Source organism: Rhopilema esculentum, chromosome 9, assembly GCF_057945365.1.
Source record: "Rhopilema esculentum isolate cy_ngs chromosome 9, ASM5794536v1, whole genome shotgun sequence".
Lineage (NCBI taxonomy): Eukaryota > Metazoa > Cnidaria > Scyphozoa > Rhizostomeae > Rhizostomatidae > Rhopilema > Rhopilema esculentum.
Genome location: NC_142823.1, coordinates 1,754,086 through 1,898,264, shown reverse-complemented (window position 1 = coordinate 1,898,264; position 144,179 = coordinate 1,754,086). Strand labels below are relative to the sequence as shown.

Sequence of the window (144,179 nt, the reverse complement as noted above, 5' to 3'; positions counted from 1 at the left end):
GGTTGCTTTTGTTATACTTCAAGCCTGTTTTGCTTCTTCTACTATTTTTTACCCAGCTTTATTCCAGTCCCGATGATCCTAGAGTCAGCTGCTCTGATCCTAACTCTCTACCTTCGTAATGCTTTCACCTTTTCCATCTAATTCCTCATTGTTAGACTTTATTCCTCTTTTGGAAAACGATTAACATAAAACCAACTCCAACTTTTTTGCCATCGTCATGCAGCCTTTTCTAAATGCTCGTTCGAGAAGGAAAAATTCACAGAACCTTTATAAAAAGTTGGTTGCTTTTGTTAAACTTCAAGCCTGCTTTGCTTTTTCTACTATTTTTACCCAGCTTAAATCCAGTCCAGCTAATCCTAGAGTCAGCTACTCTGATTCTAAATCTCCGCCTTTGTAGTGCTTCCGCCTTTTCCATCTAATTCCTCATTGTTGGATTGTTATTCTTATTTAGGCATTTGAAAATTTATTATAAACCAACTCCAACTCATATCCTATCGTCAAAAATCACCGTTTTGTCAGAAAATTCTCAAACATGAACTGTGGGCAAAAATGAGAGGTGAAACGTACCTTTTAGTGAAACAAATTACTGCACCTAAGTACTTTCTGTTTTGTCGAGGGACAATTCTCTCTTATAGAGGAAGTTATAAATTTCCACAAAAGCCAAAAAGACTTCTCCGGATTTGCCGATTTCTCCCAAAGATCTACGAAAGTTTTTATAGAGTGATTTGCTACTCGGATTTTTTCAGTTAAAATCCGAATCTTCAAAGACCAAATTTTGTTATGGAAATTAAAATGCAAACCCTCTGGACGTCTATAAATACTAAAGCATTTTTAAGAAAACTTAAGCCACCCCTTTCTCCCTTGATTAAAGGATTAAAAAGTGCATTGTTTCCAGTTATTATAACAAGAAACAAGAAAAAAAAGTTAGGACTTGCATTGAAATTTCAATGTCACTCATTCCCTTGAAGAATACTTTGAATGCAACTTTTAAAGCACAAATGATAGAATTTCTAATCCATCATTGATTTGGGGGGGGGGGGGAGATAAGAAAATTGCAGAAATTCCATTTTTCTTCAACGAATTTGTCGGGGATTGTAGACAGAACAGGCTGCTATTGACCATTGGAAAAATATAGTATTAGGGTTAGGGTCTGGTATATTTATTTCTCTATGATTTGTTCCTATGTCCCATGACTGCTTTGCACCATCATCCTCAACAATACTTTATCTTAGTGACACCAAAAACTTTTTAGGGTAATCTTTGTTTCTTTAAAAGTCTTTAGTAGCTACAGCCCTGCATAACAGTATCATAAACTGTGACACGCTTCTATTTTATTAAAAGGAGTCAAACAAATTTTGTTGGAAAATATTTCTTTCTGGCCCCCTCTAGAATACATTCGCCACGGCGCCCCTGCGTCTTTGCAATGTGGTTTAATTTAAAAAGGGGAATTTTCCATCTTCTCAAAAGATCTGAGATATTTTAGAAGAGAAATTCTCCTTGTGAGGAAAATACCTTTGCAAATAATCTTTTGATGGTACAGGACTTAAAAATGGTTTTGAAAAAAGCAAAATACCTTTGCTACTAATGGTCGAAAAGATGATTTGAAATGTATAGACCTGTCGCTTGAACACTGTAATGCGTTTAAGAAGTTGTTTCTCAGCTCTTTCTATGTCATTTCAAAATTGAAGTTAAACAGTGAAAACATCCATTCGTTTGATCAATATTGCGAAGAAATTTCGTTGAGACTTTCTATCATCAAAAAGTGATGATTCCCTCAAGAAAACATTTCCCTCTTCTAGGACACTCCCCTAAATGTCGCCAATTTTTGAAATTTAATGGCTATCTGTATATCATTTGCGAACAAGGAAGAAAATCCGAGGGGCAAATCACTCCATCTAAGTCTCGTACACCTTTGGTGGAAATCCTATTGCTCTTCTAGAAATCTCGTATGCTATCAAGAGTGAATGGTATACAGCCAATCAAGGAGACTCCTGACTATTGCAACCCAATTAAAAGCACCTTGACAGTTACGAGCTACACTATTTTTATAAGAATACGAGCCTCAAAATTGGTCAAAAGTTAAGAACAAATTAAGAACAAGCTGGTCTGAGCTTCTGCAAAATGCAATTTTGAACAACATTTTTTCTCGAAATCAAGGATTTTTAGCGATGTGTGGGTGCTTTTTCGGTGAATATTCAAATTTTTCAGCAAATTAAGGCTGTCTCACTCACTGTGTTGGCAAATGAGGCCTGATTACTACCCTAGAGCTGAAAAGCTAGCACTCGCACAACTTACACCCTATTAGATTAAGAACAAATTAAGAACAATTCAGCCTCAGATTTTCGGAAAAGTTAAGAACAGTCAGCCTGAACTTAAATTTACGGGCTCTTATAAAAAAGGCGTGTAATTGAATTAAGGGCACCACAGGATACTAAGGAACTGAAAATCGTAGACATATTGGTGTCATGGCAGTTTTTCCGATGTTCGTGTTCCCTTGTAACAGTTTTAAAGCCAAACGGACAATAGCTCTAGGCAAATGCCTACACAAAAGGAAAATAGATATTTTGGATGAAATTTTTTGAAAAATACAACTGAGAGAGGAAAATCGATACAGTTTCGGTGGTAACCTGTATGACAGAGCCTGTAAATAGGTACTGAGGTTAAGCTTATATTGATATCTAAACAAGATTCAAATTCATGTAATTCAGCAACATACTTGCAATTTATCGAATGTTAAAGGTAATGTGTTCAGCTAAAGCAAGCAACTCTGCGGGGGTTTTTAGAAACAGGTGATTTTTCATGTCATCGTCCTAGTCATTACAGTCGTTCTGTTTATCTACCCTGCTGCGAGGTCAGCTTTTCATGTGAGCAGTTTTGCATCGCAAGAATACTGACCAATCGCAAACCGTTATTCTGATGTTACTTGACATGTTGGGTATACGCAGTCCTTTTACATGGACACATTACCTTTAAGTAATGGTACGATAATGACAGGTAGAAATTTGAAGATTGATCGATACAATATTCTGAAATAAAAAATATACTCAGTTCTTTACTTCAGGCTGTTGTCACCCCTGCATCCATGATATAGAAAACCTATCATGTTGGTTTGATATTTTGCTACTTTCCAGAGCTGTTCGTGATCCACACCCTTGACAATCTTTTGCCAATCTGCAGAGGGTGTTAATAAGTGGGTGTTAATATAAAGCGGTGCTGTGATTTCCCTTGTTAAAGGACAAGTGACACGCTTTTGGCGCCAAATTTTTTTTTCTTTTAACTTAGAGTAAAATGCTGTATGAGAGTGTTGTTGAAATATTTTTCCTTTCTGATTTCGTTTTCCCACTTAAAAACCCATTTGAAATTATGGCGGGAAATGAATCACGTGACACCGTGACGTAGATTGTGATAATTTGTTATTGCTGCTACTGGTATAGAGTGCAATATTAACGTTTACAACACGCTTGTAAACGAATACAGTTCGTCTGGAATTGTCGCGTCGTGTTTCGTAAACTAATCAATTACAGGAAAATTCTGAGTTATCACAATGTACGTCATAGGGTCACGTGATAAAAAGCAAAATCGCGCCCCCTGCGCCCCCTGATTAGAATTTTTTGTTCCAAACCAGGAAAAACTTACTTCTAAAAGATGATCTATAAGTTAATGAAAAGAAAAGATAGGGTGAAAAGTGTGTCACTTGTCCTTTAAGTTTATGTTAAGAGACAGTACAACATTAATGGCGACAAGTGTGAAATTTTTAGCTCGAAAAGTATTGTGTTCCATTTGTAATTCATTATGTGTGATAACATCACGCTACGATGAAACCGCATGATTTGAAATAGGGCACCGTGGAGCTAGGGGGCGGCTTTAGCAAAAAGTGCCAAATATCAAGAAATAAATTACCAGTAAATCTTTTCTTTATACGGTTTTAGCCCCCATCACCTTTTAGACCCCCCACTTTTCTAACGCATTGCATTTCACGATGTTATACTTTTGCATAGGTTACTAAAACACATATTACACCGGCCTTGGAGTCAATATGTCTCGCTTTGCTTCGCTCGAAAATAATTTAAGAATAATCGTGGGCTCAAAATGAAAAAATATAAGATAATTAAGATTCAGCCAAAAAGGGTATTCTTATAAAAAAAAGTGTGTATAAAGAACAAATTACAAACAATCCAGCCTCAAATTTTGGAAAAATGAAGAACATACCGGCCTGAAACTGAATTTAATGGCTTTAATAGAAAGACTGCACGCGTAGAAATGTTACTACATTTTCATACAGTATAACGAAGCCCTTGCCGCCCAGTGAGGTAAATTTTCAGCCCACAAGGCGGCAGAAGCTCTTAAATACTGGCAAGGAAAAACTGCGCATGGTTAATATTCTAAAAAATCTATGATGACCCCTGTCAAGAAATACTAATCTTCAAAGCCCCATCTGGAGTAGAATGATATTATAGTTTGACATTTTGCTAGTAAATATGCCCATTTTCTTAGCTTCAGCAGAACTTATTTAATCACAGCAAACACATTTAATCGCTTACCAAACTCATTATCATAGCACAGATGGTGAATCTAGAATCTAGCCTGATGGTAACACTGATACTTTGGAGAAAAATTCGAAAGAATATTTCGTTACTTGCCATAGTCCGTTTTCTTGTGTCTGACTCCTTGAACTGAGCCATCGCAAAGCACTTCAAGAAACAGTCCATTCTCACATTGAATGCGACGAATCCTATTGGACTTGGCGTGCGCTTTCGTAATCTCGAAAGGCATCTTGTCACAACTGGGAAGGTCCACTGTGAATGCCTTGGAAAAAGAAAGGCAAACCTCAAAAGACATTCTACGTTTGATTCAATTGAAAACTGGTCAATTCCTTTGACCGTTCTCGATCTGCAAATGATGAAATACATCCATCAAATGAACGGGGGCTTCCTCTCTTTTGATCCATGTCGTCACCCTTTGATTACTGCACAGTGGAAAAAGGAAACACGTACCAAACCCAATTTGACCTTGTGGAAACATTGGCTAAATGTGCGTCTTTGTTGATTTTGTCTGATTGAACAGTTTCCCACAAAAAAGAATGCTCATAATTCAAGGTGGTTATATGTCAGGGTGCAGAGCTAATGGGCTTAAAGGTTTCGAAAGCCCGATTTACACGAGACGAATTTTTTCTTGCGAAGCGAATTTTTCGCCGCGAGTGCGCGAAAAATATGCGAAGAAGTAGAGATTAGAAAATTGGCAGCGAATTCGCAGCAGTGGCCGAGCCACGGGGTCCGCCACTTTCAGAAAAATGGTCCTTGAGATTCTTGCAAACCCGAGGAGAGGGGTATGTACGTCACATGTGAATGTCAAAGTCACATGTAAATGACATTTCTTGGGAGACAACAGGTGTATCCTCCGGAACAAAAAGTTTCAAACAGGGAAAAGGGCATGGTCCAAAAAGGCACTGTCCCTGACACACCTTTTGCCCCCCCCCCTGACACACCTTCTAAAGAATGTAAGAGAAACTCAAATCAGCCATTATATTAAGTCATACAATGTTTTTGTTCAATAGGTATCTCTGTGCAATGGCATACAGTCTTGGTGTCTGTCAGAGACAAACGTAGATACTTCAATTCCAGAACTTTTGAGAGATTCAAAACCTTGTTGATGCCAAAGCAACTCCATCTGTGCAGAGCTTCCGTTTACACACTGCTTGCCTGTTAAGAAAGAGGAACACTAATTTCAATATTTACATTTAACAACAAACATGATCCAAGATTAATTTTTTGGTCTTTGACCAAGGCTGACCAGGTCAAAGACCACTATTTCTGTTATACAGAAACGACTGAATCCGTGATTTAATTGAAAGTTTTTATATCATGTTTTGTTACTTGATGACTTCTGTTTGTTGTTGATCGATTCTCACTTGCATTTTGCATCTTTATCCCATAGAATATCATTTTCCTGCTTGTTAAATATTTCTTGAGTTTCCAACCCCCTGCTTTTTGAGTTTCCAAAACCTTTTTCGCTTTTGTTTAAAATATTGAAGTAGTTTACATTTAAATAACTGCAAAATTGAATATTTGGGTTATTTTTATGGGTTATATTTGAGTCCTTTTTCTTCCACAAAGGGAGTGCCTGTTAGGCAGTTATAAAAAACAATAAGAATCATATTACTCACCATGCTTTTTTCATTCTTGCTTAGTTCTTTGTCTTGTTTTGGTTTGCGAACTGAAGGTAGAGCATCATGTCGAAAAAATGTTTTGGTGTTTTCGGTGTCAAAGCCAGGAGGAGAGGGAAATGTACGGGAAAAATCAGTCGGAAAAAGGTGCTCTTGAATAAGATGATGGCTAGATGTCTTTACGCTGCATTTTTAATAAGTAATACCAAGCGGCGAACTTCTGTTGGGGCAGGTTTTCCAGGATGGCTGTGAAGCACAACGGTATCTTCCTCAAGGGGGTATTCGTTCCCTAAAGTCATGCACAATGGTTTATTACCGTAACGCACTTACCTGTTTTATAGTAAAAGTTTTCTAATTTTGTTCTTGAACATCATGTTTATTTTTTAAAAGCTTTTCTTGAAAACTAACTTGGGTTGGCCATATGATAATATTGTGAGTTGCGAAATTATGACCGGCTCACTTTATTTCAATTTTTATCAATTTTAAAATGAACCAAAGAAATTTTCTTAATTACTTTCCGACCTTTGATGGCATTGCTTGAGTTATCTAAATAAACCTTATTACAATTGTGGAGGAAAAAAATCTTTAGGGGGACAACAGTAGTGCCCGCACATAATGAAACCATACAGAAGCCAGCATAGCGGTCAAATCTTTGATTGGCTGAGAGCCCTGATCATTATTATTTTCTCCCAACCAAATAGGCCAATCAGCACACAGGATTCTCATAACAAGATCACTTCGCAGCTAGAATTAGGCCCATTTTCGCCGTTTCAGCGTGTTTTTACCACATTGTCTGCAACAAACATTGCACGCCTCTACAAAGCGAATTTCTGCCTGATTTTTTGTCCAGTTTATCATCATGCGTTGCTATTTAACCTATATTGGCGCCACTGTGCGATCACAAAGAATAATATAGAAAAACACCTCGCAAATGATCGCTAAATTTCGTGTCGAGATTCAGGTGAATTATGTTTTTACCTCTCCCCCACCCCAAACACTTTACATATTTCACATTTAGTCAAAATCAAATATATACTGACCTTAAATCTAGGAATGATTCATAATCCCGTCATAGATGCACTCACTGTTCAGTCTTAGATTCGGCGGTGATCGCCTATGTAATTATCACAACGGCACCAAGGCTTTCATATTCACCCTCGAACTCAATAAATGTATGTGTCCCCTGGAATCAAAATTTTTTTTATAAAACTGATAAATTTCCAGCAACAGCCCAAGTAATTTCAATCATGATTGTCCAAAAAGAATTGACCATTATTACCAATTTTATGTGATGGAAATGGCGAATACACTTACGCGGTAAGACTGGGATCTAATGAAATTTGAAAACAGCGGGAAAATTTCCAGGTTGCGTATTCGTCAATTTATTTTGAAAACGCAAAACAGAGCAAAACACGGATTAGTTTGCAGTGATTGCTTGTTGAAATGTCTCTCCAGACGCGAATTTACAGCAAAGCTACCACAGAATTTTCAGCATTTACCCTCGTTTAAAAAGGTGAGCACAAATAACTTTTCAATTTTATAATAAACCTTATTTCAGGAGGAATGTCGGAAGCAAATTGGTTTAAATAACACTTTTAATTACGTTTTTTGCTCATTTTTCTATTCTGTTAAGAAAATATATGCATAATGAGAAAATAAATTGATAATGATTAAACATAATGATAAAAGAAATTTTGAAACCTCTTATCATTCTGTGGGTGGCGAAACATAAATTTAAGAATAAAACTGTCTCATTAAACATTTCTTCAGATTCCAAACCCCCTTTTCCTTTAGTAAATATGTTACATTTCACTAGTTAACAATATATATATTCATTTACCTACTTCTATATTTTGCCCTAGCTTCAGGAGTTACTAACTGATTATGCAGCTTCAAGCGAAAGTGAACACATTTACAGCCAAGAACTGAGCTCACAAAATTCACCAATAAGTTCACTAGACAGGCCTGAAGTCATTGAAGAAGAGAAGAAACCTATGTTTGAGGAACAGGAAATTGATGGAGAGGTATACTGTCTTGTGCCAAAACATCTAGTTGAGTATGTACCAGCAAGCTCTGTTGATTTCCAATATATTGACGGAATTGGTTCATTAGAAATAGCCGATATCTTTACAAACATTCCAACCAGTATTCTTCCAAAATTCATTTCTATTATCAATAACAGATTTGATTTTACAAGAGGAAGTAGCCAAATGCCGCAGTTTTATCTTTTCCAAATTTGGGTCAGACAGTATGCCTCCCTTTGATCCAGAATCAATGAAGAGCATTTGCCAGGCTGCTGGCGCAAATAACCTTTTTCAAACTCTTATGTCTGCAATGTCAACAGTTGGCCAGTCGCAAAACAAAAAAGTCTTAATGAGAAAAAATGTGTTGCCATTATTAATATGCTGATGTACGGGCAATCACAAAAGGCAAGCTGGTTCCAAAAGGCACTATCAAATCAGGTTGTAGGAACTGGATTAAGTGTACAAACAAAGCTCTACATAGATGCCCTTCTTCGAATTTGGGTCATGTTATTTTGCTACAGAAGACACCACTACAACAAAGCTCCATTGGTCTGGTTGAGTAACTTCCTCTTCTGGGAAAAGCAACAACATCCTCTTTTTGATACCCTCATGCAGCACCTGAATGCATTTGATGAGAATCCAGTCGAGAATTTCCACTCAATCTTGCGCAGCCAAACTAGAGAGAGTGACAGTGGTGATGCACTTCAACAAAAGGCAAGGGCAGTTGATGAAATGGAAAGAACACGCTGAAATGGCGAAAATGGGCCTAATTCTAGCTACGAAGTGATCTTGTTGTGAGAATCCTGTGTGCTGATTGGCTTATTTGGTTGGGAGAAAATGATCTCAGCCAATCAAAGATTTGACCGCTATGCTACAGAAGCCTTGTTCTATTCAACGGATACATAACCACTTTTCATCACAGGGGTCACGTGACCACAGGTTCGACCGCGTTTTTGTTGGGACAGATTTTAGCTCGAGTGGGTGTTGGAAAACCCCGTTTTTTGGGGGAAAGAAAGTCGCAAATGTTCGTGTCATATGCACTTTAAGTCCGCACCAATATTCTTGCTTACTTTGAAAAGAAATACAATTTTTTGTTTCTGGCAAATAACCCGATTGCAATTGATTTTGCTTTCAACGATGAAGGGGCAATGGGCTTAAACTGGTATGTGTCCGCCCATCTTGGCGAGAGGCAACAATTTTATCCACTACACCACAGGAAAAGATGAGACGCTGTGAAACAAATTGTTAAGATATTTCAATGTGAAATTTTATAATGGAATGAAGATTTTTCATGAAAAAATTTCTTTATAAACATATTACTGCTGTATGGAATTTTCTAGTTTTGGGTTTAATGATAATCAACATTCAAGAAACTAAAAATATTCATCCGGCATAAACGTGGTTTTTTGTATACTGGCCACGTTATTTGGAAAGATAATCAACAATCCATTAGAGATATAGAGATATCGATTTCATCGTACGATTAAAAAACAAGAACTAGGGACCTGTTGTTATGGAGAAAATAGCTGAGATTCCACTCTGTTAAAGACTCCTTTGTGTTGTTCGTCAATGCGTATATATGGAAAAAGCCAGCCCGGTTAAGTGAAATCCCACTGCATGAGAGGTGGAATCTCAATGAGGTGAGATGAATTTTTTCCATATAAACGCTGGAAGGTGGGATGAAACTGGAAGATTGGATAAAATCAAATTCCGTCCCACTTCTCAACACGCAGGCTGGAAGGTGGGATGATTTTCTCCATATACAGCTGGAAGGTGGGATAGAATTAGCAAGTAAACATTCAATGATTCCATCCAACCTGCCAGATGATGGGCTGAGAGATGGGATAAATTTGCTCATATAAACAGGCCCTTAGATTGCACCTTTTGAGCAAACAAAAATCAGCTCCGCACGAATCTATGAAAGATCAGGCAATTAATATTTTTTATCTCTAAGTAGCCTTAACAAGTTTTTACTGTAATGTAGTTTTTTTTGTATATCATAACTTACAGCACAGTCATAATAGTGCCTGTCCTAAATGTACCCTAAATCTTACAAAGTGAGTTAGCATAGTGACGCGACAAGAGCTTTGCAATCCTCTTGGACTATACTGGTTGCTTCCTTCCACTGTTTAACCTTACACTGCCTGATTCTCTAATCTCCTATCATACTAACTAACTACATTAATACAGGGGTGCTGCTACGGGGAGGGTGAGGGGTGTGACCCCCCAAGAATTATAAATTGATTCTTTCCTCGGCAGATTTCGCATCACTCCGCAAACTTGGTGGTAGCATGAATTAAAAATGAATGATAGTCGATGTCATATTTAAGTTTTTTTATTTTCATTTCGATTTGATCCTCATCTTCGCTCCTCGTTATGTCAATATTTAAAATGTTAATTGGAAAGCTGAAACCAGTGAGAACCAACTGCACAATACAATGTTTCAGGGTTGGGTGCACGAATGACGAGAATTATTACCAGCAAATCGATTAAAACAGTAAAATAGCATTATGCCTATGGATATTAATTCTAAGAGTTAGGTTGATTTGTAAGATGGTAAAATTGCTTTATTAAAGCCAGCGAAACGTATTTGAAAATGGAAGGGCCAAATATGAAAGTCCTGAAAGGGCTTAGGTTAGGCCGCCACCATGGTTGGCGGCAAGAAAAAATTTCGGATTATTGTATTTTAGGGATGGCCAGAGACTGTACCTAAAATGGATTTTGACTGAAGGAAAATCCGAGGCAATATCTTTAAGCTTTGTTTAATCAATATGTACAAGTTCAACAAAAACAGGAGAACTATCAACTAAAATAAAAGCAAATTAAGCAATTTGGGATATTGTTTTGTAACATCTGATCTTAAATATTTCGGAAAAAAGGTGCTTTTAACAAAAATCAAAAATAGTTTTAATAGAATTTACAAATGCGTCTAGATTTTCTTTCTTTGCAGGAATGGATTATCGATACAATCAAATTTTGAAGTTTTCTTGATGTTGCTTTTTTAGAACAAATCTGGCCATTCTTTTTTTCTTATGTCCTCAAAATTTTTCTTTTCGTTAGTTTCTTTCCCTTCCACATCGCTAGCGATTTCTCTCTATTTGTAATGTTCCTGAGAACTTTGTTGTTAACAAATAGACCTTGTGAGCCAAGATTAGGCAATAACGAAACTCCGTCAATTTGTGCTGGCACCAAGTTATTCTGGATCAGGTTTCTCGATCTATTTCCTAAGCCAAGCTGTTACTCGTTGTACAACTTAGACAATGACCGATTTCTTCAATCATATTCCCATATTCAAATTTATATATGTCTTCTATGGTAAAGACATAGCAACCAAGCTAAAGCTAAAGGCATGTGTAAGGGTTCACTAAACACAGTTACTTACAGCATGATATACTAATTTATTTCCACCGTTGCCTATAATTTTCCTTTAGATCTGCAGAAAAGTGGAGGGGGAGGGGAGTGGATCGTACATTAGTGCATTTTCAGAGTACGATCCACTTTTCAGGACTGGACTTGGGTGTCTGTGTCTATTTACGAGCCGACCTTTATTCAAAATTTTGAATTTCTATTTACACAAACAGTAGGAAACTTTTCAAGAATCACAAGCTCATTAGTTAGTAAACGGGGGAAAAGGTCCATTCCATTTTCAATTGATCAAAGTGTGCCTTCATTTTCATTAATTGGAAAATCTCCTATTCGGCAACCTGACACCCCCCTAAGAAATCTTGTTAACACCGCCCCTGCATTTAAACATAACTGTTTCGCTATTCCTTCCTGTCAATCTTTGTTCAAACTCAGCCGGGTTGTTAAAATGTGGAACCCTCTACAAAGCCCAATAAAATGTTGTCTTCTTTCACAGTTGAGGATCTTACTTCCTGCTCAAAATACAACGTTTGAAACATCATCGGCATTTAAGGTTGTGCGTTCTCTTCTCTGTTCAAAGGGAAGGTTCAAAGTTCTTTTATTGTTTCTCGAGAAATTTCAGACTCTTATCCTTTCTTCGTGATTTTGTCATATTCAATACGACACTCATATCTCTGTGGTCTTATCCCACCCCTGACACCAATGTAAAATGGAGCTGCTGTTGTCACTTTACAGACTAAGATATCGGTCGGTCGGTCGGTCGGTCGGTCGGTCGGTCGGTCGGTCGGTCGGTCGGTCGGTCGGTCGGTCGGTTGGTCGGTCGGTCGGTCGTTCGTTCGTTCGTTCGTTCGGTCGGTTAGTTGGTCGGTCATTTTTGGCAACAACAAAAATAAAACCGGGAGGAGTTATGCAATGATGAAGATAACTGACATTTTAAAAGAGCCAGGAACCCCCAATTTCACTACAGCTATGTCTCATTTCCAACACAGCACAACAGAACGGTGGAGAGATTATTGAAAACTTGTTAACTTGTTCCAAGACTAACTTGTTAACTTGATTATTTGGGGCCAATTTGATACCAGATTCAGAGAAAGGTCAAATTTTCCTTACGTTAAGCTGTACACAAGTGACTAACAAGTATGGCGTTCCAACTCGCCCCAAGTACAGAAATGAATTAACTGTATGTTTATTAAATCGTTACTGCATGTGTCAAGTTTTGGAATAATATTTATGACAAACCTGGCAAAAGTTTTTATGAATTAGTTGTCAAAATGACTAAGTTCGCTGGAATAATCTAATTGAAAATGTTGCACATTTAATTCCAACAGAGCAACAAGAAAAAAATTAATAATTTACTAGAGCGTGATAATTCCCCAGGTGATAATAGGCGTATTAAAGAACCAGCCTTTGCTACTTTTGATAGACTGACGATTCGGACAAGCAAGCACTTTGTATTTGCGATGGCTGTCAACATCACGATATACTCATGCCAGCAAAGTGAAACTGGGAACTTCGTGGTCGCTTTGGTGTTCCTTGCGATACCTTTTCACGTAATGATACTGTTCACACTGGCAAGAGATGCCCAGCTTTGTTTGCCACGACACAAAATACTGCTCTGTCTTTCGATATCCCATGGGTTGATGATTACAGTAACTTTTACCTGCATAGCAATAATGAAACTTTTTGTCCTCACTACAAACGGTGGGACGTGTTTGGTTCTGCGGAAAATTGTTCAATTTAATGCTGCAGCAACTATGGTGGTATCGAGCCTTACCCTTATTACATTATCTGTCGAGCGCTATGTTGCATGTATCCACGGGCTTCGTCTTCACGACATATTTACAGACCAAAGAATCATCATCATTTTGTCTGGTACGTGGTTCATCGGCATTTCTTGCGGAATCTTCATTTCAGTTACTAGCAGAACATCAGATTCAAAGAAGGCAATTCTTGGTGACAGTGATAATGTGAAAATTCTTGCCTCGGCAGTGGCACTTCCAACTTCTTTGCTGCTACTTGCGGTCCAGACACGTTTATTTCTGGTGAGTCGGGCAAAGATAAAGGCTTCGGAGCAAACAGAAAGCGCTTTTGTGCAAGTAGATCATAGGGACTCACGAAAAAGGCAAATGAAGGTGGCTATCGTTGCTGGTATGGTGGTAATGTCTTACGCAATTTGTTCCATACCAGCTTCCTGTATGGTGATTGTTGACCAAATGTCGAACGGAACCAAATATCCTACGCTTAACAAAAGTGTCGTAGTTCTGTGGATGACAAATACGCTTCTGGACCCGTTTATATATGGCATTGGGATGCAAGATATGAGAAGAGCGCTTCGCAGACAGCTTAGAAAGATTCGTTTAGCAATGAGGTGCAACAATAGTGTAGCAGTAGAATGATTAAGTTCAATTGGTTAACATTTGTCACTCCAAGGGACATACAAGGGTTTTAGAAGGTGTTTTAGCAAATACTAATCTTTAAAATATATCAATTTGTATATTTCTTCAGTTTTATGGAAAGGCCATCGATGTGAGCAGATTTCGTTTTCTAGTCAGCACCTGTTTCATTCTGAGTGCGTTGTTGCATGCAAGTATTTCTTGAAGCGTTAAAGTGTTGTCAATAAATCGAGTTTTGTTATTCGAAATCGAATCCGATAAACCTGACATCATAATTAGACTTAACACCAAGGTGAAAATTGTTTCAGTATAACAGGCACACAGGCTGTGTTAAGAGTTTTAGAAGATGCATATGCTAAACAAAACAACAACTTATGTGTTAGCAGATATGAATCCTAAAAACAATATTGCTCCAAGCGTCCCTTTTCACAGAAAAGAAAATAGCTTGTCACAATTTCGAGAAAGACCAATCAGTTCTACCATTCAATGTTTGTTAATATTCCGCTACGGCGCATGCGTTTTTCCCCCACATTTCCTTACGGCTGTCTTCTTGTTTTTCCATATATTTCCTTACATTTTTGCATTTTTCACTACAATTCGTACAAAAATGTGTAAAAAATATTCGGAAAACAACGCATTAAGTGCTTATAATTTTGTTATAAATATTGAAACGTTTTTTATCACGGCTTAAAACGAAAACAGAATACAAAATTCTGTGCCGTCCACAGCAGAAATAGACATGACGTCACCTGGTTCTTGGTATGTATGGCACTTAACAATAAGCTCATAAAACAAACACTTTGTGAACCATAGCACCATTTCATTTGGCAGGCGAGTCATGGTTTTAGGGTATATTACAGGCATTAGATAGCAAGATAGGTAAGGGTAGCGGGGTGATGCGAGAAATCATACATTGGGTTATTGATGCTGATGACATGATTGACAAAAAGCTTACTAAAACCGAAACAAAATGAGAAAGAGAGTCTGGAGCAAAGCAATACGAGGACAAGAATCTAATGTGATATGATAATATTTTACAATAGCTTGATAAATTGAACGAGTACAGTACTCGTTACAAAAAATAAGAAAGTAAAATAATATTATTGAAATGTTAAGTATTGCTACTTGGATAATACATTATTTTCAATGTTATTAAGTTCCTTCTGATTGCGAGGATGGCTCAGTTGTTAGAGGTGTTGACTGCAGACCCAAGGGCTCGTGGATCGAGTCACGAGGATTGGTCAAATCGAGAGAAAGGACCAGGACACTGCTCGATAAGCATAAGTTTCTCAGTGTCCTAAAAACTACCTTCGGAAGCTAGGTAGAGACAAAGACGACAAGGAAAATACCTTTGTATATACGAATTTTTAGCATTTGCATGTAAATGAAGATGATGCTCATCGATGTCAAAATTTTTGGTAAATTTTTCAGAAACTTTTTCTATTACCTCTAACGTATTCACAGCAAGACAATTTCTCAATTTTGTTTTGTTTATATCTATATTTGAAAATTCTTTCTACTGCTGCCGTTCTTTGGGGGTACATAGCGCAGTTATGTTAAAGACGCATTGATAACCATAGAGATAGGATAATTAAAACACTAGAGTGATTAGGAGGCACCTAGAAAGTGTCCGCATGTACGCCATCTTGTTAAAGGTAAACATGCGTGTAAAAGTGCTATCAAATAACAAGGGGTGGCTCTTGCCTAACATGTTGCGAAAAACAAAAGCAAAAGTAGAGATTTGCCAATTTTCGGCATCAACAAGGGGGCTCAGCCCCCCCCCCCCCCCCTGAGCCTCCATAGCTCTACACCCCTGCCTGTAAAAAATAAAATCGCACACATTTTTAAACGGTTTATCAAATGTCACATCTGTTTGAGTTTGAGTTTCATTCATTTTAAATTCCACTACAAACAAACAAGTGAAAATTCAAACTAAAACAAAAACAATGGTTGCATACAGGAAAACTTACATATAACTCAAATTTAAACGCATAAATACAAAATATTTATTGGTTTCAGCTTTGTTTTAACTTTACGGGGGTTTCTTTCTTCGGTTAATTTCTTATTCAGCAAGAAATAATATCAGAGTCATTTTACAATTGAGGTTCGCTTTGAATCGCTGCTTTTTCTAATCATGAGTGAGCAATTTTATTCTGTTAAAAAGAAACTAAGAATTTAAAACTATTCCACCAAAAGCACCAAAAGCAAGAGAATAAACGATAAAAAAGATGAGGAAGCTGCAGCAGTAATATGCCTGTAAGCAAAGAAGAAGTTCAACAAGGTCCGGAAGAATCAACATATGTCGAGCAAGGTGCCTTAGATATCACCTCATCAAAAAATAGGACAAAGAAGTCTCAAATCCCCTCCTGTTCTCAGGAAATTACTGGAAGAAGAAAAATCAGATGCCAAGTTTGTTTTAAACAGCATAACATCATTCAAATTCACAAAAAATCTGATCACGTGCCTCAAATCTGTAGCGAGGGTGCTTCAGAAATTAGGCAGAAATATATCGATAATCACCTGCAATCTACAATGCACCTTGAAGCAGTCAAAGCGGAAAAAAGCACCAGGTTAGAGAAAGGAGAACTTTTGCAAGGTCGCAACAGCTTAGAGGGATCCACCTCAAGAGAAAGTTCCGTGTAACCGTCTGTAATGATGGAAAGAGGGGATCTCTAAGTGCTTGGTCTTGGCCTTCGAGGGAGATTGCACATCAAAAAGCAATCGAATACAGTGCAAACGGGTATACAGGCAAATTTGAGCCAGCAGCAGGTAGTTTCAGATATCTTAATCCAATTCACCATGCGGACCTTGTAGAATGCATTGTTGAATCTGATCGCCTCACAATGAAAGATCGATTTGAGAGTGTTTTGGCTGTGTCGTAACGTACAGATGGCTCAGTTGATCGAATGTAGCAGCATAATTGTCATCTTATGGCCAAGATTGTTGATTTGAAAGAAACAGAGTCACTTCTTGTTGCAGAAAGCAAAGAGAGGGGTGCAGCAGGGTATCTCAAAGCCATCAAAAAAGCATCAGAAAAGACAGTAAATTGGGATGCATTGCTCGAAAAATCATCTTCGATTGTCACTGATGGAGAGAACATGAATACTGACCAGCTAGAGGGCTTTGGAAACTGTGCCAAGACCAGAGACATGCATCTGGCTCAAAGTTGCAAAGCTTGATGGAAGTTGCAAAGCATATGAAACCAAGTAACATATTGGTAGTGCTAACTAAAGATTTTGCATTCATTGAAAAATTCATCTTTTGAAGTGGCCGTTTGTAGCCACTTGCTTTTGGGGTACGTGGATATAATACGTCGAATGCCATATCAATAGCTCTTATAAACTTGACAGTCCCCTCACATCCTTTAAATTCAGGCTGCTTCAAATAAAAAAAAGAAACTCAATCGCATCTGCAACAGAAGAACTGAACGTTTGTGCTGCAACTCTTATATTCATCTTATGCATATGCCATTGTACATGATCAGAAGTTAGCTTGTTGCCAAATAGAACCCTTCTCTTTCTTGCATTTCATTTAGTTTTTCCAAATAAACCCATTTAATCTGTTTTTGTGCCATCATATGTAAATACAAACTTTTCCCAGTCAGCACTAAAAATCAATTGCAGAACAGCAATTTAGGAAAAAGGTTTCACAAGAAAACCTTATTGAAAATGTTAGATCATTGAAGTTGAAAATTTAGATTAGCATCTTAAAATTAGCATCTTCTATTTCATGAATCAATATTTTGAAATACACTACTACTCATCTCAATTTCCTCAAGACTGTTGCACTATGTTCCTTTATTTTTGTTTATGATTTTAACTTTAGTATCATTGATTCAAAGTAACCTGTTTAAATTATATTTGAGCGACCATTCATAACCACCAAAATTATACTTACAGGGTGTTGCGAAGGAATTTAAACATGTGGCAAACATCAAATATGACATTAAAGAATTATTGCTAACAATGAGCCATTGCGCCACGTTAGCATCCCATAATGCATTTTCCGACAGTCTGAAATCAATTTTGGTTAATCCGTAGAAGTTTACTGCCATTGTTTGGATCGTCGCCACGCTCGCAAAGGCTCATTGTTAGCAATGACTCTTTAACTAAGTAACCACGAGTAGGATGTGGGAAAGATGAAACAATAGAATCCCATTCCATTCCAAATTTGCATCCAAGGCCCCTTGCAGCTTCTTGGTTAACAAAAGTCCCATCCCACACAACACTTAATCTCTTGGCGTTGGCAAGTTTTTAAAATAATTATACGCATCATGTTCTGTTTTTTCTGTTGTTCTGCTTTTTCTGAAAGACATTCACATGTGTAACTTGCAACGAGATGAAATGATTGGCATAAGCATTTCAAAACATGTGTATCACGAGCCGCACTTTTGATTCGTGTAAGGACAGAGTTGCTTTGTCTTTGCTCAAGGTTCTCGCCGTCAGTTGCATAGCCTAAGACTTTTCCTAATCAATGCCATATTTCTTTAAGCTGCTTCCAGTGAGTTGAAGAGACCATCTCAATCACCTTCTTAAACAGGTATCAAGCGATAAAGATATGTTGCTGGGTCCATTTCATCCAAAAGGCGAACATTGTCACAGAAGATTTTCCTCTTTGTTACATCTGTTGCCTTGTCACACAATATTGAAAATCCAGCTCCGTTCTTCATCATTTCAACCAAAGTTTCAAGAGCACTAACAGCAAGACATTCTGTCAACAAGTATTTCCCTTTAGTAGCACGGTGGGTGATACCATTAATTCCTTTTGAATCACAAGTGATGCAATGAAAAGTCCCCACCAGCAAGAAAGAAAGATTCTTTCTTGCTAATAAAGCCACTGTGTTGAGCTCAGCCTTTACTCTTGGATATATACAGGCAGAGATAAATGCTGTCACTGGTCGATTTTGTACCCACAATTTTTGCAAGCTGGATCCAGAGATTAACAAAACGAAGTAAATTCTTCTGGATAATGGCTGCTCTGTAAAGAGGTCATTACGACCTGTTTTGTCGGTAGTTTTTCCGCAGAAAAAAGTTTGTCCCTGGAAAGCGCCTTGTACATCTAAAAATTCCATAGATTAACAACGTTTTAACTAATTTTAAAAGTCAAATTGAAACGGCCAAACCATTTTCTTGACACTTTGAAGCCTCATGTGGCCTAAAGTACTATGGTCATGTTCCCATCCATTCAGAAGGATTGCGTTCCTACCAATCAAAACGTTTACCGTTTAATGTGAAACTCGATGTGTAGGACGCACTGGTCGAGCAGTGTCCTGGGCCTTCCTCTCGATATGACCACACCCCGTGATGTTCATGCTTGGAATAGAAATTGTCTAGAGACTCTCTAGAGTTCACATGGCGACCGACATTTTTGAAAACGCAATTATTTTTATCCGTTTTCACCTACCCTCCACATGTAGCCGGCGTTTTCAGTCAACGAAAACGCAACTTTTGGATAATGCTCTCCCAGAGTGGAAATTTTTGAAAACACCGTTTTCATAATCACACGTGGACTGCGAAAACGGAACTTTTCGAAAATGCTGACGTCACACACAAACAATTTTCAGCAAAGATGCCGAGTGAGATAATTTTTCTGCTGGTATCTTTGTTGTCAAGCCTGATAGCTTCCTTGCAAATAAAAACATTCATTCTTTAATCTTCGAAATATGTAATCATATGAACTTTATAATGATAAGCGATTTTCAGGAATAGTTCAACCTCGTTGTCTGTCAACACAAACGACTCACTACTTTTATTTTTTGAAGGTTTCTTTGCTTTGCCATTTATTGTGATTTGCCTGAAGTTGAAAATTTTTATTATTGTGCAGAAGTATTTGCGCATGCCCATAGCCAAATTTCAAGTGCTTTTATTCTGATTTACGTTTCTGTAGGGACGGAGCCCTAGGCCTCTTTCACAAACAGGCCTCTCGCCCTTTCACAATCCTCTCGCCCTTTAGCAGAACTGACCTGTAAACAAGGACCGCGAAGCATATTACGGATTGAGGGGGCTAAAACGTATTGGGGGGCTAAACATGCTAAAAATCCAGAACAGGGTGACTTTTTGTATGGTTATAAGTACATTCTGGAAGTTATTGGGGGAGGGCTATAGCCCCCTCAGCCCCCGCTTCCGCACTCCCTACCTGACAAATTATGTGCAGGTTACCTTGCTTAAGTCTAAAGTCGCTTAAATTGAAGAAAAATCACGCTTCTGCTTTCCCTTTTTACATCATCGAATGAAAGTGTTCCGTTGCTAAGTTTTCAAGCATATTTTCGAGAACTCGATGTTTTAAAGCGCACAATGTGTTGGCGTGGAGAATGGAGGGCGTCACTAGTAGTGACTCACAACAAAGCGCCAAAACCCTTAAACAAAAGCAGTATAATGCATCTAGCAAAATGCTTTTAACAATGACGATGTTTCGATAAGATACTATTTCTTCAAAAGGTCAGATGAATTATTCAGTATTTTTTCGACCTAGCTACATTTTAGCAGATGTTTTGAAGTTTTCTTGCGAAAAACACTTCAAGTGACACGCTTTTGAACAATTTTGACTCGAAAAAATGATTATACAAAACTGATGCAATTTAACTCTCTTAGCAATAACTAGGAAAGAAAATTATGCATCGTGGGATTATCTTGAACCCTAAAAATACAACAATTCTCACATCATTAAAACTTCCAACTTATTATCGACTGCAGGGGCGGATCGAGACATTTTCAACATTCTCAATTGAGAATGTCAGATTTTCCCAGTTTGATTATTCTAGTTAAAATGCTAAAAGTAATGAATGAGCTTAGGTTTAAGATTCAAGATAAGCATACATCTTTTTATTGTGTATTTAAGGTATTTCTTTCTACACCATCACGGTATTTGATGTATCACGGTAGCCAGAACGCCTTTGCGAAACGTGCTTGGATCTTCTCCGATGAAAAACCAAATTCTCCTTCATTGAACCTTACAATTCTTGCCAAAATTGTTGGAACACTTGCGCAAAGTTGAAGAATTTTTTTAAAAATCCTCTCCCCTTACCCCCCCTTACAATGTTATTCAATTGGGCTGTTTTGATCCTGGAGGTAAAAATTTCTTCACTGAATGCTGTGTGAAGGTATTGAGAAAATAAATCAACATTGTACGGGGGAAGGGGGTCTAAATTTTTGAAGCGGCAGTGATATTTTGGTAAGGTAGTTTTAGACTTGCTTTGTTTATTTGCATGCTTCGATGGGAAGGCGTTCCAGTTTTTTTGGCAAGGATTGTAGTACCCAGGAGAGTTGTAAGGGGCCACGCCGCGTCCTGTATCTAGGCATGATTTTGAGAATGTTTATCGACTGTTACCATGCCTTTTTAGAAGTTCCTTCGCATTTTTAGAAAATTGCACGCAGTTTCTGTATGCGCACGCAGAGAATTTCAATTCATTTTTGTCCCTGAGAAAAGATCGACCTGAAAGATTTTAACAAGAGGAAAATTCGCCAGAATGACGTATTAAACCCATTTACTTTTGATAGGGTATATCTGGTATATGTTTAACATATATTTTATGCCCACGTTGCAGTTTGAGAATCTTAAGAAGTTAGTGGGCTGGTCCACAAAGTAGCGAAATTTGCATGGAAATTTGACAGGCGACACCAACCCCACGTGATCAAGAATCCACACTCCACTCCTGACTACAGTGGTAGTGGCAGTGTTTGGTAATGATATGTGTTTGTGCTTGATTAAAGAATAATTTCACAAAAACCCGTTGCAAGTATGGATGTATTGGAAGAATTGAAACAGTTATTGACCGATTGTGCTTTGGATACCATCGAGGAGTATTTTTTCGCTGACTAGAGAATGGTTTACGTACAAGTCTGATGGGAGGGCCTAGGCCCCAGAACCAGATGGCAACACACAAACTTCGACATTTTCTGTGGCAAAAGAATTGTTTCATTTTGCTGACTGAACCTTGCTGAAAGAGAAAGGGTCAGACTTTAAGGTACTGCTGACAGATTTTATATAGGGATTCTTTTCGTGCTGCTGCTACTGGGCCCAGGAGTGGCGGCATGGGGAGGGCATGGGGGCTTAAGCCCTCCCCCAAGAATTTAGTTAGCCCCCCGTCGGCAGCCAATCAATGTTTGCTTTCTCAATACCGTCGTCACCTCGTTTACATGTTGTTTGAATGACATAAATAATTGACGAAAAAGCTGCACTGGCTGGTTTATGGTTTTCTCGATGGCTTTTCGTCGACAATTTTACTTTACTATCATAATGGCATTATATCCTGTCGCTTCCGTGAAAGCTGTGACATTGTTTCATGGTGCTCCCTCGCATGACCCACAAGGGGCTGAGATGTACTATGAAATGCAATTTTGAGCATAGTTATGAAACCCCCTTAAAAAATTCAATCTCAAAAACGAGGAGTTCTTTTCAATCTAGGGCTGCTTTGTCGGGGAATTTTTATTTTGATCCAAAGGTATGATGTATTTAAGAGAGTTAGCATCCAGAAAAAATTTGACTAGCCTTAGCAGTCTTTTTTATTTACTAGAAAAGGTTTTTGCCCAATTTTTTGTCCAAATTTCTATGGCTTGTTTACTCTGAAAAGTGCCTGCATTTTTAGTAATTGCATTGGTCAACTCTCGTTAATAATTCTCTTCTATGATTATTTGGATGGCCAAAAAACTACACTTCTCTCTATAAAATTCTACATCTTAAACCATTAGAAAACCAAGCACAATTTGCCACACACATTTTGTCTTTATCTTTGTGTTATTTTCCCTGCATTACCCAATGTTCAATTACTAGTGTTACTATGCTTATTGAGAAATTCTTTAATGTTGCATCATTGTTGATTTTTGGGCAATATTATAAGGGGGCAAGCCTATTGTTTTGATAAGATGACATCACATTTGTCCATTCTTTTTAGAATAAAAGACCTCTGTCTTCCCAAGATGTTGGTAGACAACTGCCTCCCATTCATTCCCTCTGGAAGTCTGCCACTTTTTATTGTTTGTTTCTATTTCTCCTCTTAAAATTACAATAATTTTAATCATTGCATCCATAAAAGACAGAAAATAATTTCTTGGGCGTTTCTGGGAAATGGGTGCGGTCCGTCGGTCATAATGGGTTTTGAGAATGTCAAATTTTTGTCTGGATTCGCCCTTCGGAGGGGAGGGGGGTTCTTCTCTTCAAGCAAATGCATTACGAAAAAATTAACTCTAAGTTGTACGGAGTTCAAATTGAAAGATCTTTGGTTTGGGAAAAAGCAAGTGAGAGGTCTCTATTTTAAGCTTTAAAAGGCAATTTGTTTTTTAAAACATTATTTAGTCCTTAGGGCTTAGTAGTAGCCCCTGGCTTGCGACTTTTCAACTCATTGAATACAGATTTTTATTAACCTTTCGAAAGGAATATATTGAATGTAGAAGATCGAAAGTTAACTATTATTCCCAAAGTATCTTTGATCGAGAACTTCAACAATCGTGCAATTACTCACCTTTTTCTCCATACGATGATGGACTACCTTGATCTCATATCTAAAAGACAAAACGCATTATTTATTCAGCTTTTATATCATCTGTAAAAATGATTCATCATGATATTACTTTAAATTTCATGGCATGGGCTTGCAAGTAAACCATCCCTCTCATACTCATACCATACCTGCCTCAAGTTGGTGATGAGGCCTGGTATCACCTGAAGTTAATTTTTTTAGCCTGGCTTTTCCTTTGCCTATACGCTCTTTTTTATAGCCTCTGTCAAGAACAATTAAAGCCCCTGTCAATGATTTGTACTTGTACCTGCAGTTTTTGTAGTCCTGTTGCTTTTTGTTGGTATTTTATTGCTTGAGTTTTGAGCCTCAGCCTGCCTTTTTCTTTTGCTGTTCTTATTCTTTGGGCAAATCTGATGTTTCTTACAAGGGTTATTCTCATTGAAAATAACGTGTCTTCTGTACAAACTTAAGCACAGTAAACTCCCTACAACTCGAACCCCGATAAGTCCAAAATTTGCTTAGTCGTACTCATATTGCATCCCTTTGTCAAATTCTTTCACCTAACCCCCCCCCCAATTCTTTCACATAACCCCCCCCCCCCTCTCTCTCCTCCGATAACTCGAACATTCGCTACCTCGAGCCACGTTGTTGGTCACTTGGAGGTTCGAGCTATGAGAGTATACTGTAGCATCAGGTATTGACGGTGGAAACTGGAGCAAATTCTGCGAGGGAAAAGCACAGCCTCGCAGAGACAGTTAATATGCGCTAAAAACTGTTCTTTGACTTGCGAATAATTTATGTTTTGTCAGCAACAAGTGGATCAAACGAAACAATATTAGGTCTAAGCTTTTCGTTAAAGCCCGTCAACCTTGAAAATCTAACAAACAATTCTAGTAACATAAAGTGTTATGCAACAAAATAAAATGTCAGGAAGGAGGGCCAAGAAAATTGACATGGCGCTAAGATTAAACATATCATTTCATCCCAGATTAAAAGATTAAGAAAATAAACAGAAAATTCCTCATCTATGGAAAAATATAATCTTTATTTGAGCAGATCGGTTTTACTAATAAAAATTAGATTCCTTCCAATAGTGAAATTGTTGCAATCAAGGTCGAAAGAGCACTAACTGTTTTCTTAGGCTTGATAACGGCCTCAGAACATAACCAAAAATATCTCTAAAATGTCGGATAATGGCTTATTGTTTACATATAACCTGTTGAAAAGACCATTAATAGTTAATAAGAAAGTCAGGTTTATTAGCTGTTTGGAAATATGAATCGTTCATAAGAGATCGTCAAGATTTTTCCCAAGCTTTGAAAAATAATATGCCTGCAAATGTCCTGGAAGTTGATATTATTAAACAGCAATGGTGATGCCAAAGGATAACTACAAAGGATAGGGGGTAACTACAACCATAACTTTATCAAATTATCATGATACAGAAATTTATGCTAAAAATTTTAAAAAATGCAGCTTGTAGAGGTTGGTCAAAATTTCTAAAACTTGCTTTAAGAAAATAAACCTGATGAAAAAAGCTTGAGACGAAAACAGCGTTTGATAGGATTGTCGGAATTGATATAATGTTGTAATCAAAATATATCTAGTAAGAAAATTTGTTAAATTGATGATTTGTATATTAGTTTTATTGAATCAATATTTCTTATTGCATTAGCGTAGCAGCCATTATAATGATATTATTATGTTCTGCAAATGCAGGTATTGTTGAGGGCAAACATTTTCATTAGTTCTTTTGTTTTGATTTTCACTTGTATTTATAAAATACAATATCTTAACAAATGAATACAAATATTTTGGGTGTGGACCTAGAAAAAAAGCTGACAAAATCTATTCCCTTGTAGCACATCATGTTCTGGCATTGCTAGTCTAAATACATGCCATTCAAGGTGGAAAGCCCATTCATTGGCAGATTTAAGCGACAGATGTTTTAGTTACATGGTGTGTTGCATTTGCAAGCAGCTTGATCCACTTAACTGCATTCTCGTTTGTTGTCTTTCCTCGAATGTCCTCGTTGTGTTGCCTAGACACTCGAAGCTTCAGTTACACCCAATCAAGCTTCCACTCTGAATGCTCTTCACAGGACTTGTTTTGATCAACAAACAAACAGCCATTTATGAAATCGCTTGCTGCACCCCAGATAATGAGTACAACAGGGGCTTTTAACAGGAGTCAGCAGTTATTTTTTCTGAGTTAAAAGTACACAGAATTTTTCACAAGCTATGGGATCAGCAAAAGTCACCTTTTGTTTAAAGGTTTCCACATTCCATCAATGCTTAAAAATGATTCGACCGATACGGAGATTCTTTGTGAAGAGTAATGACGTAGCAGGACAAAGACCATTTGTGGGAGGGTGTGGTAAAGGAATTTCTTGAAAGGTTTTGACCAGTAAATTTCTAAAAATCTTATGGGAAATAGCGATAAATGGTTCAAAATTACCGACCTGTTGAATCCTTAAAGGCATTGAGTCATGTTAAAATGGATTGGGTATACCCAAAGTGCCAAAATCCGCTGAGTCACGATTTTCATGAATGAGTCACGATTGCCGTTGGTTGAACTGGTCACATGAACTCACCTCGTACGGATTGACAAAACAGTTTCCATCAATAGCAAGTTTTCAGCAACGGATGCCAATATCACATGAAACAGCAGCGATCACCCCGAAACCAAATTACCCCCTATAGAGAAGGCCTATTTACCATGACTCAATTCCTTAAAGACAAGCAGGGATGCAGACTTGTGAGCCTAAGAAGGACTAAGCCCTGTTGTAAAAGCCAAAAAGTTGCCTTTAAAATAGAGCCCGCTTCAACATCAGCTTCTATTATTTCTAGCAACTCAATCTTGCTGTAGTATTTGTTCAAGATAACCAAAATAACCAAAAGTTTTGTTAAAGAAGAGAGGGGATTTGCTATCCCCTAATTCAGCACGCTCCTGGCTATTACCTAGAGCTGTAGTGTTCTCGTAAGCTTCACGACTTCCGACATTTTTTGAATAGAAAGGTTCTGAAATATTTAAATCTAGAGCCCTATATAAAAATTTTTTGATCATGCACGTCAGGATAACTTTTTGAAGGAAATCATTCTAAGAAGACACTGACGACCTAAAGTTCCTTTTTTAAAGCCTTTAGCTGGTAAAAGAGCAAAGATGTTCTAAATTTGTGCTTCTCATCGAATAACTTTCCAGACTGAGAAGGGGGCTGAACGATAACAACTTTTTGAAAAGCCACAAAACAAAAAATACATAATTGAATACGCAACTGAATCCAAAACACTATGCATATTGTTTTTAGCCGTTTGCTTTTTTCATAGACTTTAAAAAGCATATGTCGCATTAACAGTTGGCTAATGAAACAAAAGAGCTCGGAGTGGAATTCCATTGTTTCGTGACTTTTCACTGCCGTAAAAATTCATTCTCAATTCCATGCTTTGTACTAAACAAAAAATAGAATTGTTTTGCATTTGCCAATCATGTTCACGACACATGGCCTTTAATCTATCTACCCAGCCTTCGATAAAAAATCAGTAGAAAAGAACAAGAGTTTTTGAAAATTTGAAAATCTCATGTTACCAAAGTAGAGCAGATTCTATCAGCCAATCAACTCTGATACCAATACTGTCACGCAAACCGCTGTTTTTAACTCATTTGTCTTTTTTAAAATGAAAAGATGTATAATAATACATACATGTCACAAAGTTATGCTCACAAACATTTGGCGCAGAGTGATAATTTTACTTAATTTCGGTTCTTAAGAAACTTTTTTAAAAAATTTTTTTTTGTGAAAAACAAATTGGGCAAAATTTAGGCCGTACGAAGGGCGTTTTCTGAATATGGATTTTGTGTTTAGCAAGCGGAGTTTCTTGTGCCAGTTTTATTCGCCTATATATCGAGAAACAGTACCAGACCTGCATTCAGTGGTTTTTTGAGATTGCAGTCAGGAGAGCCAAACGTGAGTTTTTCTCAAGTATTTCTACTAATTTGTCTAAACAGTCTCTGATGAAATTTTGTTCTTCTACACGAACATGTTTACTAATGGAAACGCAACCATTTCATTACGGATTTGGCTCTTTTCTATATGAGTACGAAAACTTTGTGACCCTAGTTCAATTTTCTCTTTTCTTCATGAACACGTTCATTAATGGAAATATGCCTTTACGGAAATATAACCATGTCTTTACGGTTTTGGCTCAACCAGTGCCATCAAAGACAGAAATGATATCTTCTTTCCCTACCTGCCTACCATCTGCAACGCAAAATAAATCTGTGACTTAAATTGTCAACAGTATCGAGAAAAAACCCGCAGTTCTCGTTCTGTAAAGAATTGTACAATATGTATTCTCTGATAAAAAGAATAAGCTGACAGGAGTTTTTGTTTTTGAAAAGCATTTGGTTATATCTTTACAGGATAAACTTACAACATGAAGTCCATCGTTATCATGGCAGCAGGCTTACTGCTAGCCTCTGGTGCACGTATTCCAAATGAAAGTGAGATTGGTGGAGATATCATTGAGAAGGGTGCGAAACTTGGTGTTGCTGAGATTAAATAAGGCAAGGCGAATGAGAGGACCTCTTCGCAGGAAAAACATGAGAAAATTGTGAAAGCTGGGAAAAGGCTCGGCCAGGTGCTTGCCAAAACTCTTGACATAGCAGGATTTTCAGCTGCCTCTGGTATCGGTACCATAGGTAAGATTTTGCTGTGTGTTGATACATTATCATGTGACGTAATATACTCATTTGAGCGATGAAAAAACCATTTGAATCTGCTCCGATTATGTGTCGTTTGTTACTGAGCATCGTTTTAAAACATGTCGACAGCTAGTTTACCGGTAAATTTGAAGTGATTCATCGCGAGAAAGGACTGAATAGATCCTAGGCTGAGTCGTATTTGCGATCTTTTTTACAATAGAAATTTATTGAAAGTGTTTCAATAAATTTCTTCATATTAACCGAAAAAAAGACAAAAAGTGCAAAGCAAACAGAACAGAGAAGAGCTCACAAAAGATAAAAGAACATTATGGCAACAAATTGAGGACAAAGTAGACCTCAAAATTGGCCAGAAACTTTCCGAGTACCATGTCGAAAGATTGCGGAATGAGGTTTTTAAAGTTCTTGAAGCTTTCAGCAGCCTAAAGGCTTCAGCCATTCCGACCTTAAAGTCGTCTTGGACAAGCGAAACATGGTTTTCCCACACAACTGGCAGGTCCTTGGTTGGTCGTATGAACTGCCCTTGGCCATAATATACTGGATGCCCTTTATGATCGCAGCATGTCAGCAAATGATCAAGGAAAACAAAGAACCAACGTTTGAATTTAATCATTAAGGTTTAATGATTTGAAAAGACACTTTATCGCAAGTCAAACACGTAATTGAATATGAGATATCGATCTAGAAAAGTTAAGTCAAGACAACTAGGTGAAATCTCGTGTTTATTGCGATCAGCAACATTTGTTTGTCTGCAGTAACACCAGGCTCTACACTAAGCTCCATTCTTTTCAATTTTCCCAAGACTGCGGGGTGGTCTAATGCCTACCATGTTTCTAGAACTTCGAAACGACGAGTATTACTTGGACTATGTTTGTTCGGTCCAGATGGGAAATTCTACAATATTCCAACTATTTGCTCCCCTTTTAACAAAAAGCTTGATGGATGTATAAAGCGTGCAAATAGACTAGATTCATGTTTCTGTACTTATCAACATTCTAGGGTCGATAAGGAAAAAGGGGTTTTGTTGTCATGGAATGAAAGGCCTTCATTTGCATGTCATTTGATACCTATTGCATAAAATCATCTTGCCTATTATCAAAGAAATTTCACGTCTTTCACCATTCCTATTTGTAGGTGGTAGAGCAAGTCAACCATTTCTTTGATCCTGAAATCTGCTTAGAATCACTAGGCTGCAGTTGCCCATCGAAGATCGAGAGGAGTGAGATATCGTTCAGCTTTCCGAGTGCCTGCATTGCTAATGGAGCAAGTGGAAAGTGCTTGCACTCCTGTGACGATTTTGGTGATGACTACGAGTGGTGCTGGATCAATCGCAACCCTGACCAGTGGAGCAAATGCACAAAACCAGAACTTAACGACTGTATGTCTATCACAGTGCCCCTAATAAATTTTCCAAATGTTTTGTCAAGGCAAATGTCAAGTAAAACACATTACTTAATAAATTGAATCAATGATGATGGATTAATTAAAGGATTTCAATCAAATAGAAAGAAAATTTGTCTGTGACAAAAACCTGCTTCGTTTTCCGCGTTGTTCAAAATGATAAATTGCTTCTTACCAAGGTTTCATGACTATATGCATTCAGTGGCGGCGCCAAGGGGTGGTATGGGGGGGGGGGGTAATTACCTCCCCACTTTCGTCGAAACATGGTCTACATATTTCGTCTAAAAACGGATTAAAAAGCACTAGGTAGGGGTAGATCATAATTCTTAAGGAAATTTGACCTGATACAAAGCACTGAAACGAGGCCTATAGGGCGTGGTCTCACGGGTTACACCCATTACCCTCCCACTCTGCAGCAGCTGACGCCGCCACTGTATGCATTATCCTTTTTTTGATGCCAATTTAATGTCAAATTGTATTATTTTGTTTGAATATCTAGAATGGATGTTAAGACTGTTTTCTGTATATTATGTCCTGAAGCTGTTCTCACTTTTTCCTTTAATTTAAGGAGATATCCTGAAAATGCTTGGATAATTTCTTCACAAAATTGTACAAATGCTATTAATCGAGTTTGAAGGGAGAATAGAACCGGGATTTTATATTCAATTCTTCATAGTATTTACTATTATCTTCCAAAATGTCTCCGCAAAGCAAACTTTGAAAAAGATGATCGGTTTATCCAAAGATAATATTACCTAGAAAAAACGTCTCTTTCTTCGCTACAGTTACTTACTTGGACTATATCAAATGTTGGCTTTGATAGTTTAGGCCTTTAACTACATTTTGCCCCTTTTTTGATGCAAATAAGAAATAAGCTTCTGTCATGGGCAAACTACCGCGGCAGTGCAGAGGTGCCACGTCCCTTGAAACAGCAAAAAAGGAATGTGCCCTCTAGCTATAAACTTGAAAATGACGCTTGGCCATGTAGGAAAAACCAACGACAAAAAATTAAGATTCAAAATGAATTACTAAAATTTCTTCTTTATTAAGTAAACTCCTGAATATATCGAAAGAACACAGCGAGGGCTGCAAAAACCACACGCGTCTAAAAGATTTAGTCATAAAAATGTTTAGGTCTTATCGGTAGCAAGTCTATAAGAATATTTGTCGGTAGCTATTGAATGCCATGGAAGTCAAGCTTCTACGAGCCTATTTTACAACCAAAAAATATTTCTATAAAGAAGTGGTGCAACAGAGAAAGAGTGCGTTTAGGGGGCAAAGGACCGGCAAGTTACTCGCGCGATTTTGCACTAACTTCAGAAACAAACAAGAAAGCTATAGTAAATTCTAATAACATCACAACTTTCTATTAACTTTAAGAAAAGTATCCATCTTGACCTGAACCTTTCAAAACCTTCCAACAAATAAAAACATAACAAGCATGGCCTTGGAGTGGTGTTTATATTGATGGAGAAAATGGCAAGTCACTACAGAACAGGTCCAAAAGATAGATGCGTAAAGATGCTCCCTATCTTCTCGTAATGACCCTAAAATTTTTGGGATTGTAAAAACAGAATACAGATTTGACTTGCCAAAGTCTCAGTTATCAATCAAAGAAAAAACAAAAAATTTGCCCAGGTCTGGAGAGAGAGAGACAATAAAAAGAGGGAGGAGAGAAAAAAGAAAAAAGGGAAGGGAGGAAAAGTTTTTCCCCTCGCTCTTTCCTTTTTCCCCTTCCTTCTCCCCCTCATTCCCTTCCTCCCACATTCCTTTTTTCTAAAATTTATTGTTTTTATATTACTAACTATTTTTTTTATTAAATTTGAGCAAGTCAAAATACAGATTGCTGTTCACAGGAATAGAAAACTCCTTGCAATGATGAGTGCTGTTTATATCTTAAGAAAACGTAGAGAGAGAAGAAAAAAGTTTAAAGGTCGAGAGATAAAGAAGAGATGGTTCTGGGTCAGAGATATTTTCAAAAATAAAACATTTAGCGAATATCGTGGATTGGTTCAAGAACTACGACTGAACGACCGTGAAATTCATCACAGATAATTTCTCACAGCTTCAGAAAGTTTCTCGTCGAATTGCAAGTTCTCACGCTCCATTTTGGAATCAGAATGTTTGATGCGATATCCTAAACAAAACGCACACCGAATGACTAAAATGAAAGTTTTTCAACATTTCGTTTGCCTTGGACACAGTGTCTTTGCACTCCTTTTCCTTCATAAATTCTTCACATTATTTTGAACAAAAGGATTGACGTCATCGGATCACGATAACGGCGAAAAGATATCAAAATTGTTTGATATCTATTCGCGATAATCGTGATTATTTTATCACAATTAGAGGGCAAAACACGATTACATTTGATGTACTCACTGTGGATAAAGAAGATTACAGCCTAATCGTTATCATGATAATCGTGATAATTGCCTAATGAGTACCGAGGAGCAAACTACTCTTGAAAATGGTGTACGAGATAAACCATCACTAGCGATTAATTCACGATTAAATCGATTTTGTGGGTGATATATTTGATTTTTAGTGATAAAAGTGATTTATTTTTTATATATTTGGGATTTAGATATTGAATCGTAGATCTCAAATAATTTTATGTGCAATGAACGTCGTCAATGATTTTGCAACATACTATATTGGAATTGAAAAAGAAAAATTCAGCGAGTACAAGGTTTTTTTGTCTTTCACAAGGTGTTCAACAACTGTTCACTGTTTTTTCATTCCAGGCTATTTGGATCCATGTTGCTAATGCCATTGTTCAGGAAAGATAGCTTTCTTGATGTTTATTCAAATTTTTACGACGAAAGTTGACGGCCCACGGAACAGAAAACATGCATTTGCTTTAATGTCTTTCGCAAGGTGTTCAACAACTGTTCACTGTTTTTCATCCAGGCTATTCATTTGCTTCCATGTTGCTAATTATACTGTTCAGGAAAGATAGCTCTTTTGATGCAAATTCAAATTTTTATGACAAAAGTTGACGGCCCACGGAACAGAAAACATGCATTTGCTTTAATGTCTTTCGCAAGGTGTTCAACAACTGTTCACTGTTTTTCATCCAGGCTATTCATTTGCTTCCATGTTGCTAATTATACTGTTCAGGAAAGATAGCTTTTTTGATGCAAATTCAAATTTTTATGACGAAAGTTGACGGCCCACGGAACAGAAAACATGCATTTGCTTTAATGTCTTTCGCAAGGTGTTCAACAACTGTTCACTGTTTTTCATCCAGGCTATTCGTTTGCTTCCATGTTGCTAATGATACTGTTCAAGAAAAATAGCTCTTTTGATGCAAATTCAAATTCTTATGACGAAAATTGATGGCCCACAGAAAAGAGCACATGCATTTGTCTTAAAGACTCATTGCTAACATTGAGCCATTGCGCTACGTAAGCATCCCATAATGCAATTTTAGACTGTCTAAAATCAATTACTGCCATTGTTTGGACCGTCGCCACGCTCGCAAAGGCCCATTGTTAGCAATGAGTCTTTAATGTCTCATTCAAAGTGATCAACAACTTTTCACTGTTTTTCACTTCAAGCTACTGTCACCAACCTATAATACTACTACTAAGACATCACACGCAGCTAATACTGCACCACGCGTCTCACAATGCCACGCCAGTTCTTCTATCCTGTGTCAGTTCAGAAAATCTACTCAATGTTTGTGGTTCTTTTGAGAGATCCAGTTTAATTCCGATGCTGCCAAATTTTACTGTCTGCATCCAGGTCGTCTTTGGTCTTCCTTGTGGCCGTTTTAGGGCCCGTTCGCACTACAGAGTCAAAAGCTGCACTACAAAGTTAATCCCTATGGTTTTATCTTCAAAGGCGACATTAGATTTTCAGGAAACTGTATAATTGGTACAGTGCGAAAAGGCAAAATCTGTTTTTCACCAAACAGCTCGATTTTCACTAACCCCTCAAAAGTTCCGTCGTAAAGCCCCGAAGCAGCACTTTTATATGAAAATCAAGGATTAACCAGCATGAAACGGGATATAGGTGCCATCGTGTCTGTCGGACTGGCAATTCTGTGCTTGTGTACTAAACATTCAAGAAAAGATGAAACAAAACAATCGCCTGTTTTTCTAGAAAAAAACTAATGATATTGGCACAATGTTTGGAATGATCCAAAATGTGTTTCGTTCAATCCTAAAGCTTTCTTGAACTCTAAATCAGATATTCGTTCATTGTATAAAGTGTGCTCTAAAAATAGATGCTTCGGGCTGAGGGAAGCTCCAAAAGACTTCTGCTTGATTTTGTAGTTTTGTGTCTTCGATAAACTAGTGTGTTTTGTAACTGCTTGTACGATGTTAAAGCCAAAATAAGATTGCTTTGTTAGTGAATTATAACTTAAACTGCATTTGAGACAGAAGCAAGTGGAACAAGTGCCAGCCTAAATGTAAAGAGTTTTCCTCGTTCATTCCAACATTAATGAGCAATCAGAGTCACAACGGAATAGAAATGTAAAAGCTTGTAGACTGCCATCCATCAAATGTCACGAATGACAGCGTGATGTTATATAATTCATAACACTGTAGTTGTCAGCGCGAACGAAAATCTTACAAGTTTTTCAGATTTGAAAATGTTTCCTTAATTAGCGTGAGATTATCAACTTTGACAAACAAATGTCATAGCATAGTGCGAACGGGCCCTTACTTTTCTGAGATACAAGGGTTTTTCTTGCTGGTCTTTCTAGATGCAAGCGCATGAGATGTCCTAGCCATGTTAGTCTCCTTTCTCTCATTATTTCACTCCATGGTTCACATTTCGTTCTGGCATAGAGCTCGTTGTTGGTAATATTTCTTTGCCAGTTAATCCCTAGGATCTTTCTTAGATTTCTACGTTAGAAAGTGTCGATGGTGTTTTCTAGCTTCTTCGTTAGTGTCCACAGTTCGCTATAATACAAAAATACACTTGCTACATAAGCATTAAAAGTTCTCAGTTTGATCTTGATGGAGTTTTTCTTGCTGCTGAAAATGCTGTTGAGCGTTTTGTAGGCATTAATTGCTAATATCTTTCTTCTGTTGATGTCTTTTTCTGTACCGAGTAGACTTCCAAGAACTTTGCATTCTTTCCATGCTTCATTTCCCTTTTGCTCGATGCTATATTCTTCCGTTTTTGATTCATTTATTTTTAAGGTTTCTTTCTTCTCAAAGGAATGGTTTCTTTAATATGATCTATTCGATGTTTTGCAGTAAATGCCAACCTATAATACTGATTAAATATTTTGCTTATGCTGCTGTTCAGAAAAGATATCTCTGTTTTTGCTATTAATTGTATAAAACTTTTGCACCTCTTTCGTTTACAAATCTGCAACAGTAAAAGTTTTTTTCTGGATCCACCCCTGATCTGAACTGCTAATTTTTCTTTTTCAATTCCATTAATCATAAATTAATCATTAGTTTATTGTTAATCTTTTACACAGTTTTCAAGGTTGATTTGCCCATCGATCGCAAGCTCACCAACCCAGCACCTAGTGTAACGTATTTCTGTTGCCTTTACTGAAAATTCCATCTACTTACATCAAATTTCCACCGCTTGTCTCGTCAATGTTTATTGCATCACCGATCCCCAATATACGAACAACACACACTTTATGGAAGCCTTCACTCGAATGTATGTTTAACCTTTGTTTCCAACCAATTGCTTTCATTTTACATCGAAAGAACATTGCAAGCCATAACTAATCCTGGCCTTTATTTGCTCCTTATTTGTGATAATTCTGGGGCTTTTTAACTGTTGAAGTAATATGTTCTTTTGATTGGAAGATTGGATTGTCCCGCGTGATGACCGTAATTCTTTTAGTGCATCCAGTTAGACTAATTTTCATCCCAGCGTATTTCAATTATGATCAAATGCATAGACAACCTAACCTTTGTTCTTTCAATCGAATAGCCAGTCATACCCGCAATAAGCGCAATAGGCAATTTTAATATTGTTGATTTACTGTAGGCCTCAAATAAATGGGTTTAAACAACCAAAAATACGATAAAAGATATCGAAAGCTATCTTAAACCAAGACATTTCTAAAATAACTTATGAAAAATAATATTCTGCAGCTCCCAAAAACCAATACATTAGTTTATGAGAACAATTCTCAGTCATTTAGAGGAAGGATTTTGTGGAACATGATATCAGACACGATGAATAGTGCTCGGAATACAAAGCAATTTGAAAATATGATTTAGAGCTTGAAGGGATATACCTGCAGTCGCAACATCTGCAGATGATGTGTTTGACCCTGTATATATTCACGTTTTTATATTATACTGTAGCATAAAAGCTAATAAAGGACACTGGTTTATCTGAATCACGACTGACTTATTTACTTGTCATAAACGAATCTTTTTGCAACCAATCAACAAGATAAACAACAACAGAGTACTTACTACAAAGCATAGTGAAAGCAGTACATTACAAACATGATACAGAGATGATGACATATAGATTGATTACAGGCTAGGTACATTACAATACATCTTTATTTTTTTGAAGATAGGTGGTATTTATCAGTTTTTCTAACTATTTCTTACACCAACTTAAAATAAATCAATTACCATTATTATATTGAAGAAAGTCCAAATCACATTAGGCTTTCTCCATCATAGACCCAGGGTGGAAGGGAATTCTTCTAGAAAGTGAGTATTAAACTTCCCATATCGCCCACAAGCATTTGAATTATAACCACTTTCCATAAGACAAGAATTCATTTATCGTATATTCACTGTTATCGTTTCCAGGCTAGCGGTTTCTTGCGTTAGCGCTTTGTTTTATAGAAAAGGCTGCTTTTTTATCAGAGCAAAAATAATATAATGCTACTCAACCATTTCTTCTTCTTCTTCACAGAAAACACTTTTATATTTTATTAACAGTTGTTGACAAACGTCATTAGAGATGTGTTTAATACAGCTTTCAAAGAGGTACCACTTCCCTACCCTGCAAATAGCTATTCATCAAAGATCTTTAGATCCCGAGAATCATATCGCTGTGATCCCGCCGTCACGGGACCCAACACCTCAATTAAACACGTTTGGCAACAGAACGTCGGGAAATCAAAGAGAGATGGTAATTTAGGTGCACATGCCTCCAAGATTAAGAAAAGCTACCCATTTCAATCTCTTCTTGAGAACTATGGGAAAAGGGAGCTTTGATCCCGATACCCTCTCGAGTCCCTCGCACTTTGTAAAGATTTATACAAGCACGTTTGTAGCCTAGCAATAATGCCTGATTTTGATAAATCGTCATTCTTTTACGTTAACTGGCGATGAAGTAAACATAGCTTTCAGTTTGAACACCTTCCTGATAAAAAATTCGCATAAACGGGGTTGCCAATTCTTTTCATTTCCACAAGGAAAAAATGAAAAGTCTTTTTCCTTTGGACAATTGCAAAGATTTTCTTCGTTTTAAGCTTCAAATTCCTTGCTTCATTTGTAGCATTGCTTGGCTTTATGACGCTTCCTTCAGGGTCGTTTGATCGCGCTGACCAAAAAGTTTCTACAATCTGTACTGTTAGCATAATTTCATTTAATATATCATTAATTCTCCATCAGAGGTTCAGTACAGACTAACAAATTTAATTTGCTTCCAGGGGTGACCGTAGTGTCGTTCTTTCTCAAAGAACTGGCAAAAGACAAGCGATCCTTGTGGCAACAAATCGAAGACAAAGTGGACATCAAGATTGGCCAAAAACTTTCTGCATACCACGTTGAGCGTTTGCGGAACGAAGAATTCAGAGTTCTCGAAACCCGCTTTCAGCAACCAAATTGTTTCAGTTCGGCTGATCTAAAAGTCGTCTTGGACCAGCGACATATGGTTTTCCCACACAACTGGCAGGTCCTTGGTTGGTCGTTGGAACTGCCCTTGGGCATAATATACTGGATGCCTTTTATGATCGCAGGATACCAGCAAATGATCAAGGAAAACAGGCAACCAACGTAAGGAATATTTAATGTTGTGATATATATAACCGTTGTGAATAGGAAAGATACGAGCTCGTTTTTATCTCGAACAATAACGTGAATCGCTCCACAAAATAAAAAGAGATGGCACAAGACTCCTCTCTCGGGCCAATTTTGTCAATTTCTTTAAGTTCTTTCTTTGTCTGACAGATGCTCGCTAGCGAATGAGCTTGCAAGAACAAGAGCCCATATCGTGACATCGATGAAAGCAATGCTACAGAAGAGGTACGCACAGCTGCACGGAACCAAATACAGTACTTCCCGAGTGAATTATCCTTGCACGAAAATATGGTCCATTGAGAGCAAAGTTAAAAGATATCATGGCCTCGTCTTCGGAGAAAAAGTGTGCGTCTCTATAAATAGGCTGATGACATGGGATGATGGCCTGGATGGCAAAAAGTTTACCATCCAAAAACGACACCATGGTTAGGTCGGAGACAGCTGGGATACAAAGATCAATAAAATCAGAGATGAAACTATCAAATTCTTGTGGAAAGAGGTGATTATAACCAGGCTTTAATAATATCATTTCACCTAGTAAGCCGTCAGAGACACAAATCAAATTATTTGCAAATACAATGCTCTTGAATTAGCGAGCTCTTAAATGTCCCGTTAGCGAGAAACGGGACAAAATTTCTTGTATTACAATCTTTCTTTTAGATGAAAGTGCGATTCCCTTAAACTCCCTCCAATAACTTGCACACCTGTTGGCGAGAGTAGCGTTACCGTTGCTTGAGAGGGTGTTCGTGCGTGACACCCCCTTGGAAAAAGATTCCGCTGCAAAAATGAGGATCTTTGCTTTGTCGGCAAATCTTTCAAATTTGCGGCAAATAGAGTTTGGCTTACCCCCTTTTGTCATAAAATGGAGCCTGGACATCCCCCTTTTGAGCACAATAGCTAGCAACGGCCCCGCGTAACCATCAGTCCAAAGATTTGACTTCTCAATTTCATTTGAAGTGTTCTTAACTAGATAAAGCGAAGGCTCGGTGTTCTTTTTATTGGATAATTTAAGAATCGTTTCTCCGTATTTGAAAAATAATTCTACACTCATTTTCAGGACAATTTCTCTGATTTTCTGCACTTTAGAGCATTTTAAATCAGGAGGAAAAAGGTCTATTGTCATACTCTTGATCAAGATACAATGAACAAGCCATTTTTTACAGCTGGCTTTTAGACAAACAAAGTTTGAATTTGAAACGACTTACTTCTGAAATACTTCCAAAATAAAGGAAATTATGATGCTTGCATTTAGAAACATTGCGTTCGATATTCAAACATCAATCTAAAACAAATCGAAAGAAGTTATGTTTATTTAACATTTTAACAGAAAGCACCTATGACTATTATTTTCTCAAATAATTGCTCTAATGTTGATTTTAATGTCTACAGAGTTGCGAAGTGACCAACTTGTGTAGTGATAAAGACTTAAGTTCAGATTTCAGAAATAATTTGTGACATCATTATGCTAACTAGCAGAATCGTGCAAGTGTTTCTTATAGCATAAATAACTTCTGGCATCGTGTTCGAGGAGTCCTACAGGGATGTATTTTGAGCCTGGTTTTCATTGCACTGTACTTGATTTTAATAAAGAAACTGCATCGGATTTATTATGTGAATAAATATGTAGATTGATTGATAAGAAAATCTTTATGCTGAAAAAATCATATTTTTGTCATTTTGCATAAAGGTCTTCCAATTTTTGTCAAACATAAGAAATTTTATTTCAAGGTTGTTATTTTGAAGGCATTTGAGCATATGTCTATCAGATCCAGCGAGCGTCTAGAAATGTTGTCACACAAAAATACAAGTTCTTAAAAAGCAATAAATTTTGCAACAAACGGTTCATTTTTCAAAACGTTTATGTTGCTTTAATATATTAAAGTTTCATTTAAAATCCGCGTGGGAAACCAAACGTAAAACTTAAAGGAACTAACGGCAAGACCTTCCCTCGTTAGTAGTCATTCTTAATCGAAAGGTAAACAGCAATGGCTTTGAAAAAATGAAACATTTTTAGATATAGTAAAGAAATGGACAGAAATGGACAAAAGTTTTTTATCAACTAGAATATAAATTCAGTTAAAAACAGCTAGCATTGCATTAAAAGAGAAAAACACCAGAAACAGAGCCTTCACAGAGATTGCAAAGATTGTCACGTCATAAAACCGTTTTTTATGTAATGAACGTGTGTTTCTATTCTGACGTAATTAATCAATTTTACGTCACAATCAAGTAATTTACAATAAAGGTCTCGCGAAGTGAAAGTTGGCCACAATTCAATCTGAATCTCAAACGAGAAGGTTCTCAATATTGAAGAGAAGATTTGCAGTAGCCTTTAACAGAAGTGGAGGAAAAGCAAAAAGTACTTATGGAAAAGATGGAATTTCTTTGTTGCAAGTGAAAAATATGAGTAAGAAGTTCAGCAAATGGTACTATGATTGATTACAAAAGCTGGTTACGAAAGGTAAGAAAGGATTAAATAAAGAAAGAAAGATATATATTTCTAATGATAATAGCAACTAAATGATAAAGTTAAACCCTTTATCAATATTTCGTTATAGATTTATCAAGTAGATTCATGGATAATATACACAAATAACAAAAGTTAAAATCTTGGTATTGCTGTGTCCATATGATCGTATGAAACTGATTGCAGAAAGTAGAACATATAGAAATTTAAGTAAAAGTCGTTCAAAAGCTGTATCTTAAATTATTCGGATTGAAGTAACACAAGAAAATACTTTTTTTAGCATCGTTGTATGGCTGTATCGTAACACATCAATCAACTTGATTGATGAAAATAGTATCAGTAAAAAATTTTGTAAGATCGTTGTATGGCTGTATCGTAACACTTATATAAACTTGATTCATGAAAATAATATAAGAAGAAAATTTTGAAAAATCGTTGTATGGCTGTATCGTAAGAAATCTATCAACTTGATTGATAAAATTAGTATAAGTAAATAATTTTGTGAAATCGTTGTATGGCTGTAGCGTAACACTTATATCAACTTGATTGATGAAAAAAATAGAAGTAGAAAATTTTGTAAAATCGTTGTATGGCTGTATCGTAACACTTATATCAACTTGATTGATGAAAATAGTAAAAGTAGAAAATTTTGAAAAATCGTTGTATGGCTGTATCGTAACACTTATATCAACTTGATTGATGAAAATAATAGAAGTAGAAAATTTTGTAAAATCGTTGTATGGCTGTATCGTAACACTTATATCAACTTGATTGATGAAAAAAATAGAAGTAGAAAATTTTGTAAAATCGCTGTATGGCTGTATCGTAACACTTATATCAACTTGATTGATGAAAATAATAGAAGTAGAAAATTTTGTAAAATCGTTGTATGGCTGTATCGTAACACTTATATCAACTTGATTGATTAAAAAGTATAAATAGAAAATTTTGTAAAATCGTTATATGGCTGTATCGTAACACTTATATCAACTTGATTGATGAAAATAATATAAATAAAAAATTTTCTAAAATCGCTGTATGGCTGTGTCGTAACACTTATATAAACTTGATTGATGAAAATAGTAGAAGTAAAAAATTTTCTAAAATCGTTGTATGGCTGTATCGCAACACTTATATCAACTTGATTCATGAAAATAATATAAGAAGAAAATTTTGAAAAATCGTTGTATGGCTGTATCGTAAGAAATCTATCAACTTGATTGATAAAATTAGTATAAGTAAATAATTTTGTGAAATCGTTGTATGGCTGTATCGTAAGAAATCTATCAACTTGATTGATAAAATTAGTAAAAGTAAATAATTTTGTGAAATCGTTGTATAGCTGTATCGTAACACTTATATCAACTTGATTGATGAAAATAATAGAAGTAGAAAATTTTGTAAAATCGTTGTATGGCTGTATCGTAACACTTATATCAACTTGATTGATGAAAATAGTAAAAGTAGAAAATTTTGAAAAATCGTTGTATGGCTGTATCGTAACACTTATATCAACTTGATTGATGAAAATAATAGAAGTAGAAAATTTTGTAAAATCGTTGTATGGCTGTATCGTAACACTTATATCAACTTGATTGATGAAAAAAATAGAAGTAGAAAATTTTGTAAAATCGCTGTATGGCTGTATCGTAACACTTATATCAACTTGATTGATGAAAATAATAGAAGTAGAAAATTTTGTAAAATCGTTGTATGGCTGTATCGTAACACTTATATCAACTTGATTGATTAAAAAGTATAAATAGAAAATTTTGTAAAATCGTTATATGGCTGTATCGTAACACTTATATCAACTTGATTGATGAAAATAATATAAATAAAAAATTTTGTAAAATCGCTGTATGGCTGTGTCGTAACACTTATATAAACTTGATTGATGAAAATAGTAGAAGTAAAAAATTTTCTAAAATCGTTGTATGGCTGTATCGCAACACTTATATCAACTTGATTCATGAAAATAATATAAGAAGAAAATTTTGAAAAATCGTTGTATGGCTGTATCGTAAGAAATCTATCAACTTGATTGATAAAATTAGTATAAGTAAATAATTTTGTGAAATCGTTCTATGGCTGTATCGTAAGAAATCTATCAACTTGATTGATAAAATTAGTATAAGTAAATAATTTTGTGAAATCGTTGTATGGCTGTATCGTAGCACTTATATCAACTTGGTTGATGAAAATAGTATAAGTAGAAAATTTTGTGAAATCGTTGTATGGCTGCATCGTAACACTAATATCAATTTGATTGATGAAAATAGTATAAGTAGAAAATTTTGTGAAATCGTTGTATGGCTGCATCGTAACACTAATATCAACTTGATTGATGAAATTAGTATAGGTAAACTTGATTGATGGAAGTAGTATAAGTAGAAAATTTTGTAAAATCGCATTATGGCTGTATCGTAACACTAATATCAACTTGATTGACGAAAATAGTATAAGTAGAAAATTTTGAAAAATCGTTGTATGGCTGTATCGCAACACTTATATCAACTTGATTCATGAAAATAATATAAGAAGAAAATTTTGAAAAATCGTTGTATGGCTGTATCGTAAGAAATCTATCAACTTGATTGATAAAATTAGTATAAGTAAATAATTTTGTGAAATCGTTGTATGGCTGTATCGTAAGAAATCTATCAACTTGATTGATAAAATTAGTATAAGTAAATAATTTTGTGAAATCGTTGTATGGCTGTATCGTAGCACTTATATCAACTTGGTTGATGAAAATAGTATAAGTAGAAAATTTTGTGAAATCGTTGTATGGCTGCATCGTAACACTAATATCAACTTGATTGATGAAAATAGTGTAAGTAGAAAATTTTGTGAAATCGTTGTATGGCTGCATCGTAACACTAATATCAACTTGATTGATGAAATTAGTATAGGTAAACTTGAGTGATGGAAGTAGTATAAGTAGAAGATTTTGTAAAATCGTTTTATGGCTGTATCGTAACACTAATATCAACTTGATTGACGAAAATAATATAGGTAGAAAATTTTGTAATATCGTTGTATGGCTGTATCGTAACACTTATATCAACTTGATTGATAAAAATAATAGAAGTAGAAAATTTTGTAAAATCGTTGTATGGCTGTATCGTAACACTTATATCAACTTGATTGATGAAAAAAATTGAAGTAGAAAATTTTGTAAAATCGATGTATGGCTGTATCGTAACACTTATATAAACTTGATTGATGAAAATAGTAGAAGTAAAAAATTTTCTAAAATCGTGGTGTGGCTGTATCGCAACACTTATATCAACTTGATTCATGAAAATAATATAAGAAGAAAATTTTGAAAAATCGTTGTATGGCTGTATCGTAAGAAATCTATCAACTTGATTGATAAAATTAGTATAAGTAAATAATTTTGTGAAATCGTTGTATGGCTGTATCGTAAGAAATCTATCAACTTGATTGATAAAATTAGTATAAGTAAATAATTTTGTGAAATCGTTGTATGGCTGTATCGTAGCACTTATATCAACTTGGTTGATGAAAATAGTATAAGTAGAAAATTTTGTGAAATCGTTGTATGGCTGTATGGTAACACTTATATCAAATTCATTGATGAAATTAGTATAAATAGAAAAGTTTATCCAATCGTTGTATGGCTGCATCGTAACACTAATATCAACTTGATTGATGAAATTAGTATAGGTAAACTTGATTGATGGAAGTAGTATAAGTAGAAGATTTTGTGAAATCGTTTTATGGCTGTATCGTAACACTTATATCAACTTGATTGATGAAAATGGTATCAGTAGAAGATTTTGTAAAATCGTTGTATGGCTGTATCGTAACACTTATATCAACTTGGTTGATGAAAAGGTATAAGTAGAAAATTTTGTGAAATCGTTTTATGGCTGTATCGTAACACTTATATCAACTTGATTGATGAAAATGGTATCAGTAGAAGATTTTGTAAAATCGTTGTATGGCTGTATCGTAACACTTATATCAACTTGGTTGATGAAAAGGTAGAAGTAGAAAATTTTGTAAAATCGTTGTGTGGCTGTATGGTAACACTTATATCAACTTGATTGATGAGATAGTAAAAGTAGAAAATTTTGTAAAATTGCTGTATGGCTATGTCCTAACACTTATATAAACTTAATTGATGAAAATAGTATAAGTAAAAAAATTTGTAAAATCGTTGTATGGCTGTGTCGTAACACTTATATCAACTTAATTGATGAAAATAGTAAAAGTAGAAAATTTTGTAAAATCGTTGTATGGCTGTGTCGTAATACTTGTATCAACTTGATTGATGAAAATAGTATAAGTAGAAAATTTTGTAAAATCGTTGTATGGCTGTGTCGTAACACTTATATCAACTTGATTGATGAAAATAGTATAAGTAGAAAATTTTGTAAAATCGTTGTATGGCTGTATCGTAACACTTAAATCAACTTGATGGATGAAAATAGTATAAGTAGAAAATTTTGTAAAATAGATGTATAGCTTTATCGAAAGAAATCTATAAACCTGATTAATGAAAATAGTACAAGTAGAAAATTTTGTAAAATCGTTGTATGGCTGTATCGTAACAGTTATATCAACCTTATTAAGGAAAATAGTACAAGTAGAAAATTTTGTAAAATCGATGTATGGCTGTATCGTAACACTTATATCAATTTGATTGATGTAAATAATATAAGTAGAAAATTTTGTAAAATCGATGTATAGCTGTATCGAAAGAAATCTATCAACCTGATTAATGAAAATAGTACAAGTTTGAAAATTTTGTAAAATCGTTGTATGACTGTATCGTAACAGTTATATCAACCTGATTAAGGAAAATAGTACAAGTAGAAAACTTTGTAAAATCGATGTATGGCTGTATCGTAACACTGATATCAATTTGATTGATGAAAATAGTATAAGGAGAAAAATTTTGTAAAATCGATGTATAGCTGTATCGTTAGAAACCTATCTATCAACCTGATTAATGAAAATAGTACAAGTAGAAAATTTTGTAAAATCGATGGATGGCTGTATCGTAACACTTATATCATCCTGATTAATGAAAATAGTACAAGTAGAAAGTTTTGTTAAATCGATGTATGGCTGTATCGTAACACTTATATCAACCTGATTAATGAAAATAGTATCATTAAAAATTTTTGGAAAATCTTTGTATGGCTGTGTCGTAATACTTGTATCAACTTGATTGATGAAAATAGTATAAGTAGAAAATTTTGTAAAATCGATGTATGGCTGTGTCGTAACACTTATATCAACTTGATTGATGAAAATAGTATAAGTAGAAAATTTTGTAAATCGATGTATAGCTGTATCGTAAGAAATCTATCATCCTGATTAATGAAAATAGTACCAGTAGAAAATTTTGTAAAATCGATGTATGGCTGTATCGTAACAGTTATATCAACCTGATTAATGAAAATAGTACAAGTAGAAAATTTTGTAAAATCGATGTATGGCTGTATCGTAACAGTTATATCAACCTGATTAATGAAAATAGTACAAGTAGAAAATTTTGTAAAATCGATGTATGGCTGTATCGTAACAGTTATATCAACTTGATTAAGGAAAATAGTACAAGTAGAAAATTTTGTAAAATCGATGTATGGCTGTATCGTAACAGTTATATCAACCTGATTAATGAAAATAGTACAAGTAGAAAATTTTGTAAAATCGATGTATGGCTGTATCGTAACAGTTATATCAACCTGATTAATGAAAATAGTACCAGTAGAAAATTTTGTAAAATCGATGTATGGCTGTATCGTAACAGTTATATCAACCTGATTAATGAAAATAGTACAAGTAGAAAATTTTGTAAAATCGATGTATGGCTGTATCGTAACAGTTATATCAACCTGATTAATGAAAATAGTACCAGTAGAAAATTTTGTAAAATCGATGTATGGCTGTATCGTAACAGTTATATCAACCTGATTAATGAAAATAGTACAAGTAGAAAATTTTGTAAAATCGATGTATGGCTGTATCGCAACAGTTATATCAACCTGATTAATGAAAATAGTACAAGTAGAAAATTTTGTAAAATCGATGTATGGCTGTATCGTAACAGTTATATCAACTTGATTAAGGAAAATAGTACAAGTAGAAAATTTTGTAAAATCGATGTATGGCTGTATCGTAACAGTTATATCAACCTGATTAATGAAAATAGTACAAGTAGAAAATTTTGTAAAATCGATGTATGGCTGTATCGTAACAGTTATATCAACCTGATTAATGAAAATAGTACCAGTAGAAAATTTTGTAAAATCGATGTATGGCTGTATCGTAACAGTTATATCAACCTGATTAATGAAAATAGTACAAGTAGAAAATTTTGTAAATCGATGTATAGCTGTATCGTAAGAAATCTATCATCCTGATTAATGAAAATAGTACAAGTAGAAAATTTTGTAAAATCGATGTATGGCTGTATCGTAACAGTTATATCAACTTGATTAAGGAAAATAGTACAAGTAGAAAATTTTGTAAAATCGATGTATGGCTGTATCGTAACAGTTATATCAACCTGATTAATGAAAATAGTACAAGTAGAAAATTTTGTAAAATCGGTGTATGGCTGTATCGTAACAGTTATATCAACTTGATTAAGGAAAATAGTACAAGTAGAAAATTTTGTAAAATAGATGTATGGCTGTATCGTAACACTTATATCAACTTAATTGATGAAAAAAGTAAAAGTAGAAAATTTCGTAAAATCGTTGTATGGCTGTGTCGTAACACTTATATCAACTTAATTGATGAAAAAAGTATCAATAGAAAATTTTGTAAAATCGTTGTATGGCTGTGTCGTAACACTTATATCAACTTAATTGATGAAAATAGTATAAGTAGAAAATTTTGTAAAATCGTTGTATGGCTGTGTCGTAACACTTATATCATCTTGATTGATGAAAATAGTAAAAGTAGAAAATTTTGTAAAATCGTTGTATGGCTGTGTCGTAACACTTATATCATCTTGATTGATGAAAATAGTAAAAGTAGAAAATTTTGTAAAATCGTTGTATGGCTGTGTCGTAACACTTATATCAACTTCATTGATGAAAATAGTATCAATAGAAAATTTTGTAAAATCGTTGTATGGCTGTATCGTAACACATCAATCAACTTGATTGATGAAAATAGTAAAAGTAGAAAATTTTATAAAATCGTTGGAAGGCTGCGTCGTAACACTTATATCAACTTAATTGATGAAAATAGTAAAAGTAGAAAATTTTGTAAAATCGTTGTATGGCTGTGTCGTAACACTTATATCAACTTAATTGATGAAAAAAGTAAAAGTAGAAAATTTTGTAAAATCGATGTATGGCTGTGTCGTAACACTTATATCAACTTAATTGATGAAAATAGTTTAAGTAGAAAATTTTGTAAAATCGATGTATAGCTGTATCGTAAAAAATCTATCAACCTGATTAATGAAAATAGTACGAGTAGAAAATTTTGTAAAATCGATGTATGGCTGTATCGTGACACCTATATCAACTTGATTGATGAAAATAGTATAAGTAGAAATTTTTGTAAAATCGAAGTATAGCTGTATCGTAAAAAATCTATCAACCTGATTAAAGAAAATAGTACAAGTAGAAAATTTTGGAAAAACGTTGTGTGAATATATTGTTAGAAATGTATCAAGTTGATTAATTGAAACTTATTAAACATACAGGTATTGCAAAATCTTTGTAGTTCTATCAAATTAATCATGGAAGTAGTTCAAGTGGAAGGTAGTTAATATTGCAGAATAAATGTACCCTTAGAAATAAATAAAGGTGATTGACAAAAGTAGCCGTTCAAACTGCAAAATGAAGTAGGCTAGTAGAGAGGAAAATATAAGCTACTGGAAACCCCTAATTGATATTCTAATTGTTTTCTCATCAAAAAGGGTTGTTATTTAATGAAAGTGTGTTTCTATTCTGACGCAATTAATCAATTTTACGTCACAATCAAGTAATATACAATAAAAGTCGCGCGAAGTGAAAGTTGGCCACATTTCAATCTGAATCTCAGACGAGAAGGTTCTCAATATTTGAAGAGGAGATTTGCAATAGCCTTTAAAGGAAATGGAGGAAAAGCAAAAAGTACTAATGGAAAAGATGGAATTTCTTTGTTGCAAGTGGCAAATATGAGTAAGAAGTTCAGCAAATGGTACTAAGATTGATTACAAAAGCTGCTTACGAAAGGTAAGAAAGGATTAAATAAAGAAAGAAAGATATCTATCTCTAATGATAATAACAACTAAATGATAAAGTTAAACCCTTTATCAAAATTTCGTTATAAATTTATCAAGTAGATTCATGGATAATATATACAAATAACAAAACTTAAAATCTTGGTATTACTGTGTCCATATGATCGTATGAAACAGATTGCAGAAAGTAGAACATATAAAAATTTAAGTAAAAGTCGTTCAAAAGCTGTATCTTAAATTATTCGGATTGAAGTAACACAAGAAAATACTTTTTTTAGCATCGTTGTATGGCTGTATCGTAATAAATCTATCGATTTGATTGATGAAAATAGTAAAAGTAGAAAATTTTGTAAAATCGCTGTATGGCTATGTCCTAACACTTATATAAACTTAATTGATGAAAATAGTATAAGTAGAAAATTTTGTAAAATCGTTGTATGGCTGTGTCGTAACACTTATATCAACTTAATTGATGAAAATAGTAAAAGTAGAAAATTTTGTAAAATCGTTGTATGGCTCTGTCGTAATACTTGTATCAACTTGATTGATGAAAATAGTATAAGTAGAAAATTTTGTAAAATTGTTGTATGGCTGTGTCGTAACACTTATATCAACTTGATTGATGAAAATAGTATAAGTAGAAAATTTTGTAAAATCGTTGTATGGCTGTATCGTAACACATCAATCAACTTGATTGATGAAAATAGTGTAAGTAGAAAATTTTGTGAAATCGTTGCATGGCTGTGTCGTAACACTTAAATCAACTTGATGGATGAAAATAGTATAAGTAGAAAATTTTGTAAAATAGATGTATAGCTTTATCGAAAGAAATCTATAAACCTGATTAATGAAAATAGTACAAGTAGAAAATTTTGTAAAATCGTTGTATGGCTGTATCGTAACAGTTATATCAACCTTATTAAGGAAAATAGTACAAGTAGAAAATTTTGTAAAATCGATGTATGGCTGTATCGTAACACTTATATCAATTTGATTGATGTAAATAGTATAAGTAGAAAATTTTGTAAAATCGATGTATGGCTGTGTCGTAACACTTATATCAACTTGATTGATGAAAATAGTATAAGTAGAAAATTTTGTAAAACCGTTGTATGGCTGTGTCGTAACCCTTATATCAACTTAATTGATGAAAATAGTATAAGTAGAAAAATTTTGTAAAATCGATGTATAGCTGTATCGTGACACCTATATCAACTTGATTGATGAAAATAGTATAAGTAGAAATTTTTGTAAAATCGAAGTATAGCTGTATCGTAAAAAATCTATCAACCTGATTAAAGAAAATAGTACAAGTAGAAAATTTTGGAAAAACGTTGTGTGAATATATTGTTAGAAATGTATCAAGTTGATTAATTGAAACTTATTAAACATACAGGTATTGCAAAATCTTTGTAGTTCTATCAAATTAATCATGGAAGTAGTTCAAGTGGAAGGTAGTTAATATTGCAGAATAAATGTACCCTTAGAAATAAATAAAGGTGATTGACAAAAGTAGCCGTTCAAACTGCAAAATGAAGTAGGCTAGTAGAGAGGAAAATATAAGCTACTGGAAACCCCTAATTGATATTCTAATTGTTTTCTCATCAAAAAGGGTTGTTATTTAATGAAAGTGTGTTTCTATTCTGACGCAATTAATCAATTTTACGTCACAATCAAGTAATATACAATAAAAGTCGCGCGAAGTGAAAGTTGGCCACATTTCAATCTGAATCTCAGACGAGAAGGTTCTCAATATTTGAAGAGGAGATTTGCAATAGCCTTTAAAGGAAATGGAGGAAAAGCAAAAAGTACTAATGGAAAAGATGGAATTTCTTTGTTGCAAGTGGCAAATATGAGTAAGAAGTTCAGCAAATGGTACTAAGATTGATTACAAAAGCTGCTTACGAAAGGTAAGAAAGGATTAAATAAAGAAAGAAAGATATCTATCTCTAATGATAATAACAACTAAATGATAAAGTTAAACCCTTTATCAAAATTTCGTTATAAATTTATCAAGTAGATTCATGGATAATATATACAAATAACAAAACTTAAAATCTTGGTATTACTGTGTCCATATGATCGTATGAAACAGATTGCAGAAAGTAGAACATATAAAAATTTAAGTAAAAGTCGTTCAAAAGCTGTATCTTAAATTATTCGGATTGAAGTAACACAAGAAAATACTTTTTTTAGCATCGTTGTATGGCTGTATCGTAATAAATCTATCGATTTGATTGATGAAAATAGTAAAAGTAGAAAATTTTGTAAAATCGCTGTATGGCTATGTCCTAACACTTAAATAAACTTAATTGATGAAAATAGTATAAGTAGAAAATTTTGTAAAATCGTTGTATGGCTGTGTCGTAACACTTATATCAACTTAATTGATGAAAATAGTAAAAGTAGAAAATTTTGTAAAATCGTTGTATGGCTCTGTCGTAATACTTGTATCAACTTGATTGATGAAAATAGTATAAGTAGAAAATTTTGTAAAATTGTTGTATGGCTGTGTCGTAACACTTATATCAACTTGATTGATGAAAATAGTATAAGTAGAAAATTTTGTAAAATCGTTGTATGGCTGTATCGTAACACATCAATCAACTTGATTGATGAAAATAGTGTAAGTAGAAAATTTTGTGAAATCGTTGCATGGCTGTGTCGTAACACTTAAATCAACTTGATGGATGAAAATAGTATAAGTAGAAAATTTTGTAAAATAGATGTATAGCTTTATCGAAAGAAATCTATAAACCTGATTAATGAAAATAGTACAAGTAGAAAATTTTGTAAAATCGTTGTATGGCTGTATCGTAACAGTTATATCAACCTTATTAAGGAAAATAGTACAAGTAGAAAATTTTGTAAAATCGATGTATGGCTGTATCGTAACACTTATATCAATTTGATTGATGTAAATAGTATAAGTAGAAAATTTTGTAAAATCGATGTATAGCTGTATCGAAAGAAATCTATCAACCTGATTAATGAAAATAGTACAAGTTGAAAATTTTGTAAAATCGTTGTATGACTGTATCGTAACAGTTATATCAACCTGATTAAGGAAAATAGTACAAGTAGAAAACTTTGTAAAATCGATGTATGGCTGTATCGTAACACTTATATCAATTTGATTGATGAAAATAGTATAAGTAGAAAAATTTTGTAAAATCGATGTATAGCTGTATCGTTAGAAACCTATCTATCAACCTGATTAATGAAAATAGTACAAGTAGAAAATTTTGTAAAATCGATGGATGGCTGTATCGTAACACTTATATCATCCTGATTAATGAAAATAGTACAAGTAGAAAGTTTTGTTGAATCGATGTATGGCTGTATCGTAACACTTATATCAACCTGATTAATGAAAATAGTATCATTAAAAATTTTTGGAAAATCTTTGTATGGCTGTGTCGTAATACTTGTATCAACTTGATTGATGAAAATAGTATAAGTAGAAAATTTTGTAAAATCGTTGTATGGCTGTGTCGTAACACTTATATCAACTTAATTGATGAAAAAAGTATCAATAGAAAATTTTGTAAAATCGTTGTATGGCTGTGTCGTAACAGTTATATCAACTTGATTAAGGAAAATAGTACAAGTAGAAAATTTTGTAAAATAGATGTATGGCTGTATCGTAACACTTATATCAACTTAATTGATGAAAAAAGTAAAAGTAGAAAATTTTGTAAAATCGTTGTATGGCTGTGTCGTAACACTTATATCAACTTAATTGATGAAAAAAGTATCAATAGAAAATTTTGTAAAATCGTTGTATGGCTGTGTCGTAACACTTATATCAACTTAATTGATGAAAATAGTATAAGTAGAAAATTTTGTAAAATCGTTGTATGGCTGTGTCGTAACACTTATATCATCTTGATTAATGAAAATAGTACAAGTAGAAAATTTTGTAAAATCGATGGATGGCTGTATCGTAACACTTATATCATCCTGATTAATGAAAATAGTACAAGTAGAAAGTTTTGTTGAATCGATGTATGGCTGTATCGTAACACTTATATCAACCTGATTAATGAAAATAGTATCATTAAAAATTTTTGGAAAATCTTTGTATGGCTGTGTCGTAATACTTGTATCAACTTGATTGATGAAAATAGTATAAGTAGAAAATTTTGTAAAATCGTTGTATGGCTGTGTCGTAACACTTATATCAACTTAATTGATGAAAAAAGTATCAATAGAAAATTTTGTAAAATCGTTGTATGGCTGTGTCGTAACAGTTATATCAACTTGATTAAGGAAAATAGTACAAGTAGAAAATTTTGTAAAATAGATGTATGGCTGTATCGTAACACTTATATCAACTTAATTGATGAAAAAAGTAAAAGTAGAAAATTTCGTAAAATCGTTGTATGGCTGTGTCGTAACACTTATATCAACTTAATTGATGAAAAAAGTATCAATAGAAAATTTTGTAAAATCGTTGTATGGCTGTGTCGTAACACTTATATCAACTTAATTGATGAAAATAGTATAAGTAGAAAATTTTGTAAAATCGTTGTATGGCTGTGTCGTAACACTTATATCATCTTGATTGATGAAAATAGTAAAAGTAGAAAATTTTGTAAAATCGTTGTATGGCTGTGTCGTAACACTTATATCAACTTCATTGATGAAAATAGTATCAATAGAAAATTTTGTAAAATCGTTGTATGGCTGTGTCGTTACACATCAATCAACTTGATTGATGAAAATAGTAACAGTAGAAAATTTTGTAAAATCGTTGTATGGCTGCGTCGTAACACTTATATCAACTTAATTGATGAAAATATTAAAAGTAGAAAATTTTTGGAAAATCTTTGTATGGCTGTGTCGTAATACTTGTATCAACTTGATTGATGAAAATAGTATAAGTAGAAAATTTTGTAAAATCGATGTATAGCTGTATCGAAAGAAATCTATCAACCTTATTAATGAAAATAGTACAAGTAGAAAATTTTTTAAAATCGATGTATGGCTGTATCGTAATAGTTATATCAACCTGATTAAGGAAAATAGTACAAGAAGAAAATTTTGTAAAATCGATGTATGGCTGTATCGTAACACTTATATCAACTTGATTGATGAAAATAGTATAAGTAGAAAATTTTGTAAAATCGATGTATAGCTGTATCGAAAGAAATCTATCAACCTGATTAATGAAAATAGTACAAGTAGAAAATTTTGTAAAATCGATGTATGGCTGTGTCGTAACACTTATATCAACTTGATGGATGAAAATAGTATAAGTAGAAAATTTTGTAAAATTGTTGTATGGCTGTGTCGTAACAGTTATATCAACTTGATTGATGAAAATAGTATAAGTAGAAAATTTTGTAAAATCGATGTATGGCTGTATCGTAACACTTATATCAACTTGATTGATGAAAATAGTATAAGTAGAAAATTTTGTAAAATCGATGTATGGCTGTGTCGTAACACTTATATCAACTTGATGGATGAAAATAGTATAAGTAGAAAATTTTGTAAAATCGTTGTATGGCTGTGTCGTAACTCTTATATCAACTTGATTGATGAAAATAGTATAAGTAGAAAATTTTGTAAAATCGATGTATAGCTGTATCGAAAGAAATCTATCAACCTGATTAATGAAAATAGTACAAGTAGAAAATTTTTTAAAATCGATGTATGGCTGTATCGTAATAGTTATATCAACCTGATTAAGGAAAATAGTACAAGTAGAAAATTTTGTAAAATCGATGTATGGCTGTGTCGTAACACTTATATCAACTTGATTGATGAAAATAGTATAAGTAGAAATTTTTGTAAAATCGATGTATAGCTGTATAGTAAAAAATCTATCAACCTGATTAATGAAAATAGTACAAGTAGAAAATTTTGGAAAAACGTTGTGTGAATATATTGTTAGAAATGTATCAAGTTCATTAATTGAAACTTACTAAACATACAGGTATTGCAAAATCTTTGTAGTTCTATCAAATTAATCATGGAAGTAGTTCAAGTGGAAGGAAGTTAATATTCCAGAATAAATGTACCCTTAGAAATAAATAAAGGTAATTGATAAAAGTAGCCGTTCAAACTGCAAAATATGAAGTAGGCTAGTAGAGAGGAAAATATAAGCTACTGGGAACCCCTAATTGAGATTCTAATTGTTTTCTCATCAAAAAGGGTTGTTATTTAATGAAAGTGTGTTTCTATTCTGACGCAATTAATCAATTTTACGTCACAATCAAGTAATATACAATAAAAGTCGCGCGAAGTGAAAGTTGGCCACATTTCAATCTGAATCTCAGACGAGAAGGTTCTCAATATTTGAAGAGGAGATTTGCAATAGCCTTTAAAGGAAATGGAGGAAAAGCAGAAAGTACTTATGGAAAAGATGGAATTTCTTTGTTGCAAGTGACAAATATGAGTAAGAAGTTCAGCAAATGGTACTAAGATTGATTACAAAAGCTGCTTACGAAAGGTAAGAAAGGATTAAATAAAGAAAGAAAGATATATATCTCTAATGATAATAACAACTAAATGATAAAGTTAAACCCTTTATCAAAATTTCGTTATAAATTTATCAAGTAGATTCATGGATAATATATCCAAATAACAAAACTTAAAATCTTGGTATTGCTGTGTCCATATGATCGTCTGAAACAGATTGCAGAAAGTAGAACATATAGAAATTTAAGTAAAAGTCGTTCAAAAGCTGTATTTTAAATTATTCGGATTGAAGTAACACAAGAAAATACTTTTTTAGCATCGTTGTATGGCTGTATCGTAATAAATCTATCGATTTGATTGATGAAAATAGTAAAAGTAGAAAATTTTGTAAAATCGTTGTATGGCTGTGTCGTAGCACTTATATCAACTTAATTGATGAAAATAGAATAAGTAGAAAATTTTGTAAAATCGTTGTATGGCTGTGTCGTAATACTTGTATCAACTTGATTGATGAAAACAGTATAAGTAGAAAATTTTGTAAAATCGTTGTATGGCTGTGTCGTAACACTTATATCAACTTGATTGATGAAAATAGTATAAGTAGAAAATTTTGTAAAATCGATGTATAGCTGTATCGTAAGAAATCTATCAACCTGATTAATGAAAATAGTACAAGTAGAAAATTTTGTAAAATCGTTGTATGGCTGTGTCGTAATACTTGTATCAACTTGATTGATGAAAATAGTATAAGTAGAAAATTTTGTAAAATCGATGTATGGCTGTATCGTAACACTTATATCAACTTGATTGATGAAAATAGTATAAGTAGAAAATTTTGTCAAATCGATGTATAGCTGTATCGTTAGAAACCTATCTATCAACCTGTTCAATGAAAATAGTTCAAATAGAAAATTTTGTAAAATCGATGTATTGCTGTATCGTAACACTTATATCAACTTGATTGATGAAAATAGTACAAGTAGAAAATTTTGTCAAATCGATGTATAGCTGTATCGTTAGAAACCTATCTATCAACCTGTTTAATGAAAATAGTTCAAATAGAAAATTTTGTAAAATCGATGTATGGCTGTATCGTAACACTTATATCAACCTGATTAATGAAAATAGTATCATTAAAAATTTTTGTTAAGTCTTTGTATGGCTGTGTCGTAACACTTATATCAACTTGATTGATGAAAATAGTATAAGTAGAAATTTTTGTATAATCGATGTATAGCTGTATCATAAGAACTCTATCAACCTGATTAATGAAAATAGTATCATCAAAAATTTTTGTAAAATCGCTGTATGGCTGTGTCGTAACACTTATATAAACTTAATTGATGAAAATAGTATAAATAGAAAATTTTGTAAAATCGTTGTATGGCTGTGTCGTAAGACATATATCAACTTGATTGATCAAAATAGTAAAAGTAGAAAGTTTTGTAAAATCGATGTATGGCTGTGTCGTAACAATTATATCAACTTGATTCATGAACATAGTAAAAGTAGAAAATTTTGTAAAATCGATGTATGGCTGTGTCGTAACACTTATATCAATTTAATTGATGAAAATAGTATAAGTAGAAAATTTTGTAAAATCGTAGTATGGCTGTATGGTAACAAATATATCGACTTGATTGATGAATTTAGTATAAGTAGAAATTTTCTAAAATCGTTGTATCGCTGGATCGTAACACCTATATCAACTTGATTGATGAAAATAGTACAAGTAGAAAATTTTGTAAAATCGATGTATGGCTGTATCGTAACAGTTATATCAAGTTGATTGATGAAAATAGTATAAGTAGAAAATTTTCTAAAATCGATGTATGGCTGTATCGTAACAGTTATATCAACCTATATAAGGAAAATAGTACAAGTAGAAAATTTTGTAAAATCTATGTATGGCTGTATCGAAAGAAATCTATCAACCTGATTAATGAAAATAGTACTAGTAGAAAATTTTTTAAAATCGATGTATTGCTGTATCGTAACACTTATATCAACTTGATTGATGAAAAAAGTATAAGTAAAAAGTTTTCTAAAATCCTTGTATGACTCTATCGTAACACTTATATCAACTTGATTGATGAAAATAATATCAGTAGAAAATTTTGAAAAATCGTTGTATGGCTGTATCGTAACACTTATATCAACTTGATTGATGAAAAAAGTATAAGTAAAAAGTTTTCTAAAATCCTTATATGACTCTATCGTAACACTTAAATCAACTTGATTGATGAAAATAATATCAGTAGAAAATTTTGAAAAAACCTTTTGTGAATGTATTGCTAGAAATGTATCAAGTTGATTAATTGAAACTTATTAAACATACAGGTATTGCAAAATCTTTGCAGTTCTATCAAATTAATCATGGAAGTAGTTCAAGTGGAAGGTAGTTAATATTGCAGAATAAATGTACCCTTAGAAATAAATAAAGGTGATTGACAAAAGTAGCCGTTCAAACTGCAAAATGAAGTAGGCTAGTAGAGAGGAAAATATAAGCTACTAGGAACCCCTAATTGAGATTCTAATTGTTTTCTCATCAAAAAGGGTTGTTATTTAATGAAAGTGTGTTTCTATTCTGACGCAATTAATCAATTTTACGTCACAATCAAGTAATATACAATAAAAGTCGCGCGAAGAGAAAGTTGGCCACATTTCAATCTGAATCTCAGACGAGAAGGTTCTCAATATTTGAAGAGGAGATTTGCAGTAGCCTTTAACAGAAGTGGAGAGGAAAATCAAAAAGTACTTATGGAAAAGATGGAATTTCTTTGTTGCAAGTGACAAATATGAGTAAGAAGTTGAGCAAATGGTACTAAAATTGATTAAAAAAGCTGGTTACGAAAGGTAAGAAAGGATTAAATAAAGAAAGAAAGATATTTATCTCTAATGATAATAACAACTAAATGATAAAGATAAACCCTTTATCAAAATTTCGTTATAAATTTATCAAGTAGATTCATGGATAATATACACAAATAACAAAACTTAAAATCTTAGTATTGCTGTGCCCATATGATCGTATCAAAAATTGCAGAAAATAGAACATATAGAAATTTAAGTAAAAGTCGTTCAAAAGCTGTATCTTAAATTATTCGGATTGAAGTAACACAAGAAAATACTTTTTTTAGCATCGTTGTATGGCTGTGTCGTAATAAATCTATCGATTTGATTGATGAAAATAGTAAAAGTAGAAAATTTTGTAAAATCGTTGTATGGCTGTGTCGTAACACTTATATCAAATCAATTGATGAAAATAGTATCAGTAGAAATTTTTGTAAAATCGTTTTATGGCTGTGTCGTAACACTTATATCAAATCAATTGATGAAAATAGTATAAGTAGAAAATTTTGTAAAAACGTTGTATGGCTGTGTCGCAACACTTATATCAACTTGATTGATGAAGATAGTATCATTAAAAATTTTGTAAACTCGTTGTATGGCTGTGTCGTAATACTTGTATCAACTTGATTGATGAAAATAGTATAAGTAGAAAATTTTGTAAAAACGTTGTATGGCTGTGTCGCAACACTTATATCAACTTGATTGATGAAGATAGTATCATTAAAAATTTTGTAAACTCGTTGTATGGCTGTGTCGTAACACTTATATCAAATCAATTGATGAAAATAGTATAAGTAGAAAATTTTGTAAAAACGTTGTATGGCTGTGTCGCAACACTTATATCAACTTGATTGATGAAAATAGTATCATTAAAAATTTTGTAAACTCGTTGTATGGCTGTGTCGTAATACTTGTATCAACTTGATTGATGAAAATAGTATAAGTAGAAAATTTTGTAAAATCGTTGTATGGCTGTGTCGTAACACTTATATCAACTTGATTGATGAAAATAGTATAAGAAGAAAATTTTGTAAAATAGCTGTATGGCTGTATCGTAACACTTATATCAACCTGATTAATGAAAATAGTATCATTAAAAATTTTGTAAACTCGTTGTATGGCTGTATCGTAACACTTATATCAACTTGATTGATGAACATAGTAAAAGTAGAAAATTTTGTAAAATCGATGTATCGCTGTGTCGTAACACTTATATCAATTTAATTGATGAAAATAGTATAAGTAGAAAATTTTGTAAAATCGTAGTATGGCTGTATGGTAACAAATATATCGACTTGATTGATGAATTTAGTATAAGTAGAAATTTTCTAAAATCGTTGTATCGCTGGATCGTAACACCTATATCAACTTGATTGATGAAAATAGTACAAGTAGAAAATTTTGTAAAATCGATGTATGGCTGTATCGTAACAGTTATATCAACCTGATTAAGGACAATAGTACAAGTAGAAAATTTTGGAAAAACGTTGTGTGAATATATTGTTAGAAATGTATCAAGTTGATTAATTGAAACTTATTGAACATACAGGTATTGCAAAATCTTTGCAGTTCTATCAAATTAATCATGGAAGTAGTTCAAGTGGAAGGTAGTTAATATTGCAGAATAAATGTACCCTTAGAAATAAATAAAGGTGATTGACAAAAGTAGCCGTTCAAACTGCAAAATGAAGTAGGCTAGTAGAGAGGAAAATATAAGCTACTAGGAACCCCTAATTGAGATTCTAATTGTTTTCTCATCAAAAAGGGTTGTTATTTAATGAAAGTGTGTTTCTATTCTGACGCAATTAATCAATTTTACGTCACAATCAAGTAATATACAATAAAAGTCGCGCGAAGAGAAAGTTGGCCACATTTCAATCTGAATCTCAGACGAGAAGGTTCTCAATATTTGAAGAGGAGATTTGCAGTAGCCTTTAACAGAAGTGGAGAGGAAAATCAAAAAGTACTTATGGAAAAGATGGAATTTCTTTGTTGCAAGTGACAAATATGAGTAAGAAGTTGAGCAAATGGTACTAAAATTGATTACAAAAGCTGGTTACGAAAGGTAAGAAAGGATTAAATAAAGAAAGAAAGATATTTATCTCTAATGATAATAACAACTAAATGATAAAGATAAACCCTTTATCAAAATTTCGTTATAAATTTATCAAGTAGATTCATGGATAATATACACAAATAACAAAACTTAAAATCTTAGTATTGCTGTGCCCATATGATCGTATCAAAAATTGCAGAAAATAGAACATATAGAAATTTAAGTAAAAGTCGTTCAAAAGCTGTATCTTAAATTATTCGGATTGAAGTAACACAAGAAAATACTTTTTTTAGCATCGTTGTATGGCTGTATCGTAATAAATCTATCGATTTGATTGATGAAAATAGTAAAAGTAGAAAATTTTGTAAAAACGCTGTATGGCTGTGTCGTAACACTTATATCAACTTAATTGATGAAAATAGTATCAGTAGAAATTTTTGTAAAATCGTTTTATGGCTGTGTCGTAACACTTATATCAAATCAATTGATGAAAATAGTATAAGTAGAAAATTTTGTAAAAACGTTGTATGGCTGTGTCGCAACACTTATATCAACTTGATTGATGAAGATAGTATCATTAAAAATTTTGTAAACTCGTTGTATGGCTGTGTCGTAATACTTGTATCAACTTGATTGATGAAAATAGTATAAGTAGAAAATTTTGTAAAATCGTTGTATGGCTGTGTCGTAACACTTATATCAACTTCATTGATGAAAATAGTATAAGAAGAAAATTTTGTAAAATCGTTGTATGGCTGTATCGTAACACTTATATCAACCTGATTGATGAAAATAGTATCATTAAAAATTTTGTAAACTCGTTGTATGGCTGTATCGTAACACTTATATCAACTTGATTGATGAAAATAGTATAAGAAGAAAATTTTGTAAAATCGTTGTATGGCTGTATCGTAACACTTATATCAACCTGATTAATGAAAATAGTATCATTAAAAATTTTGTAAACTCGTTGTATGGCTGTATCGTAACACTTATATCAACTTGATTGATGAAAATAGTATAAGAAGAAAATTTTGTAAAATCGTTGTATGGCTGTATCGTAACACTTATATCAACTTAAATGATTAAAAAGTATAAATAGAAAATTTTGTAAAATCGTTGTATGGCTGTATCGTAACACTTATATCAACTTGATTGATGAAAATAATATAGGTAGAAAATTTTGAAAAATCGTTGTATGGCTGTATCGTAAGAAATCTTTCAACTTGATTGATGAAAATAATATAAGTAGAAAATTTTGAAAAATCGTTTTATGGCTGTATGGTAACACTTATATCAACTTGATTGATGAAAATAGTATAAGTAGAAAATTTTGTTAAATCGTTGTATGGCTGTATCGTAACACTTATATCAACTTGATTGATGAAAATAGTATAAGTAAAAAATTTTGTAACATCGTTGTATGGCTGTATCGTAACACTTATATCAACTTAATGGATTAAAAAGTATAAATAGAAAATTTTGTAAAATCGTTGTATGGCTGTATCGTAACACTTATATCAACTTGATTGATGAAAATAATATAGGTAGAAAATTTTGAAAAATCGTTGTATGGCTGTATCGTAAGAAATCTATCAACTTGATTGATGAAAATAATATAAGTAGAAAACTTTGAAAAATCGTTGTATGGCTGTATGGTAACATTTATATCAACTTGATTGATGAAAATAGTATAAGTAGAAAATTTTGTAAAATCGTTGTATGACTGTATCGTAACACTTATATCAACTTTATTGATTAAAAAGTATAAGTAGAAAATTTTTTAAAATCGTTGTATGGCTGTATCGTAACATTTATATCAACTTGATTGATGAAAATAGTATAATTAGAAAATTTTGTAAAATCGTTGTATGGCTGTATCGTAACACTTATATCAACTTGATTGATGAAAATAGTATAAGTAAAAAATTTTGTAAAATCGTTGTATGGCTGTGTCGTAACACTTATATCAACTTGATTGATGAAAATAGTATAAGTAAAAAATTTTGAAAAATCGTAGTATGGCTGTATCGTAAGAAATCTATCAACTTGGTTGATGAAAATAGTATAAGTAGAAAATTTTGTAAAATCGTTGTATGGCTGTATCGTAAGAAATCTAATAACTTGATTGCCGCAAATAGTATAAGTAGAAAATTTTTGGAAACCGCATTATGGCTGTATCGTAAGAAATGTATCAACTTGATTGATGGAAATAGTGTAAGTAGAAAGTTTTGCAAAATCGTAGTATGGCTGTATCGTAAGAAATCTATCAACTTGATTGATGAAAATAGTGTAAGTAGAAAATTTTGTAAAATCGTTGTATGGCTGTATCGTAACACTTATATCAACTTGATTGATGGAAATAGTATAAGTAAAAAATTTTGTACAATCGTTGTATGGCTGTATCGTAACACTTATATCAACTTGATTGATGAAAATAGTATAAGTAAAAAATTTTGTAAAATCGTTGTATGGCTGTATCGTAAGAAATCTAATAACTTGATTGCCGCAAATAGTATAAATAGAAAATTTTGTGAAACCGCATTATGGCTGTATCGTAAGAAATCTTTCAACTTGATTGATGAAAATAGTGTAAGTAGAAAATTTTGTAAAATCATTGTATCGCTGTATCGTAACACTTATATCAACTTGATTGATTTAAATAATATAAGTAAAAAATTTTGTAAAATCGTTGTATGGCTGTATCGTAACACTTATATCAACTTGATTGATGAATTTAGTAGAAGTAAAAAATTTTGTAAAATCGCATTATGGCTGTATCGTAAGAAGTCTATCAACTTGGTTGATGAAAATAGTATCAGTAGAAAATTTTGTAAGATCGTTGTATGGCTGTATCGTAAGAAATCTATCAACGTGATTGATGAAAATAGTATAAGTAAAAAATTTTGTACAATCGTTGTATGGCTGTATCGTAACACTTATATCAACTTGATTGATTAAAATAATATAAGTAAAAAATTTTGTACAATCGTTGTATGGCTGTATCGTAAGACTTATATCAACTTGATTGATGGAAGTAGTATAAGTAGAAAATTTTGTAAAATCGTTGTATGGCTGTATCGTAACACTTATATCAACTTGATTGATGAAAATAGTATAAGTAAAAAATTTTGTAAAATCGTTGTATAGCTGTATCGTAAGAAATCTATCGACTTGATTGATCAAATTAGTATAAGTAGAAGATTTTGGAAAAAGGTTTTGTCAATGTATTGCTAGAAATGTATCAAGTTGATTAATTGAAACTTATTGAACATACAGGTATTGCAAGATCATTGTAGTTCTATCAAATTAATCATGGAATTAGTTCAAGTGGAAGGTAGTTAATATTGCAGAATAAATGTACCCTTAGAAATAAATAAAGGTGATTAACAAAAGTAGCCGTTCAAACTTCAAAATGAAGTAGGCTAGTAGAGAGGAAAATATAAGCTATTGGGAACCCCTAATTGAGATTCTAATTGTTTTCTCATCAAAAAGGGTTGTTATTTAATGAAAGTGTGTTTCTATTCTGACGCAATTAATCAATTTTACGTCACAATCAAGTAATTTACAATAAAGGTCGCGCGAAGTGAAAGCTGGCCACATTTCAATCTGAATCTCAGACGAGAAGGTTCTCAATATTTGAAGAGGAGATTTGCAGTAGCCTTTAACAGAGGTGGAGGAAAAGCAAAAAGTACACAGGAGAGATCAAATTTCTTCTTTGTAGCAAGTGACAAAGATGAGTAAGATATTTCACAATAAGGTGCAAATGTTGATTACAAAAGCTACAATGCCTGCCAAAAGTCTTGGAACACTGACATCAATTTCCAAGTTCAAGTTAATCCTCCCCCTCTCCCCTACAGAACAATGTTGGTTTACTATCAAACGGGTGAATATTTTAGGAAGCACTTTCTTTTGCGCTTCTTTCATGATATTTTTCTAAATTATCAACATTGTTTTAGGGGGAAGGGGCGGAAGTAGCATTTGTTTCATGAAAGGAATGAAAGATATCAAATGCAGCGTAAATTGCTGGGTTGTGGAAGTACTTTTGGCAAGGATTGTAGTTATGAAAGGTAAGAAATAGTAAACTATAGAAAGAAAGAAACATCTCTAATGGTTATAACAGGTAGATAAAGAGGTTAAACCCTGTTATCAATGTATCCTTAGAGATTTAGCAAATTTATTTATTGAAAAAATTAAAGGACACCGAAGAGTTGAAATCGTGGTATTGCTGCATTGTTAGGAACCTATTAAGTTGATCGCTGAAAGTAGTACTTATGGAAAATTTACTTAAAATCGTTTACGAAAGTAGTATAATATTCAGAACGATAAAACTAAACCACAAATTTAAATTATTTCTTCTTTTTGTACTACTTCCATCAAGCAACTTGACATATTTGTAGCGATACAGCAATATCACGATTGTAACTTATTTTTCTATTTGTACTACTACAATTTAAAGGAGGCACATTTTATCAGTGTAATCTCGTAAACAAACATAAACGCATTGCGAGAATTGTTAACACTTCTTGCATTCTATTTTTTGTCAACCAAGCACGAAGCCAAGTTTACTAGATGACATAAAATATTGCCAAAATTGAATAGTCAAAAAGGAATTAAAAATATAAAATGATAATAAGAATTGCTAGTTATCCGCTTTTATTATTTAAGCCGCTTTGTAGTTTCATGCTTTGCATTTGTCGCGAAAATTGGTTGAGTTGTAATCAAAGAGAGGCGACCATGAAACCTTGGTTTGGTTCCTAGAAATCAATTCTACAGAACGTAGGTTGAACGGTCAGGACGATTCTGCGACAATAATAATAATCAATAGTATTTATTTTACACGAGGTACCTTTCAGCAAAAAAGACCTATTTACAATATTTGTTTAGCAATAATAAGAGAAAAAAAATAAAAATAAACAAATAAAATAAAATAATGCGAATGGCTGCTCTACCAAGGGGTCGTGTTTGGGACCTATGGAAGGTTCGAAATATACTCTCTAAAACCTGTTTGAAAACGAGCCATGAAACAGGTAAAAATCTCGTCTCGAATGTAAAAGTGCAAAGAGGCACATGACAAAAGATTCTTGCATCCTTCCGTTGTGCCTGCCCAATGGTGCCCAGCTCTACGACCCATTGCAGATAATTTGAGAATGAAAATATACCATTATACGCATTTAGGAAACAGATACACTGCATGAACTGGAACTTCGTATAGATTTGCAGAAGTATCACTCGGTAACAGCCCTAGCACAATAATTGAAATTTGTTGAACTAAACTTATTGTCGACTTTATTGCACATATGGACGACCAGACAATTAAATGCATATTTAATCAAAGCTCACTCGCCATAATACCATCGCGTCATGTAAACGATAACAGCAAAAAAAGATACTAACTTTTTTTCTTGATTTGCTTTTGCAGGAATGCTGTTTCCTCCCCTTTTTCTCTGTAGTACATTTCATCTATTTCTGCAATACCAAGATTTACAGATTAGTCTTGTTTACTCAGTTGAAAAATTAAATGGTCTAAGAAAGTGTCTATAATACAATAATACTAAGTTCATAAATAATACAAAGTTGTCTAAGAAAAAAATTAAATTAGGCTTCTACAAAACCGTTATCTTTCATATACTCAAGACATTCCAATCTTTTTTTTCACCCTTGCTAATGCCTAATACATGAAAATTGTCTTATGTCAAATGACAAGGCAAGTTGAAACCTTTATTTATATATTTGTGACAAAATTTCTGAAAATGTGACATCTCAAAGGGCAACATTTCGCAATGAACAAAAGGATCGATACACAAATTTAATGCTCGTTCAGTTCATTGCTTTGTAATGATTGATTGGCATGACAGATGGATGTGATTGATTGACATGACAGATGGATGTGATTGATTGACATGACAGATGGATGTGATTGATTGACATGAAGTGATTGACGTGATTGATTGACATGATTGATTGATGTGATAATCAATCGCTCACATCATGAGCTGCAGAGAAGCCATCATAGACGGATGATGATAATCCCATCACATTATAACCTTCCTAGTATTTTGAATCATCTGGCTCTCTCTACGAAATCATTTCCTCTTTTACTCGTCCTTTATATTATGGATAAACAGCTTGTTTAGTGAGTATTAATCAAGCATTATACCTAATACCTTTTAGAATTAACAATATTTAATATCTTTCATTAGCCAGCTTTTGAAGATGTGACAAATAAGGTGTCACAAAATCATGCATTATCAAGCACAGATTTCATATCCGAACCAATTGCTGACAATTTCGGATTTCTAATGTGGAACATGGAACATCCAAATGGAACAAATTTAGCGTGGCATTCCAAGTGTCTTAACATTAGGGACTTGGTCCTTCAATATTTTCACGCCAATTGCTTCTGCTCAAACACAAGGTCTTATAAGCTAACCACCATTGCTCATTGGGAACAAAACCGGCAGCAAGGAAGACATGCATGTCAACTTTAAAAAGACGTTGACTTGTACGCACAACTGACAAGGCTGCCATCATAACTGGCAAAGTACATTATACTCTTTCAATATCATTATCACAACAAGAGAAGTGAGACAGAAATATGATATCCAAAACCATTTACCTATTTTTAAGGTTTCTGTTTTTTATATAAAAAATGTACCTACATACAGGGTTTAAATGTAATGAGGCCTATCAAAGTAAAGAAAAAGGTCAACGAAAGGCCAAATAACGATGTAAGAGGTCAAGATGTGAGAGGTCAAAATATTAAAGGTCAGCATGTTTAAGGTCAATGGCTAGAGGTCAGGATATGACCGGCGGATCAGATTAGTATCTATCATACCGTTTTTCATGAACTATCTAAAAACATACCGTCAGGAGTTAATGAAAATAACCATTTTGCATATAGCTACGTTAATATTGTGTCTTAAGAATCAACATTGAAATTACATTCGTCTATGGACTATCGGGACATTGGTAATTTTTAAACTTTTGAATTGCTGTATAAACAACTCTCTGATGAAAAGCAATGTTTCCACTGAGATTTTGAGAAATGGTCCAGTCAGAAAAATGTTTAAAAATGAGAATGCCTTGGGATAGAAACATGAAAAGCTGGAAAAAGTAAATGTCTGCACAAAGCAGAAAATAGCGAAGGATATTTGGGGCCAAGATGGTAAAATAAGGATAAAAACTGCCTTCGGCAGAAACGGGGGCTAGACATGATGCGCCGAATGCATTAGAAAGAACAGTTTGAAGCAGATAATAAACGTGCCCCCCCCCCCCCCCCTCTATAGAGATATTATATTGAAGGATGATGATGACAAACCATGCTTCTTACTTGAAGGGGATAAACTTTAGACCAAGAACCCGGTGATGAAAGGATAAACTTCAATTTACTAAACCTAATAAAGAAAAATATATATACAAGCAAGGCCCGAGAGCCTTCGATTAATCAATACTATTTACCAATAGAACAAAGGTATTTGTAACTCTGATACAGTATTGTCAATACAACTATATACAAAGAAGATGCTACAGCCCAAAGCGCTGCTATCCTATGTCGCTATTAAGTGTTTCACGGATAGCGCGAACAGCTACAGTATCTGATTGACACGCATACATTGACATCATGACAATCAATCATTCTGCTCTGAATCGTGTTGGTTTTCTTGGTTTTGCTCTGGATGTGCAGTAATGAAGATCGGCGCCTGGCCTCCTCCCTGTGCAGCCGCGATTTGATATATCTAAACCAAAATTCAAAAGTCTATTATAGTAATTATACAAAGATTTAATATAGCTATCTAAACACAAATTTCATTTGATTTTGATTTCTAGATATTCTAAATTATTTCTAGATTATTTTTTAATGAATTCAAGAAAAAAAAGCATTATTTTGAACTGTCATAAAGCAAAGTAAAGGAAAGTATAGAACTTGCTAATATATATAAATAACATACAATAATAACTTCTTAAATAGAATCTTTGTTATGTGCTAATACAATGGTTAACAAAAGATAAAAAAATAACATAATGAATAACAGGCTAGGCTTCGAGGCGAAAGGAGAGGGAGGGTGTATCAAATATCAGCTACTTCAGGTGGCTAGTAGCAATGTGAATTTATTGATAGAAGCAAAAATTTAATCTTTGCAGATGGGAAAAAGTAACTCTTAGGATAAAAACTAGGTATGGTGAAGACATTTAAGAATCAGAGTTTTTGACTTAGTATTGGGTTTAAACGTAGATAAATGATGGTTTCAAGGAAATCATCTATCAGGGTTAGGGGAACTGGTATGAGATTTGTATTTATTGCTACCTAGCTTCTGAAGGTAGGTTTTAGGACACTAAGAAACCGCGCTTATCAAGCAGTGTCCTAGTCCTTCCTCTCGATGTGACTGCACCTGGTAATTCCTATGCCGGGAAATACGGAAAGCAGTTGATGATACCCCTCTCATTATGACACGAGCCCCAGACCCTTTGATCTGTAGCCTGCAGCCCTGAAGACGAAGCCATCCTCACGTGCACCAGTCGGACACAGACCGCAAAGTTTCAAAACACAAACAAGCAAGAAAACCCGGTTTCAATATTAAAGACCCTATTCACACAACTCGGAACGTAAGTCTTGCGCATGCACAATAGTGCATCATCATTCATCCTTGCACATCACACAGCCTTGAGCATCACTAAGCCTTACGCATCACTAAGCCTTGCGCATCACTAAGCCTTGTGCATCACTAAGCCTTGCGCATCACTAAGCCTTGCGCATAACTAAGCCTTGTGCATAACTAAGCCTTGCGCATAACTAAGCCTTGCGCATCACTAAGCCTTGCGCATAACTAAGCCTTGAGCATCACTAAGCCTTACGCATCACTAAGCCTTGCGCATCACTAAGCCTTGTGCATCACTAAGCCTTGCGCATCACTAAGCCTTGCGCATCACTAAGCCTTGTGCATAACTAAGCCTTGCGCATAACTAAGCCTTGCGCATCACTAAGCCTTGCGCATCACTAAGCCTTGTGCATCACTAAGCCTTGTGCATCACTAAGCCTTGCGCATCATTAAGCCTTGCGCATAACTAAGCCTTGCGCATCACTAAGCCTTACGCATCACTAAGCCTTGCGCATCACTAAGCCTTGCGCATCACTAAGCCTTGCGCATCACTAAGCCTTGCGCATCACTAAGCCTTGCGCATCACTAAGCCTTGCGCATAACTAAGCCTTGCGCATCACTAAGCCTTGCGCATCACTAAGCCTTGCGCATCACTAAGCCTTGCGCATCACTAAGCCTTGCGCATCACTAAGCCTTGCGCATCACTAAGCCTTGCGCATCACTAAGCCTTGCGCATCACTAAGCCTTGCGCATCACTAAGCCTTGCGCATCACTAAGCCTTGCGCATCACTAAGCCTTGCGCATCACTAAGCCTTGCGCATCACTAAGCCTTGCGCATCACTAAGCCTTGCGCATCACTAAGCCTTGCGCATAACTAAGCCTTGCGCATCACTCCCTGTATTCAACATACCTGGCTGTAGTTGACTTCTGAGCCTTGCTGTTGCCCGTCTTGTTGGCTGCTCGCTGGCTGAACTGCAATCACCGTTTGCCCGCCAGCTGTCTGCTGAATCTGATGCGGCTGTGCTTGAAGCTGCACGACAGTTTGTCCACCGGGTTGCTGAATGATTTGTGGCACTAATCTGTACTGCATTTGGGCACCCGAAGGCAGCTGAACCTGTGATAACATAATAACCATTCACTCACATCATCCCACAATCCATTCACATCATTGGGCAGATAGATTTAAGACATTATCAGCAGAGATACCAATGCAATTTATTTTGCTCGATCAACACTTAGGGATTGTTTTCAGTTTATTTGCCAATTAATATACACCCATAATGTTTTAAAACTGACCAACTCATAGAAAAGAGATTCCTTGAATTACAAGCGGAAAGCTTCCTTCCAAAATATATAAATGAAGCCATTCAAAGTATTGTTAACTGAGTTAGGTAATCAAAGCATGGAAAAGTGAAAGCCATCGAAAAGAGTGCTCCGGCACTTTCTAAGCAGGTATTGATAGCATTATATTTCCAATGCGGGCCAAAAGCAATGAAGAATATTCCATAGCGCTGCTTCATAAATGACACAAGCTTCGTGGCTCTGTTTCCAAAGACATATCTAGACATAAACAAACAGCCAACAGAGTTTAGTCACTAACCGCATATTGTTGTAAATCTGATGTCCCAGGCTGTAAGTGAAGTTGGACGTGTTGTTGTGCATTCTGGGATGCACTTGCCTGAACATGTTGTTGCTGTTGTTGTTGCTGTTGGTGATCTGGTGGCTGGATTTGAATGATCTGGGGTTGAGACTGAAAACAGAATACAATTATTACTTTGCAGTGATTAAAGTGGACAACGACCAATAAATTAAGTGGATGGTATCTTACTTCTGAGTTTCTGCTGCCATGCTAATGAATGCTTGCTTGTTTAAAGGAACGAGTTTGATTCCCATTGGTAACAACATCCCAAACACATACTGTAGTTCACTAGACCGAATGTTAGGCACTTACGCTGCCACGCCTGTGATCTTAGAATATTAATATACATCCAGCATTATATCGTGATTTAATATTGCGAGATATCGCTGATTAAACAGGCCATCGATCAAAACCACAATATACTTGAAAAAATTCAAGAAAACCGCAAAAAAACTGCTCCACTGCCAAAAGATAATTCACAAATAACGACAAGTTTATTCAACTTTAAACAGAAATGCTAGTTGCGTTGAAAGTCATGTCAGGGGAGCAAATTATGTTTCTTGCTTAACCTAAACATTAGAAGTTAAAGTTAATAGGAATGAGATCCAGCGCTTACACTGATGTGGTGAGACGAAAATGTAGAATTACCGTGGCTGGATTAATTGAGACGGAAACATGAGGAGCAGCTGCTAGAATGGCATGGCCTGCTTGAGAAACCTGGACTTGTGAGCTCTGGCTTACTGAGGGTTGTTGTGTCTACAAATAATCAAAACACGAGCAAGGTAGAAAGTGGTGTACAGACTTCTGTGATGCTCTTTGGGTGCCAAAATGCGCATTATACCATGCGTTTCATGAAGGGCGGGGACATCAGAAGGGTCTGCCCCCGACTCAAAACCCTTCAATATTGTGGTAATATTTTTATGACAAAGTCTTGTTACTTGTTAAATGTTACTTCCCTATCTAGTAAAAAAGATTAGATCTTTGTGAATAATTTTGGGCTTTGAAGATTGAAAGAGAACATTCATACATAACCTGCGTGTAGACTTTACTTTCCGTTGCGAAGGAGAGCCAATACGGAACTTGTAAATTCTGCGAACTAGCGTCGACTCAGAGACATTGCGCAATAAATCTCGTCTTTGTCTAAGTATTGTCTTTTAGCCAATCAGTATCTGGTTTGAGATTTTAAGGACCCAATCAAATAAATGCACAATCATCGCGTGCTGATAAATCCGCAAGATTCAAAACTAAACAGTGGTTCTGGAAATGGGAAAAACAACGGCTTTATTTTCATTCCTCAGGCCCAGTCAACGGATATAACAACTGAGGGCTCAACTATGCTTTTATACTGGTCATGATCACGAGATTGGTAACTTTTTGTAGAACGTTTGTCAGCATGACAATTATCGTCTTGGAGGGGAACAAATTATCAGTGAGCATAGGCCTATCACCTCTGCAGGCTTTGAATTCGAACGATCCACCTTGAATGACAGATGACTTTTCTTGTTTCTCAAACAGCAATGTCCTTCAGATCTTTGATGATCGCCCTGAGCCAGAAAGGCCTTCCAACCAAAGGCCGATTGCACCTGCAACTTTCCTGTACTTTGATGTCACTTTTTCATTTACTTTGACCTTCTTGCAACTTTTTCCTTTTCTTCAATACATCAACGCAGTTTCTACAAATATTTTTCGAAAGTGGAACCAAAAATTGAAAATCAAGGCACAAAACTTTTGCTTTTTGGTTAAAAACGCCAAATCCTTCCACTAAATTTCGATCGCACTTGAAAATATTTTAGTCTCATTCGATATTGTCCGTGATGCTTCCTGTTTGCGGGTCAACTTATTGCGCAAGATTGAGCTCCTCTTCATAGGAGAGCATTTGCTCTCAGAACTCAATAACGGGCGAAAATTCGCAGACTTAACAAGTTCCGCCCTGGCTCTCCTTCGCAACGGAAAGTAAAGTTTGCACGCAGGCTAATTCATAAACTATTTGCAAAACAATGCGTATTGGCAAAACACATGCTTTTGTGCAGTAAATTTGAATTTCTTCACCAGCAGTACGATGGGATCAAACCTCAGAGAGAAAGAGGTGTCAAAATCCATCGGAATAAAAAATGCGCAAAAAGATGACATTTCTAACGAATGCTGTAATAAAATTATTGATTGCAAATAATTCATTATCAATCATTACATATATACATAAATAAGTCTAGAATAATAAATCTAGATAATGGTACCTGTTGCATTTGAGCAAGTTGTAAATAATATTGCACTTGTTCAGGCACCATTGTTCCCTGTAACAGAAGTGAATCGTGTCATTTCCACTAAGAATTGCGGCTCTTCATATCCGGCTCGGTGGACCACGTTCAATAAGCATTACATTTTCTTTCTGTGTAATCATTCATTGGATATCGTTAGATGACATCGTTTAATTGTTTTTAGAAACTTGAGGAAATATGGAAAATGACAAAGTATAAGTAGCCTTAATTTTGCTTGTAATACCCGCAAATACCCGCAAATATGTAGAAAATACCCGCAAATATGTAGAAAATACCCGCAAATAAGTAATGTAAGAAAGACAAAAATACATTTTGTAGCAGTAAACTAACAATAACCATTCGTGGATTGAAGTAATAAGTGTGTGTTAATCAGAATTGACTACACGTAAACTGTGCTTTTATTTTTTGAAGATTTCCTAGAATATTCATGAATACAAAATAATGTATCTCTTGTTTTTCCGAATTCCGCAAAATAAAATCACAGTGGCTTTGAAAAAAGCAAACATTTTTTTAGAACAAACTAAAGCTGTTCGTTTGACACTTGAATCTGTGTTTCAGAGTAGAAAATGTCAGAACATAGATTGAGAACTCTACGCTAGGAAATAGGCCGATTAGAAACCCTAGCACATGACTGTTGAGGCTGCCCAAACAGTGTCGCTTGCCTCATGAAAATGTTACCAATGGAGTCCTATGGTGAAAACGAGCTCCTTCTTTCTATACAATAGCTGCTTTTCCATATACAACATGACAAAAATATCATCATCAATATCATGTCCTATTAACAATACCTGTCGCTTCTGCGGTTTCAGCTCGTCACGTGGTACTATGTCGATAAGAAAATCAAACTGGTCATATTTCGTAATTGCAAGGGCGATGTCATTTCGCTGAAATGAAGTGAATATCATTTAAAAATAGTATCATAACACAAAAGAGAAATAACAAGTAGAAATTATGGACATTATCATCACTGGAAAGTTGATACTATCAAAAGCAATTTGTAATTTTTCCGGTAGCAAACACGTTGTTTCTGTTTCCAAATTGATATTACAACATTTTTTCTAAATTTTGTAGACTAGTTCTATCTTGAATTTTCAAACTGAAAGCTTAGATATCATAGGGAGGGCTGAAGGATGGCTAGGGAGGGCAATGGCCTTAGGGCCCGACAACAAAAAGGGTCCAGCTCCCATGTAAAATAGATGCAGAATGCATGATTCAATTGAAAACGGATTTTAAATGGACAATGAGAATATACACGTAGCAATCTTTGTATTTGCTGCTAAATGCATATCTCAAAATGATGAGAAATGTTAAAAGCATTTCCAACCAGTGGTCAACACGTGATTAGAACATTGTGAGTGGTAGGGCAACTGCAGGTCTTTGCTCTTTTATTTACCCAGCAATGTATACTTTTCCAGTTATGTAGACTTATAGGGTAGGCACTGTGGAGCATTGAGAAAAGTGGGGGGTCTAAAAAAGTGAGGCGGGCTAAAACCATATAAAAATAGGTTTTACTGGTAGTTTAGTACTTAACATTTAGCATTTTTTGCTAAATCCCCCACCCCCCTTGCTTCGTGGTGCCTGTAGGGTGGGGAGATACCCTTTTCCAAAAACAAAATGATAGAGAAAACATTTCTGCTATTCTTTTTGCTACAGCCAAAGAATGTCTAGTGGGTCAGCGAATGAGTCAGTGATATGTTGGTTAAAGTAAGTTTTTGTTATATATGCAAAAATGAATATCATGGGCTAATTGATCAATTTGAATTTGAAAAATAATTCTATGCAATTAAAACAGACCACAATCTCTAAAAAATATTGTTATTAATTCACTAATAAACAAATAAACTTAATGCCATTTCTATTTTCTTGTGACCTACACTTTTGTTTGCAAGCAAGATTTGAGAGCCGACTGTGTAATCTTGTACACATCTTACAATCAGAGGTCCATCGCATCTAAGCTTCCCTGGGCCTAATTTGGTTAATTGCAGGACTGATCGAGGGCAGAAGGATGGCAATTGAGCAGTGAAACAATAAAATGTTTTGCTATTCTCTCAAATGCAATCATGACTGAAGAACAAATATCCACTTCTTAAATATAGGAACATAAAGAATTTAGAAAAGTAGTTTAATTTACAGCTCAATGTGTATTAGGCTTTTACGACACAAGAGCCTTTAGTCACTAGCAAAGACAAGCCTAAAAAAGAAACTAAAAAGTGTTGCTTACTTGCAATGTTCGCCTTTTATTATCTTCTGTGTGAATCCATGCTCTTAAAGAAAGCTCACTGATAAAGATTTCTGCTGCTTTTGAAAACAAAACTGGTGCCTGCAAAAGGTGATAAATTTCTTGTTGGTCTTGTTGATCTAGTCACTAGGCTAACTAAGAAAACCAAATTTAACCTTTCCTATATCTAAAAAATATTGGTATATAGAGGGTTTTATTACATTTGAAGAGCACAAATTTTGTCATTTAAAGGTTTTTACTTTCAAAATTATAAAAAGAGCTTTTGTCTATCTCTCTTGAAGAACTGAATTTGAGATCTGTCTCCAACTCTTAAAAAAATTACCTATTAAATAAACCACATCTTTTTTCACCTAGAATATCTAAAATCAACTTGCACTCTGTGGGTTTTATAGAGCTTTTAGATGAAACAGATCTGAACTTGTGGCACATATGGATGGAAATTGAAAGGACAAGTAAAATTATGCTTTTAAGGACACCTTTTAGCTATCTTTTGCAGTTTCGGGAATCGATTGCAATCATGTGAAAAAGTAGTTATCTCAAAAAAACATCATCATCATGCAGATTTTTCAACATTAGGGCAATACTAATCAATACCAATCAATACTAATCAATACCAATCAATACTAATCAATACCAATCAATACTAATCAATACCAATCAGTACCAATCAATTTTAATCATCCCTGCTACTATTAAAATTGTATATACAAATCTAGGGTTAAGTGCTGCTTAATACCTCTGCACTTATCATTTTTACTTCCTCATCTTGTTTCATGATCTTCTTAATTCTTGCTAGTGGCAGTTCCTGAGTTTTAAAGTGATTCTGCAATAAAAATAAAATTTGTAAATGATCCAAAAACTTTCAGACCAAGATATACTTTATTTGGGGAAATTTTGTCACTAGAGAAAAAGGGTTGCAGTCATAAAAAGACCACCTGTTACTTAAATAGAATACTGAACTCTATAATTGACACACAGGCTATGACTGAGATTTTAACACCACCAGAAGTGAATTTGAACAAATAAAGTCAGGAAGTGAACAGCAGTCAAGAACATGAGTGGCCATTTAACCTACCAGTCTGATTATAGGGAAGCTGTTGCAATGGTTTTCCATACGATTAAAATAGTGAAAAAAAGGCTAACATGAAACGCAGGAGGTAAATATATTCAAAACTTCCTTAAAAATACCATTGTTGATATCTGAATGAAACAAAATACTAGGAATCCCTCCTACAATTTTTGAAGAGCACCCAATCCATATTGGATTCAATGGCATAACGGAGGCAGATGAGGCTCCTAGGAACATTTCATTTCACAGCCCCCCAATTATAAGCATTAATAAGCAGTAAAAACAAAACATAAAATGGTAATCAACATTCAATTTAGACTGATATATCCCACAAACTTGGGGCCTCTATTATCAAAGCCCAAATCAGGGACAGACACTTGGGCAAAAATTGGGGGGGCAAGCCTATTGTTTTAATAAGATGACATCACATTTCCCATCGTTTTGGAACAAAAGACCATTGTCCTCTACAGTATTAGAGGGGCAGTTGCCCCTCTCACCCCCTCCAGGTGTCCATCATTGGCCAAATACCTACTTGAAAGAAAAACAACATAGAAAAGACTTTTGTTTGGGTTGGGGGCCCCTAGTTTTTGAACAAAAGGTAAGCTTAGTCTGTAATGTCACTGATTGGATTTATGAACAGAGTTTCCCTTGCCTCTTCAACACCCTTAAATAATATTTTGCCACAGACTAATGAGTCTGGTTCACAGGAAGTGCTACATAAACCAAAACAATCATTGAGAGATTTGTCCAAAGGAAGGGAAGGTTGCTTATCATTGCTTAGTATTTAACTACATGGAATAGACAGCATTATCTGGACTATTTAATGATACATTTAGAAATCTAATGATTACTTGACACTTTGATATCAAAAGGCCAGTGGCATCGCTTGACCTTCCAGACTAAGGGGGTGGAGGGTCATCAATAGAAAATTTACAGACGAAGGCATAGATGGTGAAGAATTGAAGTGCTTTTTTGCCTACTGATAGACAATTTTACCAAAAAACTAAGGATGTTGTAGACAAACTGAAAATTTACTGATGAATTGATGGAGTATTAGGGGGTGTTACACCTCCTACACCCGCCCTGCTAGCTATGCCCCTGCAAATGGCCTTCAACGTTCTTATTCAAGGAATTATTTTGGAAGGCAAATGGCACTAGTATGATAAACATTGTCCAGAATATTTTGTCCTTGTTGAGATTTCACTAGAACTGTTATCATTTCAGCTATCATGACTAAACTCACAAGATCCATATTCCTGATTTCTGCCATTACTCTAGGCCAAAAGGTGGATAGTAGCTGTGAAGCTTCTGAACTTGCCTGTAATCAAAAAATGCTAAATATCATAAACATTTAAACAGCTCAGAGCTTCGGTTCTACATGCATGTATAGGTTAATATAAAAAGAAATTATTCCATAAAGTATTACAATCACATAAATTAATGAGTTGCGATAAGAGCAATGTATAATGTGATGCTATTCTGAGCATCAATCAACAAATATGAAATTAAAAAATCTTTACTGAAATTTTCAAGCAGATTTAAATAAAACAAATGAATTTTATATACATAAAATATAAATATTTGGGTGGGCTTTCCTCAAGGTTGAGATAATAAGAACACAAAAAGAAAAAAGGTATAGTTACCGGATGTGCGCCATACATATGGACTTGGTCACCCATCATTTGCAGATCCAATTAGGAATGTACACACGAGGTCCTCTAAAAATATAGAAAAAAATTAAATGCATGAAATTTGCTACATAATTTCTTGAAAATCAAATGATGTAAAATTCTGATTGCCTTTCTTTAAATTTGAATCATCCCTTAAAGAATTATTTAGCTGGAGTAGTAATTTGCTTTATACATATAATTTCAAATTTAAATCAATATAATTTAATTTAATCATTGTTTAATTTAATTTAAACATTGTTTTGTCAAACGCTGTTTGGGGAGCGAGGAAATAAAAAAAATGAATCATGGGTTATATCTCCGTGGTGAATCTACTGGGACAGTTTGTGAACTGTACTGTACGTTGAGATGCCAAGCCACAATCTATGAATCCTCAATGTTTATACTGGTGAAGAGCATGAGGAGTTTTGGGATAAAAAGAATTGCTTGAATTTTAGTAATCCACTTAAAAAATATCGTTAGAATAGCGAAATCGAAAACATATTTTGTTTGCTGATGTTTTTATCCATATTTTGACTAGAGCTGGGTCATGAAAAATTCAGCAAACACCGAACAACCGACAAAGTGGCGTTTCCTTTTGACACTGATATGGCCTATTAATTTCGCCGAAATTTTTGTGGGTCTGCTGAGATCGACACCATGTTTATGAACCGAAATATGTTGAGTTTCCCGCGTGGAACCCAAGTAAAGAATAAATAACCAATACCTTGAGGGTGACACTCTGGTTGGTAGGAAATCTTTAATTTCGGAGCGATCAGAATCCAATGAAATTGCAGCAAAATGGCGGCCAATGAGAGAATGGGAAAAGTCCATAGAACCGAGGCTGATATCAAACCGAGACGATAAACTGGGAATTATTCGCGTTAATTTCAACATGTTATTAAGAGAAAAAAGGATCACCTGGTTCTAATGGACTGAACAATCAAATGAGATTAAAATGATAGGAGATAGGAGACAGAAAACAACGATAAATGTTAATTCATCATTTTTGCATTTTCTGCACATTCAATTGTTTCTTAACCTTTCTTCGATTCGAATGATTAAGTTTTTCTAATTTTTCTGAATTCCTAGAAATTGCTTTTTACAACATGTGTCCTATAGAAATGGGCAAAATTTGCAAATTCGTGGAAAATAATACAGGATAATCAATTGATTGTGAATTTCCAGGGCCTATCTCACAAGAAAACATTTAATGTTTATTGATAGTGCAAAGGAAACACAGAGAGAGGAAACAAAAAGTACTTAGCATTTAATTTCTTTTTTTAATTCTTTTACAACAAAGACGATTTACTGAAAAACAAACAAATAACTACAGTTACATACATAAATACAATTACTACAGGATTACACAACATCTTTTAGGTAAACAAGTTCGCGTCTCTATCGTCCATGCAACCAAAAGCCCACGCCATGTAAATGGAAACTTGAAAAGGTTTCTTAAAACAGGTTTTCGCAATGTCCTCTGGATTCTATGCATTGATCTTCGCTAGCTTTTAGCACCAATGTGGTTGAATAAACTGTCTTTTAGAACCTGGGACATCAATCCATGGATCGCTTCTATGCCAGTTTTGCAGCTGAAAAAAGAATCAATAAAACACAATAATCATCTTATTGCTCAAAAACTCGGGGTGGAAGAGTCTCAAGCGATTGATGGCAAGGAAACAGCATCAAACAAGGCAATGCTGAGACACAATGTAAGAATAGCATAGCTGTATGTTATGCAAGTACAACAGGCATATAAAAATCACCCAGGGGGAGCACTCAGCACATAGACATACGGGGGGTCAGTCCAAGAATTTTACAGGCCACCTAAAAATATCAGCTCATTTTCAAAAGACCCAAAAATATCAGTTCTACTCATATCTTATGCCCTAAAATATCACAAATTGTAATTTCAGAAAAGATAGTATCACATGGCTGTAGCATTGACACTTCCGGTAAGAGTATGGTCACATGACCTGCAATGGGTAAAAAAATCTCAGCCGATGAACAATACATTTGATTTAGATATGGAAATCTCACAAAAACCCAAAGATATCAGTGTTTCTAAATTTGATACCTAAAAATATCAGAATTGTATCTATTATTTTTGCAGGACCCAAAAATATCATTTTTGATAAATATTAAGTCAAAAAATATCACTTTGGGTAAGCATTTGACCCAAAAATATCAGACTGATCATTTGACCCCGTATGTCTATGTGCCGAGTGCCCCCCGTGGGAAAAATCATCACTTCATATCGAACATTTGAAGTGATCATAGTAGAAGGTCGTATTTAATGATCATACCGAAAAATCTTAAGATGGGGCGCAGTGGGTATCAAATTTTTTTTGGGAGGGAAGGACTAAAGGAAATCATTTCCTAAAAATTTGACAAGGTAGCGAAATTTCTGAAATTGTCCGACAAAGTAGGTTTTCTAAGGAGGACTAAAGCTTCCAGACCCCAGACACTGTGTCCTAAGAGACTTTACAAAAGAAAACCAAATGTGAAACGTAAACCAAGATCGTACTGAATATCAAATAAAAAAAACAAATAAGAAGACCAGAAGGAAATCCAGACAAAAACTGAGTAACTATGAGACAAACCTGTCTTTTGTCGCCTTCGCTAATTTCCCATCGTCCTTCTTCTCAGGGTCGATACTAAGCATAAATGTGCCTGATTTATTCACCTGAAAAAATTGGTATAAAGTTAATTTGATTTTCAAAATCACACATGGGGTGAATGCCTTTAAAAAAGCAGTGCACTACTGTCATTGCCGAAAATTCAACTCAAAATTTGCGAGAACAAGGACATAACGAATTATTTGCGAAACCAAAAATTGTCAACGCAAAGCTTTTCTTTCTCTTCTCTTCTTTCTGTGCTGATTAATTACGTGATGAGGCTTTTACAATCTATATAAGTCATATTTCACAGACACCCATAGTTTATTGATGTCAACATGAGTATTGAGTGATGGAGCCGTTACAATAATCTTTCCTGGAATTGGATAATTCTAAGTCGAATTGTGATCATCCAGCTCGTTGTTTTTTATATTTTCATCGGCAAACCGTAGAATATCAAAATTTCGCAACACCATTATAGGGGATTGAGCTGGATGCAACTTCTAACAGCATTTAAAACATCATTTTGGTGTTTCATCAACTCCTACATGGCCTATGAGATTGATGTTCAGTCGTGAAGTCTTTACTACCACATGACGGTCAACTGCTATGAAAAACGATCGAGAATGGAACTTATTTGACCTTCAAATACTTAATACTCAACAGTCGATAATTATTGCAAAAGTGCAAAAACTTAGAATATCATAAGACATAAGTACCTGGTTTTCTCCCTGCTCGAGCTTTTCAGATAAATCTGAGATCTGGTGTGTCACATAATCAGCATTCTGTAGAAAATATACGGCATGACAAAAATATTCTTCAATTTTCAAATTTTGTCTGAAAGCATTAATCGAAAGCTTCAGACCTAAGCCAACCAAATCATAAGAAATACGTCTTTTGAAAATATTGTTCCGTAATTTGCATTTAAAGTTTAGATTGCTATGGAATTTGATTTGAGGCCATCTTTTCTCTTTGGTGAAGATAATGTCATAAAGCTAGTGAATGTACGCTTTTGGTGTAAATTACAAGACGGCTCTAAGTTGCTACACCGAACAAGACGGCTCTAAGTTGCTACACCGAACAAGACGGCTCTAAGTTGCTACACCGAGTCATCAGGCAACTGCTCGTGTACAGGCCTGTCTAGAAAGCATCAATCACTTTATGGAAGAACGATAAAAAGCAATGTTTTCACATATGCGGCGAGGCCGTAATATACAGATGAAAAGCTGGAACTTTGGATATTCCAGCCTGAAAATGACTTTAGGCAGCATTAAGTCATTACGATTAAATATAAGAAAAATTATTGACTTTGAACGTTACTCTATAGTTTAATTACGAAATGAAAACCAATCAAAACTCTTCAGCTACATAATATAAACCTACACAGGAAGGCTTTAAGCAACAACAAAGCTACCCCCGTGCTAATTTGCAGTAAACTAGTGAAAATGTTACGTACAGTCAGCAGCGTTGATGAAGACAGGGTGTTAACCCAATATCTGTTCCATAATGAGTCTAAAAGTTTCTGGTCCAGCGATGATTTGAAATACGAAACATCTAGCGAGTAGTACCTTAACAAACGAAATTTCAAATAAATCAAAGAAATAATTATGTCAAATATAACAACAGCACCGTTCGAATTTATGTTCAAATATCTATTTGATAACCATGAAATATAACATCATTGATTAACTGTTATGATATCATTATAAAAGTTATAAACATGTCAACTTCAACTTCGTGTCAGAGTTCAACTCGTGGAAATGTTTTAGCGTTTTACTGCGTGGCAAATAAAAAAAGAGAACATTTTTAATGCAAACTTAAAGTCATGAAAATCCGGGTCATAAACAAAGTTCTCGAAGTTGGAAAACCTGGTACGGATCCAAATATGCCTATGATCTGCGTCCAGACAGTAATTTTCCAGGGTTACGTCATACGTAAATGGGTTCCGTCAGTTTTCCTATTGAAATACCGGTAGGGTTGCTTAAATGATACATCCGGTGCAGTCTGCATTGGAAACAGGCATGAATATATCCTTACTGTTTACAATGCACGCCGAAATCTTCGATTTTATTCAGAGGTATTGTTTGATACTCTGACGGTCCCTCATCAGGCGGCTTGTACCCCTGTGAATAAAACAGTATAAATAATAATAATAATAATAATAATAATAAATAATTTGTTTAAAGTTGGCGTACTAAATGGACGTCTGATAGCTATAAAGAAGCTAATTAAGGCTAACTATCTATAAAGAATTAGTATTAAATAAATATATGATACAATATTAAAAATATTTATGCAACGACTGATATGGTATAGCGCTAAAATGTTTATGCAACGTTACAATATTAAAAATGTTTATGGTATAATGTTTTAAATAAAACCTAACCCAGCAATAAATATTTTACACTAGATCAGTACTAGATCTAAATTGGAAATTTCAAGAAATAAAGACTGCGTTTGTGTATATCACATTTTAAGTTACAGAAGCTATCCATATTCAGTACAGGATAATATGTGCCACAAATGGACTCAAACTTTTTACACAGTATCGAAAATATTGTGTAAAAACGTAAAAATATTAATGATATCTCGTAGCTCCAAGTACATGACTTCTTTAAGTGATATGAATTACTGAATCATATTGGATCATTGAATGAACCAGTCTATCAATACTGGAATAAAAAGGTTAAGTTGGACTAAAAATTACAGAAATATGTAAGTTCCGGCATTGAACAAAAGAGCGTATAGAAAAACTTTGACGTAGAACAACGTTTCCTCGCTTACTTCTTTCTCATACTATATGTTAACTTCCGAATAAAAAAGTCTCTGGAAGTTTACTCACCTTTGGATAGGTCCGAAACGCGCCAAGATTAACCTTCCCAGCGGAAATCGTTCTTGTAGGGTCAATCTTGTGAAAAAGTAGAAAGTTTTTATCTCTGTAAAATGTTGGAAGAAATAACGAAGAAACGGAAGCAAAAAGAGATGATCGACCATGGGCTGGGTTTATTGACCGCGGTAAATGCTGATAAAATATAGAGGTATAAAATGCGTGAGACGAAAACATGGAACCTATTGCTTCTCATTCAGTACCCTGCTATGAAAGACGAAAGATTAATATGTCAGAAATCGAAAAAGCCAACGAGCTATTTAAGATCAATGTTATTCGCTTCCATTACACTTACCACAATGGCAACAAAAGGCTCTTGGTATTGCTGGTTGACCATTTGTGTGCTAACATCAATACCAGACAACCAACAGCCGTACCCTGGATGACTATGGTACCATCCAATAGCATTCTCTAGCCTTCCAACCTGTAAAAACGTAGTGTTTAACAGTGCATCACTTTGCGTTTCATTTCCTTTACATGAAGTATCATAGCCAGCATAATTTAAGATGGAGGACTCCTTTTTTATCACATCAAATATGTTTGAGTAAAAAGACGATAAATAATGCCATCGAGAGTCCAAAAGCAAGTTGCACTCCAAATCGAGGTTTTGAGAATTGGAATTGAGATTGTTACACATCATTGAATGACGATGGTGAACTCAGATAATTTTTACTTTTGACACAGCGTATCTCTAGGCTTCATGCATCGTAGGCATTCAGCAATCAACACAAGTATTAGTTAATCAAATTAAAAACAGTTCAGAAACATTCTATGAAGTGTAAAAACACATTATCCATAGCCCCGCGTACACACTTTTGGTAAGAGCGAAAAATGCAACAATCTATTTGCTGAATGTTAGTATCAATAAATCAAGTATAACTCTTAATATGCGATGTGATACAAATCTTTAGCTCTCTTAAACTCTCTCATCTGATAATTAACTATGTCTTTATAATATACTTAAAAGGGAGATCCCGAACTTTATAGCTATCATACTATCTATAGCTATTGAGATAATTACTCTAATTTTGGCAAAAGTTAAACTGCTTAAACTATGAAAGGGATTTCATTCCAAATTTTGTAAAAAAAACCAAACAAATGTTGATTTTTTCAAGCAGAATTTTGTCTTTATCAAACCCTTCCCTGAACTGCATTAACCATTTCATATCTTTCTCATTTCAATTATACAGGAAATGAGATAGATATGAAATAATGTATAAGGAAAACAAATTTGAAAGCAAATCAACAAATCTAAGTAGATAAAGAAGCATGAAACAAAACACTGACAAAAAACCAACCAATTTTGCTGATTCAATATAAGCAGTCATGTATTCATAAGCAGCAGCCTGAGCATTGACTCTTGTTTCAGTCCCTTCTACTGGCAATGCAAAGGCGTCCATAACTATCATAGTGTCACCATCAACTTTTCCAAGCATAAGACCCATCACTTCAAGTGTTCCACCAGATCTTGCATGCATTACCTATTTTACAATAATGTACTCATTCTTTGTACACAATAAAGGTGCAAAACTGAATGTCTTATAGATTCATGGACCAACAACTGCATATATCAATGCTAGAGTCCACCATGCTTTGGCTTGATTCAAACAAGGAATCAAAGCGACCGGGAAAAAATCGTTTCAAATTTCAATCAAAATCTTGCACTACAGAATCAAATATTTGTACATTCATAAAATTAATGTGAAAAAAGCTCTCTTAATGCTACTTCAGATATAGCAAGAGCTGTTTTGAAGGTTAGGTCTTATGACTATTGGTCTTATGATTATGAAAATTATCCTACTCATGAACAACTACAGATAACTAGGAAATAATATACTTAATGAAAATACAACTAGCAGGAGCTGTACCATGACAACAATATACCAGTATATCAATATAACAACTACAAAAAAATCATATTTGAAACAAATTATTCTGTATATAATATTTGGAAATTCAATATTAATGAACACCCCCAATAAAATATCCAATTGATATAAATGATGAGAATATGTGTAAACAAACCATGAAAAAATTATGATAGTGTAGTAAGTACAACTGGACAGGATTTGACTGCCAGAAGTTTTGAAAATTCTTCTCCAGAAAAATTCAAACACAACTATTGTGCAAAGCTTTACAAAGTTACTTTTTGGAATATTCACTATATTCCTGTGCCTGTCATTTATGCCATGGTTGGTTTTAATAATCCTTTATATAACCCTGTGTAGTATGCAGACGCTGAACCAATTTCTTTAAGGCCCTTTCATTGGAGATCAAATCTAATTAAGATAAACAAGATGACGTACAATGGGAAAAAAGTGCCTAAGATCTAGTAACACAAAACTTTTCCTTGCATCTAATGTCTCATGGTAAACAAAAAATATAAACCTACCATTTTCAACAAAGCAAGGGCGGATACTTTGATGTTCTTGAAGTAATGTGGACTGAAATAAAAAATATTTCGCTATTATTTTCTACAACAATATAGTAAATTAGGAAAAGTGATAAACTGTTGTTAAAAATTGTACAAAAATTCTGTGTTTGAGCTATTGGTATTAAGTAGTTTAGATTCTTTTAACGTGAGCTTGGATCTGCTATCCATTTATTGTTGCAATAATTTTCAATTGTAGTCCAGGATGGGTAAAAATAGTGGTAAACTGACAATGTTTAGCCATGCCTCATTTATCAAACAACATCTTCACCTTTCCGTGAGTTTGCAAACAATTTGGCCAACTATCAAATTAAAATTATCTTTTAGTTAATGATTTTGCTTTAATACATGTTTGTCAAGGAGATACATCAGCTACAAAGAGAGAACACAAAATGAACCTACTCTTTTGTCCATGGCTTTCGTTGGATTATAGATTGCTGCTCCTCTTTGCTAAATTTGTAGATCTCATCAGCATTTTGAACAGTTCTTACATTATTGGAAAGTTCAAATGTTTTCATTGCCATTGAAGAGTCCATTTCTAAGCTGCTTTGGTTAAACCATCAATCTAGAGGGGCAATAAGACTTTGTTTAGCAATTACAACAAGTGGTTGTAAATGCTAAATGCTTGATTGGTTTATTAACTAAATGAATGGAGCTAGTTGGTTTCATGTGACATGAATGGATGTACAAATCTGATGCTGCTGTTTGACAATTACTGCTGATACAAAGGCAATTACAGGTGAAATTGAGATAATTGTGGACATCATGACAGATAGACTTTTGTTGACATCATTACAAATTAATCAGCTCACATCTCACTTCTCAAACTGGGACCAGAGCTCATCTAATAAACACATCAAAACAGTTTAAAACCAAAAGCTTATGATAATACTTTTGATTTCTTTATTGACCTAATTAACAATTAGAATTGGGGGGGGGGGTTGAACCTTGAGATCTGTAGCAGATAGAACCTTAGATGATTTCTATGCTGGTCATTTTTTCATATTTGAAAGGGCTCCTCTATCACCTGTTTGAAGCACTTTTTATTTCTAGTACAGCATTTGGCCTTGCAACGAGAGGCGCTTGAGCTCGATCAAGCACCTCTACACTTCCTTTAAAGTTTTAGGAGCTTGGTTGACTGAGCACCTAGCATGTTTGTGCAGTCTAAAGCTTGATGCCAAAAACAAAATTTTGCTATTGATGATATTTGATGATGTTCAATCAAGCTCAGGAAAAGTTGAAGGTGCTCAGTTTGTCAAGCTGCTTTTGCTCCTCACAAAGCCAGTATCAATTAAGTATCATTGATTATCTTGGGGCTACTTTTTTTAGAATTGTAACACCTAGTTAACTTTTTGTCAAGATAGCAAGCTCCCCCTGTTAGGGCAGCCTCGTGCGCATTCATTGGTTCCCTGAGCTGACCACCACTGGCACAATCTGTTACAGTGTTGACACAATCTGTGGCACAGGTATTCTATTGTTTCCAGAATAGATATTAACAGCCTTCCCAGACAACAATCATAATGATATGTGGATGGTACCCAAGGTTCTAAACTGATAACCAATTATGTCTCAATTACTTCCATACCTGCAGAATCAAATTCATGTTCATGCAAGTAGGCTGAAGTTTCTAAAACACCTACATTCCATGGGCTCCGATGCAAGTTGGAAAGTGGGGGGGGGGGCCAAGGGAGATTTTAACAATCAAAACATAAGAATTTTTAAAAAGCTCTATTGTTTTGCAAAAAAGTGGAGGGGCCAGGGCCCCCCCCCCCCCCCCCCCGGCCCCCCCTTCGTTGGAGGCCCTGCATTCCCTTACTTATAAGTTGAAACAGAATCTAATTCCTATTATAAATATTAACATACTAGTAGCTAATATTTAGATGACATGCAGATTCTTGCTATAATATTGCTCTTGTAAATTTGGTGTGCAAATCAAAACTTTGCTCTCAACCAGGGGCGAAACTACCGGGGGGTGTGGGGGGGTGTGACACCCCCCCAATCCAAAAAATAGTCGATTTCGCAGGGCAATCGAAGATTTCGCAGGGCGCCAAGAAGAGCTTTATTGCCACGCAGAAATGCCACCTCTGAAGTTCGTAAAAAGCCGTTTAGGAATTTTGAAATGGAAATATCGTATTTGTTATGAACCTCCCTTCCTGACATTGCATTTTAGAGAACGGAACAGGTATGTAAGGAAAAGCTCCGTTATTTACAAAGCGAAAGCATTTCTTACCGAAAGACATAGCCAGTGGATGCAATGATTGATGCATATCTTTATGAGGGCAAGGTTGAGTCATGCAAATTAATTTAAGTTGTAAATTATTTTCATGACAAGCACGGTGTCACTGGGGGGGGGGGAATAAAGGGCTGAAGTCCCTCACTTTGGTCAAGATAGAAATTTTTCATCATTTTTTCTATTACTTTTTAACAGTGCATGAACTAAAAAAATAATAAATCGTGAAGATACCGTTTCATCTAATTGCTAACTTTTTCACGTATATTTTTATTATTTTTCTTTTATTTGCATTAATTCAGTAAATCATTTTCTGTATCATTGCAATGTTTTAATTTTGGATGTGTAAACATGGCTATCTTGATACAAGAAACTGCACATTTCTGTTCAGGAAAAAAAATTCTCCCAATCAAAACAACATCTTCCTCTGTCATTCACAACTAAGTGCAATCTGAAACGAAAGGTTGCCGTTTCTTTCCTTCCCCAACGTCTAGCACTAGAGTTTTAGCATGACATCCCCCTCCTTATTTTTCCCAATAAACAATAATATTTTCAATAAACAATCACTTCTTTTAGCACAATAGTAATTTGGTAAATTTTTGTCTGAAAGATGCTTTTCAGCCCTTTTACAACATATAATTTCAAAAAAAATTTTCACGTCGGACCCAACCATGGTGGGTCCTCCTACCTCACTAAACTCGACTCTTAGCTCCACTGGGCTAAATTTCGTTGCGCTGTCTACATCATGTTCCCCCCCTCCAATTAGCTGTTTATTAGCTTAATTTTGCAAACCAACGTTAAATGAAGTGAATTTAAAAAATAAATTTACGCTCACGTAGAGAAATAAAAATTTCATAGGCAATGAAGTTTCAAGTTTGTTTTTATTGCTTAGAAGTTTGTCCATGGTAAAGACCAGTGTACACTGGTAAAGCTTTCACTAGTAACCTATAGACAAACCGTTGCTACGAGGTCTGCAGGGCACCACTCATTTTTGCAGGGCAGAAACCCTTTTCACCCCCCCCCCCAAAACTATTGGCCAAGTTACGCCCCTGTCTCAACCACCTACACCACAAAATAAAAACGCTTATCACTTCCACTATTGCCTTTATAGACCTAATGTATGGGCACATCAAACTGGAAGAAAGTGTAACAGAGAGTACTTCCAATGCAGTAGGGTCTACCAAATAAACTTGCCACTAAATATTCTTACCTCTGGCCATGTAGCAACAAACTTACTGTAAGGTGTTTTAGGACACCTTGTTTCATCTGCAAAGTGCATAAAAACTTATCTTAGTTTGATTGTTGTGACAAAGCCAGTAGGCCTAGTAAGTAGGGGTTGACTGCCACAAGAACAATGTGAAGATGCTGCAAACCATTCTTTTTACAAAAAAAATCGATACGTTACTTTCCATTCTAAGTCTTACGCAAACTGCAAAATGGTGAGAAACTTACCGTATAAAGGACCTTTTCAACTATCAGTTCTGGAAAGATGTTTTTTGACAGAAAAATTTAGCCCAATGTTGAGATAGCCTCTATATAGCGTTCATTTCTTACCCTCGTTATGAAACAGCTGAAAAGAAGTTATAATAGATGCTTGTGGGAAGAGAATTACGCAAGATGACAGCAAAGTTCTTTCTTAAAGAAGAAGTTAAACTTTATAGTTAAACTTTTTATTTGAAAAATGTTTATTCAAAACGCCTGCAACAGTTTATATCTTCAGGGGTGTGGGTCAATGCTGAAAACGGTATAATGGAGCACAACTTAAACACAGAAAAAGGTCTCTGTTCTCATTTATTGGTTCAAGGTTGAGCTGCCTCGAACACTTTCCGAAAAGCACCATGTCGGTAAATTTACAGCAAGGATCATCAAGCAACTGATTGCTATAATTAGTGTTTAAATTTTGACCAAGTTTTGAATTTAAAAAGGCAGCTAATGTGAGATTACATTGCTGCCGGGAGTTTTTGGAGGCCCTGAAGCAAAATCAAAGACAAGGCGCCCTGTGAACATGTCCTTTAGATTAGAGAAATTTCATTTACTGTTTTTACAATCGTTTGAATCCTTTTACTATTTCTAAGCATAATTCTGTTACTTTAAATCAATTAAATTTTAAAACGGAATTAATTACTTTATGAGGCCTCCTAGATCTCGAGGCCCTAGGGCAATTTGCCCCCCTTGCCCCCGTTGGTTTACACTATCAAGCTAGATTTTCAGCAGCAAGGGTAGAAACTTGTTTAGAGAGTGTTTAAACATATAATGAGTATACTAAACAAACTCAGTAGAAATAAAAAAGAAATTGAGAAGAACAGACACCTCTTCTAGCAAAGTAAATCATTTTCCAAATCACATTTTACAGTTAGCTTCTATACATTGTGATGATTCAAAACCTGAATTAATTTCAATTGTATTATATCTGTGAGAATTAAGTCAACCAAGAACGAATTCAGTTTTAAATAAGAAGAAAAACAAGCGGGTCGTCTAAGGATTTTTTGACACTGTTACTAGAAATGTACGCTTTGACTTTTTAAGTGCAAATTTAACGATGCAAAATTGAGTAAAACACAATTGCAGCTATGACTATACATACTTCTCAGTCTACGGTTAAGGTTATGGCTGTGGCTACGGTTATGGCTACGGTTACGGCTACAGCTAGCCTATTTGCTACGTTGTGTACAATTTTTACCTTTTTACATACTTAATACTGGTATTTATACCAATAAAACGTGCATGTGAGAAATACTTTAACACGATAAAACATAGTTGAATAATAATGTAACAGACAAATAAGACGCTACAAAAGCAACCTATTTTCTTTTTAATGTGCTGAAATGCTTTAATAAGACCTATGAGTTTAAAGTGGAATGTGAATAAACGCTTATGGTAAAAAAACTATGAGCAAAAACGTATTTATCCATAAAAACATAAGCAAATACGACTCTTATTGGTTTCTGTCAGACTTTGCAATGGTTACTTACCTTTTGGGTAATATCCGTTTGGGCAACATCCGTTTGGTTAATTTACAGAATGATATAAATGACGTTTCTTTTTATATACTGTACTATATACGTAACACTTTGTCACGAGTCTTCGATTTCACGTTCAAGTTTCCGACCGAGGGTAAAAGGATAATATGAACTTGAGGTGTTATCACTTTGGGCCTAGGAGCCATAAACATTGAATTTGATAAAATTCTCTTAGGCCTAAATTATTTTTTATAGAAATCAGAGCTTCACAAAAAAAGGTTGTGTTCTTTTCCTTACAATTTTTGTTTTGCAGTTGTTGCTGCGGTAGCAATTGAGGGGCAAATCGCTCCATGAAGATCTCGTAGACATTGGATGGAAATCTGTTTTGTTTTCGTTAAATTGATTGATTGTTTAAAACGATAGATTGAGAAAAACGTGTCAAAGCCCATAAAATTTAAATAAAAGTACAGGGATGCTATGGAGGGAATTTTCAAAAACGGCATGCCAATCAAATGCAGTCAAAACAGAGATCAATGTACAAAGGCATAATACAGCCAGGGGCGCAGTGAAAATTGAAGTTTTTTAGAGATAGGGGGTGGGGTATTGCTAAAGGAAACATTTTTTCAAAAAACTCAGACAAAGTAGCAACATTTCCAAAATTTTCTGACAAATTTGGTTCTCTAGGTGGGGGCTATGAACCCCTGTCCCCAGCCACTGCGCCCCTCAATACAGCAGACCGTTCGTGGCATCCAGGATATAATGTTCCTATTTATATAGTGACTAGGTCACGGTAGAATTTCAAATTTAATCAAAAAGCTGAGCTTTTGAAGATTGAATTTCTCCTTGCTCCGTAGAACCATACGACTTCTTCTCAAGGCTTCTCATAATGTCGTTTACTGTTCTTCCTTTCGTTTCTGGGACGAAAAACTTTGTGAAAATCCAAAACAGCAAGACAAGAACAATGAACGGGACAAACGTGTATGGTTTAATCTTTTCCTGCAAAACAAATGAACAGATCACAACAAGTTTACCTCACACAGAAAATTTTAGAGAACTATCCATGCATGCTGGTTATGCACGTGAAACGACATTTTTGTACAGCGTCATGTTGAAACGTTTGGCTTGTTTGGAATTAAGAGAAAGATCACATGATGAACAAAGATATTGTTTTGCAAAGTCGCCATGATTGCGTATGGCGAAGGGGAGCGTTTTGAAAGTAAAATAACTACCAAAGAAAACTTCAAAACATCTCAAACGTGTACTTGCAGCAGACTTAAACCAGCTCATGTTTCAATATTTGACAGGTAACTGCGAACTTTTCAACCACAGTGATAAATACATTACTTTTGGAATTTCGTGCCAGAAGAGTGGAGACATACTCAAAGTGTCCACATTCTTAGGCCCAGTGCAGTGCAGAAATTACGGAAATGACAAAGAGAAAAGGAAATTCTTCCTTTCATGCGCATTCCAATCTTAAAGATCATGTGATCAGATAATACGGGCCTCTTTGCTTAAAAGTAGTAGCATCTTTTTTCCGTGGTCACTCTTTATACCGTAGTTGTGCAAACCTTTCTTTCGAAAGGACTTTGAGCTGCAAAACCTTTTTCAACGTCAAGTTTTATGCCCTTTAATGGTCCTAAAACGTACCCGTCATGCAGTGCGAGTAACAAATCTCTGCACTCCTACATTAATCCTTTAGTCGTTCATATCTCAGTCCCTATTCGCCATTTTTCACGTAGAAAAAGTACATCATTTGTATCATTGTCCATTACTCAGGTTCAATTTATAAAAACTGCAAGTATTTCAACCTCAAATTTTAATTTTTGACTGCCAATGTTTATAGCTGAGAATCAAAAACTTCCTCTCATATTTCCAAAAGGAAGAGTAACTCTTATTTACTTTGAGACACTCTTCTACTTATAATAGAATTAAATGGTACATTGTGAAAAAGACAGAATTTAAGCTTTACAAGTATAATGTGATGATATAGCCTTTGAAGATACCTGTAGGCCAGGAAAGGTAATACCGACGATGAAACTTGAGAGCCAGTTTGTCATCCCAGACACACTTATTGCAGCTGGCAAAGGACCTTGGGAAAATAGCTCTGCAACTATGAACCATGGGATTGGGCCTAAAAACAAAAACAAAAATAGACAAAAGCTCAAGATGAAGCCCCAAGAGAAATTGCCTTTAGTCTTTTGAATAAAACTTTACAATCTAAAATATGTATACTCATTTAGCGAGAAACATCAACGAACGAAGATTCTTTATCCACATTTAGGCATATCACCACTTCATGCATTTAAATATCAGTCCTTGTTTCTCGCAGAATACCGTTTTCTTGACTATGAAAGAATTTGCTCATATCAATTTTTGCTTGCCGTGGTACATTATCATTGCACACCTGAAAACCGAAGACCTAATACAATGAACATCGGGGAAGTATTATTGATCAGATATAACTCATGAAGGCTTTTGTTTGTCTGGAATCATAATTGTGAATTCACAAGTTTGTTTATTCCCAACTGTCATAAACTACAGAATTGTACAAACATAAAAAAGAACTTCTGTAACAAATTGTGCAAAATAAAAACAGAATGAATTCTTGAATAATGCTTTCCCGTTAGAGCAAAAACATCACATAAACTTGCAGAGGATTGAGAAATTTCGAAGTACGAACCTGGGCCTAGCTGGAAAAAGATCACCAATACCAAAGTCAAGATAATGGAACTCCATCGCGCCCACGCATGCACTTTCTGAAATGGAAAACGCATCGTATGAGGTTTTGATTATGACCAAAATACTACACAAATATAGGAAGATTTTCATTTATTGTAATTCTTTAAATGTAAGTAGCTTAATAAAAGATCAAATTAATATTAAAATAAAATATTCCTTATCATGATGTTTTTCTTTCACAATTGATCTTATCGTTTGCACTGTTTCTGTCAGGCTCTCTGTTTGTGCCATTTCTAACCTATCCGGACTTAAAACTCATAATGGCCTAGACACGCTCAGACAACCAATGACGTATCTGATCATCTCTGAGCCTGAAATCTCTAAAAGCATGCAAGTACCTTCCATAGAACTTCTTACGCATTGACTAACCTGGACAAAAGCAATCGTCATGCAAATGTAGAACACGAACATGCCACCAAGGCCCCATAACATAAGCGTCCGTCTGCCTTGTATTTCCACAAGTCTCACCTATACAATAGAACAAAATAGACATTTATAAATTTTTACCGAACAACATCGTTTCAAAACTCTATCATGCAAAATTTTCATGCAAATTTGTCCTATGATGTCATAGTTACAGCATCCTACGAGTTAGGAAGCCGCAACATGCAAGCGCTTCTTAGCGAACAATGAAATTAACATTAGGACGTCAAATCATCTTAATACAAACACATCACTGCATTGCATACTTTCATTCTGCCTTGTAACATAAGAAAAGTATACCTCTACCACCGAGGTCCCATAAAAAATGAGATGAGGGTCTTACCACTATCGCCGTCATGATAACGCTAACGGCTCCAACACCAGTTGTGGCCAACTGGGCATTCTTCAAGCTTAGGCCCACATTTTTAAAAACATCTGTGGAGTAGAACAGTACCTACGAGGCAGAAAATACGTCCGAACTGATATTCTGTGTACGTCTGAGAAACAGTTTGATAGGAAAAATTACAATAGGGGAATGGTTTAATTTTCTTTTGTATTTATTGGCCAAAGACCGATTCTAACGATTCTTGGAAGATTTTAATAGAGGCAACTTCTTGGAAAATGTGTACATTTAGTTTTTGCTGGCTTTATCCGTAGGCTATCAAAGATGATAACCAATGAATTTTAGATATAAATCCCTTGCCCCAGCCCGTGGTCCCCAACCATATCTCCGCCACTTTCGCGTCCTATATCGCTAATATATCATAAACGGACAATTGCGAGTACAATGTTGTTGATACGGTTATAAATAGTCTCTATCTTTCTTATAGGGCCATTCATCAGAAGAAGAAAAAAATATTTACGTCATACCCCATTAATTCCACAAAGCTGCTGCGAAAGCTGCAAGACGATGCTAATGATCAGCGGTCTTCTGAGCACAGGGGACTTGAACAGGCCAATGATTGATACTTTTGATTCGCTGTCTTCTTGTTCCTTTTCAGTCTGCAAAAATCAACGAAAATGATCAGTTCATTCTTCTACCCCACCCCCTCCAAATCTATAGCATCAAATTCAAAATATGAAATAAGAAATCGCCTATTAAATAATTAACACCCTAACATTTTTTTAATTGGCTCTTGAGCATAGCGCAACGCAAAAAAGCTTGATCTTTAATTAATAAACATAAGTTCATCAATAACGTTTGGTAATTATAGCAAGATGATTCAGTTCGATCCCCAGGGGGGGGGGCACTTGGCACACAGACAAACGGGGGGGTCAGTCCGAAATTTTTGGGTCAAATGTTTGCCAAAAGTGATATTTTTGGGTTAAATATTTGTCAGAAATGATATTTTTGGGTCCTGCGAAAATAGTAGATACAATTCTCATATTTCTGATTTAGAAACACTGATATTTTTGGGTATTCATGAGATTTCCATATCCGAATCAAATGTATTGTTCATGGATCTAATTCGCTGAGGTTTATTTTACCCACTTCATGTCACGTCGGGAGTCATGTTACCATACTCTTTGGAAGTTTTAATGCTATTTTTTGTACTCACTGTAAACTTTATATGGCACGAAATATGCTAGAGAAGTCTGATGTGATACTAGATATGATATGATATGATATATGATGTGATACTAGATATTCTCAGTTTCAATTGTTGTGAATATCCAAATTGAACATTTGCTCCATGTGTGGTAATGGCAACTGCAACTATTTACGGCTTTTTTGAATTGCAGATCTTATAAATTACAGCTATGTCATATTATCTCACCAAAAATTCCAATTTGTAATATTTTTGGGTACAAGATATAAGTAAAACTGATATTGTTTGGTCTTATTGAAAATGAGCTGATATTTTTGGGTGGCCTTTAAATTTCTTGGACTTACCCCCCCCCCCCCCCCCCCCCCCCGCATGTCTGAGTGCAGAGTTCCCTTCTGGGGTTCGATCACACCAGCTCGATCACTAAGCAACACAGAACCGCTTTGCCCTACCCATCGATGAACCGTGTATAGCTCTATCTACACGGCAGCAAGCAATCTGCTACTGTACGGCAAACATTTAATTTAATTAGATACAATATCACATGATTTTGTCACAAAATAATAGGAAACTGCAGATTACATATGAATGAGACTAATAAAATAGGTTTCCCAAATCAATTCCAAGTTTCACATCATAGTCCAGACGATTCTCAAACTCTTAACTTAAACAGCTTTCAACATCGCGCCGAAATAGATTTTTGCACAAACACAATGTATAATTTTCTATTATAAAGCTAAATAACTGGCTAGCATTGTTCAATAAATATAGATATTGACAAGAAACAGCAGTACTATTCATTCTTCATGCATAAGTTAACCGACTTAGGCCTGTTTAGATTGTTCTTTTCTCAAAGCAATCTTCCTCATGTGAATGAAGCAAATTAATAATTCATAAACAAGAAGTTTTCATCAACACTATATCTTGGCTTTGCTTTATGGTGTGAGAATCAAAAGCACTGTTTTTACGCAAAATACAAGGTCATGTCAATGAATTAGCTTAATCCTTAGAAACCTTTTCTCGCACAAAGGTTTCCTTTAAATTTTGATATACTTAAATCCAGTGGCGCACACGTAGGGGAAGGGGGCGGTCGCCCTCCAATATTTTGACAAGAGGTTTTGTCATTTGACTAAAGATTTTGACATAAAACAATGGGAAAGGTGACATCACCTTATCAAAACATTAGGCCTCCCCCCCAAAAAAAATAAAATTTGACCAAGTGTCCGCCCCTGCCTAAATCTACTAACAATCATTGTTGAATTTCTAATAATTAACGAAATTCAAGAAGAAAACTAGCTAGTATAATATATATGAAACCAAGACATTCACATATATACCTTAAACTTCAAAAAAGCCTAGATAGTGGCGGAAAAAGCTAGATAATAATGGAACCATGAGAAAAAACATAAGCTTGGAATTTAAAAAAGCCTCATCCAAGACTATAATACTAATACAGCAAGATTTACAAAACAGTTACTTTATTTGGACTAAACCTCGTGATTTCTTCGAAAAGAAAAGCATAGTTTTAATTTTTCGAGTTATGAAGTTCTTATGAATGTAAGAGACAGCCAGTGGGAATATCCTACCTTCATTTCATCGATATCAGCAGACACATCAGTGACACCACGCAGTTTTCTCAGCGCTAGGATGAGAAAAACACTATCATTTAAGAAAATATTCTATAGAATCTTTAGGGTAAAGGATAAAAGGCATTTGAAGTGTTGAACAAGAGGCTATTTCTATCTTTTAAACTGGCCTTTAAGAATCCCTCAATTTTGGTCTTACAGTAACCATACAGTAACCAATACAATGTCATACAGAAGCCATACAATAACCAATAAATCGGGTAATTTGCAGACCCTGGGCATCATTGCATGATACTATAGCCCCATGGGTAACCGCCTATTAAACTGACAGTTCTCAACAGTTTTCAGATTGTTAACTGATCACTGTTACCTTTACTTCGCTCATAGAGCTATGAAAACAGAGACTAAATTTGCAGCGATTTGATAGCCTGTGTTCCAGACCCCTAACTTGAAAGTAGAGGGTCTGTGTAACCGAGAGCCAAATCGCGTACGAGCGTTTTCCTAGATAGAAACTTTGAATATGCGTTCATTTCTTCGCTATTTGAATACGTTAACTGGCATGGCAAACTAAGCTATGTTTACGCCGTTGTTCATTTCTGTCATGAATGTCGCATAATTTATGTATGCATAATCAATTTTCCCAGAGATCCTGGAAAAACGCTTGTACGCATTTGGCTCTCGGTTACACAGACCATTTGCTTCAAGTTAGGGGTCTGGAACAAAGTCTATGATCTGCTGGTGTAAAAACTTGTGCTTTTGCAGCCATATCTCGACCAATTTCTCAGATTCTGCATATTTAAATGTTTTTAATTAAGATCTATCAGGTTATGTGATCTGAATGAAAAATTCTAAAAATAGATTTTTGTGACATCATCACTTTGGACTCTATTAATATTGGGCAACAAAACAGCTATAAATTTCGTTTTTGGACAAAAGGGGACACGAATGAAATTCTTGGTCCAGCCTAAATGAAAGGAAACTAACCTATCTCCGCTTCCTCTTCGTCTTCTTGAATAATTAGAAGATATCTTGGACTTTCTGGACAAAACGGCAGCACACAAAGCTGGGCAATAGCAACAAATGCAGTGATACCAAATAGGTATGGCCAACCTTTTTCAGTTCCCAGAACCTAAATTCAAATAGGACAAAATTACGTTTGGCACTTTGTTAGCGACATCTAGGCTCTTTCTGAATATTCAGAATATAACAAGATCAAGCTAGGGCCATATCTAGATATACTTTATAAGGTCGCTAGCTGTGATTGTCAACCAAAAAGGCAGGTGACAAGTTAGGTTCAATGTACAATTGCACAAACGTGCAGATCCTTTTACTGTTAATTTCATTCTGCATCACTGACAAGCCAGTTTGGACCATTTGGTAATGTAAAATGCTACGAAAGGGGCGCTTCTAGTCTTCTAGTATAATCTGAAACTTGAACCTTATGCAGAACTGAACTTTATGCAGAACATAACCTTTCCATTTTAGTCAGCAAGGTTTAAGGCTGTGGTAAGGTTTAATTGGCTTAACACATTCGCTGGTTCACCGTAAGCAGAAAAGCACCTGAATGAGTTGAAAGGAAACAGTTACAAGATTCTTGTCAAACCTTGCATACAGCAAATAATTTCATTACTGGTTTATATTGATCTCTAGGCCAATCAGTGCAAAGGGAGGTAATGAACAAAAAATACTGAGATAATTGTAAAAGAGTTAACATGTAGTGAATATTACTGTTTCCTGTTCTTTGAAACTATTATGTTGTCAAATGATCATAGCAAGCATGGAACTCAAAGAAGGAACTTGGAACCTGTCTTATTCTAACACCAAAAGCAAGTTTCCATGTATAACTAATGGTTTTACTAATCAGAGCAGTCTAAATGTGCACTGAATAACCTGGGTCATGTAGAATTATACCCTATTTTTGCACCTTAATATGTATGATACACTGTCTTTTACAAAAAATATCGAATTGAGCGGAATTGTAACTGAATGAATTCAAAGGAAACAGTTGTAAGAAACAAATGTCTTGAAACATAGCAAACAATGTCAAGATTTTTACCATTTCTAGTCCCAACACTTGTGATATGAGAAGTCCAGTCACAATGCCAAATTGGTTCAAGGTCCCAAGTGAACCCCTCAAGTTAACTGGAGCAACTTCGGAGAGATACATGGGTGCCACAACAGTATTGATGCCTTTTAAAAAGAACAGAATGTCAGTGTTGAGAGATAACATTGGCTTATTACACATCTAATTAAAATACCTAAAGAATTCCAGCTTCTGAAGGGCTAGCAGTTATTGTCACACGTTTTCTGGAAACTGATTTTTATCATGTTTCTTGTCTGACTTACATTCCCAATAAAATTATGAAAAGCTCAGCATAGTAAACTCACCAGCATCAATGCCAATCAAAAATCTGCCAACAATCAAGATGTATATTGAGTTTGTTGTCTTTGTTAGGAAAAGAAATACTCCAGCTATGATAGCAATAAAGTTGTTTGCAATCAGAGTCTTCTTTCTAGAAAAGACAGTAAACAATTTTGAAGAAATTTTCAAAACAGATTTATAGATATAGAATCAGGATACTCCTAGTCTGGTTTGGTCTGTGATAAAGCTTTTCTAAGCGCTTTTATCTGGGGGTCAAAACTCAGTTAAAAGTAATAGGAATAGTAGTCTATTGTGTTATAAAAAGACAATTAATTGGGGCTAAAGCTGCAATTTCCCTCTAGCCCAAGGACTGGTCTGTGAGATACATTAGGGTAAGTATGAAAAGCCTTTTAATCTAAGTCATCTGTTAAGGATTTAAATAAAGATCAATGTAAGTAAATTGTACCAGGAGAAATTTTTTCTAAAATAATTAATGACGTTCCGAGCACAGCCCGTTATTAAGGAAAACTTGATAACCGGCTATGCTCAAAACTACGTATTTTAGAAAAAAATTTTCCTGGTACAATTTACTTACATTGATCGTTATTTAAATTCAGCATATTGTACCGCATGCATTTTAGTATATTTGGTATCAGATCATTAAGTTTTCAAGGACCTAAAATCTGGAATTTACTCCTGGAATCAATAAAGACAGCACAAAATACTAGACAATTTAAGAATTTGATCAAAACTTGGTTCCTTGAAAACAAGTGCGCATGCTCGTTTTGCAGTAAATGAACTTTCTTATGCAATCCTTGAAATTGCTTTATGTTATTCTTAATTAGTGTATATTCACTATTGTGAAAACTAACGTTAAATAATCTACAATACAATACAATACAATACAATACAATATTTATGGAATCTTCTGTTAAGGAACCTTCAGACAAATGGTTAAAATAGTTCTTCTCATAGTAGATGCCAAGTTTTAAGATTAGTGCAATAAATACAATACAAAAGTACATGTGGCAGGGGGTAGAGGCAGAAGCAACCACAGGGGGTGAGTAGGGGCAAAAAATTAAACACTCTTATCCAGAGTGTTTCAGAAAAAGGAATTACATGACAGAGAAAAAAATTTTGAAAGGCAACAACAAAAGATTACAGATACAAATATCTTCAATCAGTATGATAAAGCGATCAATTGAGACATATGACATGGCCTGGGATCAGGGCCAGGGTGCTGGGGTTTTCAAGGTATTCAGGAATACCAACTTTTTTCCAAACAACTTTTAATGCTTTTAATATGTTCCAAAATGGCATACCGGAAAACAAGGACCCAGGACCTTAAGGCAGGACCCAGGATCAGGACCCAGGATGAAGGACCAGGACCCAGGACCCAGGACCATGAGCCAGGACCCAGGACCGTCCTGATCCTGGGAGTGCAGCCATTCCTGCTTCTAGAGCATAGAAACATTCTAATGCCTTGCAATTTAAACATATCAAGACTACTTATGCTTTGACGGCTTGCTAATGGTGTGGGCTTTGCTGTGTGCATCAAATCTACCCCGATCCTACTAAAGAATAATAATTGCTGTGCTAGCCAACTATGCTAAAACAACCACGTCAGGTTTGCATGGCCAAAAAGAGTTTTTCACATTTTCAAGGCGTTGCTTTGGTTTAATCGTACATTTACATATTCCCGAGCTACCCGAGTTTTCGCTTTCCATACAAGGTCAGAAATAAAATCAGATTCATTTCCCCCTTACAATGATGTGCAGTCTTTTGTTCGATGTGTAAAACTTTTGGATTTTATGGACAATTGTCCATGGTATGCAATGTTATAACTTGGTATTCTTATAAAGGAAACAGCGAGTGCATCATTGAAAACATACACGGTCCTGGGTCATGGTCCTGGGTCCTGGTCCAGGGTCCTGCCTTAAGGTCCTGGGTCCTGCCTTAAGGTCCTGGGTCCTGGTCCTGGGTCCTGCCTTAAGGTCCTGGGTCCTTGTTTTCTGGTATGCCTTCCAAAATCAAATTCCAAATAAAATTATATTTTTGCCCATACAATGCCATTACAAAGCAAACAAAGGTTCTTTAAAAAGAATCAATGACCCTTTATATTGTTTTGACAGTGGGTAAAGAGACTTTTTAATCCCTTTTGTTTTCCAATGAGGCCAGCAGCCAGCAGTCACAAGGTATTCAAAGGCCATCCTGAATACACCCATGTTGTTTTTGACTGACCCTGAACTCAGTCACAAGAGATAACTGTGAGGCTAAACAAAGAATTTCTAAAGTGAAGCTATTCAGAACTTGTCCAAATACCTTGAGAATACATGTGCCTATGCAGCTGTGTTTTCGGAACCGAATACTGCTTATAAATTTGCAAGTTTCAAAGTATGTTCAACACAGATAATCAGAATAAAATGCTGGCCTTATCTGGTTACTTCAGAATCCAAACTAAATACCTTCGAATATGGTGCGGCTTCATAGAAAGGCTTTTGGCCGTGTTTTGTTCTTGGATACAGGCCTCAGTTTTTACTACCCGATAACCTTTCATATGTGTATATCAAAAGTGCAATGAAGTATTTGTTTTCAAGCAGAAGGTACATAATACAAATGAGATCTAGTTTTCTTGCAAGTTGATCCTGGACAACTGAGATATTTAGCAAATAAACCCTTTTAAGTAAAACATTTTAAATATGATCTATAGCACACCACAAACGTTTTGGGTTTCTTGTTATTTTTTGTTGGAATATGGACAAGGTGAAGTAATTTATCAAAACTATTTAGACATCATTTTAGAAGCCAATTTTGAAAACCCTTTTTGCAGGGCTATATAAAGGGGTGTGACATTTTGGGGATTTTATTTTTTTGGGTGTGGCATTTTATCGAGTAGATTTTTATTACCTTGAATACCAATCTAATATTGCTCCAAGCCGCCCCTGACTGGGATCATATGAATATTTATCATATCAGAGCTATACTTTTAAAAGTACATGTATTTTTGTTTGAAGGCAAAACTACCTTTTCATTGAAGGTATTACAAATAATGTATATCATTGAAAAAACTTTGCATTTGATTCTGTTTCTAATTTAACATTCTAATACTTGATAAAAGAGGTAAACATTTATAAATAATGTACCTTCCAAATCGCTTTGCAAAATGTGGCCCAACTAAGGCACCTATCATCCCACCAATGGCAAAAATTGACACTGCAGTTGGCCAAAGCAAATTTTCAAACTGCTTGCCACCATTGAAGAACTTTTTGATAACCTATAAGAAGGAAAAACAAACAATCAATTTCATCAGAGAGGTTCTTGATTCATGAATATAAAATCTCATTTAAAATGATGATTTAAGAGTTTACAAAAAGCCAACTTGACTGTCACTCTACTTTCCTTGCATATCAATCAATACGTAAAGAGGTTCTGAAAGAATGATATAACAAAAACATATTTTTAAAATATTTATTCCATAACCTGCAACACAATAATGAAAACCTGTAAATGTGCAAAGCCATCTAAATGCGTCATGAATTGGCTGAAATATGACCAAACGAGCACAGGCTCTTTTCCCATCAAACCTCTGCAGTTTTGTTGCTTTTCATAACTTCATGAACAGAGCCAAAACAATAATCCGTTCTTCAAATCTTTCATGGCACATCTCATCCAAATTTTGGACATGTTTAACTGATTTTGCATATTTAGAAGTTCCTTCATGGGCTTGTTTTAGGTTATGTGATTGAAATCTAAAAATGCTAAAATAGATTTTCCTATGATGTCACACTTAAAGGCATTGAGTCATGATAAATAGACTGGGTATACCCTTAGTGCCGAAATCCGCTGAGTCATGATTTCCATGACTGCGATGCTATTGGTTGACCTTGACCTGGTCACATGAACTCACCTCGTACTGATTAAAATAACAGTTTCCATCAATAGCAAGTTGTCAACAACGGATGCCAATATCACATGAAACAGCAGCGATCACCCAGAAACCAAATGACCTCCTATAGAGAAAGCCTATTTACCATGACTCAATGCCTTTAAGAACTTTATAAAGTGGCTTAAAGGCATTGAGTCATGGTAAATATGCCTTCTCTATAGGGGGTCATTTGGTTTCCGCCTGATCGCTGCTATTTCATGTGATATTTGCATCCGCTGTTGACAACTTGCTATTGATGGAAATTGTTTTGTCAATCAGTGCGAGGTGAGTTCATGTGACCAGTTCCAGGTCAACCAATAGCATCGCAGTCATGAAAATCATGACTCAGCGGATTTTGCACTTAGGGTATACCCAATCCATTATATCATGACTCAATGCCTTTAATGATGTCACAAAAGTCTATATTCAATAATCTTTGAATTTGGAATCAAATAATCTTCGCAAAAAGTGGGGGGCTTTAGCCTCCTGCTCCGGGATGCCTGATCCAAAAAGCAAAAATTTGAAACACACAAAACACCCTAAAGCTTTAAATGGAGCTGTGACTGAAACCCTGAAACTACGACATATGGCGCCACCGCAAAGCAACACCAGGCATCAATCAATGCCAGACTTTGATTTCTGTCACACCCCCAACCACATGACTTGCTAGTTACAGTTGCATAAGATATCGTACTTGGTTTAACAGACCTATTACTTTTCGTACTAAAATACTCTTAAAGATAACGTATTGAAGTAGCCCTTTGAAAAAACTAAAAATATTAGCATTTGTTAGATGAGAAATTTGCAGATTCGGACTTTGTTGAAACAACATGAAATCTTTTGTTTATAAATTGACTTGTTAACGATATATGCTTCCTGTAAAGACGATTGTGAAACAAGATGAAAGAATCTTTGAAATATATATGAATGAATTAAAACTACTTCTTAACGTTCACATTACGATATTGAATGAGCGCAAATACATACATCTTTCGGGGCATTAACGACTCCAAGGTTGTAACCAAACTGAAAGGACGAGCCAAGAAAACAAGTTATTGCCGTAATTATCAGCCATGCAGTTGGCCTCCCTTCTGAAACTAAAACTTCCTTTCCCTTCAGCTCTGAAACAGGAGAGTTAAGTACAACGTCTTTTTCTGCAAATCGCTCATAATCGTTCCTAAGGTCTGTTTCAGCAATATTACCATCCGCCATCTTTGCCACAGGAAGAGACAAATCAAATCGTGTGTGACCACGAGGCTTTCAGTGATCATTGATTATATATACAGCGTGTTTATCCGGGGGGCCCGGTGCACTGAGTGAATCTTATTATGTTTTATGGTGTCCTAATCCAATTGGCTAATCAAAAAGGAGGGGGCGTTAATGTAACCCTTGGTTATTATAGGATAATGTTTTACCCAATATGTAGGTTCGAAGACATATATAAATGCTAGTTCAACTTCAAGAGCTTTATGATGCACACTCCATGATTACAAGGTTAAACTGACGCACAATTATATTTCTAAACAAACTTTTATAAAAAACGTGTAAATGATTAATCTGTAATCAACGAAACAGAGCATTTTCCTATTGTTATGTTGTATCAACATGATTGTTTATAACAGAGGTTGGCAACGGCGAATTCCATGTACTACACTAATAGGTTTCAATTATTTTTCTAGATCACATGTAACAAAAACAAAAAAATGATTGGAAAACCAGTTCGGTCTTAACATTGTTAAAAGTTAATCGCCAGAACTCTACCAAAATCGGATGATAATTCCTTCGTCGCCCATCCGCTTCCAACGCGAAGAGTCATTTGGGGGGGGGTGGTTGGTATGTCTATTTCGACGGTCTACGAATGTCAAAAGCCTTCTATAACTATAGGTGAATCATATTCAGTGCAAAAGGAAGGGATTCAGAAAACATTATAAGCCAACTCTTTGAATCGACTACATAAAATACCTGAAGCGAATGTCTGCTATCTCCCCCTCCCCCCATACAACATTACCCTTAAAGGGGCCATTCCGATAGGTTAAAAAGCCCAACAGAGCCGGGGCTTTCGTATGTGCACGTGTGCTTCAACAGCATAATAGCACGTCAGCAATGATTTTGTGATCCAGGAAATAGTGTTGTATAATCTTCATTAATTGCATAACTCCTGATAAAATACCCGGAGTAGTATTACTTCTTCGTGATAGTCACCTGCTCAGAATCGCGGGTTGAGTAAAGGGTTTCCTAATCCCGTGGTTAGTAAATAGTTACCGACTCTGTATCCTGTTTTGAATGCTAGGAGCATCAGGTTCAAAATCCTGTTCTATTCGCTCGGGGCTCGGGATTCGGTTAGGGTGTAAAGCAGTGCGAGTGCTAGCTTTTTCGCTCTAGGGAGGTAGTCAGGTGTAAAATGTTGCTTAAATCGATTGATTCTCAGGACCTTTAAAAAGCAGAGGATGGCCAATAAATGATGCGACGTAAATCGGTTAAATCTTTCCTTCTTTTCTTTCGGTAAAATCGTCCCGGCAGCTACATAACTTGCATGCTAACAACGGCATAATAATTAACGCGTGACATGGGCATAATCTTTCTCAAGAACTACCCCAGAGGTCTTCCAAAACTGATATATCTCCTATAAATATCTCAAAACGACGAAGGCGACAAGATCTTTCACAAGCATCTTGCCCCTAGAACGGTGCATGCCTAAACTGCTTTCTCTTGCTGTTACTTTTCCATAATTCTTACTTCCTAAGATGAGGTACGGGGCTCCTATAAATACTGAACTAAAAACAATATACATACGTAAATGAAACGGTGAAAGGAAGTAATCTACTTAGTAACGAGCGGGGTGGGGTAGCGCGATATCCTAAAATACTGGGTTGCTATGGCGATCTACTTAACATGCTGATAATTGACGTAGGTATGAAGTTACTCATAATAATACAAAGATTATCCTAATACACGTGATAGAAAAATGCGGAACGAGCAAGGAAAGTTACAGATAAACAAGAGTGATTAGGTAAGGAAAATCAAACGAATGGACTAGAGAGAAAGGCCTAAAATTAGCAGTATTACACAGGCCTCATTTGCCAAGAAAATGAGTGAGTTTGAAAGTTCACTGAAACAAGCGCTCTCACATGGCTAAAAATCCTCGATTTTGAGAAAAAACGTTGTTCGAAATTGCATTTTGCAGAAACTCACCCTCAGCTTGTTCTTAATTTGTTCCTAACTTTTGACCAATTTAGAGGCTTGTGTTCTTATAAAATTGTTCTTATAAAATAAAAAGAGTGTAGACCTAGAATATGCAGACGACATCACAAGCATAACATCAGACTACACATACATCCAATAAAAACAAAACGATCTACCAGAAATTCTTTCGATTCACAACTTGACCATAAATACAAGCAAAAACCAAAAATTTTACAAACACAAAATGTGCAAATAATCCTTTGGTGATACAAAACTTGAAAATGGCTTTGAAAAAAGCCATGTTTTCCAGGGTACGTGAAAAAGGAACTTACAACAACGTCTTTAACGTAATAAAGCTACCATCGCCAGCTGGGGCTACTTTTTTGCAATTCTTTCCTGCAAGAATATTCTAAAAAGCTTATAAGAATATTTGCCGGTATCAATTTCACTCCTGTCTGTTGCTCAACTCGCATACCAAAGCACAGAAAAGAGTTCACGTCTTCATTTCCATTGTCAGAATATATTCTTCAAGTCAGGATTAAAATCAATCTAGTTTGAATTAATTCACCTCTACAAGAATATTCAAACAATAGGACGATAACGCAAATGGATTATTCTTTGAAAAATTCTTCATCGGAATACAAGGAAGAATATTCAAAGAATAAAATCTTGTGCTTAAAATAATACTATTCTTGTTGAATATTTTTTCGTGTTACGGGGCCTTAAGTTGAAAACGAACTCCTTTTGTCTACGTGTAGATAGATTCCAAAACTGCTAGATGGAGGGACGATCGGGCCTTACCAATAATCTGGAACATGTTGCCATTATAGTTTTTGCACAATCTGGGTTTTCTGGGTTGTCCGATAGCAGAATCACATGTTTTAGTTGTACTCAAGGACGCCTGCACAAGATTAGGGCAGGAGGGGCAGTGTTGGTGCCGAAGGCAAATCATTGAATTTTTCTATTAACACAATCGAGCATTTCTAGGTGGGAGGGGGGCCAGGGTGGGGTAATATACTAAAATATTAACTTGAATATGTGCCACCCATACAGCTGGGTTTTTAACAACAAAGATCCTAAACATAAAGAAAATGTTGACGAAATTATCCATAAATGAAAATGGTTATTAAATGGCCTTGTCACTCACTATTCACAATATTTGGCTTGATAAAAATCATAGCTGTTATAAATGGGCTGGTTGTAAAATTTTGATTGCCCGCTAAGTTTTTATACCGATTTATCCTCCTTAGGTTCCTGGAGTTCTTCTGACGGTACGCATCTTTTGTCTATCATTTATTATCTTTGCCGCTCTCCCTGTGTGGCCGACCTTGTCACAGACAAACTTTTCATTCTCTGCATTTTTGTGCTGGTGTTATCATCTTTCTAGTATTTTCTAATAGATATTAACATAACGAGAGTAGTCAAAGAAGTCATCATATTACAGGGCACTTCTTGCCCTCTCTGCCCCTCTTCGAAGAGGGCAGGAGGGGCAGCTGCCCCTCCAGCCCCCTCTTGTGTAGGCGCCCCTGGTTGTACTTTTAGATCTGCAAGACCGAGGTGGCTGTTCTCTTTGGGAATGAATTTGTTTCCAATACTAGACGGAACGTGTTGTTTTATTCTATCCTCCAATCTTTGGGTAGTGCGTTCTACATAGCTAGAATCACACTGGCACGTAAATTCATATACAACGGAACTCTTTTGGATGAAGGAAGGGCCTTTTTTGTACCGTAAACAATGCGTGGATTCACGGCAAAGAATTAATTTGTGATGGCCTGTTTTATCTGTTTTTCAAAACGCAAGGAACTGTCACCGATCCAAGGTAGTTTTAGATAGACCGGGCACATTTGGGGACCAAATTTCACGTCAGCCGAGAAATTAGCTATCTTCTTCTTAATAAAAATTGAAATGACATCCTCTGGATAGCCATTCTCCAGAAAAATCTTTTTTAGTTGTTCAAGTTCCGAGCAAAGTTTAGACTTGGAACAAATTATTAGTGCCCTATGTGCAAGCGTTTTGATGGGGCTGATTTTTCTTTGTTTTGGGCAAAACGAACTCCATCGAGTGTATAACCCCGAAAATGCGGGTTTACGGTATACACTGGTAAGAAATCCAGCGCCAGGTTTTTCAACCAAAACATCTAGAATCAAAAGCGTCGGGTGAAAATGTTGTCCATTGGTGGAAAAGTGTATTGTCTCAAATGAATATAAAATGAAAAACTAACAACATCTTCTTCACTGAAGGCTGTATGAAGGTATTTAGAAAATAAATCAACATTGTACGGGGGGAGGGGGTCGAAATTTTTGAAGCGGCAGTGATATTTTGGTAAGGTAGTTTTAGACTTGCTTGCTAAGGATTGTAGTTAAATAAATGAAACTAATGGCGTGAAGCATTTCTCGTAACGACCAAATTGCAGAGATTTGATGGAGACAGCCTTTGCTCATGTGGCCATATCTCAGCCAGTTCGTAAAACATTCAACTAATTTGGCATACTTAGAGGAATTTTATAACGAATCCTTCGTTTTATGGGCAAAGATAAAGAATCCCAATAGCATTTGTGACGCCATCCTTTTGCCTAGCAATAAGTTGAAAAATTCACAGAATAATTAGTACCAGAAGGTAGGATTGACACTGTATGGTAAAAAGAAATTGGTCGTAGCCTTGTCATAAAAGAAGCTTTCCTCTTAATAATTCCTCTTCTTCTTTAAAACGCGTGTTCAGAATCGCCTCCATTGAAAGAAAGAATCATTTGAGAGGGTTTAAGATTCAGTTACGGGATGCAAATTTTTTTCCCCTTGTTTTTTAGAGAATAAACAGGGTAGCGTCATCTCCTTGGCCGAGTTAGAAAATGAAGACTTAACCCTTAGCGAGGAAGACCTAGCAACGACTTCTCATGATACTGTATGGCAAATTTCCGAGATGAAGTGGTTATTAACAAACCCTACAGTACAGTATTTAACTAATTCATTGAGTGAAGATCTGCGCGTCTTAACGCGTGGAAATGTGTAGGATTTGCACCTGACGGATTTTCTTAAATGAGTAAGAAAAACAGATTTGCTCGATTTTAATACGTTTGTAATTAAATCGTTAAACGGAATAAACAAATCATGGCAAAATCGTACATTTTTGCTGTAATTAGATTAAATTAAGCTGGATTTGGTAACAAATGAGGTGGAAATTCCATTTTAAAGTTTATTTCTTTCAAAATAACTCCTACTCAAAAATGTACTCCTTCTTGCTAGGTGTATAAAAAGGACAACTTTGTGGCAAGAAATGATAAAGTATCTGACGGTCTGCAGTCGAATACAAGCACAAGAAATCTCGTAAAAATACGTTGCGTTGACGAGTTTGAAAATAGCGAGATGGCTGGATGTCACAAGTTACTTACCTGCCTTGTTATAATGGCAATCGCAGCTTTAGTTACTGATGTTGAAGGAATTTCGTGGGGCGGAGATTCAATGTGGAAAGGCAAAAGAGAATTGTCACCGAACAAAAGTGAAGCAATGGTAAGTTGAGCTATCTTTTGATAATACAATTTCACGAGATTTGGAGGTGACAATCTTTCTAGGAAACATGACAATGTATCTTGAATACTTGATACCAACTGGCAAATTACGCCTTGGGGAAAAACCAACTGCATTGAAAGAATTTTTGAAGGTTTAGATAGCATGTTGATTCGAAGAAATTGTTTCATATCATTTACAGTAACAGGTAGATAAAAATTCACCATTTTCTATTATCTAGTTGAAATTCATCTTGAAATAAATTCAATAGTTGATCTAGTTCAACTTCTACCTCTTAATGTAATCTTCAGTTAATTTCGTTTGGAAAGTTTCTATAAAGTGTCTAGTTAAGAGACGTAAGTATTGAAACTGGAGAACGGTCTTAGGGTTTTTCATGTTGTAGCATAAGGACAGTTACTGTAATCATTGAGCAACGTAGAATCGTCTGCACGAAGGAACTCTCTCCCATATTCCTGCGTTTCTTGAAATTGTTACATTGTGTGGTTAATATCGGACTCTGAAAATGAGGATGTGAAATTGCTTTCTCTTATACTCTTATGCATCTAGCTATTTTATGTGCCTTACTTTGGTACCGTTTCAAAGAACGATTTTATCTTTTTTCCAGCCAAAAAGTTAAAGTTTAAAAAAGAAAATTTAAAAAAGGAAAAAATAGGCGTTGTCTAGGAGCGGTAGACAAATTCCTTGTTTTTTATAATCTTTTTCCGGTCGTTGGCCGTTTAGCCGCAAATTATTATCATTTTTGCCTTAAATGTGGTTGTTTTATGCAATCCATGGTTTGCATTAATTCCTCCGACTAGAATTAAAAGAGATAACTTGCACGTAAATGCAATAAACGCAAAAAAGATATATTTTATGCTTAACACAGTAGTTCATCTGTATTACCGAAGAATGGAATAACGATTCTGCTTTCCAAAGAGCCTAAACTTAGAAAACCTATGAATAGAATATCTGGTACTTTTAATAGTTTCATATATATCTCTGACGATGTTCTCTTCGGATAACTAAAATACTGAAATCCCATAAAATCAATATGAAATCAACTGGGTACATAAAATCAGCTTTGTGCTTATATTTCATGTTCCAATAGTCATTTGCAATAGATTAGAAGTTGAGATAGTCATTGATTGAGCTTTAAACTAAAATTTTGATGATCTTGCGTTGCAGGAATCTATCAAACTCCACCACGAGTTCTGCTTGAAATGCCATCGATACAGCAAGCCGTGCAGTTACCTAAGACTTCTATCAAAGATCAGATCTTCTAATGATGGAAATGACAACTGAACCGGACTAGTCTGATTTTCTTCATCATTTAAAACTAATCAACGATTTATGATTAACTCATCAAATGATTCGATGATTCCTGAAAATAAATTACATTGCATACTTTCTATTGTTCTCTTGGACGGTAAACTTATCGAGATTCTACTGTATTAAAAATACCTCCTTAGGCAAAAGGTTTCAACAGCTAACATAAAAAAGGAAGGGTAGACAGGCAATGACTCTTTTTAAAGCAACATGGGTGCATTTAATCCCCATTCTCTAATATGACGTTCACTCCTTTTCATTGCAATTGCTATCAAGAGTAGTTCTGAAAATGTACTGTGTACGTAAAATACTGTAAACGCAATTACAATAAATTAATTGCATGGAGGTCTTGCAGAAGCCCAGTCAGCAAATGTGGTGTGGCATAAGGAAGACAGCATATGACAAAAGTCAGTCACTCACTTGGGGTTTTGTAACGGACCCATAGATAATTATTACGTTAATCGAACTATTCCACAAAGTGCTAGTTGTCGGGAAAAAGCTTTGCTTCCCCCCTGGACAAAAATAATTTAACTAATCCCTAAGAATAATGATGAAAATTCAGGAAAGGTAGGGTAAAAGAAATGTATAAAAGTACATATTCATAGGAAGCGAGCATTGTTTGGTCGGAGCAGGGTGGTTAACTATAACCTTGAAATTGCCTCTAGGCTCAGGGTTTTATTCAAAAGCATAGACACAATGACACACACTTGCGGGATAGACTAAAAGAAATGTTGGTAAAAGAAAGTATTGGGGCCGGCCGGCAGAATCTGATAAGAAGCAGGCGATACATAACACACTTTTTGGTCCAAATTACTAATTCATTACAGCGCTACGTAATACATTAATATTCACTACGGCTAACTTTTCTTTCCAAATCTTATTCTATAGATTAATATCATAGTGAGCCATTATGAAAAATAATAAACATATTAAAGATACAAAAGCAAACAGGAGGAATGAAAATGAATATTCACCTGGAAAGAAAAATAAAAGTTGTGAGATTGGTGAACTATAAACCACAAAGGTATATTATGATGTCAATATTTAAAAAGCTCTATCTTACGAATTAACAAGAGCAATTTTTTCAAATTTCTGTACTTAAATTTCATAGCAATTCGAAACTCTCAAAATGGCCGTTTTAGTCGACTAGCCAATGGAAATCAAGATTTTTGTGAAGATTCCCCTATTTGATTAAAAGCGGGTTAGCTCGAGTCCACTAGTACAATTAGGCTTTTACAAGAGGCCTATAGCAACTGAAGTTATCCTTATATTCATTGTTATCCTTAAACGTTAGGAGTACAGCCAATGGCTTGAAGCGAAATGATCAGCAATGTATCGAGAAACCTTCCTTGCGCAACAGCTTCGAAGCCAGCCATAGAATAAGAGAACTGCCAGACTAGTTGCATAAAAAGACACCACATTACGACGGATAACGGGGTTATATTAAAGCTGGCAACACAGTGTAAAATCAGACTCACTTCTTCTAGCAACTGTTGTCAGGTGACAGGTGTTGTCAACGGATACGCTGAGGAGAGCAACATCTAATTTTAAATCATCGTAAATTGTTTTCGTCTCTGGGAGAAAGGCTAAGCCTGTTACGAAAATGTTGTGGACTTCAGGAATTTCGCGAAGCAGCTGCAAGGTAGAAGAGATAATCATAATTATAACTTGATATCTACTTTTAGACTCACAATGGTAATCAGATAGGCGGATAGAACAACATACTAGGCTCGTTAATCCTCGACTGCGGAGGAGGTGTGTTGCGGGAGAGTTCTTTTTTCTCTTCTCCACACTCAACATGGAACAATTTCGCATCAAAAATTTTCCATCCATAAACACGCATAAAAACAATGCACCAGTCAAGTCATTCCTCAAATATCTGACTAGACATATCGTGTAATCATTTGTTTAATTAAGAAGCTCAACTATAGGTTTCGTTGGCTGGTATTGAAAATGCTGATAGCCTTGCAAAACAGTAGCCTGCATGGGACGAAAACTGTAAAAATAAAACCTCAATGTATATTTTACTACTGATTAAAGGTTAAAGGCACTAGGTTTCGTTAGTCGTTTACAATAGTTTTACGTTAACGATTGGATACGTAACAATAGGTCTATTGTATAATTCAACCAATGGGAAAATTGAATGGCCATCGAAATGTGATCGGGACATAGAGCCCTTGAGTTTATTGAAACACTTCTTTTACGATATTCTGGCTCAAAAATTTACCTTTACAAAAATAAATTCATGTAAAGATATCTGCATAATGTTTTATGCATGGAGGAAGAAAAAGGCTCTTTAACCCCTTTATCTATCGTTTTTTTTTAAAAAATTCGAGAAATTTTGACAGCATAAAGTTGAGTGGCAGCTAGTGACAGCACCGGTCTAAAGATCTCACAAACCTGGATTCGAACTAAAGGTTCCAGCGGAACATGCAAGTATGTAGAACATTTCACTACCTACTTTCCAAATCTACACTGGGCTTTGGCCATTAGTTGTAGATACTTCAAATTATGAAGGAAATGATTTCAAAAAATGCACGAAAACTTCATAATTCGACTTTCTTTAATCGATGGACTGTTGGAGGAAACGCATGTTTACAGGACTATCCATTGTCTCCACTTTTTAGAAATAATATAGAATGAAGGTTTCATTTAGTTACAACATGTTTTATATTCGTTTCGTTCAATAACATAAACTATGGCAACTGATGAAAGGAATGGGCTACGAAGTGAGTGACATCTAAAAGAGCTAATTTAGGCATATATCCTTGTTCATGACAGTCATGATCTCTTCAAATGTAGCTAGATATGAAAATTGGAGGAGCCTCGGCGAACTCCGATTTGAGTTCTTCGAGACTCCTCGTAGCAACGAGGTCACTGTCTCTTGGATAGAGACAGCCGATCAGGAGCTATCTCCGATTAGAATGAATTAACCTGTGCTAGCACAGTGAGCCTCGATGCGAAGAGGAGGTGAGAGAGAAATATAAATTCTTCCAACAATCCTCGCAGTTTTTTCGGATTTTTATTTTGTCACTGAAACAAGAAAGTATGATACCGATTGTTCAGTTTAAGAAACACACTTTTCTAAAATAAATGACTAAACACGTGATCGATGATGTCACCTACCGATGCAATAGGTCTTCTTTACTCAGAAGCTCCTGTATCAAGAAGCTATTCGAAAGAGCTTTTTTATCACAAATTCGTATAGCATGGATACTTAGCATCTGTGAGCAATGGTGGACACCTGAGGGCCAAGGAGGGCGGTCGCCCCCCTAATACTTTGGAGGACAATGGCCTTTTGTTCTAAAACTTTTTTAAAACAATAGGCTTGCCCCCCCCCCCCAATATTTGACCAAGTTTCCGTCCCTGCTTGCAAGTGGCCTGATACACAATCCAGGGGGTTAATGTATACAATACAAATCGAAACTACAATGATTACTACAGGGGGTTATCGTACAGAGTGCTTTTGTGACAAAAACGACGTTACCTTTAAGTTCCAAGCAATATAAACCAATATTGAACCATCTGCGGTGCCAAGAGCAATGTATCTTCCATTTGGGCTGCAAGTCGACATTAAAACAATTAATGGGATACAAGCAAGCGGAAGGGACAATTATCATTCTTTATACATATAAGTACCATTAAAGGCTCTTGCACACACAACCGGCATGCTTAGCGGCAGTTGTCTTGAGAAAATGACTGTGTTTTGTAGTTTCATGCAGTACGAAATTAGCCGGTTCTTTGATTTATAGTCGCAAAGCGTGCCGGTTGTGCAAGAATATCCGTAACGTAGTTTTACAAATTTGCTATTAACACGATACTGCAATTCAGCCGAAAGCGAACGTAAATTAAAGGTTTAGCCATTCAATTATACAGAAAGCCTAATGGAAATCTAAATAAAAGATAGCAAGTGAATGGTATAAAGCAACAAGGATCAAACTTTTTGCAGACATTTATGACATCCATGTCAAGCTTCTACATTTGCTACAAGACATTTATTACCGCTGACAATATAATTCAAAGCAATAGCTAACACTATCTAATTATATATTTAAACGTTTATGATATCAATGTTGACCCACAAGGTTAACCTAATAAATGATGATAATTTTGATAAATAATCAAAATCAAATAATCAAAATCGACCTCATACATGCATCCATGAACAACAACAAATAAGCACTGACACAGAAAAGATTACGCATATGAACCTCTACAGGCGCTTGGCAGATGTCCCATATAGCGCTGAATATAGCTAAAACAAGTAACACTTGATGAACAGGAAAGAGAAAAAAATGAAGTGTTTACCTAACAGCCAGCTGTGTGATGACATGTTTTTTGATAGCAACATACATCTTTGGAATGCACTTTTTCATATCCCAAGAAACCAGGTAATTTGGCAACTTGGGTGAATTTTTTGTGAATTTTGCCTGAACGTGAGTTGTGTAAAGGTATGATTCCTTTTTGTCCATATTCAATGAAAACCTACAAAAAACAGACATTTTGTGGCAATAAACATCAGGTTGAATGCAAATGTAACATCACAATAATTAAGATAAAACTGAGATAAACTGGCAATAGAGTACTAGACTATTTGTTTTTGTTGCTTCCTGGCCGCTCCAGAATTTCAGGGCAAGCAACAGATTCTAAAGTGGCTTAAGCCATGCTTCAATCAACAATTAGCGCAATCAGTGAGCCTTGCATGACTCACATCCAATCATTCAGTTTCTTATTGGCTAATATTGATTGACAGATGGCTTTGAGCTTTAGTCAATCAATGGCATTTATATCTGCCAATTGCCTTTAAGACTTACTAATCATATCTGCCCTTCATGTTGCTGTTACCATACCTTGTCATTTCTATATTACCAATAAGCAAACAGTTTTTATATTTTCTTATCACCACACGATGTGCCACAAAGTCTCAAAAATCTATTGGTAATAAATAACTTCTACAAAGTTAAAAAAGAAAACAATTTAACATCTACTGATTTCAGTTTCTAATGCTGATACCTTTAAAGACAATTCTTCTGAGGTAGCCTCTAGTTCATTGTTTTGTTTTGATAAAATACAACATAATACAACTTGGAAATCAAAATACAGACTTCATACTTGCAGTTCCTAAATCTGAAGATATTTTCGTCTTCATGACCAGCAGAGAAATGTAGCTGGATGTCTCTCTTCCCACTATCTGTATTCCATAAATAGGCTGTTCCATCTCGCGAAACTGTCACAAACTAAAATGAAAATGATAGGTTAAAGAATTCAAGTTCAAAATAAGTGGTGATTGAAAAACTATATATGGTGATAAAAAAAACTTTATATGGTGATTAAAAATCTTTATATGGTGATTGAAAAAGTTATTTCACTGAAGACCAGGCCTTGCCAGTCTCAGTTCAGAACTCAATAATCTAATTATTCAATGACATTTGGAAAATGGAGATTTGTTTGTTCATTGTGCAGCAATGAATTCTGATAAAACATTTCATTTTATGCTGATAATTTTTATAATCATAATTATGAACTGAACTGAAGCAAGCCCAAGAAGAAATCATTCGCATGAAAAGGATAAATATTCCACATTTGCAAGAGATCCATTATTATGGAGGAGGGGTGATGCAAAACTGTGGCTTATCATCACTTGTTAAGTCTGTAGATAATTCGTTAACAGAATGTCAAATCAGTGTATGTTACAAAATATCATTAAATATGACCAATAACTTGATTTTTTTCATTTTCTTTATAAATAGCGTTTGATTGATGAAGCATTTGATTCTAGCCATGTGTGGTGCTTGACCAAGCTCTAGGGCCTCTCATCGCCTGAGAGGACATCAGCAAAAAGAAACACATACAAACCCTGTTTAGAATGTCCTACTGAAATTATAAGGGGGAGGGGGGCAGGGTTGCAGCCCATCACATCTGCTTCTCATACCATTTATTAATCAAAATAGCCAAAACTATAACAAATATGAGCTATCAAAATCAGTACTAACAAACCTTTTTTGAATTTGGGTGAAAATCAATCTCATCAATGTCTGTCTTGTGAGCTTTGATATCATGGACAACTGACAGGTCTGGATGCTATAGACCAAAATAAATGTGGTTTATATGTTTAGATAATGAAGTATGTCACCAGAAAGATGGCCTCTTTGTCAACAGATTGTTTTAACACAAAACCTCTGTTTATAAGTACATCAAACAAGCTAGAAAATATATGTAGAGATATTCTTTAAACAAATGACATTATTGAACTCTGAGCATGCTTATAAAAAGCTCTCAGCCACATTTTGATGCAGAATATTACTTCCTGAATCTACATTCCACAAAAGTAAAAAAACTCAAACAACTAAGAAATCTTTTATCAAAATGTTGAGAACAAATTTACTATTCTCATAAGCAAATACACTTTTTTTCTGTTTTGAGTAAATATCAAGCACTCTTACTAAGAGTTGACATCTGGATAACATTTGTGTTACTTTCCAATTATTTTTTATTAGTTACAAAAGCAGACAATACCACTATTTTGCTGGTAGACCTGAAGTGCCTTTAGGAAAAGTGCATCCAACACAGACATTACACCCCTTATATCAGAGAGAGCAAAAGTGAGGGATATAATGTTGCATAAATATATGTTCTGTGAAATTGACATTTCTCACCTTCAAAATCTTCACTTGCCCTTCGCTACTAGCTGTAGCAATTAAATCCCCATCAAGGCTAAATCTCACACATTTCTGATACTCTGCATCATCATCATCACCTCCAACAGCAGTTTCTTGGCAAGCAGATTCTTTGACAGTAACTTTTGATTCTATACTATCCTTTTTCTTCTTATCTTCTATAGAAAACCTATCAAGAGTAATTAACTACATAAAAGTGTGATAATTGTAACAATAAATGATATCAACAGCATGTACAAAACCAAAGGAATTATCTTTTGCAAGATTTGAATAAGTCTATTTAAGTTGATATACATGTTGAAAGCAATTTAGTGTTGCCAGGAAAAGCCCTGTCATATATGCTTCCCTGGGTGGATATTGACCATTTTTAAGATCTATTACTATGTACAGCCTCAAATTTCAGGCAGTGCTCCACAGATGTAACAATGCCTCACCTGTGTCAAGCCAGAGTGTAAAAAGCATCTTCCCAACAACTTTCTTGCATTTTTCAGATCATTAGATTCCTTAGAACCCCCTTTATTGGGTTTCTTATTTCTTACTCTCAAGTTCCTAATTGCAGGGGGGTCTAATAAGGAGAGGGGTTTACAATTTTTTAAAAACTCTAGAATGGGGGGGGGGGTCATAATATATTGAAATGCTTAGATTTTCCAAAATTATGTTTAAATTGGGACAAAATTATTGTTTATCATGTATTTCATGCAAAGTTTCTGAAAAATGGAGTCCCCCCCCCCCCCTCCTAAAATTAGGAACTTGAGAGTATACTCTTTCAAAATTTTTGCACTTATTCCATTGCTGTTTAAAGTTGCTTGTGTATATTTTCCTAGGGTGAAACATCCAAAATAAGACTTGTTAATACTCAGGCCAGCAAAGGGTGGGTACACCAAGGCCTAATACATTACAGCCTTATTTCAAGGGATTTAATATTGAAAGGGTATGAATTTTTTTTTATATTTTTTACAGCTCAGAGCTTGAACATAGTTGCAGTGGCATTTTAAAATTCAGAAATGAAACAGTATATATTGATAGAAACATTATACCTATACAATCTACAAAAGTTGTCCATTCCTGCAGCAAACGTTTTATGTTTTAAATTTACATCCATGTTCATAATGGCCTGTTTGTGGGCTTCATGTTGATGGATTTTGACTGCCTTGAGCTTTTTGCCATCCTTACAGATCCTGTAAAATGCCTGTTGAATTTAAAGAAATTTAATCAGTCCATGTATGTTTAATTATTGTAAGAATATTTTGGCAAAGACATTCCAGTCTGAAGAGTTAAGCAGTTGCTTGTGTCAGATCAGTAGAGTGCTGCACGCCAAAATTTTAGATTGCAAAATTTACTACAGCTCTATGAAAAAACTTGGTGGAATCCATGTGAAACTCAGGCCGGATATACACCAATAAACAATAGAAAGACAATGGGAAATCGTTAGTCTACGCCGGATATCTCTGGCGAAAGCTTCATGGAATCCACACTGGTCTATTCAGCAGTTTGTTTTTGGTCTGGTAGCTCACGCTTTTAAGATTTCATTTTCCAAAATTTTGCAATCGTTCAAATTGATATCAAATATTTGAATTTCATAAAACGTACAAATGCGTTTGGTATTCCAGTTTTTGATGCACCTCCTCCTCCAGCAACCACAAAGTGATCTTCGCTCAAAATGTTGATAGCATAAATTGGAAAGTTGGTTGTATCCAACAAAGTCGTAGCCATCTTTCTTGCTTCCTACGTCTCAGAAATAGTTTCCTCGCATGTAAAGTGGATAACTATAAGTCTTTCTCATCAACCACAATGTTTACAAGCTCGTGCTTCGAAGCAGGCAGGTTACTCCCACAAACACCCTGTGAATTGAACTGCTCAATAGTAAACAAGATGGTAAGACAGAAACAGAAATAAGGCGAGGGCCTAGCACGATATTTTATGTGCATTCACCAACAATTATGCTCTAAGGTCTACTCCTTGATAGATTCTAGATCTATTGAAGTATTATTTGTAAAGTACAATGACAGAACTATCCGCTCATCATCAAATTTCTTCCCAAACGATGTTAAACTTGACTTCCCTAACTTTTTTGGTAGCAACAACTGCAAATCCAAGTCATCAACGTTAGCCTCCCTTGCGAAATTGGTATCGAGGTCATGTAAACGTGTTTGCGTATTCTGCTTTGCTGCGCTTTGCGGCTCGCGTTGTAGCGGGGTTGGTAGCCAAATTCCAGAAATTTGGCTTTTTTCGAACTTGTTTGGCGTCAGAAATTCCTTTTGGTTTAAAGTCATTTTTTGGCTTAGTTTTGGCTCTTTCCCACAAGTACGGGCATAAGTATTTATTTCCTACCTTCCTTCTTTTTTCATCATTCTAACAGAAATTGACAAATCAAGCAGTTAATGCATATGCTTTACTGTGATTTTGACACTTTTTAGAACATCTGCGATTTTATCCACCTTGTTACTGGGTTTTCGCTTTGTTCTTCATTCTTTCTGTCTGTTGAAGCGGGATTTGATGACCGCGATGCGAAGGGGGACTTGGAGGAGGTTGTGTCGTATGAACTGACTTTGTACTTTATCGATATCCGATGATAAAATGTTGAGGGAAGGGTAAATGTTCTGATAGCAAAAATGGCTAAGCCTAAAATTTTCTGTTTGCTCCCTTGTTGCTTTGTTTTAATTTTACTAAAAATGCGTTCCCTTACATGTACATCATGTGTTAGAATTCTATGAATACAATGAAAAAGTGTTCCGTCAGTCAGTTGAAGAATACCTAAGCATTTTCACAAGAGTGGAAAACTTAAGCCGTGGGTAGAGAATTGCGTAAGGGTTAAAGGGGGTCAAGCACCCTATGGATTGAACAAAGAAAGTTACTTCTAGCCTCGTTTACAGCTTAAAATGTTCTATTGTTTTGCTGCCTCGTTTACATTTTGGCTTTATTTGGCTTTTTTCCAACATTGATTTGGCTTGAAGCCCCAAAAGAAACTACCAACCCTGTCCTGCGTGCAGACTCTACTGTTTTCAACTTGGCTCTACTGTTTCATACAGCGTACCTTCGTATCGAGTTGCACTCGTTTAGATATGGAGACTTTTATTCTCAAAGAGGGTCAGTTGATCTTTATATATACGGTGGGGTCCATCCGCAATAGTCAAATTCATCGGAAGGCATCAACAGCAAATTTAATCGACTTATATCAGCTAAAAATTTTCAATGAGACTCAAACATACCATAGTAGATAATTGGTTAAATCAAGTACCCGAAGTATTGTATCACAAGGAAAATTCTTATCCATAGCTATCGAATGGACCCATGTGAAAGGCAATTTTAAATTCACATTTTGTAGGAGAATCCAAGGTTGTGAAGGCGAGGTTGGCGGCTTGTGGTCACAGGGTGGATGTTCTGGGGTTGTGTATTCAGGCACGGCGCCACTGAGGGGCTGGGGACTTTTGCGCCAACTTTTTCAATGATAAATTTTTTTTGACCCTTTTATAAAATCATTTTTGAAAACAGAGTATGAAGTAAAAAGGGAACAAACTGTTTATGTACTGCTTGATTTTATTTGATCCTATTTGATTCTATTTGGTTCTAACTTATTTAGGTATATTTTTATTATTTGTCTATTATTTTTTGCACCAAATCAGTGGATAACTTTCTGTATCATTGCAATATCTGCATTTCGGATGTGCAAACATGGCGTCCTGAAAATACTCGATACAAAAAATCGACAAAGAAGATTCTACTTCTGCTTATACCCTATAAATTTAAGAACAAATTAAGAACAATTCAGCCTCAGATTTTCGAAAAAGTTAAGAACAACCAGCCTGAACTTCAATTTACTGACTCTTATAAAGAAGACTGTAATGGCAAATTTTATTAACCTCCCTTAAAGCACCGCAACCCTTTGCCCCAAATTATGCCAACATATTCATGACAACAATAGAACAACATATCTTGAGCAATGCTTCGGTGGGACGTAGTCGACTATTTTGGAAAAGATTTATCGATGACATAATCTTGGCAAACACAAGCTTGAAAGCCTACAGGAATTTATACAATACACCCTATATTATCCATACAAAATAGATATAAAAACAGTATATAGTCGGCTCCTCTTTAAACTAACGCTTCTGGTTATAGTCAAAGCAATTCTAGACCCAAATATGCAAAACTATTCCATCAAATTTTGACCCAAATAGCCCCGTTTACATTGTCTTAGTTTTCTGGCAAGCGGTGCTTGTCTTTTTAGTATGGTTTTTAAATAAGACATAAATATCAATCAAGGGTGCAACCATAGAAATTATAAATATATTCCACCCAGCCCAAGATCACGCTGGCAATTTCTACTTCGTGTCACTGGAGTCTGTATCATTTTACTTTTGGAGTAGGAAATTACAAGCATAACCTACTTTCTTGTTGCAGTTACATAAGATAAAAGAACAGATCCGTTGGTAAAAAACATTTGCCCTTTAAAAATCAGTTTGGCTCTGCGAAAAGGTCCTACTTTCGTGGTTGGGGGTGAACCCCCCCCCCTGTTGGGAATCGGGATTGGGGGAATAATCTCCCACTTTTTGGAAGGCTAATCGGGCTCTTTTGCAAAAAAATTGTATAATTTGCTCTCCCCGCCCCCGCGCAAATTTTCACCGCGGCATCGTTGCGTTGTGCTGCTTCATAGCTACCATAATCACAATACACATGGATCTTTGATCACTTGACCGGTAGTCAGGGGTGAAGGAAACAAACATGGCCGCCAGTGGTGTACTTGGTGGAGGCAATCGCAGCACTGTTATCGATATTATGTTTAACAGATATTGCTCTGACAAGATTCAAGGGCTGTCTGCGCATGAACTGGAGCTAATATATCAAACCATACGTCCTGATGGCCTAAATCTAAAACAGATTGAAGCCTCATTGAGGATGGTCTGTGAGTCGACAAGATGTGACAAAGAGGATCTTGTTGACGTTCTGAAAGAAATGGACAGGCGGTATTTTCTTGTGAACGATCTAAAATGGGAATTCGCATTGCTTGACCGATACAAGAAAGGTGCTATTAGTGAAAATGATGCTAAATTCTTGTTTAAAATGGTCCACGGAGAGTTTTTCTCAAATCGACGATGGAATAAATTTTTAAACAGCAGAGCAGCTAAAGGATCACTGATAAGTTTTAACGAGATTGAGGTGGATCTTTGTGACATACCAACAATGGGATGGATAGAAGAAATTCTAGAAGAGGAAGAAGAGGAAAGGAGGCGTAAGTTATGATATTGTTTTTTTTTGTTTTTTTGTCATCTCAATTCAGCTAGCTTCTGAAAGTAATTAATCTAAGTTGACTACATTGTGGCATTTATATTTAATTACTAAGTATATAAGACTGAAATATTTGCCTGTGCACTTTGTTTACATTGACATCACAAATGATTTTGATAATAATCTTCAGATGATGATGGGAATGATAAACGTCATGCTAAATAGAATATTTGCACCCATACCAAAAGATAAAAGGCAGGCTGTATCACAACCAATTAATGACCACCCTGAGAAAGCAGTTAACAAGTGTGATTGCAATGAAATGAACATATGAATAGTAAACAAGTAGTATAAAATATACAAGTTATAGTTTTAAATTATATACAATTCTAAATGATATTATTATTGTACAAAGTACAAAATTTAATATATATATATACGTGTGAGGAATATTGTTTTTTGTATAAAAATGTTACTTGATGTAATTAAGATATAAGAAAAATATAAGTATAGTTAAGGTAAGAACCTGTCCAAAGATTTACAGCATACGCGAAGACTGGGGTCTCTTCAAGTATGACTTTGTTTTACAATAATACAAAATGCCTAAAGCTAGCAGATATCAATCACCACAGTTGTTTTCCAGCAACAAAATTGAACACAGCATTTCTCATAGTCACTAATTTTATAAAAAAGAGTGTGCCTTGATGTATATTGTGATAATTTTGCAGTTCGTGAAATTGAAAGAGAGAATGAAGAAAGAGCTAGAAGAACATTAGAAGAAGATCAGAAAAGAAAAGGTGAGGATTCATTTGGTTTACGCTCTTATTTGAGCAAATTTTTGTGCTTTAAATTTATTAATACATCTTTGTTAAAAAATTTTTACTTAAAAATCAGAGCTCTAACTGCTTTCTTTAGGCTTTTGAGACATATCTTATTCACTAGGCTTTAGAATGAAGAAGGCACTATGGAAAAATAACCAATTGGGGTGCTGGCTAGAAAATAGTTCACAATAAAAGGGGCTATGTCACAAGGGATATCCTGTGTGGCAACCTGCCAGTTGAGTGAGAATTGTTTCCGGGTGAACAACTGCCATTCAATAGGAAAAGTCAATATGGAACAAAACAGTCTTTTATATTTGTGCGCATCGTGCTAAACTTGCAGATTTTTTTATGTTTTACGAAGGGAAACAAACAATAAAGGCTCTTTCTTTAATCTTTCTTGAATCACAATATTTCTTAAATGAAGGATGAGCAACAATGGTGATACGAAAAAGCAAAGACCACTTTTATAGCCTTGATACAGGAACTCAAATGGAGCAGTTAATAGAAATGAGCCAAAATGGCACCATGTTATCAGTGCAAATTATGAGTGAAAGCATTCTTGAAAGTTTGCAGGACATTTTTGGAGTGATCATTTTGTTGTTAGGTGTCTAATGGCATCAAAGTTCACCGAGAAAAACAAAATTTCTCTGCCATTGATTGATTGAAGTTTCATTTCTTTGGCCTAGACCAATTGCTTTACACATTTCGTGTCAATAGTCAGTACAAATATGGAAATATAATAGAAATTGTCCTTTCTATTTTTGGTAAATACACTCATAAAATACAATTTTTCAAACATATTGAAGCACCAGAGCAACATCTGCCAGTATTCCAATGTGCAAAAACGCACAATGCCCCATGTGTTTGGTTTCTTTGCAAAACCATGACACAGCCCCTTTGATGGTTTGGATTCAGTAAGTGAAAATTTGACATTAAAATCATGTTTTCATCAACATGTTTATCAAAGACAAATCCCTTCTTGCTGAGGAAATTCAAGCTATTTATTGGCAATTTCTTTCAGTTGTAATCAAATAATAGTTTTATTTTGTCCCATATGCCCTGTGACAGTTCCCATAAATTTTTTATAGTCTTATTGCTTTGCTTAAAGTACTTCTTTTATTATCAGATGAAGAGCTTAAAAGACAACAGGAAGAAGATAGAAAACGGATTGCAGAAGCAAAAGCTAGAAAAGAGGAAGAGAGGAAAAGAAGAAAACAAATGGAAGAAGGTTTGATTTATGCGATGATAAATAGGTTCATAACCCTCATGGCAAGATAGAAAGCTTTTTTATCAAGAAATGGCATGGTTGATTGAGCCCATGCTATTAATCAAAGTCATGTAATATGCAATTCATACCATAACTTGTAACATCTAATTTTTAATAATGAACAACAAGGATTTATGGAAAAGATACTGTATTTAATCATACACAATGTTGGAGGCTAGTTACCTAGCTTGCTAACTTTTGTGAAGACAGTTATGGTGTCTATCAATAATAATCTTTGCACAATATAAATGTTTTCAATTGTCTGCCTTATCTTTATGTTGATGCTTACTTTTACTTATATCCTTAAGAGCTTTCCTCATTCCCGTCATCTCGATTTAAATGTTTATCCACAAAGCTGCAATTTCTGAGACAACCTTATCTTAGCCATCTACTCTTCCCTGAACTGAATTTTGGTCAAGAGGTACTCCTCTTTTTCATAGTTCCTAGTATCTGCTCTTCTTGGTCCTCCTTTTTGTTGAGGCTTTTAATTTATAACATTCTGTTTAGTCTGATGCATCTCATCTTCCATATTAACTAATCTTTTCAATTGCTCCATCTTCCATGATTATCCTTGTTTTGTAAGAAGTTAGATGTGGTAAAGGAAGTGCCCAGATTTATATTGCAATACTATCATACTAGCTCAGTATCAGCAAGCAGTCATATTCAGTATTGACAAAATCTCCATTGAGATCAACCTTGCACTTACTTTCTTTTGTTTTGTTCAAAGCTACATTTGTGTTGATACCATTTTTTAAATAGGACCATGTGTGTTGATACCGTTTTTTAAATAGGACTTAGAAGCCTACCAAAAGGCGTATGTGCAACATCCCAAATTAGTTTGTTACAAGATCTGTCTTAACTAAGACATATAAGAAAAATGTACTTTGTTCTTGTGCATAGAGTTTCAAGTTTTGAAGCTGAAGAGCAGGGGCCGATCTAAGTGGCAAGGATTGTGAGGAAGGGTGTTAGATAATAATTGTATTTTGGTGCTACATCATTCAAGTGACTGGAGAATGATGGAGACACCAAGTTTAAAGATTCAGTTTTTAGCTTTAATATAAAGGAGATAAGAAGATAGATAGAGTAGAACATTGCTGTTATTAATTACTACTGATTTCCAAAAAATAAATTTTTTATGGAATTGAAGTAATGTTTACTAAATAATACAAAAAATTACTGTAGGACACCTCCACACCCCACCCCACATAAATCCGTCCCTGCCAGAGGTATAGTGCTAGGGGGCTCAGAGGACTGAGCCCCCCTTGTTAATGCCAAAAAGTAGCCGATTTCTACTTTTGCTATTGTTTTTCACGTCGTTTTAGACAAGAGCCCCCTTGTTATTTTGATAGCACTACACCCTGATCCCTGCCCATGAGGCTGATTTGTATAAACCTATTTTCAGCCCCCCCTTGCAAACAGCCCCTTCTTCAAACTGCAAATGCTCTTTGTTGCCATATTCCATTTCCAATACAGCTCCGATTTGTTTTTCGAAGTAGAAATGTCTTTTCTCTAAGATATGAATTAAGTAATTAGGATGCTAACTATAAATTATCTAATTTTAGAAGAGAAACAACGACTTGAAAGAGAGAAGACTAAGGCAGAGGAAGATGCTAAAAGGCAAAGGGAAAAAGAACTGAAAGAAGAGGAAGAAAAACGAAAGTCAGAAGAGAAAAGAAAAGCTAAAGAAGAAAGACAACGACAAAAAGAGGAAGAGGAGAAAAAGAAACAGGAGGCCTTGATGAATTGGAAGAAAGCAGAATTACTAGCTAAACAGGAAGCTGAAAAGGAGAAAATGAAAAAATGTAAGTATCAGAGCATGAACTTAGCTAGGATTTTGAATGGATTTTGAATTACCTGATAAAGTGTTTTGAATAAGGTTTTTCTTTACTAAAATCCACCATTCAAGGTCAAAATAATGTTGACCCTTCTTTCGTTATTTCTGTACCAAAAGAGGTAGCAAATACCCCCAGTGTTCTTTCTAGTTACGTCTCTGGTTTTTTTTGTAATTTCAAGAACTTTCTTAAGCAACTTAAGATGTCTAGGAAAATCTTAACCAAATACTGTTAGTGTAAGGTTATTTCCTATTATGGCGACCTTACAATGCTAAAGGAGTTTTGATATGTATTATGTAAATTAATTTTCTGCCAGCCTGACTTTTGTAACTTTCTATAACAAGCGAATGCCGAAAAACTGCGCAAACTCAAAGAAGAATCGGAACATGCGGAAGAGATTGCAGAAGACGCTGCTGCTGAGGAGGAGCTTGCTAAAGAAGCTGCAAGAAAAGCTGCGGAGGCAGCCAAAAATGCTAATGATGCAGAGTCAAAACGACTTGCGGAGGAGGCTGAGAAGAAAGCATTGGCAGAAGCTCGTGCTAATAAGCAGAAGAGATTGAGAATGCAAATGAAAGCGGCAACGAACAGTCGAAAAAGTGAAAGGATTCGAAATGCAGTCAAGGAGGCAAAGGACGCGAAAATGCCAGGTATGTGCAGTCTCTTTGTCGAAATCTGCTTACTTTAAATGAGTCTTAGCAATGGGGCTGACTGTATACGCTCTTTCGAAGCCTTTCCCATTTTCCTACGAATGCCCTCTCTTTCCCGAATTCCAATGAATTTCTACAGCTACAGCTTTGTCAGTTAGTACTACATAAGTCAATCAATCATGACTCCACGACGCGTGGGACATAGACGTGCAGCCTACCCTTGGTACCAGAGCAACAAAATTTCGCGTATGAAGAAAACCAAGTGGAGAAGCGAAAGCTCAGATAGACGCTCCTCCGCTGCTCCACTCCTATCTTCTTTTACCGCGGGCGAATTTTTGTGGCTCTGGTAGCCTGGTACACTGAAGCGTATTTTGGAGATTTTATTAACTTTCAAGTTCCCCCTTTTTTCTCTTTTTCGTCAGTCCTACTGCCGCATTCCATTTCTAACATCCACTTTTGCTTAAAATTTAAAGGCTAGCTTTTGAACTGAAGAGTTGCTTTTCAAAATTGTGTACGCCAGACAAAAATCTTCATAAGCTACGTGACGTAATCTTATTATTTTCAGAACTACAGAAGGACATCGAGGAAGCAGAGCATGCTTTAGACGTCATCGTTGCTGGTGAGAAGCTTAAGGACGCAATGTCCCGGCGTCATTTAAATGACGTAGAAGATGCGGTTAACAATATCAAAAGGAAGAAAATCGAAAAAGAGTACGCGGTCGAGCTGATAGAGGCTGACAAGCTTTTGAATAAGCTGAGGCGTCTTGAAAGGCTGAGAAGGGAGATCTTAGAACTGAATCAAAGCACGATTTCTGAGATTAGGAGCTACCAAAGACCACCGCCTGCAGTTCATGACGTCATGATCGCAGTATATTTGTTACTCGGTTATAAGGAAAAGGAATTGAAGGTTAGTGGTAAAGGAATTATAAATATCGACCGTTTTTGGTGGCTAAGTCCTGTTTGAGGGTGAAAATAACCAATGTAGAAATGTATTCCTATATTGGAATGGAAATTTATTTTTAAGATAACAAAGTTGACTCCAAAGTCTTTCTCTCTTTTGTCTCCAGAAATTTCCCCAATCTACGTTTTATTTGGTGTATAGAACAGGACGGTTCTTAGTTGGAAATCCGTGTTTCACGCTTAATTCGATCATATGACACCCTCTATACAAAATTGACCCATAGGTTGACTAAAAAAGGAAACCAGAGTACAGTTTACCTTTATCTTTAAAAAGCTTCTCAACCTTTTAAGAACGGGATTGCAATGATTAGGATATTTGTTACTGTTTTAATTGAAACAAATTAAGAGAAAGAAGATCCCCTTGCAACAGATTAGGCGTTGTATGTTTTATGTTGCGTTCTGTTAAATTTTTTGTATTTCTTAAAAGCAGCTTTATAGCACTTTTGTGTTTAAGAAACCATTTAGTGGAAAATCAGTCATAAAAATTAAGAAACCTAGTATGGATTCCTTGGCTTGGTTCTTATGAAAAGTGTGAATACTTGATGGATTCCCTTCCTTTTTTCCTTACTGACTTTCCACATTTTTTTCCGTAATTCACGAAACTTTAAAATCTAGTTTTTTCAGTAGTTTCGATTGCTTTTGAATATTGTTAAAAATTGCGCCAGGTTTTTGGAACATCGCATACCCCTAAGACATAGAGACGACCTTTTATGACTTAAGTAGAAATAACTTCTTTTCATGTTACCCAAGGTTTGGAAAAACATGCAAGCATTACTTGGAAGGACTGGAAAAGAAGGTTTGAAACGGCAAGTAACAACGTTGGAACCATCAAAGATCAATATAAGCATGGCCGAATATGCAGAAAAAGTTTACCTCTCGAAGCATGACCTCGATTCCATACGTGATGTGAGCGCAGGCGCGGCCACCTTTTTTGTTTGGGTATGTATATGCCTAATACTACATTGCCTTGTCTTCTGTTTTTCTGCGTACAAAAATGCAAAATTGTTTTGTCAGTTTGTCAGGCAAAATGAGATAAATTAATTTATCTGTAAATCTAGTGAGTTGATGTTCAAATGTAAGGCTAAGAACATTGTACGATAGTAGCTGCCTAACACCTCGAGTTTTCACCTGTTATAATAAGGGTCATATCTGGCCTATTCCACGCATAATCCTTAAAGTTTAAATTCATCGATTCGACATAAATCGACTGTTCTAACGGTTGCATTTACAAAGCTTAATAGCGTCATGTTTTTCAAAGGCCTTGATATGGTAGAACAGTTATAATGGTGTTTTGAAACATGTCATGTTTGCTATAAGTAGGCGTCCGAAAGAAAGGATATGATATGACCCTCGTGAAATGGCCTAAAGTAGAGAGTTTTAAGTAGTTGACTGTTTTAATGAATCACAGTAATCAAATTGTTTTAATGTAATCAAAACGTTTTAGGTCTTAGATCTTTTTTGTTTTTAGTCCTCAACCATGATTGAAGAAGCAAGAGCGTGGAAAGAAGAAGACGAAAAGCGGAAGGTCTTGGAAGCTGAAAAGAAAAAAGAAGAAGTTGAAGAGAAAAAGAAGGAAGAAGAAAGAAAAAAGGCTCGTGACGAACGTCGGAAATTAGGCCTAAAGGTTGACGATTCACCTTCGAGGAATCCCAGTGTAGAGAACGTGAGAGAGGCTGCAGGTAATCTCATTTTGATCCTAAGCAACACAAACAATCTCACTGCCTTCATTCGCCACATCTTATTCTTTTTGATTGTATGTTCTGTGCCTCAGCCATACTCGATACTAGTTGAGTTAGTCCCAAGATAATTTCTAAGTTAAACCCAACAGGTTAAACCATAACTGGTCATATAATTGTTAGTATTTTCAAGATATTTTGAAAAACCATTTTGATAGAAAATGAATTTTGTGAAAGGGGAGAAAAATTAATGGAAAAAGCAGGGTATTCTCCCTTTCGATCGTGATTGTTCATTCGAATGCTTTTAAAATCCAAAGAGTCGCACCAAAACTTATCCAAGCCAGGTCGACTGTTTATATACAACTCACAAGAGTTGGTGATTTAATTCAATCAGTGTGTAGGATAGAATAATGGAGCTAATTCGAGAAAATGTACGTTTAGATTTTGACCTAAGTCAGTTACTGTTGTGAGCCATCAATACCTAAAGAACAACCTTTATAATATGTTTACCTTTTGCCATTTAGCAACCGGTGTTATCAACGCTTTGAAAGGAGGCAAGGTTGACACAAAACCTGCAAGCGAGACAAAACCAGCCAGTCCACAAAAATCTGCCTCGGGCAGCAGTGTAGGGAAACCTCAACTGGCACGAGGCCGAACATCCGTACGATCGGATCAGAAAGGAGACCGAAGCAAGTCTCAACCTTCACAAAGAAAAGTATCATCAAACAATGCCGCAAAGAGGTCAGCTACTCCTGGAAGAAAATAGAAACCACGTGCAGGTCACGTGATACAATTGTAATATAGTCTCAAACAATAACCTATTTAAAATACGTATGTATATACAGTGTTTGATAAGACTTGACAAACTCTTTTCCGTAGTAATAATTTCTGGCTGCCTATATCTGAATAATATTTTCAAGTGTCTCCTCTTTTTATAGGTTAAAATTAACCAAACAGAATAAACGCAAAAGCCCTGAAAATGAAGAATATAGAAATCATCTAAGAGGCGCTAAAACCTGTTAAGCCTGACTTGTCGCAAATTGTGGTGGACTTCTGGCTAGTAGCTTAGTCAGGGTGGTAAGATAGGGGGGGGCGCAAAGGTGAGTTGAGCAAGGAGAAATTGGAGGTCCATACTCATTTGAATGCAGGAAAATGCCTTATTTCAAAGAGATTTCTTGCCATTGTGGGTGGGGTGTCCGCCCCCCTTCCCTCCCCCTCACTTCGCCACTGCTTCCTTGTTACAAATCGATCTAAATTGAAATCGAGTACACTCTTTATAAAAGCATTCTTTATAAGAGCATCGAAGCTCGATTTGCCGAAAAACAAAGAACAGCGTAAGAACAATTTCTTCTCGTGTTTCAAAGCAGATGAGATTTTGTCAGCTAATAAACTGTACTTAAAAGATTGTCATCGTAAACTGTAATTTAGTGTTCAAGAGAACATTGAGGAACTGCAAGAATTATCTGGCTCTTGTAAAAAGCTAGTGTATACATTTAAATAGACCACGAGAATTTACATTCATCGCCAAATCTAGATAAAAATGAAAATGTAAAATTATCTCAAGAGGAACTACAGCGACATTACTAAACACCTAAAATAATCTTAAAATCAATTTTTAACTTTGCTTGATCATTTTGCAGTGTGAAAGTGGTGAAAATATAAGGTATTGGCTTGTAGGCTTTGTGACAAAAAGAGACAGCTAAAATCTACTTTAGGCAGATTGCACGTGCCGTTAGAGTTTATATATCGAGTGTTTAATGTATCTAGATGAAAACTAAGGGATATTGGCCAATCAGTTAATATCTGTAACAATATTTTCTATTACGCTGCAGATATCTAGGGTGGTATTATTTATAGTATGAGGCAATAAATCTCAACAGAATATTTAATTTTGTATTGATAACCCGTTGTACTATATTGACTAATGTTCTTGATGTTCACAGTAAAAATGTGTATTTTTAATCTACGATATCTGAAAACTTTGAGGAATGGAATATCCTAGAAAAGTTGAGGAATGGTTGTGTTCGTTGTGTATATGAAATTGTTTATTATCTTCAGTGTTTAGCCTAATTACTTGTGCGTTTTTGTTCGGGTTTGCCCAGCAAATGTGGCTTATTTTTCAAAAGACGAAAAATGTAGTCATTTGCCTTTCCAAAAAAAATCAGCCGTATGCCTTGGCGAAGAACGAATACTTTGTCTTTCAAAGACAGATTTCGAATTTGAGCATTTTTTAAAAGACAAAGAACACAGAAAGACAAAACAAAATTATTTTCGGATTCCAAAATAAAATAATTGAAAGAAAGACTTGTAAAAACTGAGCAGCCCATGAACAGCTATATTTTGTTCGCATGACATAACACGTGACTCCCACCATCAGCTTCCCCACCCAATATTGTCAAGTCGGCGTCTGCTGCTGCCGAAGAAAGATTACATTAATAATGGCGGCTATACTACATTCAATGACTGGAAGGAGGGCCAATGAAAACAGCGGAAATAAAATCGCCGCACCCCACCCTGTTTCTATGTGGAAAAGGCCTCCCACCCTGTTTCTATTTGGAAAAGGCCTTCTACCACCTTTCTGGACTCTGTAGTCCTGTTTGCCTGTGATAACACCTCCAGAAGACACTTGTACTTGCTTTTTGTACCAACATATGTAAGAGTTTACTCTTCAGGTACTCTCCCTATCCCAGATGTGTTCTAGTGGATGTGTAGGATTCTACCTCGCTTTCAACCTCATCGCCCCTTAAAACGAGAATGCACATGCCTGATCTCTCTTTCAAATATTTTGAACTTTAGGCGTGAGTGCTACAAGAAGCGTGAAATGCAATCTTCCTTGATCGAGGTAATCTTTTCATATATCTGCCAAACTATTACTCAAGGAAAGAAAGATATGACAAGCAAGCTAGCATTTCCATTATTTCTTATGTTGTGATAGTTCCAATTGTCACAGTGATGTCGAAAATCAAAATCTATGAAGACCGTAATGGCCTCTTGATTTCAAATTTTCTGAGTGACATGTGAATAATTCAGAACGTAATGAAATATTTCAAGCAATAGAAGGGTATTTAGCAACCTTTTATAATGTAGTTTGAAACAATTTTGAAACACGAAGCGCCTCTGCCAAAACGCCCTCCACTACACAGGATGGCGTGCGATTGTAAAACGCGTAGACCCTTCTGGGCCCAAAATTACGTATGCTTATTTTTTTGAAGAATTTTTGTTCCCAATATACTATTTAACGTTGTAATATTCTTTTCAGGGTTTGCCTCACTTTTGATGAAATTTCAGCTTTGGAGTCTACTGTTGCCAAGGTAATTATCGTAATAATGGAAAGTAACTTAGTCGATTAAGAATGTAGAGTGTTGCAGTGATGTTTTGTAACTTTAATATACCTTGATGTGGCCTAGTACACAAATGAAACCATTTTTTCTGAGCAACACTTGAACAACAGTTATGATCTAGATTGGGGATCAGAAAAGAAGTATCAAAAGTTATAGGAGGGCCAGGGGCTGCCTTTTAAACATGGATCTTCAGCAGCAAGTTATCTACTTGAGAAGAAAGTATGTAATTTTTATCTTGGAATTATACAGTTTTTGAAACCAAGTTTGTACATTTTCAGCCTTGAGATTTTTTGGCTAATACCTTTTTGTCTATGTCTATTTTATAGTGCCATCAAGCCAATATGGAGATTAAATCAAGTTGGAAACATGAATCATTGTTAATGTAAGAACTGTTTTAGTCTAAAGTATCTATGTGTTGTCTTGTCAATTTTAGCTAGCTTTTTGGTTGCTGTGATGACAATGTAAAGGGCTTAATATATGATGCCATCTCTTTTGATGGGCAGGTGAAATTCCTCATTGACTGAGCAACCAGAACTACCTATCATGTAGTTTATGATATGCAATGCAGATATTTTGCAAAAGGTTACAAATTTAGAGGCTCTGTCTGTAAGCACGAAAGGAGATCTTCCTCCAGCATTGATATGGAAAGTCACTTGTGGTATCTTAATGGGTGAATCTATCTTCTCCTATTCTCAGGAACTACCAATGGCAAATATTGTCCTAAGTGTTCTCTTTACTTTCCCAATTCCCAAGCTCCTTCCATGCTTTTTTCCAAGGCTAAACATCTTAGTTTCCAGCAAAGATCTGGTTAAGAAATTTTGATTGATACCATACCAATGGTTGCAGTAACTCTTGCTTGTTGAGAGCAGCAATAAGAATTCAGTCATAATGTGGTATTGTATCATCTTAGGTTGGACGATCCACATCCTTTTTCTGTTTACATTGCTGGCTAAATGACTAAATGATGAGCCCAAGAAGAACAATGTAGGAAGAAGGTGAGTACATGAAGAAACAGGCTGTTTTTACACACTTTGTTTAATTGCTATTTGTTATGTTTAGCATTTGAAAAGAAATTCATCCTAGACATGAAGCCACATGATTCAAAAAAGATAGGTGGACCATCATGTGATGGAATGAACGAGAACTTATTTAAGTCTATGATGGCTTCTGTTAAGTCTAGATTTATATATATATATATATATATATGTGTTGAACATTTGAATTTTGCTACATATATACATATATTTATCCCTTATCCTTTATAATTTCGAGGCTAAAATATTTTGTTATTCTCAGTGCCTCTTATAGAGTTTACTTAGTGTTAATTTTGAAAACACTTATTTTAGATTGATGGTTCAGCAGCACCATGACGCACATATTGTTATATTATGTGAGTATTATTTCTAATTTGATCTATATTATAATTCATATTTGTACTTGCTGTGTGATGACTAAAAAACTTTCGTTCTACTGAAAATTCTTTTGAAGATAAATGATAGTCTCTGACAGCAGTAACTTGCCTGAAAAGAAAATTTGCTCGAATATTTTTTCTAATGGTTATTACTAATAAATATTATCTTTTGCTCAGGCTGAAGATTCAAGAAGCACAAAAGGTGAGGTGTGACCTCATTCTGTTCTAATTAAAAATAACCTTAAAGGCCTTGGCACCTTTTTCATGGCTATGATGAATATATTTTGATTTCCGTTCTCCTGACTTTGAGATATGATGAGTTCTACATGATCAGAGCCATGACAACTTAATGCAATTGCACCAACATGCCTTTAGAAATTATATATAATGATAATATGTGGCAAGCAAGCAGAAATGTGTGTTTGATATCAGTACGGATGTAGTGTTACTTAGGTAGACTCCATTGCAATTTATCAAAAACTTTTCCTTTTTATTGCTTTAGCTTGCAAAAGCTGACATCCACCCTGGCAACCGCAACATCTTTCATGGAGAAGTATGTAGCATGGTTATTTTTAAAGTTCCTTTCTTATGGCAATGATGAATTTAAACGATTTCCGTTCTCCTGATTTCATTTTATGATGAATTCTACATGATCAGAGCCATTATTCCATCTTGATATTTTTTATTGCTTATATATATGTGATATAAAAACTCACTTGAAAGCTCAATTTATATACCTTTATATTTGTCAGGTCTTACACCCTTGGGAAACCTTGAAGTTTTCATAAAGATGGTATTGTACTCTATTTTCTTTGGTCTTTTTTTCAACTGACTTGTCTAAGGCTTGTGTTAAATTAAATAGAGCTCCTTTGGAAACAGCAAAAATGAATTTCAAAGGGTTTTTTGTGGAATTGCAACTGCTTTGCTGCTGTGATGTATTTCAAGAATTTCTTCACCTGATTCTAATGAAGAAACAGATAACTGAGCTTGCAATGCAGCTTCAAACCCTCTCACAACAGTTCTCCTGCTTTATTGGTAATGTAAGGGGTATGTTCTCATGAACCTTAACGGCAGGTTTTGTTTATTCTTTAATGCACTAAAAATTGTTGATCTACAAGGCACAAAGTAAATTGTTTATGATATTTAATTCAAAGCATTGCAAAAGAACAATACTTATTCGCAAATTTACGAATTAGAATTCAAAGTTGTATTTTTTTGATTGCCTTAAATGTCATTTGCAATTGTCATTAAATGGTAATAAGATTAATTTTTCTGTTGCAGTCATAAGAACTGTGCTTCCCAATCAATTTCTTGGTTCAAGGAGAGGAATTTCAAACTTTGTAAGTCACCCGTAAATAATTATTTTTAATTTCTTTACCATGTTTTTGTATTGGATCAGATCATCTATGTGTAATATATATATATCATACAATTTGATTTTAAATCATATCAAGATCATTTTACAGTTGTTTTTAAGTATGTATATTTATTGTGTCAAATCTGGCACTTCCCTAGAAGATGAAATTTTAGCTGTCCTCTGGAATAAGTCTTGACAATGTGATTATATTCTGTTAATTATAATAATAATAATAATCCACCATATTTATACAGGATAGCCTTTTCAGTAAAGATAAAAATGCTATTACTAACGGTTCTGTTAAAATAAAAGTTTGTAAAGTAAAAGGTTCAAAATTATATATAAGAGATTAAAGTTAAAGCTTAAAAAATTTGAAAGGTTCTATATAACTAGCACTAATAAATAAAGGTTAATTTGAAAATACTACATGTTCCTTGTGCTTACAGGTCCATGTTAGAAAGTGGTATTTGTGCTTAACAGAAGGTGCTGTGATGAGATGATTGGTTCTGAAATTACTTTGATGTTTCTTAATCGAGCTTTTTAAAACTGAGCACCATAGATATGAATTGAAAAAGCTACATGCTATCATTTCATAGTCAAGATTTTTCACAATTGATTCTTTTTTATACACAGCCAGATAATGTGAGAACTGCAAGACAAAAGTTGACATGTTAATGAAGTAAGTTGGTTTTGGATTGTTTCAGGAATTGCAATAATATATATATAAAATTTTCTCAAGGACTTTTAATTTCGACAATGCTGAAATAGTTATCTAATAACATTGCTTGATATTGGTACTAATGAAAAATGCCTGCATGTATGGAGAGGTATAAAGTTGCCAGTGTGCATGCAGTGGTTCTGTGGGGTGCAAGTTTTCGACAAGGCCAATGATGATACTCCATGCACCACTCTGAATATAGGGATGAGAACTACCTTTTAACTGAGGCCTTGTCTAGTAATATGTTTTAAGATAAGTATTGAAAAAGCTTGTTTTCCTAGTATTTGCTAGTACAGTCAAAGGTTTACAAAATTTATATACTTTTACTAATTGTCCTTTATTTCTCTACAGGATGTTGCTGGATACAGATGTGAGTAGCATGTGCTTGGTGTGCATTTTTATGTGCTGGAATCAAAGGTAGGCATGGCTATGAATATATGTCTCAAATTGAATACATTGATTGCATGTAACTGGTAGGCTACATATGTTTGAAGAGCTGTCAATAATCCAACAGACAATGTGGCTTGCTGTGATGAGTTGTGCTAATATTTTGCACTGAAATGTATGATGAGAGCAAATGCACAGGGGCCATCTGAGCAAGATCTGCAACATCACACAGATTATAAATAAGACTCTTAAATTTGTGGCTGCCATCAGTGGCGTAGCGTGACTTTTTCAACTGGGTATTCTCTATTAATCAAAAGGGTGGGGCAGGGTGTGGCTCGATGCAGCTTGATGAAAATAGGGGGATAATAGGAAGATTAAAAGGACTAGCTATTGACATTTTATCTAATTTTCTGCCGGTTGGCAAGTACTGCACTGTCAGGGCAATGCTATGATAAAAACGATACTTTGCTAAAGGACCCTTCAAATATACTCTTCGAACTCATTCATTGCATCATATTACTATTAACCATTTCATCAAAAGTAATTCAAATCAAAACATATCATTGAAAGCCAGTAAAATTTTACTTGTCGAAATATGTCCCAATAGTGCAAATGTTAGTCGAAATACGTCTAACATTTGCACTGATGTAAAGAGGAAGTAACTGTAAACACCTACTCTTAATACCTTTTAATACAAAAGGGCTTTCGAAAGTTTCAAAATTATTCACATAGGGCATTACATGAGTTATAAATGATTTTGTGGTATGCAGTATAGACTTTTTCTTCATGGTCTAATCGTGATATTTTCAATACAAGTTAATATTTGAAAGAATCGAAGGTAATGAGATGAGACTGCACAATAATGCAAATAAATGCGCTCGAATAATGCAAACAAAATAGGCCAACAAGATAACTGAATACACCAGGCAACTATAAGGATATTATCCAGGCCTATCTGCATTTACTTTAATTCTATCACATAATACAAACGGAAACATCCCTGATTGGCAAGCAATAACAAATTGGCATTTCAAGAGGGAACAGATCTGAATCAGTGTAGTATTATGTAGCAGCCTACCTTACCTTTCCACTTTGCTGTTGGTAGATTAAGATTAGGGGTCAAATGAGAGAATGATTATGAAACAGTAATACAGACATTGCAATAGTTTTTTAATTAAGTCATGTTTACTGTTTTCGATGCAGCTCCATCACTCCAACCGCTCCGACGTCCATTAACTGTTTATATCGATCTCACAACGAGACTATTTTGAACCAACTTTGAGGCTGTACGCTGCATATTTCTCAGCGTACAGAACCATTGTTTTAGCTGATTAACGGCAAATATTATTCATGGAAAGGAGCATTTTGATTGGTTAAAGTACCGTCTAGGGTATTCACTGCGTATTCATGACCGATCTCCATACAACATGAAGTAGTTCAATCTTCAAAATTAGCTTCAAAGATCTCCCAGCTTCTCTATGCTTCGCAGCGTTATTGTTTCCATGAATTTCGTGATATTTTGTACTTGTACAAAATGTAGAATATTGAAGGTAACGAATTCAACCAGAATCAATAGCCCCAAAGCATTTTTTATTTATTACAATTATACGTCGTATTAATATTTTTTCTGAGAAATCTCAGGGTATTCACTGAATACCTTGAATACCCGGACGCTACGCCACTGGCTGCCATACTGTAGATAACTGGACATTTTTACTTGAAGAGTATGTATATTATTTAGATATGGTGTTAAAGTATGTTAAATGAAAAACATAAATATATTGGAATAGAAATTCTGACATTGATTTTGGCTTGAAATTGAGGGGTCAAGGCACATGTGCTAATGGCTGGATTTTGTTTATATACAGGTGTTTGTTGACAGGAGAGTTTATGTCACCAGCAGTAGCATCTGCACCTCAAACTTGATCAAGAGCTAGAGCTGAAACATCAGTTAGAACTCTATCTACAAACTTCAGCAGAAACACCAGAATAAAGCAGCAGCAACTATGGGTTGTAAAGATCAACTAGTCTTGGCTGAGAAGGTTCACAAGTTGCTGCTTGCACGGCTAGAAAAGTCTGCCATTGATAAACTAGACTTTGAGATATTGCTAAAGTAGGGATGTTATATTGTTACTCTAGTGAGTTGGTTTAATTTGCCTTTTGTAACTATTTTGTACACACCAGCTTTAAAGAAATGAATGACAAAATATATGTTTATCTCTTGTTTTTTATTCTGTGAGTTTTCAAAGTTGATAAGCTGTATCTTTAGTTTGAAATACTGTTTGCATTTTAAGCTGTATATATCTTAAGGTTGTTCTCAAGGCTGCATTTATTCTATCATTTAAAAGGTTGTATACTTTTAAGACAAGGGTTGGCTACATACAATCTTGCAATTTGTAATTTTCTTTCATGGCTGACTCAGTTGTCATTGTCCTTTTGGTGTTTCTTCTTGATGTAACCCACAACTGAACAATCTAAATGATATGAAGTTTTTAGTGTAGACTAATTTCAAGAGGAGGATTTCAAATCTGAAGTCTGTTGTTGAGACAAAATCATGGGTATCAACCCTGGACGGAGAATACTGAAAAAGATATAATTTTAGTAGGGTAAAGATTTTTGGAGTTTTTATACACGAGGAGGAGGCACCTTGAACAGGAATTCTCAAATTTATATCTAACAACATTGAAAAAATCCAAAACTGAGTCTAAATAAGATGAGATATAACACATTGTCAAAACTGTATTATAACTTTGTGAATAAATAATAATTTTAAGATAATCGAGAAAGCAGAGGTACATCATAAAATAGGTCAGGGCAAGCTCAAGGTTTTTCCATTTTATCAATAACACTTGCTGATAAGAGATCTAATCAAAGTGTTTTAATATAACTTAGACTCAAATAAAAAAAGGTTTGGAAAGCAGTTTATAGGAACTTCTCCTGATTTTGTGTCTTACCCCTGCACTGAGCACGAGGGCAAAACCCACCGCTTGCTGGTCACTGCAAAGGTTGGAGGGAGAACACTACTTTATCTCGTTTTGAGATACTAGCCTCGCTTGTGTTCAAGAGCACGAGGATGAGGGGAGGGGAAGTGAGTTTGTAATATTGGTGTATTTACTCGGTCTCATTGCACAAGTTGTCGTTCCCTTATGCTTCATCTCTTTCTTGTGACAGTTAGTTAAATGCGGTAATGGCAACCATACATCTATGAAGGTGAGGCATTATACGCATTGTTGTGTAAGGAATATCAAAGTGTTTTAAGGAATGTTGCCAAGAACACATTAGTAGCTATTCTCTCTGTTCCGGGGAATTTCTTTCTTCGCATTTGAAAAAGTGGATCATAGAATCAATTCGAATTTTCATATTAAAATTTGCCTGTGCCGAACATTTCATGTTGTTTAGGCCGTCAGGCAGCGAATTATCCCATTTTCAAAATTTAGCTCTCTATCTCAGTATTTTCATGTACTCCAGTATAGAATTTTTGCTTGGAGCCTTCCTTTCCTTCAACACAACAATTTTGCCTAAGCTATGGTTTGAAAAAAGATTTCCTCCATCTCCTCTTTATTTTGCACTCCCTAACTTGCAGAGCTGCAATGTCTTTTTCCAATGAAGCCTCCTAACATTTGTGAATTAATTTATCCATATTGTTTTCATATTTTTTTATTTGATTTTGCAAGTGCATGATCATGATCTTATAAGGCATTCATATTTTTGTGACACGCAAAAACACATTAAAATCTATAAGAAATGCAGTGAGTAGAATCTTGAAACAGCATACCATCAAACAAAGTCCTTCTGTGATGAACTCAACAAGGCACCAACTTAAATTGATCCAGTTATTCTTGAAACACTTCTCAAGTCCTAGAACTACCAAATATTTAAAGTAGAAAATTGATGATGTTATTCATTTGGTTAATAGCATCTCAGTATCAGTCATTGACGTAAATGAAGGGGGCAAGAAACCTCCTTGTAAAGATAATTTGCTTTTTTGTCAGAAAATTTCTGAACTTGTCAGAAACACGATTGCCTGCCTTTTTTCTATGTTAGTGTAACATTTTGAAAGGAAAGATTTTAAGGCTGAATGTAAAAATTATTTTGTTGTTCTGGAACACTTGATTTGGAAAAAATAATAAGACGTTATCTTCTGTTTTATTTAATTTCTAATGTAGTTAATGTTCAGATTCATAAAAAATTTAGAATGCTTAAATTAGATTTTTGCGGGAAAATCCAAATTTTTGCCTCTCCTATGAATTTTTACTATCTACACCACTGATATCAATCCATATTAAAAGTAAATGTTAAATCAAGGATGTTGCTAAAGAAACTCTCTGCATTCTTTTTGGTTCTTTCTATTTTAAAAAATCCAATGAATGGAATTAATTCACTGTTATTTGCTTGCGACATGACTAGGTTCCCTATTCCATTCATATAAAACCCTGGAGTAACCTCAATAGACAAAGGAGGGGGTGTGCAATTTTGAAATATGAAATACACCTAAATTTATTTCATATTTGAAAAATCAAACAATACAATTAAGTAAATGAAAACAAATTACCTTTCTAATGAATTACCTCAAAATTTAAGGTCATGCCAAAATTTAAGGTCGTTACCCCCCTCTCCCCCTTGTGTTTCAGGATTGTTTCAGGAATGGCAATGTTATATAAAGTTTTACCAAAGATTTTTAATTGAAAATGCTGAGTAAGTTTTTGCTTCATATTGGTATTGATAGAAAATATATGCATGCTTGAAGAGGTGTAAAGTTGCATGTAGTGGTTCCATGGGGTGCAACTATTCGACAAGGCCAATGATGATACTCCATGCACCACTCTGAATATAGGGATGAGAACTACCTTTTAACTGAGGCCTTGTCTAATAATATTTCTAAGATATTATTTTCATGATACAACTAAAGTTCTTCTTCCCAGTATTGATCATGGAGGTTTAAAGGGCTTTTAGTTATGTTCCTCCATTTCCTTGTAGGAAGATGTATTATTTGCAGATTTGCACTTTTAGGTGTTTGAATTAAAGGTGAGCAAGGCTAGACGCATATTTTTACATACATACTTCAGTATTCTGTAGTTCATAGAAATCATGGTCACAATATTCATGCATTGTTGGTTCAATGCACAAATAACCTAGAAGAACCACCAGAATGTATCGCTCTCTGATCAAATTGTTTTGGTGTTGAACTACTAAGTCAGTTTCGATGATCAAAAGATGAGGAATTTTTTGCCATGTTCACTCACAGTGACTAAAGTCGGATGCAAAAAATGCAGAGAAAAGCCCTCTATAGGCGAGGCTTTCAAGTTAGAATCAGACTGCCTTAAAAAGCATGTAGTTTAATTTCTCATGTTTATCTCAGCTCTCTCTGGTTATGTGTTCTCTGTACATAAATTAAGAGCAGTGCATTATTGTTTAAACCAGACCTGTGCATTTTACTGCCTGTAGGCCACAACCAGTACTTTGAAAACTCTATGTGAGTGTGAGGTCAATCCGAACACGAATGAAGAATATGACATGCTAAACAATAGAGAGTTCTTGAGTGTGACATCATCAAAAATCTGTTTTTAAATTTCTTAATTTTGAGCACATTGTCTGAAAAAAACCGCATAAAATACCTCTCAATATGCAACATCAGTACATATAATTTGTTCAATACAGGGCGAGATATGGCCAATAAAAGATTTCAAGTTTGCTAAAGGATTTCTGTTATTGTGGCCTGGCTCATTGAGTTATGAACCAAGACCAAATTACAGAGGTTTTATGCGGAAGGCCTATGTGGTCATATCTCAGCCAATTTGTAACATATTCCAGTGATTTTGCACATTTAGAGTTATTTTCCTGTGCTCTTTTGAGATATATGATCAAAACTGAACAATTCTAAAAATGTATTTTTATCACATCATCACATCATTTCTCAATTGTTTATTCTTTTTATTTTTGAAAACTGTGCTCATTTTCTATAATTCTTCTATAGTTCAAGTCAGGACAAAAATAAAATTACCTGTACCTACAACTTTTCTCACATCTGAAATAATAATTTTATTCCTCTTAAGTTCAAGAACATCTTTCGTCTTTCTAGACTCCAAAGATTCTCGAAATAACTGAATTATTTTGGCTCTCCACAACAATGTTAAAACTGAGAAGCACATTAAAAGAGCTAGGGGAGCTTAGCTTACCTGATCATAACAATCAGCCTGCTTTGAAAAGATTTTGTGTGGATATTGATAAAGAAATTAGCAACTTTTTTGAGTTATGTCCAGAGTTAAAGGAGAAAAAAGGCTCGTCAATGACACCATCAGAGGATGAATGTTTACCTTCAGCTTCTAACTCTGAACCTTTTTTTGCTTCATTGTTAAATTTACCATCAACTTCAGCATCAGCACCAACTTCAGCATCAACTTCAGCATCAGCACCAACTTCAGCATCGGAACCCATCTCTCAATCAACATCAACTTCACCTTCACAGATTTCATCTCCATGGACTTCACCATCATCAGCTTCATCTTCACCCAGTAGACCATCATGGGCATTGTTTTCGTCAATTTTTGATAATTTGGTACAACAACAAGAAGGCAGACAAAGATTAAACATGGAAGCATTGAAAGAATATGATTTATCTAAAATGGCTGCAGATTCTGAAGCTATTGCATCAGAAAACTTTTATCAGGGATCTTCTATTTGTGATGAATCAGTCAGAGAACATGTCGAGATGATCAGAGACTTTATGAACAAACATGTTTATGGAGAATTGCCTACAGATGATTCATTGATGCTTCTTTTTAGACAATTTAGAGCTTTCTACATTCATAAATTAACAAAAATCAATTCAAAGCAGTTGCACATTGAACGAGGAATGAAGAAAATTCGTTTTGATTTCTCAGTCACCAAGAAAAAAAGTAGAAAAGGGTTCTTAGCTGCTCGGTATTTTGCAAAGATGAAGAGAAGGAAGAGGTTGGAGAAAACATTAGAAAAGTTGCATATCGCTATTGCAAATACATTCAAATTTGGCCAAAGGCACAATGTTAACTATGCTGATTTCTTTGACGATGATGATGTCTCAGATTTCCCTTGGCATCCAGCTGAAATTGAGCTTTGTGGTTTAATAGAGTACGATAGGATTTT

At 35.1% G+C, this 144,179-nt stretch overlaps 7 protein-coding genes, 1 long non-coding RNA gene and 2 other non-coding genes across 17 annotated transcripts in view; 5 read left to right on the top strand and 5 right to left on the bottom strand.

The window, feature by feature from the left end:
- Positions 1-5,113, bottom strand: part of LOC135688950 (fibroblast growth factor 20) — a 12,344-nt gene extending 7,231 nt beyond the window's left edge. Inside the window, exon 1 of the mRNA XM_065206021.2 lies at positions 4,641-5,113. Within this exon, the coding sequence (XP_065062093.1) occupies positions 4,641-4,839 (199 nt within the window). The 5' untranslated portion in view covers positions 4,840-5,113. The remainder of the gene's footprint in view (positions 1-4,640) is intronic.
- A 15,886-nt stretch (positions 5,114-20,999) lies between these two features.
- Positions 21,000-40,253, top strand: LOC135689035 (uncharacterized). 4 transcript variants are annotated; one of them, XR_016143993.1, is made up of 3 exons: positions 21,000-21,906; positions 25,260-28,095; positions 29,251-31,349. XR_016143993.1 is itself a non-coding variant. In XM_089109940.1 (3 exons), the coding sequence occupies exons 2-3, from the start codon at positions 37,348-37,350 to the stop codon at positions 37,924-37,926; spliced, it is 405 nt and encodes a 134-aa protein (XP_088966066.1). In that variant the 5' UTR covers positions 21,000-21,906; positions 37,127-37,347; the 3' UTR covers positions 37,927-40,253. The 4 variants fall into 4 exon arrangements, 1 of the variants encoding a protein (XP_088966066.1); XM_089109940.1 differs by lacking the exons at positions 25,260-28,095; positions 29,251-31,349 and adding exons at positions 37,127-37,472; positions 37,647-40,253; XR_016143994.1 differs by having other exon boundaries at positions 21,017-21,906; positions 27,817-28,095.
- A 25,885-nt stretch (positions 40,254-66,138) lies between these two features.
- LOC135688837 (uncharacterized) lies at positions 66,139-77,863 on the bottom strand. Of its 2 annotated transcripts, XM_065205869.2 has the most exons (11): positions 77,746-77,863; positions 76,995-77,069; positions 76,595-76,669; positions 75,019-75,105; positions 74,265-74,363; positions 72,832-72,927; positions 72,002-72,058; positions 70,416-70,523; positions 69,729-69,878; positions 69,039-69,242; positions 66,139-67,267 (listed from the first exon to the last, which is right to left on the bottom strand). In XM_065205869.2, the coding sequence occupies exons 2-11, from the start codon at positions 77,031-77,033 to the stop codon at positions 67,160-67,162; spliced, it is 1,023 nt and encodes a 340-aa protein (XP_065061941.1). In that variant the 5' UTR covers positions 77,034-77,069; positions 77,746-77,863; the 3' UTR covers positions 66,139-67,159. The 2 variants fall into 2 exon arrangements, with proteins under 2 accessions (XP_065061941.1, XP_065061942.1); XM_065205870.2 differs by lacking the exon at positions 70,416-70,523.
- A 415-nt stretch (positions 77,864-78,278) lies between these two features.
- Positions 78,279-88,765, bottom strand: LOC135688838 (COP9 signalosome complex subunit 5). Its single transcript, XM_065205871.2, has 11 exons — positions 88,640-88,765; positions 85,360-85,522; positions 84,919-84,970; positions 83,825-84,007; positions 82,822-82,950; positions 82,482-82,547; positions 81,677-81,762; positions 81,096-81,207; positions 80,359-80,424; positions 79,625-79,707; positions 78,279-78,613 (listed from the first exon to the last, which is right to left on the bottom strand). The coding sequence occupies exons 2-11, from the start codon at positions 85,491-85,493 to the stop codon at positions 78,526-78,528; spliced, it is 999 nt and encodes a 332-aa protein (XP_065061943.1). The 5' UTR covers positions 85,494-85,522; positions 88,640-88,765; the 3' UTR covers positions 78,279-78,525.
- A 735-nt stretch (positions 88,766-89,500) lies between these two features.
- On the bottom strand, positions 89,501-105,814 carry LOC135688835 (solute carrier family 2, facilitated glucose transporter member 3). Of its 3 annotated transcripts, none has more exons than XM_065205866.2 (12): positions 103,717-105,814; positions 101,948-102,078; positions 98,831-98,955; positions 98,499-98,632; positions 97,427-97,571; positions 96,443-96,498; positions 94,180-94,311; positions 93,653-93,763; positions 93,256-93,354; positions 92,828-92,903; positions 92,151-92,278; positions 89,501-91,143 (listed from the first exon to the last, which is right to left on the bottom strand). In XM_065205866.2, exons 1-12 carry the CDS (start codon positions 103,939-103,941, stop codon positions 90,952-90,954), a joined length of 1,554 nt encoding a protein of 517 aa, XP_065061938.2. In that variant the 5' UTR covers positions 103,942-105,814; the 3' UTR covers positions 89,501-90,951. The 3 variants fall into 3 exon arrangements, with proteins under 3 accessions (XP_065061938.2, XP_065061939.2, XP_088966065.1); XM_065205867.2 differs by lacking the exon at positions 103,717-105,814 and adding an exon at positions 102,389-102,614; XM_089109939.1 differs by lacking the exon at positions 103,717-105,814 and adding an exon at positions 102,306-102,398.
- A 3,333-nt stretch (positions 105,815-109,147) lies between these two features.
- LOC135688839 (uncharacterized) lies at positions 109,148-110,807 on the top strand. The gene is made up of 2 exons (XR_010516433.2): positions 109,148-109,415; positions 110,598-110,807. It is a non-coding gene; the product is annotated as an uncharacterized LOC135688839 (long non-coding RNA).
- Positions 110,808-111,535: 728 nt separating this feature from the next.
- On the bottom strand, positions 111,536-119,535 carry LOC135688836 (guanine nucleotide-exchange factor SEC12). Its single transcript, XM_065205868.2, has 9 exons — positions 119,006-119,535; positions 118,453-118,604; positions 117,395-117,584; positions 116,736-116,819; positions 115,851-115,975; positions 115,047-115,223; positions 114,226-114,298; positions 112,217-112,373; positions 111,536-111,712 (listed from the first exon to the last, which is right to left on the bottom strand). Exons 1-9 carry the CDS (start codon positions 119,126-119,128, stop codon positions 111,621-111,623), a joined length of 1,173 nt encoding a protein of 390 aa, XP_065061940.2. The 5' UTR covers positions 119,129-119,535; the 3' UTR covers positions 111,536-111,620.
- Positions 119,536-122,089: 2,554 nt separating this feature from the next.
- Positions 122,090-139,268, top strand: LOC135689000 (uncharacterized). 2 transcript variants are annotated; one of them, XM_065206095.2, is made up of 20 exons: positions 122,090-122,645; positions 123,370-123,438; positions 124,589-124,690; positions 126,292-126,531; positions 126,906-127,208; positions 127,774-128,114; positions 128,918-129,106; positions 129,636-129,846; positions 130,368-132,685; positions 133,103-133,154; positions 133,511-133,566; positions 134,095-134,179; positions 134,531-134,574; positions 134,773-134,797; positions 135,098-135,148; positions 135,348-135,388; positions 135,877-135,935; positions 136,586-136,631; positions 137,022-137,087; positions 138,926-139,268. In XM_065206095.2, exons 1-9 carry the CDS (start codon positions 122,138-122,140, stop codon positions 130,607-130,609), a joined length of 2,205 nt encoding a protein of 734 aa, XP_065062167.2. In that variant the 5' UTR covers positions 122,090-122,137; the 3' UTR covers positions 130,610-132,685; positions 133,103-133,154; positions 133,511-133,566; positions 134,095-134,179; positions 134,531-134,574; positions 134,773-134,797; positions 135,098-135,148; positions 135,348-135,388; positions 135,877-135,935; positions 136,586-136,631; positions 137,022-137,087; positions 138,926-139,268. The 2 variants fall into 2 exon arrangements, with proteins under 2 accessions (XP_065062167.2, XP_088966502.1); XM_089110376.1 differs by having other exon boundaries at positions 134,773-134,802.
- Positions 135,521-135,594, top strand: LOC148959532 (small nucleolar RNA SNORD36). Its single transcript, XR_016144103.1, has one exon. It is a non-coding gene; the product is annotated as a small nucleolar RNA SNORD36 (small nucleolar RNA).
- LOC135689301 (small nucleolar RNA SNORD36) lies at positions 136,436-136,507 on the top strand. The gene has a single exon (XR_010516488.1). It is a non-coding gene; the product is annotated as a small nucleolar RNA SNORD36 (small nucleolar RNA).
- Positions 139,269-144,179: the final 4,911 nt, after the last annotated feature.

Coding starts and splice junctions, on each gene's coding strand:
- LOC135688835 (XM_065205866.2), bottom strand. CDS start 103,941: ATGGCGGATGGTAATATTGCTGAAACAGACCTTAGGAACGATTATGAG. Junction 92,904..93,255: donor TGACGATTGCTTTTGTCCAG/GTTAGTCAATGC, acceptor TTTCCATTTCAG/AAAGTGCATGCGTGGGCGCG. Junction 92,279..92,827: donor CTTTTTCCAGCTAGGCCCAG/GTTCGTACTTCG, acceptor TTTTGTTTTTAG/GCCCAATCCCATGGTTCATA.
- LOC135688836 (XM_065205868.2), bottom strand. CDS start 119,128: ATGGCTACGACTTTGTTGGATACAACCAACTTTCCAATTTATGCTATC. Junction 118,605..119,005: donor CTGGAATACCAAACGCATTT/GTACGTTTTATG, acceptor TAAATTCAACAG/GCATTTTACAGGATCTGTAA. Junction 115,224..115,850: donor TTCAGATTTAGGAACTGCAA/GTATGAAGTCTG, acceptor TGTTTTTTGTAG/GTTTTCATTGAATATGGACA.
- LOC135688837 (XM_065205869.2), bottom strand. CDS start 77,033: ATGATGGGTGACCAAGTCCATATGTATGGCGCACATCCG. Junction 72,928..74,264: donor ATAAAAGGCGAACATTGCAA/GTAAGCAACACT, acceptor ACTTCATTTCAG/CGAAATGACATCGCCCTTGC. Junction 69,879..70,415: donor TCTCAATTAATCCAGCCACG/GTAATTCTACAT, acceptor TTCTGTTTTCAG/TCTCAACCCCAGATCATTCA.
- LOC135689035 (XM_089109940.1), top strand. CDS start 37,348: ATGGTTTTCCCACACAACTGGCAGGTCCTTGGTTGGTCGTTGGAACTG. Junction 37,473..37,646: donor AAGGAAAACAGGCAACCAAC/GTAAGGAATATT, acceptor TTTGTCTGACAG/ATGCTCGCTAGCGAATGAGC.
- LOC135689000 (XM_065206095.2), top strand. CDS start 122,138: ATGGCCGCCAGTGGTGTACTTGGTGGAGGCAATCGCAGCACTGTTATC. Junction 129,107..129,635: donor CGGCCACCTTTTTTGTTTGG/GTATGTATATGC, acceptor TTTTGTTTTTAG/TCCTCAACCATGATTGAAGA. Junction 129,847..130,367: donor GAACGTGAGAGAGGCTGCAG/GTAATCTCATTT, acceptor TTTGCCATTTAG/CAACCGGTGTTATCAACGCT.
- LOC135688838 (XM_065205871.2), bottom strand. CDS start 85,493: ATGGACTCTTCAATGGCAATGAAAACATTTGAACTTTCCAATAATGTA. Junction 82,951..83,824: donor ATATTGAATCAGCAAAATTG/GTTGGTTTTTTG, acceptor ACGTTTTTACAG/GTTGGAAGGCTAGAGAATGC. Junction 80,425..81,095: donor CTTCATCAACGCTGCTGACT/GTACGTAACATT, acceptor TATTTTCTACAG/AATGCTGATTATGTGACACA.